Source organism: Mytilus galloprovincialis, chromosome 6 (genome assembly GCF_965363235.1).
Source record: "Mytilus galloprovincialis chromosome 6, xbMytGall1.hap1.1, whole genome shotgun sequence".
NCBI classification, from domain to species: domain Eukaryota; kingdom Metazoa; phylum Mollusca; class Bivalvia; order Mytilida; family Mytilidae; genus Mytilus; species Mytilus galloprovincialis.
Window position 1 is genome coordinate 8252926 of NC_134843.1, and position 144179 is coordinate 8397104.

A 144179-nucleotide genomic window follows, 5' to 3' on the forward strand; every position below is an offset into this window, starting at 1 on the left:
CGTTGTAATTTATACAATACTTATATAAAGTAGATGATGTGGTATGTTTGTTGTAAATGGACAAATTTCCATAAGAAACCAAAGGAAGTGTGTGTTAACAACCATATGTCATCGTACGACCTTCAACAATAACCCATAAACAGTAACCCATAAAAATGTAAAAGGTTTTGCATAAAAATGGAGAGCAAAAATATAGAACAAAGGACTTTCTGAGCGTTTGAATCATATGTCTTTAGCAGTTTAAAACACATTTGTCTGTGAACAATTTAGTGCTGACTATAAGAATGACAATAGTATTTTGGGTTTGTTTGTTTGGTTTTTTTTTTGGGGGGGGGGGGGGGATAAGTTAGAGCGAGGTTACAGTGAAAGTTTTAAGCTTGGAATAGTTCCCCGTAAGATTTAAAAGTTGTATTTTAAAAGAAAAATGAATCTTATAGCTATTAAGAATCACTTGCTGTATCTGTAAGATTTTTTCAACATATTTTTTTTGTCTGAACGGTTATCAGGTATTTTTTTTTTCGAAAGTTCGATAGAACATTAAAAAAAAATCCACTTTTTTATGAAAGGGCAGACTAGAATATGTCAATTTCAAAAATTTATAAATATCTCGTAGCTTAATACTACCAATTGAGTATGAAACAAGTATATAAGTTTAAAAAAGAAATTCTTAGATTAAACACCTACATTTAACTTTAAAAGTTCATAACAGTTTAAAACAATACAAATCTACGCACACAAAAAACTGGCTTAATTTCAACTGGTTATCAACCCGAATCGCTATAAGATCATATATAAGCTCACCTGTGTCGAGGGGTCGTGTGAAGTTCATGTATTGTCTTGGCGTCCGCAATTACAAAAAGATCTTTTCTGAAATTACTTGACCAAATGTTACCAAATGATTTTTCAAGAGTGAATTTGGGAAAAACAATATTCATCAACAAACTGACCACTGTCTGTTTAAATGTATTTGAGTTTTTAGTTACAGCTAGCCGATTCCATTGAGTACTATGTAGGCAAAGGTAATATCTTTGGTTAGCTTGCTTGTTAACTAAACCGTGAAGTCATTGTTAGGTAAGGTATACTACCCTCCTTTCGAAGTAGCCTGGTCCTACAGACAGAAAGATGTGTCATTTGTCGGACTAGTCTACTCTTAAAGTAGGGTAGTTTACATAACCTAACAATGACTTTTCTGTTCAGCAAGCAAGATAACCAAATATATTCCCTTTGTCTACACACTCATTGAAATCGGCTTTAATATTGCAAAAGTTCAAGTAATTAGGGCAAAACTTACCGAGTAAAAAAAATCAAAAGGCCAATGTCTATCTACCTTGCACATTTCAGAAAATTCAGATCAGATAACGAAACTGGGTCCAGCAACATTTATATTAAGCAATTTAAGATTTTGACACTCAGAGTTTCCATTCACCACAAATATTCTCGTTACAACGAATCATTTTAAATACAAAAATACAGTTGCAGCCTTTTGTTTATCTATTAATATTTGTATACGGATAAAGTTATGAAAGGCAGCAGGGTCACCAGGGTGAGGAGTCCATGGCATCTGAAATAAATGCTAAGCATAGATCTAGAAAGCGACAGATAATCATGACATTAAAAAAACTCTCTTCTTTTCGACTTTTTTTTTAACAAATTGACACATAAAATTAATTATATAGTATTGTGAAATTTTTAACTTGTGTTCAATTCATTGGTTACACCTTTTACTAGGATAACAATCCTGTCAAGTATGAGCTGGGTAAAATATTTCAGAAAAGAAGACGGAAATGTGAAAGTTTCCGTGCGTCAGGTGCAACAGCATACGAACGGCTAACATGCCTCGTCAGGGTGGAAGCTAAAAAGTCCACGAAAATTTGATTTAAAACCTTTATTCGTTCCAACAAAGTTATTGAGGATTTAACCATCTACGACAATAAGAATTTTTTTTTAGAATTTACAGCTCTTCTATAAATATATGCAAAGCAAACCATTGATCAAATTGCTTGCTATGATTGTTTGAATGTTTGTAAACGACAGGTAAGTAGTCTGTTTACTATATACTAGAATTTGTTTGGACAATAAACATTACCTTCAATTCCTGTCAGTTTGTATTTGTCAAATCAAATCCCAGTATGTATTGAAACTCCGCCTACCTATTGTTTGAAAACATCCAAGCAATCATAGCAAGCAAGTCAATCAAAGTTTTTTTTTTTGCATGCTTTTATAGAAGAGCTGTACTATATAATGCAAAGAAGCGTTTAAGTCTTTCGCCAAAAAATACTATCAATTTCTTTTTGTCCTATGTAAACTTCCGTACCATTTCCTTCCATTCATGATCATTAAATTGAACTGTAAAATATTTCTTGGTACCTTCTTAATTCCTTTATAAGTCTTATGTAAACATAATTATGACAATAGCTGTTGTGAGCACAAGATTCACTGCACACTTTTAAAGTTCTGCTTCATCAAACATTAAAATGTGAACTTAAGTTTTGAGAATTTTTTAATCGACACGATTGGGATTTTTGTATATGAGAACATGGTTTATCTATTAGTTGAAAATTCGGCTTTGAACTAGCTTTCAGTACCTGCGAGCATTCGTTGTTCAATAATGTGTGTCTTTATGTTATTATTTTATGTGATAAATTGTTGTGTTGGTACACCACTGTAACAATGAAGGAGGAAATGAGGAGGGTTGGTTGGGTGGAAGTGGGGAGGGGTATGCGGAGCGCTGACAAATATGTCTATGTGGCATGGGCTTTGATCATTGTTGAAGCATCAATGTAAGGGTCATTTAATATCTTAATAAAGCTATTCTTATTTTAGATATTTTATATTGTTATCTTATATTTGACGAAAGATGTTGCCGTTTTATGTAATTATTTAATACAAGTTACGATCATTTGAAAACACATATTAAACAGCCAAATGGATGCACAAGATCTAAAATAGGAGTCATAGATCCTATTGACAACAATTATCTGCCCAATTTTATTGATTTTGTAAAATTTGTTTCAAATATGACTAACTTCTTATCCAAAATCACCAGCACCGTATCAGGACCCACCAGCACAATGACAGGACCCACCAGCACAGTATCAGGACATGAATAAATTGAGAAAATGCTAAATTTCAATAAATTGCAATGTTTTTTTTCACAAAATAGTTTTGTCGTGTGGATTGCGGTATAGAAAGCGGACTCTATGAGCATTTTTGTTTTATTTTTTCAGTTCTAGATTTTCTGAAAATTAGCATTTTCGTGTTACGCTTACTGAAACAATTTAGAGGGTCAACTTTTTAATGGTTTACATATGAACCCATAAGAAACAAAATTGAAAAATTTCAACTGTTTTCTTCCATTTTTTATGAGTGAAAACGTCAAAAATTATCATTTTCGTAGACTTGTCGTCAGGACCGAATCACCAGCACAGAACGTTCTCTCGCAGGACAACCATACCCACCGTGTATAGACTGCTTATATGATCAATATATAAGGTTGTATGTAAAATAATATTGTTAATTTATACTGTCTAATTTATAACAAAACAATTTACCGAAACAAAACTAATAGACATGAATCAACAATAAACACTGAACTACAGGCTCATGACTTAAAACAGGTACATACGGATATAAGTAGGGGGATACACACACCCCTTTTCCCTTACCTAGGAACTTAGACTAAGTTTTTCGTTGTTGAGATTTCCAAGAAATAAGAATTATACTTATGTTTAAAATTGCAAAGTCATCGTCGATATGTTTTCCTCGTCTTCATGCAACACATATTGTAACTAAACCCATGGATACAATCACACTATTAACCTCCTTTAGTACTGGTTGTACTGTATTAAGTTATTTACCTAATTATACGTGACCTTAAATATGTAACACTTGTTGTTGTATGAAACGAGGACAATATTACACAAACATGGAATGCTTCGAAACTGATCTTTTACTAGAGGTTTTTTACAATGTATACAAAAGATTAGCATATTATTAAGTATTTTTATCGTTATCCTTTTTCCTTAAAATTCAATTATATAGCACATAATTATATAGATATGCCGTTCAAATTTATAACTACTTAAACAGTAAAACTTTACAATATTTTCTTTTTGTATAGTCCAAAAGCATATGCCTATTATTGGATTGGTTTGAGAGTCAGTGATTTTCCGTTTATTTACCGCGAAATAAATGTATTCTCGTAACAGTGTGGACAACCACAAATTCAATACTTATGTTGGCAATACCACTGGATCATTTACTTTTGAATTGTTTGTCATTGGCTATCGATAACAGTGATTTTACGTTCACTCAGAGTATGAATACGCAGTCACGTTCGGTATAAATTGGGAGGGATGTATGAATACACAGTAACGTTTAATCGAAATTAGGAGGGACGAATGAACACAGTCATGTTCAATAGAAATTGGGAGGGATGTATGAATACGCAGTCACGTTCGATAGAAATTGGGAGGGATGTATGAATACACAGTCACGTTCGGTATAAATTGGGACGTAAAATCAGATCCTTCATCTGCCATGCTCTCTGAACTTTAAACAACTATTGCAACAACTCTATGAGGACGGCTTACAGGATCGAGCTATACGATTATATATATAAATAATTCTGCTCCTGATCCGGAGCGTACAAGTTGATAGCTCTAGCATTCAAACTGATTATGCGTGCGATTCATAACTAAAAATTAACATACAATGATGAGGTTCTAGTAGCATGAATGATAAACACATGTTGAATTTAGATGCATAATGAACGATGTACAAGAACGGAGAAGAGAATTGTTATATATAAGTTACTACCCGACATCAACAGGCATTCGTGTGACTTTAGTTTACTGTTAAAAGTGAAACAGACAACCTTATTATTCATGATTAGGGTTTTGCTATATAAAAAAAAATAGTCCTGCACGCTTATAAATTAAAAACACGGCCGACACTCGGCTAACCGAGAGATTGGTCGGTTAATCTATATTGAGTATGCGGCTATATGGGCGATTGGTCTGTTAATCGGGTTGGTTATACGTCCGTTAAGAGTAAAACACTTCATTTAATGTTAAACTCTATTAAATATACAGATTTTTGGCATGTTATTAGAACCAAATCAAAAAAAGAAAAGTGTCTGACAAAATGATATCTATCATAGAACATTTTGCACTTGTAAAAACATTTCTTAGTCTGCGCAGTTTTCAGTAAAACTAAAAGGCGTCGCGCAAGTATGTAGTATTTATGCTTATACGCATAGCAATTTTTTAATAAAAGGCGAAACGAACAAATTTAGATATCATTTAAAGGACAAAAAATAGTACTGTGGTTCTAAAAAATAAATTGACATTAGTAAATATTTCATAATTGTAAAATAACGTGAATAATACCACGTTTTAGTGAAAATTATGGAAATAAAGTCTGTTAATGGGTTGGACAATTGAAATTGTGTCAGTTAAGAGTTATTAAGCCATGACAATAATTTTGCTACCTTTATATTTTCCCCTTGAAAAATTTAAGAAAGAGATGTTCCTGAGTAAACAAAAATGACAATACGGTGCCACAGTATCCTAGAAAGAGCATTTTTATTTTGACTTTCTTTGCATTTTATTGGAGGGTGTGTCACTTCAATAATGCGTGATATGGATTGGCCTCTGGAATATGCATGAATTTTTAATTGACGTTTTCAATCAGCCTTAATTTTTGTGTCTGTTCGAAGTAGCACGTTCTCAATTCCGACTGAAAGTGTCTTTCTAATTCAACACAGGGTGAAAATAACGCGTTCTAGTTCTCATATGAACATGATATTTGTCACTGGACGTTAAACCCTAATTCGTCAGTATCATTCAATTGGTTCTTTTCTTCTATTACTTAATCATATGTTGTTTACAAATCATTCTAAAGAAGTAAACTGAAAGGAGCGAATGTAGCTACATTTGGTTATTTTAAGTTTCAATTGATTTTATTACGTTTAGTTCCTTTCTTCATAAGTGCAGAGGAGAACTACAGTTGTCTATGGTGGCCGTTGAAGTCCATTCGCGTTTTCGCGTTTTCCCGTTTTCGCCTTTCATATTCTATAGGGCGAAAACGCGACATCGCGAAGTCGAAAACGCGAAAACGCGAAGTCGAAAAAACGCGAAATTTTTTTCGACTTCGCAATTTCGCGTTTTCGCCATATAGAATATGAAAGGCGAAAACGTTAAAGCATGACATGAACCTGCCACCATAGTTGTCCGCATGTAAACGTCTAGAATTTGTCACCAATATAAGTACATCGCAATCCGTGACTGTATCAACAGCCATTGGTGTTTCATTTGTGTATTCTTAAACAAGTATTATTTTTCTCTCGTTTTAAGCAATGTATCACTCTCTACTGTCCTTATCTATTATTCTATATTCTGCGTTTCCATCTAGATTCTCGTGTATACCATGAGGGTCCGGATTGGGGGTATTGTTTATTTCTGTATTCTTTAAATTGTTATGTCATTTTTTTCTACATTTTATTTATCTTACTCATTATTCTTTCTTTATTTTTCATATTTTGTCATCCCAATATATTTTACTTACTGACGTTTAGTTAAATTACGACGTTTATCTCTGATTTATATACTGGTTACCAATGTAGATGACAAATTTGTGTCATTCATGACAATTAAACAGAATCAACATGATATATGCGATCATTCTTGGATGAAATTAATATTACTTTAATATTACACTTTTTGAAACCATTTTTATCAATTTGATCCGATAACACCCCATATAGCGATAAAATTATACTTTTATTGCCATTCATTACTCTTAACAGACCAATTAACAGACCGGGTTTTATACATCCGACCCATTAACAGACCAGGTTTTAAATAAAGAGTGATTTATGTCACCAAAATACAGATTTTCGTGTAGATTTTTCACACAATGATATCAATATGGTTAACAAACATAATGCCTTTCTTTTTTCAATGTTCAAAATATTAAATGCAAGAAAATTTAACCAATATGTGTCATTTTTTTTGTACATTTTACAATGTATGTGTGTAAAATGTGTATAAATTTATTGATGAATAACCCGCCTTTTCATTTTATAGATCGCACATCGAAGCTAGAAAAATAATAATTACACCACTGAATTCAGTACATTGAATTGTTTTGTTAGACATGAATACTTTTATGATGAAAATATATTTAGAAAGTTATACTATGAAACATGCTGAACTTTCAATGATTTTCTCGATAACACCTGATTAACAGACCAACCGCCGATATAGCCGCATACGCAATATAGATTAACCGGCCAATCTCTCGGTTAGCCGAGTGTCGTCCGTGAAAAAGTGATACTAGTATTAAAACTTAAAAGCTTTTCGAAAATCACAACATCCCGATCATAACATATTGATAATGAGTTTTCACATTTTTGAAGACCGTACAGTGACCAGCTGCAATTGCATACTACCAATTCATCTTAACTCCGGAGAATAGGTGGCGCCTTTCCTTGGTATTAGATAACTTTTTGGTACAACGAATTGTTCTTGAGAGATTTTAAATGTTAAAAAATCTCTTCTTGTTTTTATATTTAGTCGATGTCTAAAAGTCTTTATGAAATTCTCCCGGATATGTACTGTCTTGTGTTTAACATTGTTTAAATGTCTGTCATTAAATTAGTAAATTTCTTATATAATTTTTAGAGAAAAAAAAAACATCAGAAAGTTCTAAGGTTGGTCGTTCGTAGATCTAGACATACGATAGAATACCTAAGAAGTTTATCATCATCCATTATCAATAGCACTTCCGCGTATGTATGCATATCGCACTCTAATGACCGCATTTTTAGTAACGTAACTACTTGTACCAACAATAATCACATTACGAGATACATACAAACAATATATTTACTGCTTACATGACCAATATTAGTATACTTCATGTTTAAATGCCAGATTTTGATTGGTTAATACGAAGGAGACATTTAACTCCATCCCATGGCCCAGCAGGAGACACTTTTTTTAAATGTCACCCTCAGTCTCGTGACACCTATCAAAGATTGATAATTTAAAAGACAATGAATTGAATGAATTGAATTAACACCAAACAAATTCTACGTTTCAACCTTTTGTATAGACTGGTAACATACAAAAAGTACATCTAGCGCTTCGTTTTTTGGTGTTACTTTTCTGATGACGGTAACGTTGTTTAAACACGACACAAAGTCATAGTTTATTACTTTCGGATTTAAAAATAAAAGACAATACTTTATACAATACATTCAGTATAATAAAAGAAATAACAAATAGTTAAGATGTGATAGAGCAGATTGTTACACCTAGAGTAAAGATGTGATAGAGCAGGTTGTTACCCCTCGAGTTAAAAAAAAATGGAAAATTGTTAACATTGGCTTCGCATGGGTTGTTTTGACATTGTTTTCTCGTAGGAACAATCTGCTCTATCAACCTCTCACCAGACATTGTCATGGTGAGGTAAAATAAAATCAATTAAGATCTGTTGGATGACAATACTATTTAATCAAGACGAAAGACAAAAATCAACTCAAAACAATATCAGTATATCTGTCTTTCCTATTAAATTATACTCGCTATACAAGGTAATGGAAAAGCATTTATCTATTTTTATTATTTTTTAAAATATTAGTGAATTGACTGAATAACAATGTTTTATTTTTCCTCCTCATACTCATTATTGTATTGCTTACATATATGTATACCTCTTTTAACACGCGATATATTGTAACGTATCTGAATGATTAAGTTCAGTTTTATGAGTTATTGGTTCACCGTGCTTCACACTCGCCAAGAAGCTGCACATTGTCACTCGTTGCTATTATACAATTTAAGTACGCATAAAAGTTGTATTTGTGATTCACATTTTTATGTCCTTGTATACACGATTATCCGATTATAAAAACATTATCATCAAAATATTTCTTGCTGGTATATGATTGCCCCAGTAAAATAAGCGTGATCGATGGTGGGTGATTAAGAAGTCGTACTTCTTAAATAACTTTTTATGAATGAACATACAATCAAACAATTATGTTAATAGAAATTGTTTCCAAATTGGAATAGATTAACATCACAATGGACATATTCAATAGTATTCAATTTCCAGCGAATCGCACCTAAAAGAATTTCATTGGTTTTAAATTTGCAGTCATCCTATCAAAAATATACATGCATGACTTGCCCTTTTTATCCTTAGATTTACATACCCAGACGATGTGGTAGTCAAACTACCATAGCCAAGCACCAATATTGTTTTGTAACTTGGGAGGGGTTGCAAAACAGCGAACCCGATAGGGTATCGCACACAATGACCAAATTACAAACACTTGTACACACTAGATTCTTTAAAATATCATCGTGTGCATTTTGTCGTCTACGTACTTATAAAAGGTCATTTAGCGTACTTAGTAGTTTGAAAACTTACGTCCGGTAAATTATGAAGAATGATAAAATATATGTTTCAGAGTTTCATATAGCGTCCATTTCCGCTGAACCAATATACATTTAGTTTAGGGGCCAGCGGAAGCCCTCCTCCGAGTACAGGATTTTCGCGCGATGATGGAGACTCATTGGCTTCTGCTCATTGATTTGGTTGTTGTCTCTTTGACAGATTTTGACTGACGCATATCTTATATAATTTTGAATAAGATTCAGAAAAATATATGGACGAATAGTTGCGAAGAGTGACGGTGTGCGGACTTTGGACCTTAAGAAGTTTGACAGAGATTAAATTCAATAAATTCTCTCCAAGTTATCGTTTCTTATATTACTCCCTGAAATGCCCCTCTAATGCACGATTTTGTGGCTAAATGTTTGTAGTTGATAAAAAAAGACCAAGTTCACAGACCAATTATAGACATTACAAAAGTAAATTAAACTGAAATACAACATGTAAATAGTGTTGTATTCTAACACAAGGCATCGGTATTCTATTACTAATTTTGATTGGAAGTGGATTAGAAGATGTGTTGTATTCTAACACAAGGCATCGGTATTCTATTACTAATTTTAATTGGAAGTGGATTAGAAGATGTGTTGTATTCTAACACAAGGCATCGGCATTCTATTACTAATTTTAATTGGAAGTAGATCAGAAGATTATATATATATATATAGGCGTAGGCACACACACAAACGGAGCATGGCTGTTTGACATCAATTGTACTATTGAACATACCACAAGACGCTTCCACGACATGTTAAAACGGGAAAAGAGGGAACAGAAGACAACAAGGAGACAATAAAAAACAAAAAAAATGATGAAAATGAAATGATATATGATTAAAAGAAAAATGACACTACTTAAACAATTAAACATTTAGCAAAACCAATTCCCGCCAAAAAACCTCTGTGTACTCATAGTTACATAAGTGTCAGCTGTTCCCTTTAAACTTGCTGTTTCTTCAAATAAGACATGGTAAAACTGTAATGTTATTGCTGATAATACACGAACCAAATGAACAAAAGCCGTCAATTATATATATAAAATATTGATTGGTAAATATTTCAAAATTCACAATTTTTACTACTAGCCACGAAATACAAAAATCAGTAACTAAATTCGCGATATGTGTCTGTACTAGACATTTTCAAGGACGTTCAAGCCCAATAATGTAGTTAGCCAGGTTAATAAAAATCTGAGAAAATGAAATAGCACTTATTAAACAGCCTTCATCAGGTGCAGAATAATTCTCATATGCCTATCCTTCCTTTCTTGGTATTGTCCTTGTCTAGTACACACATTTTAAAGTGATAATCCGGTTAAGCTTAGAGTTACCTAGATACAATGTAGTAGATACAGAATGAGTTCAAGAAGACTTATTACTACAGCTGAAGTTCATGATTTCGTTTCATTATATATAAGGGAGCTACCATTTGATTTTTATGGAGGGGCTAGGATGAAATTTGAAAAAAATAGGCAGGACAGGAGTTTTGAGTAAAAAAAAAGGCAGGATGAGACACTTTGCAAAAAAAAAAGGCAGGATGACAATTTAGGTAAAAAAAAGTCAGGATAAACTAATAAAAAAAAGGCAGGACCGAATAGAGTGAAAAATAAAAAGGCAGGACAGAGAATACAACTACAAAAAAATGCAGGACAAAATTTTTCATCCTAGCCCCCCCATAAAAATCAAATGGTAGCTCCCTAAGGTGATATCTGTAATCTTAAAACAGTGTTCCCATTAATCCATTCAAAAACAACAAACTTGAACTTTCATGAGACCTATTTATTTCAATAATACCAGAAAACAACCGCGAAATCACGGGCATTTAGAGCATGGATTTAAAGTATGCAAACTGTTGTAGGATGAATTTTTGTAAAAGATTTTATGACTGGAGAATTTCAGGAAAGGTATCAAAAGTATGGGTGCTTATTACGTCATATAAATAGAGTCATGATAAAATACCAAATAAACCACAACCACTATAAATCGACGACGGCAAAACGCGATTTTTGAAACAAAAATATTTTTATTTTTCTACTAACCGAGTCGCAAAATAGAAACTGTGGCATCAACAGCTTAGTAAATAAATGTCTTCTAGGACTATGGTACCTGTTTTAATATTGTAGGTCTTACGTGCAGATTCGTTTGAAGTTCAATTGTTCCATGTTAAAGTGTTCGTGTTCCATTTCCAAAGTTCCCAACATTTGTTTTACTAGTCCCCCCCTATAATATATCACATATTTTTTAGACGAAGGAAATTTGCCCTATTTGAATGTAAAGCCTAAAATAATGGGTTGCTAGATGTTTTTTCAAACCAAAAATGAAAGACTTCTTGGAAATTTGCCAAAATTTAATCATATCCTTTTAAAATTAAATCCTTTAATGTCAAAGTTAGCTTAAAGCTTCCAAAAAATAAACGTATGGATGGTAAGTGCTGCCGTCTACATTAATATAGTTGTTGTCATACCGTGCAAGAACAATACAGCTTTTTACATAATATCCAATGTGATGCATCATTTTAATCTTCTATAGGTTCATATCTTGTTCTCAAGTTATCGGAACACACATTGTTCGAAATTAAAGGTGTTTTGTGATACCACAACATTTTATTTAGCTGAATATTCAATTGCATTTTTTCATCTTATTATGAATGAGAGCAATCAATTCTCACTTCCTTTCTGCGATAATTTTTTCTTCAAGTATTTACAATAAAACAATGAAAAGAAACCATACCATCCCCTACCCCCAACTAGAGTCGGATTATATTATAAACAATTGTAACATTTATATGAGTTGTTTCTTTTATTAAAGAGTCATTAGAACTGAGGAAAGGAGACTAATAACTGTTTTTAACATGTATTCTATTATTGTCGAGTTTTTCTTATGTTTGTTTCGCAAATAAAGAGTATAAGTAAACAAAATACTCATAAGTTGCAAGGAGTATTAAAACTGCAATGATTGTTCAAGGGTAAATACAAGTTTCGCAATTTACTACGTCATTTTACACACATCATGATGTTGGATTAATATCGATGTACTATTGTATTCCGGCGGTGCGCATCCCCGTAATTGCTACGTTTATATTTTTATCGTTAGATGTTCCAATATCTATCCGATGACACTAAATCAGCGACTCTGTGCTTCTCAGTTCCACAGACTGTTTTCTAATGTAAGATGGGTTGGAACCTAAATCTGCTGAACAAGGTCCTTGCTTACAGTTTTACATTCAAGAGAAGCTATTTCAGAAGATGTGGTATGACTGCCAGAGACCAAATGAGACAGATTTGAGCAACTTAAGGTAATCGAACAAACTTCAGCAATGAGCAAAACACATACTGTAAAGTAAACAATAAAAGGCCTCAACCTGACAAAAGGTTTAATAATTTAAATGAGAAATCCAACATACTGATTTGTCTAAATAATTTTAAAAAGAAAAGTCAAGAAACACAAATATGATAGATAGTATAAACCTACGGCAGCAACCAAATTGCAGCTTTATGACTTGGGACAGACACATATATAATGTGGCGGGGTTTAACATGTCAACTTTCCCCATACATATAGGACAGTGGTGTTAGAACTCCAAATAAGAACAAAATGCACTAGTCAATTGAAGTCTTCTGACTCATGGATTTGATTTGATTTTGGTGTTTAAACGCCATTTTTAAGCACCTCTTTTGGGCTATTCGTTGCGGACATTTTTTATAAGTGGAGGAAGCCGGAGTGTCCGGAGAAGACCACCGACATTCGATAGGAAAACTGACAATCCTAGTCAATTAAGATCGGAGTCGAGTGCACTCGCAGTAGTAACTACGTAAACCACTTGGCCACCGATACCCCTCTTCTCACTCATCAAATCGACATACAACACAAATCATATAACAAAAAGACAACGAGTTCTCGCTGGTACTGAAAGCTGGTTCAAAGACAAATAATAAATAAGTTATGTTTCCCAGCATTGAGTTCGCTTTTTGCTAGAAAGTCTACATTCTTTGTGTAAAAACAGATGACCAATGATTTAGCCAAATATTTGAATCCAGGAAGTAGAGTAACATATTTGATTTCTTCAGTTCGTAGTTTAAAAATAATAAAAAATATGCAGCTAGTCGAACTTGTAAAATGTCGAAAGTTGTTTAATTCCAGTCTCTTTGTTTTTTTAAAATTATATTCACTGTAAACAAAAATTGAAAAGTGAGTCGTACATTTTTTTCGAAATCTGTATTAACTGAAAAAAAAAATCTTTACGCCACATAAAACTAATAAATTGCATGTACAATAAATAAAAAAAAACAGTTTCGTAAATAAAGGACGCATCTGTTAGCTCGTCAATACAGCCCCACATATAAAGCGAACATGAAATTAAAAGACTAAGTTACATTCTTTCAGTACATTTGTCAATATACATCATTTAAATTCTATTTCCAATCTGTCATTGGATATATGTAGGAAGCGCTGCACAATAAGTTGCCATCATAATACCTATTGTCCATGGGAAATCCTGATTCAGTATCGTTCATGAACAAAATAAGACCTTAGTCTTTCTGCATTTAGCATATATGGTAACATATATAATAAAAAAACCAAAGAATATGGGTTCTCCATCCATGACACAAAATCAGTACATACACATAAAACAACAACACGCACACAAAAGGAAAGGAACATCGTATGAATAAAAGGATACACACTTTCTCCATTGTGATACTGTTTAGTATTCTCACTAGTATTCTGTTTTTAAGAATTGGTGATAATCTGTAATGAACATATGTTATATTAATTTATTAAGAGGAATTTAAAATAAAAGTCAAGAGTTTTGAAGCGACTACAAGAAAAAGTTTTATTTTTAAAATTTCAATTTCAAGCATACAATTCTTGCAGTAAACCTTTGTGTATCATAAACGAAGTAGACGTTTTTCTTAACACTTTCTTTTTATTTTCATTTCTTTACGGAGTTCGTATGTTTTGCGTATACAAGAAAGATTCAGAATGTTCATTGTACACGAAGAAATAACTCAATTTTGTTTCATAAAACTTTTTTTATTAATATCAAAGGTTTATCTTACTTTATAAATCCTTGCTTATATATGAATTAACTGTTGCTCTGCTTAAAATTTTTTTTTCTCTGTAGGGTACCAAAATTGATATTGACACTCGAATTGTCCATTTAAAACGATTGATAGTCTATATATCCATGCGTGTCAACTGATATATGCATTTAAATATATCAACATAGTCGGTAGTCTAATTCCTTGGTTAGTGGGGAAACTATTACAAGTCCTCTTTTGTCGACAGCTTTAAGTTGTTACACTTTCGGATCAATAGTTAAAAAAATTTTTTTTAATGTTCACACTATGAAAGATTTCACTTGATATTTTTCTTTTTATGTTACCTTTTATGTTAGCTTAAACTTCATTTTTTTTTTAAACTTGTTGGTTGTTGCTTCGCTACTGTTTCTAATCAAAAGAAATATCCGATCTTTTTCTCTGGTACGTGTCGTTTCTTAGTATTACATAGAATATATAAAAAAAAAATGACTGGAAGGGCATAGAAGATGATTCTTATAAGCAAGACACACTATTGTTTTAACTCGTCACGGTCCAGACCCCAACTCTACCACAAGCGTTTACCCTCGGCAAAACACATTAGTTTCTGCTGAATAAATAAAGCCATTTAACCCCACAGTGCACAACTCAAAAAGGTGATGATTTATTATCAACATGTAAGTATAATATATATTATGTAAAACTTCGATATGTCACATGACCACTTTGGTAACAATCAAATCAATAAATACCTCCATTAGCTGTGGGAGGTCTTTCCATTTCAATGTCATCGTATTTGTTAATGTTAAAAGGCATGCCATGCCAGGGGGTATGTTTGTTTTTGTACTTTAACTTATCAAAAGTTATTTAAATGAACAAAAAACAGTAAGTTGGGTACATGCTTTAACAATTGGACAAATGTATTCAAAGGATGAACGACTCATGTCTACTTGTACTGTGTAATAATATTTATAAATCCTCTAGTTTATCATACACATAAGGTGTTATTGTTTTACTATACAGAGAAAAAACATCTGAGGAATGATATTTACATAAAGTTCAAATATCTCAAAATGAAAGCTAAGGGCTTTTAAAGTAATTGCTGTTATTGATATGACACTGGCTAATCCAGATAGATTTCAATTAATTCAATATGGTTATAATCCTGGCCTTCAAAACACATATTGCTAGAGAGCCTTGACACGTAGGGTATTAAATGACTTGTCTACAATGGTATACTATCGTGATATATTTTTATATATACTTCTAAATAACAGTTTCATAAATATCTTGTTATATATGTATATGTACTACTAAATAACACAGTTTCATAAATATCGTGTACTGTTCATGCATATGGTCAAGGAGATATCAAAAAAATTAATTACATCATTGTACTTTGAAGCTGATCTAAGGTTGCAAATACTCAAAGCAAGGTTAATCTTAGATTGTGGCTGTTCTATATGGTCCTTTAAGTTAATGATATATTTTGGCTTTCTGATATCGGTTTCTAGTGTACATAATAACGGTCATTCCGTTTGAGAAACCCACAGGTCGTGTACCTAAATTACTTGTTACCATTCTATTAGAGAATGAAATGTCGTGCGAACAGACATAGATATTATACTTTGAATTTGTCTGATTAGGACAACAGCAAAAGACAACAGCAAAAAGAAATCAATCAAAAGACAGAACCAAAAAGATAATACCGTGTTTTACAAAATATCAACTCTAGCAAGTATATTTAAATAGATTCATTAAAAACAAATTCAACCTAAAAATGACATAGCAAAACCATAACTTCTCGTAAGATAAAATGTTTGATAAAAATATCCACTCAGATAAAATTCCTTGGTCCTTGTGACTGCAATATAGACACTTTACCAACTGCATTATTTAATCCGTAAAGCCAGGATTGATATCGCTGGTAAACCTACCTGTCACTGAAAACATTTCAGGTCACGACCAGATATTTAACGCGAAGACAGGAAGATGTTTATAGAATAGGTCGCAGAAACATGTCTCGCGACCGAAACAGATCAACTGGATTTCGGTAATGTATACTGTATATTGACAACAAAATTTTAAACTGAAAGTTGATCTGATTTCGGTAACATGTACAATGTCGGAAATATAAAACGAGCTTCAGAAATAAGACGAAAAGTAAGGTTCGTCGTGCTTTTCGCCTTTTGTAGCTAGTACAAATATACATTTTATATTTCAACAATGTCTATAAATTGATTTTATCCTGCAATTTACACCCGGCATCTGAAGCTTTATATATATATAATAATATTTTTAAATTTGCAAACTACATTTCACATCAAATAATAACAGTTCGTTAAAATATTGTCATTAGCGCTTTCATGCCTTCTGGCAATCTTCAGGCGACGTTTTAACAATGTCCTTGACGACACTGCCGTTGGTAACGTTTATTACGTTACAATAACGATAAGGGGAGATAAATCAAACGTGTTTAAGTAGATCCGTTTAATTTTGGCTGAAAGTCCTTTATAAAGTGTGCTTCCTTTGCCAGTCTTTTATATTTGTTCGATTCGTTCATTTTATAGAACGGATATACGGTAAATTTTCCACTACTGCACGTTTCGAAATGTTCGCTCACATCTTGCATTCGTGTGGATGGATCTCGTGTCTGTTGTCTGTGAACACGAACTATTTGACAAATTGAGTTACCAGTCTGTCCGATATATATATATAGTTGTCTCTGATTTTTCACAGAAATCGACAAAGTGTAAACGTGGACCGCAAAGAGAAACTTGACTTCTAATAATCACATGAAGATGTTTACATTAAACAATTGAATCAGCATCCTGTTATTGTTGCAGCATCGAAAGGGATGAAAAAAAGTCATAATAGAAAATATGAACTTTAAAAATATATAAACTAATCAGTGTTAATTCCACGGTTTCAAAATATGACATCTCCCTTTTTTCTACTTTGAATTCTTAATCATGTTTCTCTCAGTAAATCACATATCCCAATCAGTATATTCTTTAAAACTTCCATTATCATCTTTCCTTATGATGTTATTTCCTCAAATTATGACATACTTTTTCAATGTTTACGCACACGTTATTCATCAGATTAAAGAAACCACAGAGTTGAAGTACATGCATTTGTTTGAAAATGAAAACAGCAAAGTATAAAAAAGACTTTGTTATTATCTTTTAAAAACAAATACGTTTAAACTTTGTGGTGTCTCTCATTTGACGTATAAAGTGTGTGTTTGCAGAAGTAGAAACTGTTGACTGCATGGTATGAATTGGACACGTTTTGGAAGTTCAGAGTGTGGTCAAGAGAGAAATGGGCGTGGTAGACATCGTTATTGTAAGCTTTACGTTTGTTAGAGGTTTCCTGAAATGTCATTATTATACGAAGTTCTTGGAAACCACAAAACCCTTTCTATGTTTTGACAACATGTTTGTTTAAATTTCAGAACTTTATAGCTGTCCGAACTCGATTGTTACATTCCTGCGCACAATATTTTTATTTCTCTAAAAATTACATCGTCATATCGTATTTAACGCACAATTTCATTATGTTTTTCGAGATGTAGCACTACAAGTCATTCAACTATACTAGTTCTGGTAAATAACAATTGTCTAAAAATACATCCCATCTCATTTTGTGGTTTTTGTAAACAAAGAGTATAATAAATGTTCAAAACAGCAGAAAACTGTTTTTCGTTAACTTGCTTATTTCGGACTTGAATCATTTCTATAACAATTCAAAAATTATTTCTATCAATAATGGTAAGCTTGGTATCTCTGGTTACTTTTAACTGGTACACTACTCACTTATATGTTCTGACCACTTTTAAACTTTCCGACTTACAGTACTCTTATTATTGGCGACATTGCAATACAATTTAATGTTAGAAACACCAACCTCGTGTAAAGATTAACAAATCTTTATTCAACTTTAACTATGTGCTTTGTATTTTCTCGCAGACTATGTGTACGAACTAAAAATAAATGGGTGGCGTAGGAAAATGTCAATTAAACAGCAACCTTATAACAAAATTAAACTAAATTAAGGGTTTGTACATTTAATCATTAATGGCTATTGACATGGAGGAGAGAAAATCCGGGTTTAGTGTTACTGGTTGGTAAGTACGTATATATTTCTTGGGACGATGAGTATATTTCATGTTAAGCGTTGGCTTTAAAGTTGCCTTCTGCTTCTGCCAGAAATTAGCCACAATCAACAAACTGATTATACTGCCGTGGGTGTTGTGTCATACATTATTATTAAATTATTTTAATATAATTCAGCTTTGTCAAAAGCCTCGACTGACGGTGCTGATACAATCCTAAGAAGGACAGCGTTCCAATCCCGGATGATTCATGGGACGAATGAGCGTTAACGATAATGATTGGAGGGCGATGGTAGTTTGAAGCATTTGTCATGCATGTTTCTAGACAGTCGTTTTTGGTGGTATTAGACGCTCTTCCTTTGATATGGTCACTCTGTTGTTTATCTATTTTGAGAGCATAGTAAGTCTTGCTCCTTTTCTTCTTTGTTCCAGAGATGTCCATTTAAGGAGCATGGTGTCAACGTGCTCCTCTTCTTTGTTTTTTTCTGCTGATGGTAAGCACATTGCATTTGTCCGGATGGAAGAACATTTTCCATTTGTTTTCCCAAATTCCTTTGTCTAGATCTTTTTGTAAATCAGTTGAATCTTTGTCAGATGATATTGTGAGGTACGGTATCGCATGATCGGTTATTTGTACAGTTGGATCTGAGGTCTATAATTAATACCTAATATATTCTTTTCATTCAATTCATACCTGAAAGTATATCTAAGTCTATCGATGATGCAAGGTAAAAAAAAACAAGTACAGGGACCTTTACATATCTATTTTTGTAAGAATACATCATTTGATTACTTGTTTTGTTGGGTTAAAAATATATGCCACTAACGTATGTTTACTATCAGGTGTGTATTCATAGCGGTATAAATTATATAATGAACTATATATGATGTATGTAATGCAGTCAAGTCTATATTTAAATGTGCATTCATGCAGGATAATTGCTATCCTTCACTCAGATGCAACGTTCATTGTACATAGGTATGTGAGCAATTTCAAGGATAATCTATGCTATAAAAAACATACAAAGGAGAAAGTTTGAAAGATATTTACATGTCTGAGACGATCTAGAAAATAAACTTATGTTATGATTAAATGCATAGACGATATGTGAATATTCGTAATTCTTAACGAAAATTAAATCTGTTTTATTGCTTAATCTAATATGAAATTGAAACTTAAGTTATATAGTTTATTTTCACATTACATAATGGAGTCAAAATGTCCATATGACCCTTTTTCAGAAAGTCAAAGAAGCACTCAGTTGTAGCTGCAAGAAAAACATATATTATGACTACTTTAAATTCTTGTGAGATGAAAATATATTATTTCTATTATAACGTTATTTTATTACTTCATTTATTAATATTAGATACCACCCTTTTGTACAATTAACTCTATAGTCAAGAACGCTTAATCATTATCCAAAAAGAAACACCTTGCCCTCTGTTCAATTAGTGGTTTCTGAAAAAAAATGTTGAAAATAAAACATGAATGTCAAGCCACAAAAATTTGCCTTTTGATTTTTCCCTTCGACGGCCTGTAACCAAATGCGGGGGTAGCTTGTATCTAGCCCTACATTGCATGGCATTTGGACTTTGAAACTTGCGCTTCGATGAAATATTTCTATGTTGCATTTCACGTTGGTCTATTTCCAGTGAAAAATAGAGGTGATGTGGGATCTATAAAAACGTAGACATGATGGTCGTAGGTGTAGCACGTGAGATAGAGATAGTGATCGACTCTTTAGCGGTGTGACGGGTTTATCCGGGTTTTTTTAAAAGCCGTTGGACTACTTTTTTTTCGGTTTACAGAGATATACGTTAATTAAACAGCAATCATCAGCACACATAACAGAAAGACATTCTATGTGTGAATGAAATGTAGTAAGGAGAACATGATATGTACTATATCGTACAAAACGCTGTATGCTTAATGGATGATGAATTGACAGCAAGAACAATATTGTGTTTCAAGATGGATCATAGCTTTCAGTTATCCGTTTGGTTTCATTAGCTAATAAAAAGATCTACATATGGACTAAATGTTTTTGTCTGTTTAACTATGTAGTGTTCTTAATTAAAATAAATAAATACGACGAATAATGATAATGATAATAGGTTTGTGCTAATAATGATAATAACAATAATGATAGTAATGATATTAATTAGGTTTATAATAATGAAAATAGTCAGCAAAATGAACGTGTGAATACCTACGCATCTGTAGTTCACCGTAAAAATAAGAGACAGTCGAACTTCCAGTACAACCTTTTCCGTTTTTTACGTCGTTATCCATGTACTAAAATGTTCCAATATTTCAGAAGTCTCATTTAAATGGGGTTGGACATTAATTAAAGTTTTTAACTCTAAGACCATTCCAACTCAATGCTTGAAGGATATGAAGATTTCAATAGTTGTACAAAAACATGAAAAGGTAAATGACGAAAATAATTGATCCATCTAAAATTCTTTTGTTTCAAAGCATTTAAAATGTCTTAATTTTCATAATCACAAGAATTTACATGGTATTAGATTTTTGTATGGTCGCCTGTACTTTTCTCGTTCGACATGCAGTTACACCTCAGCTGCGGGGTGTCCGGTTAGGGTACGCAGGATGCATAAAAACGCACCTTCATCCGTTCCCAACAGGGGTCAAATTTCCTCGTGTTGGTATATTTCTGTAATATCTATAAGTAAAGAATCCTTGTAATAAGATTGTGCGCGCTTTTTCTTGTCCTAAATATCAGGAAATGCTTGTCACTACAAATTTAGTAAATAACATTTACTAGTATTAATTTGGCATTTCCCCTTTCAAGAACACACTGATTTACACCATATTTGATTGTATAAAGTAAAAGAAAGTTCCTATATATATATTGATTCGCAAACCGAATTGTTTCTCCGTATACCAGTAGACAAAACTTTCTTTTATTAGAAATTATATATATATATTTGATAGATTGATTTATGTTCCTCTCAACCCGCATACCTCTGTGTATATCGTTTGTACCACTCTATTGTATTTTTATATTGCTAATAAATCTTGAGTTTACATTCTTCAATCTTGCAGTCAGTTGGTGTATTTCTACTGTTCCCCCTGTGGATGAAATGCTGTTTATTTCAGGGAAAATCAAGTTTCTCCTGTCAACGTTGTTTCTTTGTTGTCCGTTGTTCAATTTTTTTCCGAAATAATTTGTGTATTTCATGTGAAATTTGTTTAAATAGTATAGAGGCATAAAAGTTCTTCACAAAGCACATATTATAGGATTATCTACAGGATAATCCGGTATTAGCTAGAGTTCCAACTGAAGTCAATATCTAAAAACAAGCGAAAAACAGCAGTTGTTAGATGAAAATAGGCAACTAAAAAATAGTATTCCTCCTATATGCTCTTTTCCTTCTGTAGTCTTCTCGGTTCGGTTTATTTGTAAAATACCAGTTTATTCATACATACGATTAACATGATGAGTGCCACAAGTAGAGCAAGAACTTCAGGGGCACCTTAAGTAGAGCAAGAACTTCAGGGGCTCCTTAAGTAGAGCAAGAACTTCAGGGGCTCCTTAAGTAGAGCAAGAACTTCAGGGGGCTCCTTAAGTAGAGCAAGAACTTCAGGGGCTCCTTAAGTAGAGCAAGAACTTCAGGGCTCCTTAAGTAGAGCAAGAACTTCAGGGGCTCCTTAGTAAGGATAATGATTACAGGTCGTGTTGGTCAAATTTGAATTTTTCTGTGTAGTATTTTGTAGCCATGATGGTTTTTTTTTGTCATGGTGTTGTCTGTCTTTTGATTTATGAGTGTTCTCGTGTTATCTTTTCTCTCCTTATTTCAAATATATTCCAAGTTCTGTCAAATCACGAAAAGTACTTTTGTAGAAAAATACGAATTCGTGTACTAGTATGTATATTGCGGGAATTTACCTTGGGATTAAAAAATGTTTCATATCAAATTATAATGTTTTTATATCAAACGATAAGATTAAAGCTGAAACGGAAAATAATAAATGGGATTTTAATCGAGATATATATCTAAATATAACTGATGTTCCCCTAAAAAAATCCTTCATTCAGAGAAATTATATTCTCGAGCGTATTTTTCAAGGAGTATCAAAATAGGATAAAGTTCTCTTGACATTTTAGTTCAGATGAAACGAAATACCAATATGTAAGGTTGTTGATAAGGACATAATTTTGTATTTTTGTTTTTCAATTCAAGTGCTGTAATTTCAAAAATATAAATACGTTTTAAATCGCTGGTTGCAGTCAAATGCGGATATCGATCAGAATGGTATACAATGCATTTGAACTAAATAAAATGAAATTGTATTTTAGTATGTCACTTAAGTCATTTATTTTCTTTGGTCGTCTTAATCCAAAAGTTTGAAGTGTGTATTGCTTTTAAAAATTCAATCTAAGAACACACTATTCTTATCATTTGACATCTGCTGGGTGGGTACATTGTACTACTGCAATTATATACTCAGTACAGTCAAAATAATGAGGTATTCGCAAAGTTATGATTTTTTGAACTATCCAAATTAATATGTAAAGCCGGTAAATATGATTAGGTATGGGAATGCTTACATTTTAAGAAGTTCAAACTCCGAATAAAATTACTGATTCACCTAAATTTGTAAAAGAGAGGCGAAAGATACCAAAAGAACATTCACACACATAAGTCGAACCGACGACGCCATGACTTAAAAAGAAAAAGACCTACAGACAAACAAAAGTACACAAAACGCAACATATCGAAAACTTCAGACTGAGCAAAACGAACCCAACCAAAATCTTGAAGTGTTCTCAGGTGCTCCTGAACGGTACGCAAATCCAGCTCCACATTTTGGTACCCGTCGTGTTGATTGTGTAAGTACAAGCCCGTTTACAAGCCCAATTCGGTAGTTCACATTCGTGGAAAAGGGGCAAGGATAGTAGTTACGACATTTGGAACATATCCGCTATCATCTGTGAAAGTTATATTCCATAACTGTCGGAATGAAAGAGTAGGAAATTGTCTATGCCTGCACCATAGACTTTCATATTATAGTCTGCGAAATTGACCATGGTTATTAACTATGCAACGCAGTCAATCAGAATATTTACATTTTTTTGACAAATTTAAAGAAAAAATCAATAAATAGCATTTTATTTCAATAAAATTAACAAATAAAAATTCAACAGTTTTGTAAACAAAAAACAACTTTATCATCTGTAGATGTGTAGACTTAAACAGAAAATAAGACAATAAATATCAACGGAATGTTTCTAAACTGACAAACAAGGTCTCTAAAAGGAAATTGTGCATTCACCCTGCCACATAATGCTTTATGTTGACGCTTACTCCAATCAGAACATGTCATACAAGTATTCCAGTCTTGTTAGCAATGTTTCTAATGCGTAGATGATAATCTTGGAAAACATCTGAAGTATTTGGAAGGTGGTGACGCAAACAATGGACTAGCTGACACTGATGAAATGAGCTGATGAAGAATCTGAAATGATAAAAGAGAAGAAACCGTTATTATTTATTTCAAAGTTAACAATAATTGAGCATAAAAATATCATATCTATTCAAATACAATGAAAATTAAAAAATGTACATGCGTTAATAATCTCTGCGATTACGCGAACATTGGCAATAGGTTTTACACATTAAAGAAAATACCAGTTAAGAAAATATCGATAATAGTGCATTTCCTTTTTACTGAATGAACGTAGTATTTATACATTGTAAAGTTGTTAAGGTAAATGTTAAGCGTACAACAAGATTTATTTTATGAATGTCAAATGTGAATTAATTTCCAATAAAGTTATTTGATTATATATATCCAATTGAGGTTTATAGCGATACAAGTTACATCATAAATCAACCGAATTTCACTATATTTTTTTTTCAAATTTTCACCAAAATAATTATTCGTATTAGTTTTTTTTACTTACATTTAGAAAATGACAGGCTTTTATAAGATGACAGTTTAGATATCTCCCTGAGTTTAACTTCACAACAACAACAAGAACATAACGATAAGATGGGACGGATGACTGTTTCTTTCCTTACTTTTTCACAAGTTTATTGTCCATTTCCATGTAATTTCTGTCCGTTTTCAAAGAAACATACAACTTCTGATTTTGTGGCTAATGCCGTCACTAAAACATTGTCTTGTTCTGTAATCAACGGTAAATTTATCGGATGGATGGAGTTTCCAGCAAACAACACCATTTCCTCAGCACATTCTTTTTCCAGTACAAACTGCGGTAATACGATCGACATCTTTGTAGCTTTATTAATTCAAACAGTAGAAAATGTTACGGTCAAATATGTTTCTGTTAGCAGTATCGTTTAAAAAATTCGAGAAATTAGTTGAATTTTAGTATTTCAAGTTTCTCTGTTCAATACAGTAGAATAATTTAATGATTCTTTGTCAACAACTGCTTTATATACTTTTTCATTTCACTTTTTATGCAAATTAGCTTCCTATATTTGGAATTAAGAACGTAGGAAAACCCCGTCCACTATTGCAAGCGATTATTACGATTGGATTGTTTTATTGATTGGTGGGCGTGTCTAAACACGTGGAAATTAACAAGTTAACACATTGTGTAGCGATCTAAGTACGAATAGGAAATAACTATTTCCTTATACAGGTTATATTCATGTTAACACCTGTAAAAAAATTAATTTCAAATAGTTTAGGAATATTTTTAATACATGATGCTTTAAAATATAACGGAAATGGAATATATTTCATTATCTTATCTAGCCCAAAATATTGGGAAAAGTTATAGACCATGCGGTATTTCAAAATTACGCCTAAATTCTGTCAAATTAATTCATATAACCTTTTTTTTACGGTACTGACCATGAATCACAAAAATTCTTAATTATTATTCATCAAATTTCTGCGTTAAAGTAACCGTTAAATAATTGAAAAATCGTTATACGAGTGGATGCTTTCGATTCATAAAGGGATAGAAGAGATCGATTGGCGTGATTAAGATATTTAATAAAACATAAAAGAGAAAATCACTGAATCATCCCAAGAAATGCAGTGAAAGGCGTGGGGAATGAATGAAATTCTCATTAAGAAAATGATATCCTATAGATATAATACAAATTGACTGATATATATCATATACAGCTATTTTTACTGATATATTTCTTGTAACTACAATTTGCTGATTTATAATAGTAAACACAATATACGTAAAACAAAGACATTCTTTACCAATCCGGGGATTGTAAAAGGTCATAGAAAGATACTGTAGAATGGACGGTTGACATCTCTCCTCACTCGCTTTTTTCCCTTAAGAGGTTATAAACATATTATAAGATATATTATTAAAAGAAATCTTCTTGCAACTGCATTTCTTAGCTTTCAAATACCATAATCAGTTTAAGGTGTAGTCGTTTTAATTTTTACTTTTAATTTAAAATTAAAATTCTAAAATCGAAATTTTATTACGTTTAATAATTTTTTACCATCCACACCTAAGCTACGGTTTTTCCTAGCAAATAGAATATTGCTGTTACAAACCCTTAGCACTGAAAAAACTAAGAGAAAAAAATATAATTGGTTTTACTATTAAAGCAGTTTCAAATTTAAGTGAATAATGTATTTGTTTAAAAAGAAAAGAATACCGTTGGGGCCTACGATCTGCACCATTATTTTCAGAGTGTATCCTTAATTGATGAATTGTTGTATGTTAAGTGACAAATATTTCATGCATGTAAAAGACGAGAACACAATGACAGTTAATATCTTAGTATATAGGTTATGCTAAAAGGGGATCGACCGGGATGATAAACGGTCAATTTATAATGCTAATGGAAAATAAGTGTATATAGTTTTCTCGTTTGAATTGTTTTGTTATGGTATGAGCTTTGATCATTGTTGAAGGCCGTATGGTGACCTATAGTTGTTATTAGCTGTGTCATTTGGTCTCTTGTGTAGAGTTGTCTCATTGGCAACCATACCATATCTTCTTTTTTATATATGAGATAGGAAAAGAAATCCGGCCTCGCAACAGGCCACACAATAGCCCTTCAGAATTATTGCAAATATTCCTAATGTGTTCTTTTAGGTAGCGTGGTACTTTCTCTGTACAATGAAAATATCAGATTAAACGTCTCCCATTCTGACGAGACGTGGCTGCGAATTTGTAAATCCCCCAAAGCCAAAACAGACGCCCATTTGGAATTCACTGCAGGTCGGAAAAATACCAAGATATATTAATAAACTACATTTTATACCTCAGTCGCCCTGGAATTAACTATATAAAAAAGATCAAAACATCTACTACTCGGGTACAGATCGCTTTGACATTCAGATGACAAAACAAAAACAACAGAAAAACAGTTCATGTACTTCTGAAATAAAAATGGGATTGTTTTAATTTTGGTATATCACCACTACCCACTGTAGAGACTTTCAGTATATCACCGCTACCCACTGTAGAGATATTCAGCAAAAAGTATCATCTGTAAAAGTCAAATACCAAAAACAAAAAATACACTATACTTACTTATATAATTAAAATCTCTGCAAATTTGTTTAATGTATACTCAATGGGGAAATTTACCTCTTAAAAACTGCCCGTACTTAAGCCTTCATAATTCTATTCTTTATCATATTCAAGCATTCACGTTGTATAACGTACTATATCATATCAGTAACTGTAGAGTTTGCACTCGATGATCATTGTAGCAAGTAAACATTTTTAATAACGCTCAACACCTTTAGACGAGACCAACTGGTGGAGAGTTACAAGTCGTCTCAAAATAGTAAAGATTGTATATGAGTTTTATAATATAGTATACTTGTAATTTAATGGCTTGGAGAACTCATTGTCTCACTCTTTATGCTTTTTTAAAAAATCATAATAAAATCAATTATTTGCATTTGTGTTGTAAAGCATTTTTCATTAAAATTATTTTGTTTTTTGATTGAGTACAAAGACGAGGCACGGTTTAAATATTCTTTTTCATCTTTTTATACGATGGGCTTCTATCTCCCTTGGTAAAACTGAAGAAAACTTGAGAAAATGAAGGAAAACGTGTATTTTAGTTCTAAAAATTTATCTAACATTGTTTTACGTTTACGTGAGAAGGCTGGTACATGGCGCTGGACTATCTGTTTATTTTGGCTATGGAATTAGTGTATCAAAAAGTCTGCCGACTTGGTGGTAAATAAACTGAATTGTGTAATTTGACTTTGGCATACTAAAAATGCTTGACATGTTTGCTTTAATTGTCTGCCTTACAGTTGATATCAAGTAAATGGGGCTACCAATGTGTGATTATTTGGCTCCTAGTACACCTGCGTATTCTATTTTACACGAGAAAACAGTCTTCTGTGAAATAAAACGAACCATCTTTGCCCAATTTTGTGTATCAAATCCCATGCAAACGTTAAAAGTAGCGTAGTGACCTTATCCTATGATTTTAAAACCAAAAACCTTCTTAAAGCTACACTGTCTTTAGAAATAGAGTGGTGAATATTGGTTATAAAACATATACTCTACAGTATCTTCCAGTGTGGTACGGACGGACTGACGGACAGTCACGGTACACAGCGTGTTACGGGCGGACTGACGGACATTCACTGAACACAGTGTGTTACGGAAGGACTGACGGATAGGCAGGATACACATTGTGTTACGGGCAGACTGGCGGACAGTCACGGTACACAGTGTGTTAAGGGCGGACTGACGGACAGTCACGGTACACAGTGTGTTACGGGCCGACTGACGGATAGTCACGGTACATAGTGTGTTACGAGCAGACTATCGGACAGTCACGGTACACAGTGTGTTACGGGCGGACTGCCGGACAATCAAGGTGTACATTGTGTTACGGGCGGACTGACGGACATTCACTGAACACAGTGTGTTACGGAAGGACTGACGGATAGGCAGGATACACATTGTGTTACGGGCAGACTGACGGACAGTCACGGTACACAGTGTGTTACGGACGGACTGACGGATAATCACGGTACATAGTGTGTTACGAGCATACTATCGGACAGTCACGGTACACAGTGTTTTACGGGCGAACTGACGGACAGTCACGGTACACAGTGTGTTACGGGCAGACTGATGGTCAGTCACGGTACACTGTGTGTCACGGGCGGACTGACGGACAGTCACGGTACACAGTGTGTTACGGGCAGACTGACGGTCAGTCACGGTACACAGTGTGTTACGGACAGACTGATGGTCAGTCACGGTACACTGTGTGTCACGGGCGGACTGACGGACAGTCACAGTACACAGTGTGTTACGGGCAGACTGACGGTCAGTCACGGTACACTGTGTGTTACGGACGGACTGACGGACAGTCACGGTACACTATCTGCTCCGAAACTTTGTTGAATAATAAAATGTTAATCTGCAAATAACCATTCGCTTATTATCCGTTCCTTTTTTGAGAAAAAGTTGAGTATCGTTAACAAGTTTATGCTACCCTCGTATTATTTTTTAACCTTTGAGACGACCCATTCATCTAACCTTCACACTGTAGGTGTCATCCGAGGTGTCATCATTAGGCGTCGAGAGTTATTGGAAATTGTGGGGGAACTTGTGAATGGAAACTGTAAACAAACATAACCCTGTTAATAGAACAACATAATAGTGATACTAATCAGCATCTCAACAGACATACCAGTAGTCGTCTGTATACTGAAAAAACCAAAGGACGTGTTTGCACCTGTCCTTAGTCAGGAATCTGATGTTCAGTGGTTGACATTTGTTGATGTGGATCATAAATGTTTCTCGTTACTTGTTTTTTTAATAGATTTGACCGCTGGTTTTCCTGTTTGGATGGTTTTACACCAGTCATTTTTGGAGCCTTTATAGCTTGCTGTTCGGTGTGAGCCAAGGCTCCGTGTTGAACACCGTACTTTTACCTATAATGACTTACTTTTACATATTATAACTTTGGTGTAGAGTTGTCTCATCAACATTCATGCCACATATTCTTATATCTGTGGTCTGTATAATGCTTACAACAGTCATTGTCTTCTGTGTAATATCATAACAACAGTCATAGTCGTCTGTGTAATATCGTAACAACAGTCATAGTCGTCTGTGTAATATCCAAACAACAGTCATAGTCGTCTTTGTAATATTCTAACCACAGTCATAGTCGTCTGTGTAATATCCTAACCACAGTCATAGTCGTCTGTGTAATATCCTAACCACAGTCATAGTCGTCTGTGTAAAATTCTAACCACAGTCATAGTCGTCCGTGTAATATTCTAACCACAGTCAAAGTCGTCGGTGTAATATCCTAACCACAGTCATAGTCGTCTGTGTAATATCCTAACCACAGTCATAGTCGTCTGTGTAATATCATTACCACAGTCATAGTCGTCTGTGTAATATTCTAACCACAGTCATAGTCGTCTGTGTAATATCCTAACCACAGTCATAGTCGTCTGTGTAATATCCTAACCACAGTCATAGTCGTCTGTGTAATATCCTAATCACAGTCATAGTCGTCTGTGTAATATTCTAACCACAGTCATAGTCGTCTGTGTAATATCCTAACCACAGTCATAGTCGTCTGTGTAATATCCTAACCACAGTCATAGTCGTCTGTGTAATATTCTAACCACAGTCATAGTCGTCTGTGTAATATCCTAACCACAGTCATAGTCGTCTGTGTAATATCCTAACCACAGTCATAGTCGTCTGTGTAATATCCTAACCACAGTCATTGTCTTCTGTGTAATATCCTAACAACAGTCATAGTCGTCTGTGTAATATCGTAACAACAGTCATAGTCGTCTGTGTAATATCCAAACAACAGTCATAGTCGTCTTTGTAATATTCTAACCACAGTCATTGTCTTCTGTGTAATATCCTAACAACAGTCATAGTCGTCTGTGTAATATCGTAACAACAGTCATAGTCGTCTGTGTAATATCCAAACAACAGTCATAGTCGTCTTTGTAATATTCTAACCACAGTCATAGTCGTCTGTGTAATATCCTAACCACAGTCATAGTCGTCTGTGTAATATTCTAACCACAGTCATAGTCGTCCGTGTAATATTCTAACAACAGTCAAAGTCGTCTGTGTAATATCCTAACCACAGTCATAGTCGTCTGTGTAATATCCTAACCACAGTCATAGTCGTCTGTGTAATATCCTTACCACAGTCATAGTCGTCTGTGTTATATTCTAACCACAGTCATACTCGTCTGTGTAATATCCTAACCACAGTCATAGTCGTCTGTGTAATATCCTAACCACAGTCATAGTCGTCTGTGTAATATCCTAACCACAGTCATAGTCGTCTGTGTAATATCCTAACTACAGTCATAGTCGTCTGTGTAATATCCTAACCACAGTCATAGTCGTCTGTGTAATATCCTAACCACAGTCATAGTCGTCTGTGTAATATTCTAACCACAGTCATAGTCGTCTGTGTAATATCCTAACCACAGTCATAGTCGTCTGTGTAATATCCTAACCACAGTCATAGTCGTCTGTGTAATATCCTAACCACAGTCATAGTCGTCTGTGTAATATCCTAACCACAGTCATAGTCGTCTGTGTAATATCGTAACAACAGTCATAGTCGTCTGTGTAATATCCAAACAACAGTCATAGTCGTCTTTGTAATATTCTAACCACAGTCATAGTCGTCTGTGTAATATCCTAACCACAGTCATAGTCGTCTGTGTAATATTCTAACCACAGTCATAGTCGTCCGTGTAATATTCTAACAACAGTCAAAGTCGTCTGTGTAATATCCTAACCACAGTCATAGTCGTCTGTGTAATATCCTAACCACAGTCATAGTCGTCTGTGTAATATCCTTACCACAGTCATAGTCGTCTGTGTAATATTCTAACCACAGTCATAGTCGTCTGTGTAATATCCTAACCACAGTCATAGTCGTCTGTGTAATATCCTAACCACAGTCATAGTCGTCTGTGTAATATCCTAACCACAGTCATAGTCGTCTGTGTAATATCCTAACTACAGTCATAGTCGTCTGTGTAATATCCTAACCACAGTCATAGTCGTCTGTGTAATATCCTAACCACAGTCATAGTCGTCTGTGTAATATCCTAACCACAGTCATAGTCGTCTGTGTAATATCCTAACCACAGTCATAGTCGTCTGTGTAATATCCTAACCACAGTCATAGTCGTCTGTGTAATATTCTAACAACAGTCATAGTCTTCTGTGTAATATCCTAACAACAGTCATAGTCGTCTGTGTAATATCCTAACCACAGTCATAGTCGTCTGTGTAATATCCTAACCACAGTCATTGTCGTCTGTGTAATATCCTAACCACAGTCATAGTCGTCTGTGTAATATCGTAACCACAGTCATAGTCGTCTGTGTAATATCGTAACAACAGTCATAGTCGTCTGTGTAATATCCAAACAACAGTCATAGTCGTCTTTGTAATATTCTAACCACAGTCATAGTCGTCTGTGTAATATCCTAACCACAGTCATAGTCGTCTGTGCAATATCCTAACCACAGTCATAGTCGTCTGTGTAATATTCTAATCACAGACATAGTCGTCTGTGTAATATTCTAACAACAGTCAGAGTCGTCTCTGTAATATCCTAACAACAGTCATAGTCGACTGTGTAATATCCTAACAACAGTCATAGTCGTCTGTGTAATATCCTAACAACAGTCATAGTCGTCTGTGTAATATCCTAACAACAGTCATAGTCGTCTGTACAAAATATATACTAATCAGAACCGTTATAGTCTTTTATATACTAAACAGGTCGGTCAAAGTCGTCTGTATACTGAACAATACAACCATAGTATGTTCATGTATAATAATCAGAACAGCCATAGTATGTTCATGTATAATAATCATAACAGCCATATATCGTTCTTATGTTGTACTGTTATACCACTATCCCAGGTTTGGGGGAGGGTTGGGATCCCGCTAACATGTTTAACCCCACCACATTATTTATGTATGTGCCTGTCCCAAGTCAGGAGCCTGTAATTCAGTGGTTGTCGTTTGTTTATGTGTTACATATTTTTTTTCATTCATTTTTTTTTTACATAAATAAGGCCGTTAGTTTTCTCGTTTGAATTGTTTTACATTGTCTTATCGGGGCCTGTATAGCTGACTATGCGGTATGGGCTTTGCTCATTGTTGAAGGCCGTACGGTGACCTATAGGTGTTAATGTAATGTCTGTGTTATTTTGGTCTTTTGTGGATAGTTGTCTCATTGGCAATCATACCACATCTTCTTTTTTATATAGTATGTTCATGTATAATAATCATAACAGCCATAGTCTGTACATGTATAGTAATATGAACACTCACACTAGTAGTCGCCTGTATAATAAAAAGAACAGTCACTTAGTGGTTAGTATCAGAACTGAGCAATGATGAATTCGTCTGTATTCTGAACAGAACAGTCATATATAGTCGTCTGTTTATGTTATCTGAAATTTAGACCAACATGTGGTCTTATATATATTAACTTCTGATAATTATATACCCTTCTCAAGTGGGTCCGAATTAACAACACTGGTTGCACTGTTTCGTACGATTCGGCTATCTAAACTTTTTATTTTGTCGGGTAGTGCCGTCATCATCGCCTGTAATATCTAAGGTTTTAACAAACTGAATAAATGATGTTTTGGGCTTAGAGTAGGTATGTGTATATATAAAGAAAAAGAATTAATTAACTTTAAAAGCAAATTAAATGTATGCTGCCACTAAGAAAAAGTTATGCTAGGGGAAAACATTTAGCCTTTCGAAAAGGCCCCTACGAACCCTTAACTTTTTCTCAAATATTCTTTTAGATACGTGCAGAGACCGTGGCTTTTTTCCTACACAAGGCAGCGTAACGATACATCCCCCACAGTGTTAATTATAAATTACTTCTCTTTAGTGTCGTTTTTTACTGTTATTTTGGAAAATCCCAGTAATCTCTAAGTTCATTAGAATAGTATACACCCACCGTTACTGAATGTAAGCTTTAGTTTTTAACCAAGGTGTATCAAGTCCATCTTTCATATCCATCGGTTGTATAATCTAATGAAAGATTCAATTTAATATAAAAATGATTAAAAAAATCCTTTTCCTGTATCTATGAAATATTTAAAAGTTTGCACATTAATCCTCGGGGGTAACATGGTTACACGTATAGCCTGGGTCCTCGCGGGTAACATGCTTATAGCCTGGATCCAAACATCTGCCTTTTGTTTCTTACCATAAGGTCATATTTAATAACGTTTTTATTACTTTTTCGCGACTGTTTGCTTTTGAAATTTACGTTAAATTCACATTTTTGCGGTTAGAATCATCTATTTATACACATTTTTTGAAGCATATTTGATTTACCAGTAATTTTTTGTCAATTATATTACACCCACAACTTTTAACTTCAAAAGGAGAATCATGTCTTTATGTAGCGTTCCTTTTGCTATTTGATGATAAACTTAACATCAGTTAAGCGACGTGGAAGAAAGAATGTATAGAGAAGACCATTTGAAAAAAATGTGCATTGATTGAATCATTCTAGTCGAAATGAAATAATTGTGAAGTAGACAGAAGTTCAGTATGTTTCCTGATCAAAGTCAACTATTCGTCTTAGGTTGTACGCGTATTTTATTGTTTTTGTTGATAAGTACTGCCATTTATCGATATCTTTATCTATTTTTTCATCTTGGTGGAAGTGTGTATTTTCTTTCTTTTCATTTTTTAACGTATCAATACGACAGCTAGTGTTTTTTTTTTTTATATAGGATGAGTTTGACCGTCCCTCTGGTATCTTTCGCCCCTCTTTTAGAATCTTATCATCCTTTTTTTCTTTGTCTGAAAGGTTTTTAATGTGTTTATCCAAAAATAAAAAGGGCATGGTATTTTTAGGGGGTGCGCAAAGAAATAGAACTTGATAGGAAATATTCAGAGAAAATGTGATAAAGTATAATATAGATATTATAGAAATATGTTCATGAAACATTATACGGGTATCCAGAATAAGAAATTGAAGACACATCATGTTTAAAATAGAGAACAACATGCTTGGGGGAAATTTGAGAACCTGAGATGTGCATGTCACAAGATCTATTACTTAATAACAGCAATGATTTGTATTACTATACATATACTATATACTATTGTGTTAGAGAAACACGTATAAATTACATAAACAAACGACAAATACTGTACATCAGATTCCTGACTCAGGACAGGTGCAAACATTTGCAGCGGGATTAAACGTTTTAATGGATCCAAACCTTCTCCCTTTTTCCGAAACAATAGCATAACATCACAACATAGAAAAACACACGATAAAAGATCAATTGGCAGGCTTAACTCAATTAAAAAATTAATACACTATGAACGAATAAATTTGATCTGCGATACCTGAATGCAAATGCACAGTTAATAAAATATTAGGGACACACATTCAAGGCCAAAAAAGCAAACAAACAAGTCCAAACAAAGCCATGACAAGACACCACTGCGAAATATTTAACCCTTCGAAAATATTCACTTTAGAAAAGAAAAAAAAAACGGTTTTAATAATACAGGTAAATCTGCGATACCTGAATGCAAATGCACAGTTGATAAAATATTAGGGACACACATTCAAGGCCAAAAAAGCAAACAAACAAGTCCAAACAAAGCCATGACAAGACACCACTGCGAAATATTTAACCCTTCGAAAATATTCACTTTAGAAAAGAAAAAAAAAACGGTTTTAATAATACAGGTAAATCTTGGAAGTTTATACAAATGTAGTAAGACTAAGTGAAAAGTAGAAGATATTTCAAATAAACTAAGCTGGTATATAGACAAGATACATATAAATATAAATAACAAAAAAACATTATAAACAGAATCAACAGGTCGAATTAGCAAGAAAATACGATTTTAGAGTACTCGCAGTTACTGACAGCTATTTAAAGCCAAAAACAATAGCCTTGATAACAGATTATATGGAAATCAAACATGAATATTTTTACCAGTTGGTTGGAATTTGAAAAATGGTACTTTTAGGATAGAAAACGATTTTGTTAAAATATGGTAGGGTCAATTTTAGAATTTGTTCTTTGGTAGAAATGTTAGGGTGACAAAAAATGAAAACCTGGACACTTACTGCAAGTGTATTGGATTCTAGTAACAATAAATGTGATGGAATAACTAAGAAAATTTATTATAAGATTCATTCAGTCCTTGTTTAAAGATTCGGGGTGGGAGTGTGGTGGATAACGGACTATAAATATCAACTACTACTCCGGCGTCCATGTGTTAATTGATATGCAAATGCAAAACAATATTTGATTCATTTTCGCACTGATCCATTTTTATGTTTAATGTTTAAAAGTTTGCCATTCAACAATGAGCAAAAATAATACCTCATAGTCAAATATAAAAGGCCCCGAAATGACAAAAGTAAAGCGATTCAAACGAGAAAACTAACTACCTGATTCATGTACAATATACTGAACGATATGTGATTCACAGAAACAAACGACAACCGCTAAATTACAGGCTCCTTCCTGACTTAGTACAGGCACATAATGTGCCGGGTAAAACATGTTAGCTAGCACCCAACATTGAACTGAACCCAGTTACACTACAGAACATCAACAGACTGTTTACCAGGGCTGCGTTCAATATCCGTAGCTGCTACGTAGCTGCTATCTATATGTATGTATCAGCTAGTCTATAGCTACACGTTCAATAGTCAAAATCTACGTAGCACTACGTAGCATCTACGATATTGAACGCGGCCCAGGACATTATTGAATCCGCAAAAAAGAGTATTTTTCATTTGCATTTGAAAATTTAAGAATCAGTATATAAAAGACAGATTTATGATATTAAAGAATTAGTATATAATTCAAAACAAAGTTCATAGTTTGTGCGAGATATTTGAAGATCACAATTTCTAAATAGAATTTGTAATATCGTATTGAAAATGATTTTTAATATAAAATCTTACTTTTATTCATGTATTCACAAAGCGGTATTATGGTTGTTGTTGAATCAAACATCTATAAGCCGCTCTGTGGTATTAAGTAAATCCTTACGTCTCATTTCAAATAGATATTAAAATACATTGTATTGCCATTTTTGAAAATATTTATTTTACTAAAATTGAGAACGGAAAAATTTGATAAAAAATCTAGATGTGAAAAATCATATTATCGTTTATTATATTCTAGAATTTTGTTCATTTTAAAAACTGTATGTAGGTCATCTTTGTAGACAAATGTCAACGTATACAGACACATATAAACCAGTTAAAAAGTTTCTGTTAATTTTTTTTAAAAGATTAGAACGCTTGCTTGGTATTAAATGGATCATAAATTTGAAAATATTTAATATTTTAATGTATATTAAAAATTTACTTGAACTATTAGCCATTTAAAAATAAAACATTTTTAACTTAAATAAATCGTATAATGATATAGCAAAATAACATAATTTGTCAAAATAATACTCTTTGATTAAATTGAGCACAATTACAGATATTTTTATTTTACTTCATTTGTATAAAAACAACCTATAAATTTTTAGGAAGATAGAATATTTGATTTGACATTTTACAAATAATTGAAACGCCAATATGTATATAGATGACCATAAAAGGACATGACAGAGTTGTTGCGAATTAATTGAGTGTCTATTATAAGTAAATTGAAATATCATTTACTGAATCATAGGAAAATTATTTTGAATAGAAATTAAGAAATTATTATATTATTCAAACATTATTTTGAATAGAAATTAAGAAATTATTATATAATTCAAACACAGCTATAATAAAGTGATAATTTACCAAGGAATGAGTGCGTTTAGGTGTTCGTGGTGTTGCATCACATGGGTATCACAGAATGTGGAGAAATTCTATGTTTATTGGAAAATATTATGATAACGCGGAGACAAGCACTTGTTTGCCTAATATGGTCATTGTAGAGTTGATGTGAACTAATTGAGTGTAAAGAACTTAGATAAAGCAGTGTGATAATTACAACCAATTTACAATGACCTTGACATTCTCACCACTAGATATTAAAATAGCCTGTGACCGATTTCACAAAAAAAAAAATAACACGAGAAAACATACCGTCAAGTCATGAACATTTTCAATTTTATGCAACTGTCATACAAGTGAGAGATTTAACTAGCTACAAAACTGGGGTTAACCCACAATTGTCTACACACAGAAATACCTGTACCAAGTGTAGACAGTTTGGACGGTTTCCATTCGTTTGATGAGTTTGAGCTTATTACTAGCTTGACATTTTTTTCTAATTTGCAGTGCAGTTCGGTATTTTTGTTATTTTGCTTTTGTAGAGAGATTGTTTTCAGTGGTAGTCGTTTGTTGATGTAGTTCATGCGTATTTCACGTTTTTTTATTTGTCCGTTGTTTTTTTGGGACCCCTTTCAGATTGTTCTTTGGTGTGAGACAAGGTTCCGTGTTGAAGATCGTACTTTGAACTATAATGATTTATTTTTTAACTAATTGTAACTTTGATGGAGATTTGTCTCATTGGCACTCATACCAAATATAGATATATAATTAATCCTTAGATAAATGTTATCTCGAAGATGTAAAATGCCGTTAAAAAGAAAAAATGTAAACTTAACGCATCCACTTCTGTTTTTTATAGATCTATTCCAGAAGTTCAAGATTGTTGTTTTCCTAGATGATAGGCTTGTTTTTTCTGTTATCAAAATACTTTTTTCTAATTTCAGGAAGGCCAAGTTTATTTTAATTTTTGTAAAATCACAACAGTAAGATTTAGAAAATGTTGTTCTTAGAAGCTACATATATGTTATAATGACCTTATCACTAAAACTAACATTATTTGTTTCAAACAGTACTCGAAATTAAGTCAGCCATCAAAGACTCACATTTTCGACTTAAGAAAATAAGAGGATATTTTATGAATGCCAATGAGAAATAAAGGCAACAGTAGTATACCGCTGTTCAAAACTCATAAATCCATAGACAAAAAACAAAATCGGGGTAACAAACTAAAACTGAGGGAAACGCATTAAATATAAGAGAACAACGACACAACATTAAAATGTAACACACACACACACACACAGAGAAACGGACTAAGCAGAAAACTCTCACCATATTATAGTCAACATCATACGTGTCTTTTATATTATTGCAACCAAATAGGAAGAAATTCCGTATAAATAAGTAGTTAAATGATAAACAGAAAACAAGCATTGTTTTGACTTATTTGTTTCCTGTAAAATGGATGTAAATGAATTGAGTGAAAGTACCGTTAATTTGATAATTGGAGTATGTTATTTTTACATATTAACAAGGATAATTTCATAATTAATTCACTTTATATTCATGATATTGCAAAAGTGTAAAATGCCGATAAAAAGCGAAATGATGAACGTAACGTTTCTTCTTGTAAGTTTATATATATTTATGCCAAATTATACTAGATAAGGTCTTATTAAATATTTAAATATAAGTAACTACTTAGCACAAATAAAGTACTTAGAGAGTTGATTATCATTTTAATCTTTTTAAATTGAGAATGGAATCGAGGAATATCAAAGAGACCACAACCTGACCACAGAGAAGACAACATCCCAGGACTATCCAGGTCCTCAACAAAGCTACTGACTTTTTGACTAGAAATCTGACAATCCTTGTCAATGAAGATCAGAGATAACCAAGTAATGCCAAAGAGGGTTTCGATGCCATTTATTATACACCAATGATATCTCAGACGCTCGTGACTGTATTTAAACTAGACGAAAGGTTTGTTGCTTTCTAATAACAATTTTGTTTAAAATTGCAGATAGGAAGGCCAAGTTTATTTTACATGTTGTTCTTAGGAGAAGCTACATATAAGTGATGATGGCTTTACCAATCAAACACTAAAATTTGTTTCAAACAGGGTTCGAAAGTTTAGTCAGCTTTCACAGACTCTCCAATTATCGACTTTTAAAAATAAGAAGATGTTGTAAGATTACCTATGAGAAACACTCCACCATATACAATCAACCTCATATGCGTCTTTTATATTATTCATACCAAATATGAAAATTCCGTATTTATCAATAAATGCACGAAGACTGAAACAAATGCGTTGTTTTGACTCAACTTCAGAAATGAGGATTTAAATTAATTGAGGGAAAATAACTTAATTTGATAATTGAAGATGTTATTTTGATAATTTCCATAATTAATACCCCTTAGAACAACGATATTGCAAATGTGTTAAATGCCTATTAAGGACTGATTAACTAAACATTGTTTCTTGTTTGTTTATAGATGTCATGCGAAATCAAAATACAAGTTACTTACTTAGTACAAATCAAATACAAAGAACATTGGAATCTTTAAAAATTGAGAATGAATCGAGGAATGTGTCTTGGAGACCACACCAGACTACAAAGCAAACACCAAACCGAGGCCAATAATGAGTCTTCAAAACAGCGAGAATAGTGTTGTTTTAAACTCTTCAGTCTCGAGGCGAGAAACCAGCTCATGACTTTTTGACTGTTAAAACCACCCTAGTCAATCATGATCGGAGATGAACGAACCTTGTCAAAGAGCGTTTCGACACCAATGCTATCCTATAAGCTCAATATTATCGTTTATCTTGATGATAGGTTTGTTGCTTTCTATATAATTATCAAAATATTCTTTTTTAAATTTCAGATAGGAAGGCTAAGTTTATTGTAAACTCTGTAAAATCACAACAGTTTATTGTATAGTCAAAAATAAAGAAATTTCGTATTTATCATCATTATATTATGAACCATGAACATGCATTGTTTTGCTTTATTTGTTTATTGTAGAGTAGATGTAAATTAATCGAGTGAAAATAATTTAATTTGATAAATAAGATGTTATTTTGATAAATAAGATGTTATTTTGACAAATTAGATTACATGTTTTTTTCTCTCTATTACTTCTCTTTATTCCATTGGTCTGTATTTTTAATTATCAACATCATTAAGCAGTTTGTACAAATTATTCAGATATAATGTTTTGCCAAATATCTTGGAACTATCATAAGAGAATGCGCCCAATAGTTTTTCAAATTGATCAATTTATGACAGTATTTGTCAGAACTCTAATAATTACTTAAATATGTGTCTGTTAGACAAGAAATTATTAAACGTGTTGTTTTCGATTTTTAAACAGTAACATACTTACCGAGGCTCCGGGTAGTCGTACAAAAATAAATATAACACATCCCTCAACATCATACAAACTGAACTTCAGCCTTTTAACATTTTGCGTATAATCTTGAAAATTATACAAAATGAAATATCAATAAAATGAAGGAGACAAGTTTTGAAATTCTAAAGGAACACTTAAAAATAATACAAGCATTAGAAAACTATTAAAAAGTACACAGTACACAAAAATAGACAAGTACTACAATGAAAATAATAAAGATGTGTAGGCTTTTCAACGACTCTTTCATCAGAGTTTTCCACATTAATACGATAGTATTTTGGACCAGTTCTTGTTCAGTAATAACTTAAATGGTTAAAAAATGTATTTTGATAAGTTATTTCTATATTTTAGTTGCGATCGACTTATTATTTAATTTTTAAGGCTTCACGCTGCTAATAATTTCGATTTTTATTACCAATTATCTATTTAAAACATTTCGAATTACTTAAACTTTTGCTTAATTACACATTAATTCTTTATGTGAAGTTTGAAAATATTTAATATTAATCAAAACAGTCTTGTCTCTATTTGCTGTCAGGTTGCATGATACATGTATGTACTTCTGTTAATGACACATAACATAGAGTATTTATGTATTCCTTTTAATGACAAATCAAATAAGGGACCGTTCAATATTTATCAGATGGATGGGCCGGTGCATTCTTAATATTGATTCATTAAAAAAGTTAATGCCCATCCTTTTAAATTCTGAAAAAAAGTCCTCGCCCATCTAAAAAAATCTATAAAAAAAAGTCCTTGCCCCTCTAAAGCTTAAAACAATCAAAAAATATTAAAGTTCTTTTTCTATTTGAAAGTTTGCAGGTTTATGTCTTAAAATCAAAGAATAGACTTTGGTGTAAATACAAAATTTAAAATGTGCTAGTTAATTCCATTTATATATAAATATTTAAGTGTGTATCAGAACCATACATTTTATTGTTTTTAAAACCAGCATGAATATACATGTATATATTTGATTTTATATTTGCAGCCTCAGATACAATATTGATTTAAAATAAAGGAAATAATTTAAACTAAGGGACAATAACTCTTGGACTAGTAAAAATATTATCATATGATGAATTACTAATTATTGTCTTAATAACACAGTATGTTAAATATAGTTCAAATACCAATGTCCTTTTATCTAATCTTTCAAAAAAGAAATTATGGTCTTTTTGAGCAATTTAGGCAGACATATTTTTGACTTTGATGCACCCTTTTTCACCTATTAATTAAATCCGAACATTTGACAGTAAAACAACAAACAACCTGGCATTCTGTAAGATTAATATATAAATGAGATAGCTGTAGAGTTATATGAAGATCTAAATTGATTTGAAAAAGTTATAAAAAAGTTTAAAGATGACTATCTAATGATTTGGCCTAAACTGAAAATTTAAGCTTTTTTTAACCTTTTTATTTAATCCATAAGAATGACACCAATTCACCAAACTACCAAACAACCTGGTATTCTGTAAGATCAATATATAAATGAAATAACTATAGAGTTTTATGGAAATCCATGTTAATTTGAAAAAGTTATAAAAAAAATTAAAGATGACTTTCTGGAATTAGCCTAGACTGAAAATTTTTGCTTTTTTAACCTTTCTATTAAATCCATAGAATGACAGCAATTCACCAAACTACCAAACAACCTGGTATTCTGTAAGATCAATATATAAATGAAATAATTGTAGAGTTTTATGAAAATGCCAGTTGGTTTGAAAAAGTTATGAAAAAAATTAAAGATGACTATCTGGATTTAGCCAAAACTGAAAATTTTAGCTTTTTTTTAACCTATTTATTAAATCCATAGAATGACAGCAATTCACCAAACTACCAAACAACCTGGTATTCTGTAAGATCAATATATAAATGAAATAATTGTAGAGTTTTATGAAAATCCATGTTGATTTGAAAAAGTTATAAAAAATTTAAAGATGACTATCTGGATTTGGCCTAAACTGAAAATTATTGTTGAGACCATGTCCTTTATGTTTTTTGTGCCTGCAAAAGGAATTTCCTCCACACCGATAAAATTGAAAGCAATTTTTTTTCAAATAAAATAAGTTCTAGCCCATCCACTATATATATTAAAAAAAGTTCTCGCCCATCCAAATATTTCCACAAAAAAAGTGCTTGCCCCGCCCCATTTTGCACCGGCCCATCCATCTGATAAATATTGAACGGTCCCTAAGAGTATTTTTGTATTCCTTTTAATGACACATCAAATTAGAGTATTTTTGTATTCCTTTTAATGACACATCAAATTAGAGTATTTTTGTATTCCTTTTAATGACACATCAGAATATAGTTTTACTATACTTCTTTTAATGACACACCAGAGAAGAGTACTAATATTTATGTTTCCTTTTCGATACATATGTTTTAGTCGTACTGTGAAATCATTTAATTTCGTGGGTATCAATCTTCGTGGATTGCTGAAAACTTGAATATTCGTTGATATTTGATTTCATGGTTTTGCCAGTCTCTGTATATAAAGCCTATTAGAAATATCTTATTCGTTGAAGATATGAAATCGTGGCTCACCCGTACCCACGAAAATCACAACAATTGATATACGAATAATACTGAATACACATTATTTCTTCTGGTTCCTGTTCTCTTATCACCTTGTGCAAACTCGGACATTTATGTCAGTTGACTTTGACTGACGATTTTAAGCATGAAAGTATATTACAATGAACTTTGACCTCAGGGCTAACATATTTGATTTTGTGGGACATTTTGGTATCAGAACATAACCTTTTCATCCCTATACATACATACATACATACATACATACATACATACATACATACATACATACATACATACATACATACATACATACTTATGGTTATTATGTTTAGTACATGGGCGCATCACTTTTGCCCACTAAACCCTTTGAAAAGGTCTTGTCATGCCAAACAAAAAAAAGTTGGATTTTGGTTGACAATGAAATTATTTATTCGACAGTTCATAGAGGTCATCTTAAAAAAAAGGAAGACATACAAAGAAAAAAGACATACCGTACTGATAGAGGGGTACTTGCTTTTACTGAAAGCTAGCCCAAAACCCAATTTCAACAGTTAAATACACACATTCTTCCTTGACTCAATTGTCAGTAGGTCCACCTTTAATGGGTTTACTGTTAAGCCGTCTAAGAAGTTTGAGAAAAGCATGACCTTGTGCAATGCCAAAGTATAAGCTGATACAGGTTATAGGACTGTAATAGTCAATATCTATGAATGTATTAAAATAGAAATACAATGAAGTTTAGTACAAAGTTTTGAATGAATGCTTAATTGATAATCTTTGAGTTATTTCAAAGAACAATATGATAACATGGATCGTATCTTATATTGCGAGCACTATAAATAGCATAAAAAAAAACTAAAGATGTGATATTCAAATTGTGATATTTTTTTTTACAACTTTCAATCCAAATCTGTTGGATATAATTTTAGAAAATCTTTTGAGTAATTTATGGTAAAGAAATTACTGACTTAATTGTTCGTTATACACACATTACGTTCATTGAAATATAAGAGAGATACATGCGAAAAGAATATCAAACGATTATGAAATTATTCAAACTCTTAGAAGTAAATAACCTAAAACCCCGATGAAATATTTGTATTTCGCAAACCTCAATTTAAATATTTGTACCGGAAGACCGCTTACGGTATTGAAATTATTGTGTCGGGATCCCAGACGACCAAAGTAGGGACCGGAATGAACATCAGCTTATAAAAAATAACAAATAGGAAAGAAAATTATTGTTATTGATTTTAGATTTTGAATGCCCGATAATCATGAGGGTGTGAGGAATTTATTTAAATTAGCAAGTTTTTTAGGGGTTGCGTGTGTTTATTTTTAGTATCTTCGTTTTTTATTAAATTTTGTTGACGTTTTATTTTGCTGTTTGATTTTTTGAGAGGTGATTAGAGCATGTGAGGGGACATGAAATGACTTTTCATTTATTTGTCCATGGCTCCTGTAGGTTCAGACAGTTTTGGCATGTTCCCTTATCAAAACTTTCTGAGCGCTTCAATCCGCATTTTTTAATAGTCGCATTATACCATATGCATATTTCAAAAAGGCTATAACACCCATTATTCCACTAACCAAAACGATAGTTCCCGAGAAAAAAAAACCGCGAATAATACGCAGTATTTACACACAGACTACATGTTTCTCTCCTTTCGTGTATTTTATAACAATCATAAGAATATTAATATTTGTGCGACTAACTATGTCGGCCTGTCTTCCAAATCAAACTTAGAAGGACAAATACACCCTGTGAAAATAGCTGCTTTAAACTAAACTGAAACCATACAAATGAACTGGGTGATTTATAATCTTTACTTTAACATAAGAATAGAACATAAAAAATAGAATCACAACTACAAACGATTAGACACAAAACAATATCCGATCAGAATAACAAATAAAAGTTCGTAACTAAATACATGAACGCTGCATAAACAGTCGATAATAATGAAATATCTTAATGCACAGTTTCCGGTGAATTCGGTCGTTCTGAATTCGTTTTGGAATTAACCATATACATTTGTACCATTGTTTCCATAGTTGTTATTTTCTGATTCAGAGCTCAGTTCAGAGTAATTAAATTCAAATTGAAGTTGATAACTTGCTGGTATTGGGTCCCTGATATTTATCCTAAGAATATTTGGCTCTAACACCACTGTTGAAAAAGTTATGCCCTTTAAATCAACAATTTCCTCAGAGGAAATCAAGGGAAATCACTCTAATGGAAACATGTTGTTCCTCAAAGGAAGTCGTTCTCTCCAACGGAAAAAATATTTCTCTTACAAAATTTATTTGCTGCATAAATATTTATAAATATTTGCGTTGATTATGGTAAGGTTAAGTGCTCACATACATGATTTTTAAAATTTATTGTAATTGGCTATGAAATTGTTTAGATTATTTAAATCTTTTCATGTTGGGGTTTATATTGGCGGACCTATAGGTATGGTTTTCTCATTATTGAAGGCCGTCATTGGCCTTTAATTGCTTGCAACTACTTTATTGATCTCTGGTGAATAGTTCACTTATTTACCATACCACATCGTCTTATATTTTTTTTATAGTAGTCATCATTCAAGGGCAACCACTTTTATAAAATATAAGTGGCCTTACCATTTAGGCCTTATCTTCTGTTGATCTTGTTTTGCCGATCGTTTGTTCACCTCTTTTCACCTGTTTACAAGCTTTAGTAACCATGTCACCCCAAATTTCAAAAATATACAACTGAAACCCCAAATAAAAAAAGTAATAGTGCTTTGAAACACCCAAGATATATGTTTATGACCAAGAATTGTTTTATTGCAATTCAAGGGAGTATTTTCTTCGACCTTTTTTCGATTGCAACCGTATGTGACGTACAATGATTTGTTGGTATTATACCTTTTGTGCAAGGATATATAAGTATAAATTAGTTGTACCTAATATGTTTGTCAATTTCAATGGAAAAGTGATATATTCAAATTGTATACTTAATTGAAGATTGATAACGGTATATTATTTTATTAATTTGATTATTCAGATAATAACTTTTTGATGTATTGGATTTAAACACATATCTTTGTATATTCCACAATTTAAAAATTGTTTCATTTTTCTTTTATTTACAAAATTGTGTGTGTTATTCGGTAACTTGCGTTGATGAAAACTAACAATGTGTATTTTATTTATATCAATCTAGATAAAAAGATAATTCAATTCAAGAAAAATTTACCGACAGTTTGACCATACTTAAGGCATGCAAAGTAAGATTCGAATTGTTGCATTTGATCAACAAATATCAAAAGTAAATTCAAAAAGAAAAATCCCTTTTCAAATGGCAAAATCGAAAGCTCAAACACATCAAACGAGTGGATAACAACTGTCATATTCCTGACTTGGTACAACATAATTCAGGTGAAATAATAAATTAAATGCTTGGTCAACAGTGATGGTTGAGGTTATCATAGATTTATATAAGGCGCTCAATGTCGTATTATTATAATCTTAATTGCACTTTTTAAAACGTCTGTTTATTTTTGTAGATTTTTTGTGTGTATATGGTTGTCCCTGAGATGACCCCCGGTTTTTGGTTGGGTTTGTGTTGCTTTATTTTTCCATGTTGTGTTTTGTGTACTATTAACGTTGTCTTTCCGTCGTTTTTCCTGTTTAGCCATGACCTTGTCAGTTGGCTTTTGGTTTATGAACTTGAATATCCCTTTGTTATCCTTTTCCTCTCTTTTGTATCGCAGTTGAGTGACAGACGCCAGACAATTCCTACTTTTTATTCTTGCCTTTTGGTTAGATTTTTGTACTTTCAAATCGAATTTATATCAAAAGAAAGACATACAGGGGTCATTCGAGTTTAATAGCTTTTGGGTAAACTGTATAAAATAAGATTTGACGAATGTCGCAGATTGGATAATTGTTACAGATTAATACATATATCTAATACCATCAATATAACCCTGGGACATGTTAATAGATTTGAACCTGTCATATTTGTAACGATTATCTTGGATGATACCTACAAACTTAGTTTTTGTCAGACTCAATCGTCCTAAACATTATATACATGTACTTTATGTCTTATCAGTGAAAGATAGTAAGGTTATGTACTCAAATACTTGTTGCGTAATGGTAATTTATCATTTTACAATATTAGGGGAATTTTCCAGCATGCTTTTACATAAAAACAATCTTCCCTATGATACTATCAACTTTTCTCATGAACCTCCCACTGTTTAACCAAATTTGTATCTCAGTTCTGTCATACTGAAAACTACCCAGGGAATTCGTCTTCTATATATCTTCCGGAATTGTCCAGAAAAAGAACAAAAGTCATGTAAAACCTACTGATTTCAGTTCTTTATTGAACATTTATATCATGTATCTTAAAATTTAGTCAATACACTGGTCGTTTATACGGCTGTCAATAAAATCATGCACATAACAGCTGTAGTGGGATCATGTCTTCAATTCAAAAGATAGACATTGTAGATATGTTCTTATTTCGTAACTACAATCCCTCCCCTTTCTCCCGAATGTTACCTGCCGAACTAGATTTACTAACGGGTTTGTACTAACATAAGGCGGGTGCCACATATGGATCAAAATATGCCTACCCTTCCGTAGATTCTGAGATCACCGAGATCACCACAAGTCTTGGGGAAGGGGGGCTTTCGTTTTGTTCAGACTTTAGTTTTCTGTGTTATGTTTGGTTTACTGTTGTTTGTCTGGTTTTTTTTTTTATTTTTAGTCATGGCTTTTTCCGTTTATTTTCGACTTATATGTCCCTTTTGAATTTGACGACACTGTCATCAAAGTGAGAGGGTTAGCGCTATAAAACCAGGTTTAATCCACCATTTTCTACATTTGAAAATGCCTGTACCAAGTCAGGAATATAACAGTTCTTGTCCATTCGTTTTTGATGCGTTTTGTTATTTGATTTTGCCATGTGATTATGGACTTTCCGAATTGATTTTCCTCTAAGTTCAGTATTTTTGTGATGTTACTTTTTGGTATTGTTCGTCTCTCTTTTTTAAATATCGTTGATACGGTAATTTCTTAAAACAAATCACTGTTTTAAAATAACATATTATACAACTCACTTACGTTTTTCTACCACGGTTCATAAACAATGTGTTTATTTTTCAATGCTCATCAACTTGTATAAAAATAAGTTGGTGAGGTATGATTGCCTGTAAGACAACTATATATAAAAAAAATACCAAAGGAAAAATGGGGAAAATAATAGGTCAATACATACCTTCAACATCGCACAAAACCAATATCGTCTGCTTACAGCTATAAAAAACCCATGATAAAATGTGAAAAAAATCAAGCAAGGAGACCAACGGTCTTACTAATACTACAATGCACGAAAAACGTATTTGGTTCCTGGCTTCGGCAAGCACATATAGTATGTGTCATGATTCAACTTTTTTGTGAGTGTACAGCACTTCCCTAACAAGGGACAAGATTTTAAAACAAACTGAATCTTAAATCTATATTTTCAGTCTTCGATAAACACACTACGATATAACTGTTTTCTCGGACAAGTGTTTGTTGTATATGTCTGTCTCATTTTACTTACGTCATTGTATCGGGCTGGTCAATATAATTTCTGCAAGAGTTCTTAAACGGCTTTATAAAGTGTTTATACATTCCGTTATTGTTATCCTTACTCAATGTTATGACTTGCGGTCTCATTCAACTATCTCATCCGATAAGGTCTCTTGTGGAGAGTTGTCTCATTGGCAGTCATAGCACATCTTCTTGTTTTTACATTGATTCATCGAATTGATGATAATTGAAGCAAAGAAAAAAAATGACAAATCAGAAAAGACCATAGTGATAATACCAAGTGCAATGCAAGCTACGGATCAATACGAAATAAACTATTCATCAAACCAATGTTAATACCTATAAAATAATATTCAAATGCTATACAGTAGTCGATTGTCAGTTATGGACTATCTGTATAAACGATGACCATGTATATGTTCCAATAATTGTCGTATTTCGTATCCCATTCTGTGTTCCTTGATTGTGACACGACAAAATTAGAATTGGTCAACTGGATTGTACTTACATGGAGCAACACGACAGATGCTACATGTGCAACAGGTCCTATAGCACATGGTTTTACGCGCAAACTTTTTAATTATAATTAGGTATGTCTCTTTTTAGATTACGGTTTTTTTGGCAATGAATAAAATAAAAAAAAAATCGATGTAAAATGAAAGATATGTTATGATTATAGCCTTTGTATTTTATTAAATACATTTTTCCGGGGAACAAAACCCCCGAAAATATGTGTAGGTAGTTTCTCTTGATCTTCCTAGAGCATTTTTTAAATTCAGATTTCTTGTTTGTGATAGAACATAAAACAAAAACAATGTATTACCAGTTACTCAGGGAAATACCCAAGACATTCATAATATTCGGTTAATTGAAAAAAAAATCTTCCTTTAAATGTATGTCATTAGGTATAGAAACCACTGGATGTCTTGTATGCTTAAATCATAGTGCAACCAAAATATGTGGTAGTTCATTAATGTTTGAAAAGGGATTTAATTCTTCTGTTAAGTTACTAGATAAATTAATAGCTCCCACAAACTAGACGTTTTGTGTTATGATATTCTATGCAATCCCGTATTTACATAAACACAGTGCAACATAATTTCATTTATATCGATGAAAAGTTGTAGAAGAGAATATATATGCAAACACATATTAGAAAAAGATATATAATTTAAACGCAATAATATATAAAGCATATTGGTTTTAAATAATTCAATATGTTGTTCAATCTGTTGATGTACCGCTTTTCCTTCTTGAAAAGTTCACCATTGAGGAATTTGACTATTCCATTTAGGTCCGTTTTGATGCTATCGCCCCTTTCGTAATCACATTTTTGTGTGAAAGCATGCTTTCTGAAAGTAAACAAAGTAAACTTTTCGTACGCAATAGTTCTTAATCTATTTACGGATGCGTAATAAGCTCAATAGTCAGGTTGTTTGTACTGAATTGATTTATAGCATCACTTTATTGACCATAAATGAATTTTACTATTCCTTTCTTGTTCCGCATTGCAATAAAGCTTTTCGTTCTATGTAGGTATCATGCATCTATGGCTTTCAAATGCTTGGATTTGAGAGTTCAAACCTTTGAGTAAATCCATAAAAGTGTCTCGGATACAAACAAATAAAAACATGATACAATAATCTATAATAAACTATTTTAAATATGTTTTGGCAAAATTGGCCAAATATTTTCTTGCATTTATACTAGGCTTTATTTTTGGCGCAATCCTATTCAGATCTATTCACTACCAAATGCAGAATGCTGGAAGCATTATAAGAAGTTGAATAAACGAATGATTGCACTTTAAAACTCAAGTGATACCATTTATCCGGGGGTAAATGGTGTCTGTAATTTCAATTGGGATTGAAAGCCTACCTATCAGCAACATTAATGTATTTACCAGGCTACTTATGTCGTCTTTATATAATATTTTTAGATGGGCATGATTCATATCTTAGTCTGGGGAACATTGTCTATCAATACGTTCGAATTGAGGTTTAAGCTATTGCGAGTACTTTTAAATCAGTACCTTGTGTTTTGCCGATTTGTCCATTTTTATAGTGCTTATTACCAATCAAATAAGTCATACCCTGCTAAATGATATTAACAGTCATAATGTTGTACTGTTAAACCACTTTCTCGTTTTTTTACAGTTACTCATAATTCTGTACTGTTTCAACAATTCCTGTTTGCAAGAAAGGAGCGTATACAAATAGTAATGCCATAACTATATATATAAAAAAAGAAGATGTGGCATGATTGTCAATGAGACAATTCTCCACAAGAACCCAAATGACACAGAAATTAACAACTATAGGTAACCGTATTTACTGTTTTACAAATACGAACATATATTGTATATCCTAAGAGAACTTTAGGTTTCTTAAGTATCCAATATTACTATTCCTATTATCCTTTAATTTACCTTAATTTGAAATATAAGCACTACAATATGTTAGCTTTTTTAACACAAATACCGGTCTAAATGACTTGAAAGTATTTTCTTTCAGATCTATTTAACAAGCATTTTTGCGCCTGTCCCAAGTTAGGAGCCTCTGGCCTTTGTTAGTCTTGTATTATCTTAACTTTTAGTTTCTTGTGTACAATTTGGAGTTTAGTATGGGGTTCATTATCACTGAACCAGTATATATTTGTTTAGGGGCCGGCTGAAGGACGCCTCCGGGTGCGAGAATTTCTCGTTGCATTGAAGACCTATTGGTGACCTTCTGCTGTTGTCTGCTCTATGGTCTTTGGCACATTCCCCATTTCCATTCTCAATTTTATTCTATAGGAAAATTCAAAATGTGTCAAAAATAAATTCCTGGATACCTATGTATCCTAATAGCGATGAAGACTTTAATGCGCCACTTTTATAAGTATTCTGTTTCTGTAAAAGGCATCAGTAGGTCAAATTATTTGGTTGATCGTTGTGCAGTAAAATCTTGTTAAATAAGTGAAAATGGATTCAAAATGCGATCTATAGATATAGGAAGATGTGGGGTGAGTGCCAATGAGACAACTCTCCATCAAAATAACAATTTATAAAAGTTAACCATTATAGGTCAATGGACGGCCTTCAAAACCGAACAACAAGCTATATAATGAGCAGTCAATCTGACTCGGACAGTACCTAAAATCATATCAATACATGTACACCTCATGAGGTACACAAGCTAATATTTGTATGTTATATATATAGTCATTTGTAAGTAGCTGTAATGCTACTCAGAGAAAGTTTGACACAGACGTGTAACGTTTATAATAAAGGATTGGTTATCCTATGTGTCGTAATTTAATGTATTGAAAAGTCTGTTAATAAATCAAAACATACGCTGAAGCAGAGCTCGTTGTAAGAGTAGGATCTTAAAAATAATCAGCGAGGAGAAAGTTTGATGACAACTTTTTCGTGAAAAAAATGTGTTGTTATTGGAAAGAGAAAGTATGGTTGACAAAAACAGGCAACACGAAACGTTGAAAAGTTGTTTAACTGACCATTTTCCCATAAGCTATTATATTTAATGATATATCAACCTGGATATCATATCTGATTCCCATGACGGGGGATATACATTGCAGGATTATTACCGTATCCATGTTGTTTGTTCACCTTTGGTCACTCTTATACATTGGACTTCCATTAAATTTTACATTTGTGTATATATGCTAGTACTCAAACGATAATCCAAACGCATATTGAAACTTGGTGATACTGTGTACTTAAAAGTAAAATCACAAACATATCAGAAGGAGAATTCATAATGGATGGTCCTTAATCAAATGAGATAATTAAAAGCGCAATCAAATGAAGGGAAAGGATAACAACTGTCATATTCCTGACTTGATACATGCATTTTCTTCTGTCGAAAATGATTGATTACACCTGGTTTTATCTATAAATTTAGTTCAAAATAAGGTACTTGAAACTATTAAACTTTATATATACTTTAATACACAACATTTATTATATTCAAAGACATTTTAAGAATTGTACAGAAGTTTGAGATTTTCATAACGACAGTAAATGCTTTGATATGAATTACAATTCCTTGATTGATAGTAAAAAGTATTTATAAACATATAATATATATATTTAGTTGATATTTATTTAAATACCTTACCTACACCTATATCTATTGGTTTACATTTTTCGGTTAGTAGGGCAAGTGCAGACGTCTACATTTTTTAAGTACTGTTGAATGTACTAAGAACTTGTCTAGATAATGGCGATTAAGGTGTATTTCATATGATGGTATTTTAAAGATAAAATAAAAGATACTGAACGATAAAAGATATAACTATGAAATAACATATGTCAAGATATCAATAATATGTAATAATGATAAAATAGGAAAATTGGTAGTCATTGTTTTCTAATTAGAACAGACAAATTTACAATACTCTTTTTTTTTCATAGACTAATTATTTATTTTCACTAAGACCAGTTTGTAAATTTTTGAAGCAAATCATAATTTTGTTGCACTTAAGTGTTTCTGTTGTTTCGTTATTTTCCTCTTATAGGTGATGTGTTTCCCCCGTTTTGGTTTATAACCCGGATTTGTTTTCTCTCAATCGATTTATGAATTACGAACAGCGGTATACTACTGTTGCACTTATTTATATTGTATTTTATCAAATTAGAAATTTTCGCCCATCGATTTCTGCATTAAAATTTGCAGAGTTGAAATTCATAGTAGAAGTATTTGAAAAATCAAGCCTTATGGAATTAAAGTTCGGTTACGACTATCGTATTGAGAATCAGAAATAAACAAATTTAGATACTATATAAAGCACTACAAGCGCATATTTTGTACTCCCGAGCATTGAACAAGGTGATGTTTCTGGTTTTTCGTTATACACTATCAGTAAACATCACGATCAAATCCTGATCATTATCACGATTCGATAGATTGAGGAAAAATATGTTTATTGCAGTAATTATTTTGTTAGATTAACTCGTAATAAAATAATATATAACCATTATATACCACCCCCTGTAAGATTAAAAATGGCCCAGCTTTTGTACATTAAGTCGTTCATTTTGCTGTCCTTATGTTATATCAGCTGTGTAACCTAATAAAAGAAAAGTTGTAAAAAAAATTTTTTTTTCAAAGTTAGAGACTAAAAATATTTAAGACTCAATCCGGGCCTCAAATATCAAACAATAAATCCAGGTTAGTTTTGAATTTACAACACGGAATTGTTGTTGATAACTCAAACTGCTATCACAAAAGCTAGTCATAGAAGCATGACATATACTTTTAGTTAAACCTGTTTAAAAGGGAAAAGTCTTAAGCCTTTTGGGAACACTTTCCATTATATTCATTAGAAAAAGTGTTTGAAGTGAACATTTTGAAATTAAACACAAATATGGCCGGGAAAAAAAGGATGATCAAATACAAATCTCTTTCTAATGAGACTCACTCGCGCTACAACAATCCGAACCCGAACTATATCAAAGAAATTTAAGAACTCATATGCCGTTGACAAAATGACAAAGCCATGGCAAATTTAAGATATCCAATAACGGTCATCCCTCGTGAGGGAGATCGTAAATATTCGACGGCATGTCTTCGACTTCCCTACTTTGACCCTTAGTTTAAGCGATAGTCTTCCATCAAGGCTATTATGATAGGAAATGCAAGCACTGGAATATCGTATTGGATAATTTTCTCCATGTGCAGGCGTCTTGCTACATAGAAATGGAAAGTTTACGATCAGGAAGCTAAATTTATTTCTTTTGTCGAAAATTATCGTTTTAAACCGACCCGACTGGTAAATTTCAAGATATAAGCGCAGATTTGAAAAACAATCTCAGGTACAAGAGGCGATATAAGTATGTTTCATACACATCAGTATATGAGTAAATATATTGCTTCCTAGAAAAGACAATTCGTCTTTTCAAAATTGAAATTGAATGTTTTAACGAAAGATGAGTGTATTGTCTTATGTATGTATCATCATTTAATTTCAATGTATACAAATGTTTGTGGTTTTATCGAACAATGTACTGAGGTAGATCTCGTTGTTTCAATAAATTCAATGTGCATCGGATTTGCAGAGCATGTTGTCGTGGACAAAGAATAAAATGTTAATGAGTTTCATAATTTTGAAAAAAAGTGGTGTTAAATTCCCCGTTTAAATTGTTTTACATTATTAATTTTTGGGGCCCTTTATAGCTTGCTGTTTTGGTGTGAGCCAAGGCTCCGTGTTGAAGGCCGCACCTTGACCTATAATGGTTAACTTTTATGAATTGTTATTTGGATGGAGAGTTGTCTCATTTGCACTCATACCACATCTTCCTATATCTATTGATAGGGGCACACAATGTACCATTAAACAGGCTACCAGAGAAGTTGCAAGATTTTTTAACTGGCAGAGTGTGACCCTTTTCGTACACAAGGCATCCGATTAAGCAAACCTGGATATCACTTTTTTATCAAATGACGGGTGATACGTGCATAGCAAGATAATTTAATTTTGCCTGAGTTGTGTGTGCATCTGTTGCCGCACTTTATAATTGGAACTGATGAACTTCAATTTGATTTTGCACCCATGTTTGTATGTTTTCACCGAAATGATTATTGTTTCATAAAAACTTTTCCGATAAAGTATATAACGTGTAGTTCACATAACGGTACTGATAATGATTAAACAACATGTTAGCTTTACCAAGCAACAACATATTTTCATACAAAAAAAAAAAAAGAAATTGTAAGAAATTCACAGAAATTTGATATTTTCATATCTTAGTTGACACAATGACAGTTAATATTTTAAGGTCAATAAAAACATTTTTCGATTTATAATCAAATGTATTAATAAATCAAAAAATCATCAATATATATAAAGATTATATTTATTTTAAATTAACATACATATCAGATATATTTATTGGTATGTAAACTGTCTATAAGTAAAGCAGGTGCAGACGTTTTTAAAAAAAAAAATCGATGAATGTATAAAGAACTTGTCTAGATTGTGGTTGTTTAGTTGTGGTTCATATGATGGTATTTTAATGCATTTAAATCAAACTAAACCATGAATGATATAATAAAGAAATAAAATATATGAAGATATCATAAAATCTCTTTTTCTTACTGCATCAGATCAATTGAAATCACATTCCTTCACAAAAGTCATCTCCTCTCATTAAAAACAAAAATAAAATTTTGAAATCAATCAGAATTTATTTTGCCTTAGTAGAAACATTTCATCATTAAATAGTTTAATAAAAAACCATCTACTATTAATTAACGTTCTACTTCAAAACTTACATACTTGATCAGTTAAATTTTTGATCGATAGGTTCCAAGGTTGTGCAATATTTAAATAATGCACGTGTTTCATCTTTATAAAAGTGATAAAAATGAATTGGGGAGAATGGACCTCAAAATAAGAAAATATATTCAGAATTTGGTCTTATTTAGGAGCATTTAAAAAAAAATGTAATCATGACTCAGTATACCTCTTACCATCACATTCAAAGAACGTCATTATCACGATTCGATGGATTGAACAAAATTGATTTAATTTAAAAAAAAAAGAAGATGCGGTGCTATTGCAGAAATAATTTTGTTAAATGGGCATCGAACAAATTAAGAAAAAAATTACTATAAACATTACCCTGTTATATTAAAAAATGGTTAAGGTTTTGTACATTACATATTTGTTTCTGTCTTTTATGTCATATCAGCTGTATACAAATATGAATAAAGAGATATAGTTTGATTGCTAACTTCACCACGTTAAACCCTTTGTTCCAGAACTACATGAAAAGTAACAAAACTGTATTAAAAATATAAAGATAGAAATCAAAGCGCTAGAATATCGTATCAAGTGGGAGATATTCACTCCTTGTTCAGGCGCTGGAAAGTTGATACATAGAATTAGGAAGATGAAATCGTATCTTAAGTGGAAAATATTGTTCTAAACCGACCCTCATTGTACCCGTTACCGTTTACATGTATATCTTCATCATTTTATCTCAGGTGTATATTTGTCTCATTGGCAAGTATACCAAACATATGTATGTGCTCTACGCGTAGTTATTTTTAGACGCGTAGTAGCTATTGTAAGAACCGGTTTGGATTTCGCGGGTAGTATATAAGAAAAGGATCACGTTTTTTCAGCTATCGAGGTTAGGCTGTGACTACTTTGATTACTACAGTGTAGACATATTTATTTGTATATGACATAAAGAACGGAAACAACAACCTAATATAGAAAAGCTGGACCATTTGATAATCTAACATGTTGTGGAATATAGTTATTATTTTCTCATTTTGTTCTGTGTTAATTTAACAAAATTATTCCTGCAATTAACATACTTTGCTCAATCAATAAGGTCGACGATCATGACGTCACTTGCATCATGATTTCAAAGGTAAAAATTGTCATGAAACAAACAACAGATCTGATGTTGCTATGTTCATATAGAAATGAACAGTTCTCAATTGGGAAACTGAAAAAATGTCTTTTGTCGCAATTATTTTTTTCCTAAAGGGATAGACGCTTTCAATATAGTCAACAAACTTTGAATTATTTTGTTTGAATCGGCAGGTTTTTTCTGTACTAAATATGGTTTGTCCTTCCTTAACACAAGATGTTTGTATCTACGTTGACCATTATTTTTTATGAAACAACGTAAAACTTGTCTATTTGTCTTTTGGGATTGTATTAGAATGGAAAGCTGATGATGCCTAATAGAATTCAAAAAAAAAAAAAAACGAAACAGTGTATAAAAAAAAACTGATAACATTGTGTAACATTTTTTTTATATTGGCATGAAATCAAAAGTATAGTTCAGACAATTTTTGTATTCATTGCTTTTATATATTTTTCTTAAATGTTACACCAAAGGTGGTCCATAATTAAAACACGTAGCTTTCTATATGGCAGTTTTGATAAATCTTTAAGCATTTGCAATTTAGTAACATGTTAAAATATGACGCAATATTGTTAAACCAGGAAATTGGTCAATAATCATATAAACAGATCATCTTATATTGTGGTCCTGTAAATCCGTGGTTACATATCTTCATTTTTTAAAACTTTAGAATCGAGTTGAATAAGAGATTGACGTCCAGTATAAATATTGTTAAATACAAACTTTAGACTTTTCATGTATTTGTTTCTTTTTGTATAACTGTGTTGTTGGTCCAATGTCACGTTTACATGTACGCATACCCTTTTAATAACAAATTATATGAATTAATTATGTTGTTGCTATTCTTCACAAATAACATAAATAGCTTGTCATGTGTTCTATTAAATATACTGCTGATTTATTATTTTGAATTATAGTTTAACACAAACAATATATAGTTGATATCATTATCAAATTTAATATCTATATAATTTACTAACAATTGTCTTTGTTTTTTTATTGACACAAATTGCTAATTGCGTTTTACTTATGTAGGACTTTTGAGGGCTGTCTTATTATCATACCAAGACAAAAAAAGATTTTTTACACATTTTTTATTATTAATTACATCTTTAATCAAATAATAAAAAAATATTTTAATTAATTTTATTTAGAGTAAGCCAGTCGATCATGTTCTGTCACCTTACGATAAAGCATCAGTAGTATAGCATTTAACAGTATTTGATTGTGTAGTCAAATGTTTGGGTGACTATTGTTTGCTAAATACATTTTATGTTCATGATATCTTCAAAATGATACGTATTAATACATTATGTATGTTTTATTTTCGGTATATTTGGCGAGAATGTAAAAACGGTAACTAATGAAAATTCAAAACAGAAAGTCCCTAATCAAATGGCAAAATCGAAATCTCAAACACTTCAAACGAATGGATAATCAGTCATATTCCTGACTTGGTAAAAAGTATTTTCGTATGTGGAAAATGGCGGATTAAACCTGGTTGTATAGCTTGCTAAACCGCTCACTTGTAAGACAGTCGCAAAAAGTCCAAAATTTCATATGTCAGCCATGTCAGCTATATCATGCTTTAGGTTAAATATAGTAATTGAATATAAATTACAAAAATAAACTCTCCCACATGTTTGATAGTAACTTTCCCTTTTGATTTGTTTGTCTTTTTTGCTTTATTCTATTTTGATATTTTGTCACATTTCCCTTTTAGGTCATGGTGAAGATCATATTTCATGGCAGTTAGTGTAACCATATTTATTTATTTAATTAAATTAATGTACACAATTTGACATGATCATATTAATGCAATTGAATAATTCATACGATCCGGAAACAAGTTGTTAAACATATATTGAACAATACAAATATAAACAAAGGTATAGAGAATGACATGCAAAAAAGATAAACAAATAATGCATATCATTGGTAGATGTGAGTTGAACATTGATATAGTATGAAATACAACATGAACAAAAATTAACGGTACCAATTTTCTTGCACCAGATGCGCATTTCGACAATACATGTCTCTTCAGTGATGCTCGTGGCCAAAAGGTCCAAAAAGTATAGCCAAATCCGTGCTTTGCATGATGGAGATACATTTCATAATATATAATAATTTCTATCATTTTGTAACAGCAAATTTGATAAATTGGGATGACTGGAAAATTGAGGGTAAATACACCTCCCTTCCTTTTTACATTGCAGGTTGTACTAATATGTATGATACTTTTTATAATCTATTGCAAAGAGTCTGTTTTTCTCTGATATTTCTACATCTTTCGATTTTACAACAAGATATTACATCCTAATTTCGAAGCGTTTGTAAATAAACTTCAAATGTTAAATTTGTCTTCAAGTTATTTTAATTGAAACATGTGGGGTGTTATAAATGTCCTAAAGCTATGGTTGCTTAAACTAAGCTGATTCGTGTGAAGTTTTAACGCTGTAACTTTACATTTTGGGTAATTATCTTTCGGTTTCAGTTGAATAGTCTACTGTTAAAAATAAAATTATTATAAACCAATAATTTTTCGAAGTCGAGGTTGCGTTCACAATATACCTTGAAAATGTGGATTTTTTTTTAACTAAATGGTTATTCATTTTTTAATAGTTTATATACAAGTTTCAACTGAATAGACTAAAAATTATTTAATTAATCATTGTAAATAAAATCGTATCTGGCTTATAATATACATTTACATATATTTCTGAAAAATACACAGCGCTACTCTTGTACCTATGCAACTCAAGTACCAGACTCTTACTTGATTTTCTAATAGAAATAGCTGTAACAAAGAGTTAAATTCAAATATAATTATATGCATCTCGTGTCAGTATGACCACAAACAGATACCAATATAACCTTCTCAGTATGGTGAATAATTTGTTAGTTTAACTATTTTATGTGACATTTTCCTTTCACAGTCCCTTAATCATGACAGTTATCGACCATAGTTCATGGAAGTTGATATAAGCAATTATAGCCCACCGTGCATCCTTCAAAACCGAAAATAAAACACGTACTGTTTTTGGGGAAAAGATTAAACTTATACATTGGTGATTGGATTGATGTCGATATTGTTGGGTTGACAATGTTCAATTGTACCATGATGACTCTTAAAAACTTCAAGCTATGTTAAGTACTGAATAAAATTATACAGTTTGCCTGTAGATTTTAAGTTTATATTAAGAAAATAGAACACAGCAAGACAAATGTGCAAACAAAAAGAATTGACCTTCGATAAAGTTAAACTTTTGAACATGTTCTTTTAAGTTAGTAATAATTCTTCTAAACTATATACCATTTAATCCCAAACTTTTATCTCGAACAAACTTCCCAGAAGTTATTTCAGGAACAGTTTACATTTTTCTTGAAATCGGTGATATTGAATCATTGACCTCGACAGTACTTTCAGATGAACAAACAGGGTACCTTTTTTAAAAGAAAGTCTTTAATTTTGATTTTTGTCTGCGATGATATCAATTGTAAGCGCTTGAAATAATTTTCATTTACCTAGACATGTTTTTTAAACGATCCGAAATATACAGGATTGTTGTCAAATAATACAACTTTCCTTCAAATTATATAATTCGAAAACTGTTATTGGTCAAGGCTATCAATTTTACAGAAAACATAGATTAATCTCTTCCAAGAACAAGTTATTTTTATCTTGATGAATTTACATGGTCCTTTTTGGAAAAAAAATAATCAATAATTTGTGAATATTTGTTTTTGTAAGCTCCCTCGCCTCATATTATCTTTGGAAAATTTAGGTAAAAACTAAAACTTTTAATATTGACATTTCCGTAAAAACATATTTACTGGCATAACTTATCTTAGGTTAACACATAAGCCATTGTTGGTTTCGGTTGCTATATACATATCTCCTAGATTTGCTCTTTTTAGAAGATTGCATATTTGTGTATTCTAAATGGAAAATCTTTGATAGCATATGGACTATTTAGAACTAGGCATGTTCATTTTTTTAAATAAATAAGGCCGTTAGTTTTTTCGTTTGAATTGTTTTACATTGTCTTATCGGGGCCTTTTATAGCTGACTAATCGGTATGGGCTTTGCTCATTGTTGAAGGCCGTACGGTGACCTATAGTTGTTAATGTCTGTGTCATTTTGGTCTTTTGTGGATAGTTGTCTCATTGGCAATCATACCACATCTTCTTTTTTATATGTGGTTTTAATTATTAAAATAAGTGTACTATAAATACAGAAATTATTGCGTGCATTTATTATTCCAATTAAAAAGGGACAAAAAGGCGAGATTAATTATTTCAATTTCAGGAAACTGCATAAACTGTACTTTCCTAGTCGCATTAATTGCGTTTACAAAACCATGCAATCTGAATTAACAATATTAGAACATATAATTCAATTGTGTTATCAATAAACAAATATCAATACGAACTGCAAATTTCAATTTAAAAAACTATTATAAGGTTGATTGATTAATTGGTGTTTGCTTAACGACCACTGCAAAAATATTCATGTATATTTAGAATATTACAAATAAATCTTATACTAGTAGGTATAAGTTCATCAAAATTGGTGGACTAGGATGAAGGGCGAGTGAAATTTTGACTGTCGTTGGAAATGTGAGGGCATTATAATTGTGTTGTTGTTATTGATGATATTTATAAATATGAACTTTCGAGAACTAAAGCTAAATACCCGGCGACTTGACATATAATTTTGCCAATTAAAGATCGAAATTATTAGAAAAAATAACAAAGTATGGCTTCAAACACGATCTTTAACAGAAAATATGTTACGTAATAACCAGAAGAAACACCACAAAGAGTTATTTATTACATGAACAAATATGAGTGCAAATGTACTTACCATTTTTTATCCAGGAAAGAAACCTTATTACACAACTCAAAATTCATAACCCAAATAGATATTTGTGCCTAAACAAATACTGAAAAATAAGTCAGATTTGCATTGTAAGATAGATGCCGTTATTAGCGAATATTACATTTGTAGAAAACGATTATTCTATATCAGGAAATTTTTAACGATTTTTTGTTTTAGCTTAACTGAAATTAAATGCCAACATAAGCTCTACCCAAATATGGTGCCCGTAGTTTTTTTCATTTTTTTTTTACAAATATCAGATTCTTTTCTTCTGAAACCAGTTGTCCAATAGACCACTTTCGAGTCTGTCCTTCACCGGCAAAAAATCGTTAATTATGCGCGCCTTTATGATGTCATTTACCAGATAGAGTGGATCGCCTGTATTCCTTCACTAATAATGTTCATCAAGCGTCTAAGTGAGCATCATTGTGTAGGATAATCTAGAAATGATATTTTTTCTTTACGTTATTAATCACAATTCTATAATGACAGCAGTGCTGATAGTCAATTATGAGAATTCAACTTGCCGAATAATTCGTGCAATATAGCATAATAGTTTTTCAACCACTGGTTCAACATTGGAACGGAAGTGACGATGCCCCTAACGCACGAATGATTTTCACTAAAACCAATGTTTTGACGAAATGCATGGAACTCGAAAGTTATCTAGGAACAAATGACTATAATCATCCTTATGGTATCTAGTTTTGAAAATGTGCCCGATGATCATGCCTAACCAACATGAACACCGACGATAAAAATAGAACATAGGGATAAAATGAAAAGTAGTTTCTATTATCTTGTCAACCATTATCGATAAAGAAAATCTGACAGGGTAGAATGGTTCAGAATTTCAGGATTTGATTACAATTTAATCAAACTTTAATTGTCAGACGACTCTAAGTGAGTCATAGCTCTTTTGAATGACGATTTTCATCATTTTCTGATATTGGCTTTGTCAGACATATGTCATGGTAATGTGAATTTTAGACAGGTTCGATGAATGTAGGTTAAACTATCTAATAAGCAGATAAATCGCCTTTATTTCCAAACTGCCATTAAAATAAAGCGAGAACCGAAAGAAAGGCCAATGTATTTAAAACCACGGTACATATTTTAATGCACTGTCAAAAAAACTGTCCATTATATCATCACAGAATCTTCACCACATGTGTTCTGGCGAAATATCAGCCGAACATCAAATCATTTTGGAATTGACATATTTCATAGACAGCTGCCTATGGTTAAAACCTTAACATATATTTTGGTTGTTTTTTTTTGTCATTTGGTATCTGTTTCATGGATGCATAACGAACACCGTTGAGTATTTAGTAATCCACAAGAACAACATTTGTTGATTCCTGATGCAATAATGTGCAATTATTTATAGATATTAAAATTATTATATAGCAGTAAAGTATTTGCAACACGAAAAGAAACAACAAACATTCCTCTATGTTGTAAAACTTTGTCATGCATGTAGATTGGGGATTTTTTAGATGTCAAATTTCTCCTGAATGTTTTTTTGTTTTAGTAGTGTTTGTTGATAAATTTCTTATTTCTTTTTGTAAGTATTATCAATTGAAAACAGAAAACATCATAGTACTTTTCCTAATGTATGGAAGTTGTTTGTTTGATTACATGTATGACAATTAATCTAAAAATAGATATCATGTTTTGTTCTCTGTTATTTCATTATGTGAATAAAGTTCATTTAAATCAATTTCATTGGATAGTTATAAGTTACGCAGGCTATTTTATCAATGGAGATATGTTTTTGATGTTAGTTTTAGGTAAGATTTGTTTAGATTAAGATTTCATTGAAATAAATTTTACTACAAAAACATTTGCCCGTGTGTAAGTCATGTTGCGGGAGGAATATATTAGTAATATGACGTCACGAGACATAATAAAGAATAACTTGATAACATATTGCTTGTAAGAATAACTCAAAGCCTTAATACAATACAATCGATTTCTATTTAAGTTTTCTTGGTTTCAAGGATCGTCGAAACAGATTTTACAAACATCTAAGTGAAATATGGAATATACTTCCTCTTTTTTCAATTATAGTTAGTTTGTTATTTATTACGGTATTATTTCACGTTTTACTTGCATTTCCATACTAGGTGTGAATGCAAAAACAAGCAGTACATTGATGTAAATGATTTGAAATATAATGGAAGGGGGAAGTCTTTGAATTATTACTTTTAAGGATAAGTATGTTTATCAGTAATAAGATTGTTTTGCATTATGACGTCTTAATTTGATTAGGGGTTATGTACCCTTTTGTTGTTTTAATGTGACAAATGCGGAAATTCTGTAGAATCTCCACAGATCTCCACAGCCTTTCCCGGTGTACAATCGTATTTGACAATCAAGAGTAGTATTGCATGCACTGCTAGCAATGATTTTGAATAAAAAGTATACAAATACGATATATATTTCTCTATTTATTCGGTATCCAAGAGCTTGCAGCTACTACTCAGACTTTGTAAAACGTCACCAGTGTCCGAGTAGAATTTTGATGAACCAGGGGTTCGTCAAAGAACGTCTTGTCCCTTTTCTAAAAAAAAAAATTCATCGGAAGGTACCAAGACCTTGTTTAAAATATATTCCGTATCAACTTTGCAATTATTTGTCTTTATGAATATTACTTTTACTGTTTAGACTGTTTTTTGTGATATCCATTTGACGTGGCTCTGTACTTTCCCTTCATTGTCTTAATGTGTAACGGTAAATATTTGTATTCTTGTCTTTCATATTTGCTCATGTGCTTTGTCTATATGCCTTTTTGCGTTTCTTTGTTACATATGACGTTTCTCTGTACTTATACAGTCATTGTGTTATGGTGCTATATTAAAAAAATCTTCTTGTCTTTTATGCTTATGTGCTTTGTCCATTTTGTGTTTTTTTTGTTGTTATTAATTTGTTTGTTTTTATAGCGATTAAGACTATAACTCAATGTTGACTGCTGTACCCCTTTTGTGACATTTTTACCCATTATGTGTGTTTGTTTTGTTCACACATCGTTGTCAAATTAACGGAATTGTATACGACTGTCATACAAGTTAGAGGTTTAGCTAGCTATAAAACCAGGTTTAATCAACCATTTTTAACATAAGAAAAAGCATGTACCAAGTCAGGAATATGACAGTTGTTCTCAATTCGTTTGATATGTTTCAGTATTTGGTTTAGCCATATGTTTGCGGACTTTTCATTTTTAATTTTCTTAGAGTTCGGTATGTTTGTTATTATACTTTTTACATCTAATAGGAAGATAAGACAAGTCCTAATGTCAGCTGACTCCTGAATATAGAATCCCTTTTTGGGCCCTAATATCAGCTCACTCCTGAGTATCGAAATCCGCTTAATCTGAAAGGAAGTTCAAGCGGGTGTTCTGTGAGCTTTATCTTGAGTATCGATATCTTCTATATTGAAAGAAAGATCATTCTAGTCCTAATGTTATCTTACTCCTGATTATCGATATCTTCTATATTGATAGAAAGATCATTCTAGTCCTAATGTTATCTTACTCCTGATTATCGATATCTTCTATATTGAAAGAAAGATCATTCTAGTCCTAATGTTATCTTACTCCTGATTATCGACATCTTCTATATTGAAAGAAAGATCATTCTAGTCCTAATGTTATCTTACTCCTGATTATCGATATCTTCTATATTGAAAGAAAGATCATCCGAGTCCTAATGTTATCTTACTCCTGATTATCGATATCTTCTATATTGAAAGAAAGATCATTCTAGTCCTAATGTTATCTTACTCCTGATTATCGATATCTTCTATATTGAAAGAAAGATTATTCTAGTCCTAATGTTATCTTACTCCTGATTATCGATATCTTCTATATTGAAAGAAAGATCATTCTAGTCGTAATGTTATCTTACTCCTGATTATCGATATCTTCTATATTGAAAGAAAGATTATTCTAGTCCTAATGTTATCTTACTCCTGATTATCGATATCTTCTATATTGAAAGAAAGATGATTCTAGTCCTAATGTTATCTTACTCCTGATTATCGATATCTTCTATATTGAAAGAAAGATCATTCTAGTCCTAATGTTATCTTACTCCTGAGTATCGATATCTTCTATATTGAAAGAAAGTTCATTCTAGTCCTAATGTTATCTTACTCCTGAGTATCGATATCTTCTATATTGAAAGAAAGTTCATTCTAGTCCTAATGTTATCTTACTCCTGAGTATCAATATCTTCTATATTGAAAGAAAGATCATTCTAGTCCTAATGTTATCTTACTCCTGAGTATCGATATCTTCTATATTGAAAGAAAGATCATTCGAGTCCTAATGTTATCTTACTCCTGATTATCGATATCTTCTATATTGAAAGAAAGATCATCCGAGTCCTAATGTTATCTTACTCCTGAGTATCGATATCTTCTATATTGAAAGAAAGATCATTCTAATCCTAATGTTATCTTACTCCTGATTATCGATATTTTCTATATTGAAAGAAAGATCATTCTAATCCTAATGTTATCTTACTCCTGAGTATCTATATCTTCTATATTGAAAGAAAGATCATTCTAGTCCTAATGTTATCTTACTCCTGAGTATCGATATCTTCTATATTGAAAGAAAGATCATTCGAGTCCTAATGTTATCTTACTCCTGATTATCAATATCTTCTATATTGAAAGAAAGATCATCCGAGTCCTAATGTTATCTTACTCCTGAGTATCGATATCTTCTATATTGAAAGAAAGATCATTCTAATCCTAATGTTATCTTACTCCTGATTATCGATATTTTCTATATTGAAAGAAAGATCATTCTAATCCTATTGTTATCTTACTCCTGAGTATCGATATCTTCTATATTGAAAGAAAGATCATTCTAGTCCTAATGTTATCTTACTCCTGAGTATCGATATCTTCTATATTGAAAGAAAGATCATTCTAGTCCTAATTTTATCTTACTCCTGAGTAAAGATATCTTCTATATTGAAAGAAAGATCATTCTAATCCTAATGTTATCTTACTCCTGATTATCGATATCTTCTATATTGAAAGAAAGATCATTCTAATCCTAATGTTATCTTACTCTTGAGTATCGATATCGTCTATATTGAAAGAAAGATCGTTCTAGTCCTAATGTTATCTTACTCCTGAGTATCGATATCTTCTATATTGAAAGAAAGTTCATTCTAGTCCTAATGTTATCTTACTCCTGATTATCAATATCTTCTATATTGAAAGAAAGATCATTCTAGTGCTAATGTTATCTTACTCCTGACTATCGATATCTTCTATATTGAAAGAAAGATTATTCTAGTCCTAATGTTATCTTACTCCTGAGTATTGATATCTTCTATATTGAAAGAAAGATCATTCTAGTCCTAATGTTATCTTACTCCTGAGTATCGATATGTTCTATATTGAAAGAAAGATCATCCGAGTCCTAATGTTATCTTACTCCTGATTATCGATATCTTCTATATTGAAAGAAAGATCATTCTAGTCCTAATGTTATCTTACTCCTGATTATCGATATCTTCTATATTGAAAGAAAGATTATTCTAGTCCTAATGTTATCTTACTCCTGATTATCGATATCTTCTATATTGAAAGAAAGATCATTCTAGTCCTAATGTTATCTTACTCCTGATTATCGATATCTTCTATATTGAAAGAAAGATTATTCTAGTCTTAATGTTATCTTACTCCTGATTATCGATATCTTCTATATTGAAAGAAAGATTATTCTAGTCCTAATGTTATCTTACTCCTGATTATCGATATCTTCTATATTGAAAGAAAGATCATTCTAGTCCTAATGTTATCTTACTCCTGAGTATCGATATCTTCTATATTGAAAGAAAGTTCATTCTAGTCCTAATGTTATCTTACTCCTGATTATCGATATCTTCTATATTGAAAGAAAGTTCATTCTAGTCCTAAGGTTATCTTACTCCTGAGTATCTATATCTTCTATATTGAAAGAAAGATCATTCTAGTCCTAATGTTATCTTACTCCTGAGTATCGATTTCTTCTATATTGAAAGAAAGATCATTCGAGTCCTAATGTTATCTTACTCCTGATTATCAATATCTTCTATATTGAAAGAAAGATCATCCGAGTCCTAATGTTATCTTACTCCTGAGTATCAATATCTTCTATATTGAAAGAAAGATCATTCTAGTCCTAATGTTATCTTACTCCTGAGTATCGATATCTTCTATATTGAAAGAAAGATCATTCGAGTCCTAATGTTATCTTACTCCTGATTATCAATATCTTCTATATTGAAAGAAAGATCATCCGAATCCTAATGTTATCTTACTCCTGAGTATCAATATCTTCTATATTGAAAGAAAGATCATTCTAGTCCTAATGTTATCTTACTCCTGAGTATCGATATCTTCTATATTGAAAGAAAGATCATTCGAGTCCTAATGTTATCTTACTCCTGATTATCAATATCTTCTATATTGAAAGAAAGATCATCCGAGTCCTAATGTTATCTTACTCCTGAGTATCGATATCTTCTATATTGAAAGAAAGATCATTCTAATCCTAATGTTATCTTACTCCTGATTATCGATATTTTCTATATTGAAAGAAAGATCATTCTAATCCTAATGTTATCTTACTCCTGAGTATCTATATCTTCTATATTGAAAGAAAGATCATTCTAGTCCTAATGTTATCTTACTCCTGAGTATCGATATCTTCTATATTGAAAGAAAGATCATTCGAGTCCTAATGTTATCTTACTCCTGATTATCAATATCTTCTATATTGAAAAAAAGATCATCCGAGTCCTAATGTTATCTTACTCCTGAGTATCGATATCTTCTATATTGAAAGAAAGATCATTCTAATCCTAATGTTATCTTACTCCTGATTATCGATATTTTCTATATTGAAAGAAAGATCATTCTAATCCTATTGTTATCTTACTCCTGAGTATCGATATCTTCTATATTGAAAGAAAGATCATTCTAGTCCTAATGTTATCTTACTCCTGAGTATCGATATCTTCTATATTGAAAGAAAGATCATTCTAGTCCTAATTTTATCTTACTCCTGAGTAAAGATATCTTCTATATTGAAAGAAAGATCATTCTAATCCTAATGTTATCTTACTCCTGATTATCGATATCTTCTATATTGAAAGAAAGATCATTCTAATCCTAATGTTATCTTACTCTTGAGTATCGATATCTTCTATATTGAAAGAAAGATCGTTCTAGTCCTAATGTTATCTTACTCCTGAGTATCGATATCTTCTATATTTAAAGAAAGTTCATTCTAGTCCTAATGTTATCTTACTCCTGATTATCAATATCTTCTATATTGAAAGAAAGATCATTCTAGTGCTAATGTTATCTTACTCCTGACTATCGATATCTTCTATATTGAAAGAAAGATTATTCTAGTCCTAATGTTATCTTACTCCTGAGTATTGATATCTTCTATATTGAAAGAAAGATCATTCTAGTCCTAATGTTATCTTACTCCTGAGTATCGATATGTTCTATATTGAAAGAAAGATCATCCGAGTCCTAATGTTATCTTACTCCTGATTATCGATATCTTCTATATTGAAAGAAAGATCATTCTAGTCCTAATGTTATCTTACTCCTGATTATCGATATCTTCTATATTGAAAGAAAGATTATTCTAGTCCTAATGTTATCTTACTCCTGATTATCGATATCTTCTATATTGAAAGAAAGATCATTCTAGTCCTAATGTTATCTTACTCCTGATTATCGATATCTTCTATATTGAAAGAAAGATTATTCTAGTCTTAATGTTATCTTACTCCTGATTATCGATATCTTCTATATTGAAAGAAAGATTATTCTAGTCCTAATGTTATCTTACTCCTGATTATCGATATCTTCTATATTGAAAGAAAGATCATTCTAGTCCTAATGTTATCTTACTCCTGAGTATCGATATCTTCTATATTGAAAGAAAGTTCATTCTAGTCCTAATGTTATCTTACTCCTGATTATCGATATCTTCTATATTGAAAGAAAGTTCATTCTAGTCCTAAGGTTATCTTACTCCTGAGTATCTATATCTTCTATATTGAAAGAAAGATCATTCTAGTCCTAATGTTATCTTACTCCTGAGTATCGATTTCTTCTATATTGAAAGAAAGATCATTCGAGTCCTAATGTTATCTTACTCCTGATTATCAATATCTTCTATATTGAAAGAAAGATCATCCGAGTCCTAATGTTATCTTACTCCTGAGTATCAATATCTTCTATATTGAAAGAAAGATCATTCTAGTCCTAATGTTATCTTACTCCTGAGTATCGATATCTTCTATATTGAAAGAAAGATCATTCGAGTCCTAATGTTATCTTACTCCTGATTATCAATATCTTCTATATTGAAAGAAAGATCATCCGAATCCTAATGTTATCTTACTCCTGAGTATCAATATCTTCTATATTGAAAGAAAGATCATTCTAGTCCTAATGTTATCTTACTCCTGAGTATCGATATCTTCTATATTGAAAGAAAGATCATTCGAGTCCTAATGTTATCTTACTCCTGATTATCAATATCTTCTATATTGAAAGAAAGATCATCCGAGTCCTAATGTTATCTTACTCCTGAGTATCGATATCTTCTATATTGAAAGAAAGATCATTCTAATCCTAATGTTATCTTACTCCTGATTATCGATATTTTCTATATTGAAAGAAAGATCATTCTAATCCTAATGTTATCTTACTCCTGAGTATCTATATCTTCTATATTGAAAGAAAGATCATTCTAGTCCTAATGTTATCTTACTCCTGAGTATCGATATCTTCTATATTGAAAGAAAGATCATTCGAGTCCTAATGTTATCTTACTCCTGATTATCAATATCTTCTATATTGAAAAAAAGATCATCCGAGTCCTAATGTTATCTTACTCCTGAGTATCGATATCTTCTATATTGAAAGAAAGATCATTCTAATCCTAATGTTATCTTACTCCTGATTATCGATATTTTCTATATTGAAAGAAAGATCATTCTAATCCTATTGTTATCTTACTCCTGAGTATCGATATCTTCTATATTGAAAGAAAGATCATTCTAGTCCTAATGTTATCTTACTCCTGAGTATCGATATCTTCTATATTGAAAGAAAGATCATTCTAGTCCTAATTTTATCTTACTCCTGAGTAAAGATATCTTCTATATTGAAAGAAAGATCATTCTAATCCTAATGTTATCTTACTCCTGATTATCGATATCTTCTATATTGAAAGAAAGATCATTCTAATCCTAATGTTATCTTACTCTTGAGTATCGATATCTTCTATATTGAAAGAAAGATCGTTCTAGTCCTAATGTTATCTTACTCCTGAGTATCGATATCTTCTATATTTAAAGAAAGTTCATTCTAGTCCTAATGTTATCTTACTCCTGATTATCAATATCTTCTATATTGAAAGAAAGATCATTCTAGTGCTAATGTTATCTTACTCCTGACTATCGATATCTTCTATATTGAAAGAAAGATTATTCTAGTCCTAATGTTATCTTACTCCTGAGTATCGATATCTTCTATATTGAAAGAAAGATCATTCTAGTCCTAATGTTATCTTACTCCTGAGTATCGATATGTTCTATATTGAAAGAAAGATCATCCGAGTCCTAATGTTATCTTACTCCTTATTATCGATATCTTCTATATTGAAAGAAAGATCATTCTAGTCCTAATGTTATCTTACTCCTGATTATCGATATCTTCTATATTGAAAGAAAGATTATTCTAGTCCTAATGTTATCTTACTCCTGATTATCGATATCTTCTATATTGAAAGAAAGATCATTCTAGTCCTAATGTTATCTTACTCCTGATTATCGATATCTTCTATATTGAAAGAAAGATTATTCTAGTCCTAATGTTATCTTACTCCTGATTATCGATATCTTCTATATTGAAAGAAAGATTATTCTAGTCCTAATGTTATCTTACTCCTGATTATCGATATCTTCTATATTGAAAGAAAGATCATTCTAGTCCTAATGTTATCTAACTCCTGAGTATCGATATCTTCTATATTGAAAGAAAGTTCATTCTAGTCCTAATGTTATCTTACTCCTGATTATCGATATCTTCTATATTGAAAGAAAGTTCATTCTAGTCCTAAGGTTATCTTACTCCTGAGTATCTATATCTTCTATATTGAAAGAAAGATCATTCTAGTCCTAATGTTATCTTACTCCTGAGTATCGATTTCTTCTATATTGAAAGAAAGATCATTCGAGTCCTAATGTTATCTTACTCCTGATTATCAATATCTTCTATATTGAAAGAAAGATCATCCGAGTCCTAATGTTATCTTACTTCTGATTATCGATATCTTCTATATTGAAAGAAAGATCATTCTAATCCTAATGTTATCTTTCTCCTGATTATCGATATCTTCTATATTGAAAGAAAGATCATTCTAGTCCTAATGTTATCTTACTCCTGATTATCGATATCTTCTATATTGAAAGAAAGATCATTCTAGTCCTAATGTTATCTTACTCCTGACTATCGATATCTTCTATATTGAAAGAAAGATCATTCTAGTCCTAATGTTATCTTACTCCTGAGTATCTATATCTTTTATATTGAAAGAAAGATCATTCTAGTCCTAATGTTATCTTACTCCTGAGTATCGATATCTTCTGTATTGAAAGAAAGATCATTCGAGTCCTCATGTTATCTTACTCCTGATTATCAATATCTTCTATATTGAAAGAAAGATCATCCGAGTCCTAATGTTATCTTACTCCTGAGTATCGATATCTTCTATATTGAAAGAAAGATCATTCTAATCCTAATGTTATCTTACTCCTGATTATCGATATTTTCTATATTGAAAGAAAGATCATTCTAATCCTAATGTTATCTTACTCCTGAGCATCTATATTTTCTATATTGAAAGAAAGATCATTCTAGTCCTAATGTTATCTTACTCCTGAGTATCGATATCTTCTATATTGAAAGAAAGATCATTCGAGTCCTAATGTTATCTTACTCCTGATAATCAATATCTTCTATATTGAAAGAAAGATCATCCGAGTCCTAATGTTATCTTACTCCTGAGTATCGATATCTTCTATATTGAAAGAAAGATCATTCTAATCCTAATTTTATCTTACTCCTGATTATCGATATTTTCTATATTGAAAGAAAGATCATTCTAATCCTAATGTTATCTTACTCCTGAGTATCGATATCTTCTATATTGAAAGAAAGATCATTCTAGTCCTAATGTTATCTTACTCCTGAGTATCGATATCTTCTATATTGAAAGAAAGATCATTCTAGTCCTAATTTTATCTTACTCCTGAGTAACAATATCTTCTATATTGAAAGAAAGATCATTCTAATCCTAATGTTATCTTACTCCTGATTATCGATATCTTCTATATTGAAAGAAAGATCATTCTAATCCTAATGTTATCTTACTCTTGAGTATCGATATCTACTATATTGAAAGAAAGATCGTTCTAGTCCTAATGTTATCTTACTCCTGAGTATCGATATCTTCTATATTGAAAGAAAGTTCATTCTAGTCCTAATGTTATCTTACTCCTGATTATCAATATCTTCTATATTGAAAGAAAGATCATTCTAGTCCTAATGTTATCTTACTCCTGATTATCGATATCTTCTATATTGAAAGAAAGATTATTCTAGTCCTAATGTTATCTTACTCCTGATTATCGATATCTTCTATATTGAAAGAAAGATTATTCTAGTCCTAATGTTATCTTACTCCTGATTATCGATATCTTCTATATTGAAAGAAAGATCATTCTAGTCGTAATGTTATCTTACTCCTGAGTATCGATATCTTCTATATTGAAAGAAAGTTCATTCTAGTCCTAATGTTATCTTACTCCTGATTATCGATATCTTCTATATTGAAAGAAAGTTCATTCTAGTCCTAAGGTTATCTTACTCCTGAGTATCTATATCTTCTATATTGAAAGAAAGATCATTCTAGTCCTAATGTTATCTTACTCCTGAGTATCGATTTCTTCTATATTGAAAGAAAGATCATTCGAGTCCTAATGTTATCTTACTCCTGATTATCAATATCTTCTATATTGAAAGAAAGATCATCCGAGTCCTAATGTTATCTTACTCCTGATTATCGATATCTTCTATATTGAAAGAAAGATCATTCTAATCCTAATGTTATCTTTCTCCTGATTATCGATATCTTCTATATTGAAAGAAAGATCATTCTAGTCCTAATGTTATCTTACTCCTGATTATCGATATCTTCTATATTGAAAGAAAGATCATTCTAGTCCTAATGTTATCTTACTCCTGACTATCGATATCTTCTATATTGAAAGAAAGATCATTCTAGTCCTAATGTTATCTTACTCCTGAGTATCTATATCTTTTATATTGAAAGAAAGATCATTCTAGTCCTAATGTTATCTTACTCCTGAGTATCGATATCTTCTATATTGAAAGAAAGATCATTCGAGTCCTCATGTTATCTTACTCCTGATTATCAATATCTTCTATATTGAAAGAAAGATCATCCGAGTCCTAATGTTATCTTACTCCTGAGTATCGATATCTTCTATATTGAAAGAAAGATCATTCTAATCCTAATGTTATCTTACTCCTGATTATCGATATTTTCTATATTGAAAGAAAGATCATTCTAATCCTAATGTTATCTTACTCCTGAGTATCTATATTTTCTATATTGAAAGAAAGATCATTCTAGTCCTTATGTTATCTTACTCCTGAGTATCGATATCTTCTATATTGAAAGAAAGATCATTCGAGTCCTAATGTTATCTTACTCCTGATAATCAATATCTTCTATATTGAAAGAAAGATCATCCGAGTCCTAATGTTATCTTACTCCTGAGTATCGATATCTTCTATATTGAAAGAAAGTTCATTCTAGTCCTAATGTTATCTTACTCCTGATTATCGATATCTTCTATATTGAAAGAAAGTTCATTCTAGTCCTAAGGTTATCTTACTCCTGAGTATCTATATCTTCTATATTGAAAGAAAGATCATTCTAGTCCTAATGTTATCTTACTCCTGAGTATCGATTTCTTCTATATTGAAAGAAAGATCATTCGAGTCCTAATGTTATCTTACTCCTGATTATCAATATCTTCTATATTGAAAGAAAGATCATCCGAGTCCTAATGTTATCTTACTCCTGATTATCGATATCTTCTATATTGAAAGAAAGATCATTCTAATCCTAATGTTATCTTTCTCCTGATTATCGATATCTTCTATATTGAAAGAAAGATCATTCTAGTCCTAATGTTATCTTACTCCTGATTATCGATATCTTCTATATTGAAAGAAAGATCATTCTAGTCCTAATGTTATCTTACTCCTGACTATCGATATCTTCTATATTGAAAGAAAGATCATTCTAGTCCTAATGTTATCTTACTCCTGAGTATCTATATCTTTTATATTGAAAGAAAGATCATTCTAGTCCTAATGTTATCTTACTCCTGAGTATCGATATCTTCTATATTGAAAGAAAGATCATTCGAGTCCTCATGTTATCTTACTCCTGATTATCAATATCTTCTATATTGAAAGAAAGATCATCCGAGTCCTAATGTTATCTTACTCCTGAGTATCGATATCTTCTATATTGAAAGAAAGATCATTCTAATCCTAATGTTATCTTACTCCTGATTATCGATATTTTCTATATTGAAAGAAAGATCATTCTAATCCTAATGTTATCTTACTCCTGAGTATCTATATTTTCTATATTGAAAGAAAGATCATTCCAGTCCTAATGTTATCTTACTCCTGAGTATCGATATCTTCTATATTGAAAGAAAGATCATTCGAGTCCTAATGTTATCTTACTCCTGATAATCAATATCTTCTATATTGAAAGAAAGATCATCCGAGTCCTAATGTTATCTTACTCCTGAGTATCGATATCTTCTATATTGAAAGAAAGATCATTCTAATCCTAATTTTATCTTACTCCTGATTATCGATATTTTCTATATTGAAAGAAAGATCATTCTAATCCTAATGTTATCTTACTCCTGAGTATCGATATCTTCTATATTGAAAGAAAGATCATTCTAGTCCTAATGTTATCTTACTCCTGAGTATCGATATCTTCTATATTGAAAGAAAGATCATTCTAGTCCTAATTTTATCTTACTCCTGAGTAACAATATCTTCTATATTGAAAGAAAGATCATTCTAATCCTAATGTTATCTTACTCCTGATTATCGATATCTTCTATATTGAAAGAAAGATCATTCTAATCCTAATGTTATCTTACTCTTGAGTATCGATATCTACTATATTGAAAGAAAGATCGTTCTAGTCCTAATGTTATCTTACTCCTGAGTATCGATATCTTCTATATTGAAAGAAAGTTCATTCTAGTCCTAATGTTATCTTACTCCTGATTATCAATATCTTCTATATTGAAAGAAAGATCATTCTAGTCCTAATGTTTTCTTACTCCTGATTATCGATATCTTCTATATTGAAAGAAAGATTATTCTAGTCCTAATGTTATCTTACTCCTGAGTATCGATATCTTCTATATTGAAAGAAAGATCATTCTAGTCCTAATGTTATCTTACTCCTGAGTATCGATATCTTCTATATTGAAAGAAAGATCATTCTAGTCCTAATGTTATCTTACTCCTGATTATCGATATCTTCTATATTGAAAGAAAGTTCATTCTAGTCCTAATGTTATCTTACTCCTGATTATCAATATCTTCTATATTGAAAGAAAGATCATCCGAGTCCTAATGTTATCTTACTCCTGATTATCAATATCTTCTATATTGAAAGAAAGATCATTCTAGTCCTAATGTTATCTTACTCCTGATTATCGATATCTTCCACATCTGATATAATGATCAGACGAGTTCATATCTAATATTACTTCTAAGAATCAATACTATTTACGCATGAATAACAGGCGAGTCTTAATGTCAGCTTACTCCTGAATATCGATATCCTCTGCATCCGACAGGAATATCAGGCGAGAAATAATACTTATGAATATCAATATATTCCACATCTGATGAGAAGATCAAGCGAGTACTAATCTTAACTTACTTCTGAATATCGATATCATTGACGTCTGTATAGAAGATCAAGCAGTCCTTTTAACTGACAAAAAGATCAGGTGGGTTCTAATAACATCTTACTTCTGAATATGAAATCCTCTTCAATATGAAAGGAATAACAAGCGAATAATAATGCCAGATTACTTATGAATATCGATTTCCTCTTCATCTCACAGGAAAAGCAGGTAAGTCAGCTGACCCATGAGTATAGACATGATTTATATCTGATATAAAGATCAGGTTAGTTATAATGTTACTTTATTAATGGGTATCGCCAATCTCTGCATATGACAAGAAGATCAAGTGGGCCTTATGTCAGCTTACGCATGAGTATTCATATACTTTTCATCTTTAATACACAATGATGATATGGGTTATATTTCAACTTACACCTAAATATCGATATCCTGCACATTTGTTAGGCAGGGTATTAAAACATTTGACTTTTCTACACTTTACACAAGTATTCCACACTCCAAACTAAAAGACAAATTGAAAGAGTTGGTATTGCTTTGTTCCATAAAAAAGAATGGCCAACGTAAATATAAGTATCTTGTCTTAGGGAGGGATAAATCCTACTTTGTAAAGGATCACTCTGATTTAAACAAAACTTTCTATGAAACTGACATTATTAAGATGCTTGATTTCTTGATTGACAACATATTTGTTACGTTCGGAGGACGTGTTTTACAACAGACTGTCTGCATTCCATTGGGAACAAACTGTGCCCCTCTTCTTTCCGACTTGTTTCTTTATTATTATGAGGCTGACTTCATACAGGAACTTCATAGGAAGAAAGATAAGAAGTTAGCAATATCCTTTAACTCTACTTTTCGCTATATAGATGACGTTCTTTCACTAAATAATTCAAAATATGGTGACTATGTTGAACGCATCTATCCCATCGAACTAGAGATAAAGGATACAACAAATACAGTTAAGTCGGCCTCATATCTTGACTTACATCTAGAAATTGACAATGAGGGTCGGTTGAAAACAAAACTTTACGACAAAAGAGATGATTTCAGCTTTCCAATTGTGAACTTTCCATTTCTTAGTAGCAACATTCCATCAGCACCTGAATACGGTGTATGCATCTCCAAACTGATACGATATTCCCGTGTTTGCATTTCCTTGATTTCTTGATAGAGGGTTGCTGCTCACAAGAAAGCTATTAAACCAAGAGTTCCAAATGGTGAAGTTGAAATAATCACTTCGTAAATTTTACGGACGCCATCACGAGTTGGTTGACCGTTATGGAATAACCGTTTCACAAATGATATCGGATATGTTCCTTACGTCGTAACAACAATCCCCTTCCCTTTCATGAATGTGAACTACCGAATTTTACTATTTACCGGATTTGTTATCACATAAGCAACACGACGGGTGCCACATGTGAAGCAGGATCTGCTTACCCTTCCGGAGGACCTGAGATCACCCCTAGTTTTTGGTGGGGTTGGTGTTGTTTATTCTTTGGTTTCCGTGTTGTGTCATGTGTACTGTTGTTTGTCTGTTTGTCTTTTTCATATTTAGTCATGGCGTTGTCAGTTTATTTTCGATTTATGAGTTTGACTGTCCCTCTGGTATCTTTCGTCCCTCTTTTAGAATATACGTCTATTCATGATTATCGATAGAATATACGTTTACTCATGATTATAGATAGGATTTACATTTCACAGGAAGATCATGCAGGTGAGTCACAATTTTAGCTTACTGATATTTATCGATATCATCTACAACTAACAGGAAAATCAAAAAGTCGCATGTCGCTTACTCATGAATATGAAAATATTCTTCCAATGACAGGAATATAAAGTGGATTCTTGTTGCAGCTTACTCTAGAATATGGATAGCACATACATCTGACAGGAACATCAAATGTGTTCTTGTGTCAGCTAACTCTTGGATATAGATATCATCTACATCTGACAAGAATATAATGTGGGTTCGGATCAACTGGAGTATACGGTCAAGTAGTTCAAAGCCGAATTACAATTTTAATATTCCTACGAGACAGAAAACAAATCAGTAGGAACTCCTCTCTATCAATTTCATCTACATTAAACAGGAGATAAGACGTGTCCTTACATTTCAACAAGTGATATTTGTAATACATGGAAAATAAGCAAAAGAAAGGCACCACGGTCGTAAACTACTTTTCAGATAAGACTGTGAAATGAGACTCTCCATATATAGAAATAAGATGTCGTATGAGTGACAATAAGGCAACTATCCATCCAGGTCACAATGTATAAAAGTTAAACAATTATAGGTCAAAATACGATCTTAAACACGGAGCCCTGGCTCTCACCATACAGCAAGTTATAAAACGCCCAAAATGGACTAGCGTAAAACACTGCAAACAGGAAAAACGACAGTCTAATCTATATAAATAAAAAAAGAAACGTTACAAAAATAATTATAATACAATAAAAAAAGTTTGATGTGATGTATATATAATATTAACTACACATGTACGTGCAAACAAAACTATTTGAGCTTAAATAATTTACAGAAATAAGTAAATCCTAATTAAAGCAGAGTTACTAGTTTCTTGTTTCACAATTAAAAGAAAATCATAATTTTCTAATAAACCTAAAACAATATCACTAAACCAGTTTCAATATTCATTGTATTAGACAAGTTTACTGGAATCATAAAGTGGATTTCGACGTAAACATCCGAGGGCGATTGTAAAATCACATTCGGAATAACGTTTTCGTTTAAGAATTCATTCTTGTATATACATTGCATCAGTTCTTTATGTGATCTTGTAATTATTTATTCATTATTATAGTCAATGACATGTGAATAATATCATACAATCTATATATCAATATAATCTGACATTTAAGTAAAGTCACATTTTGTACAATAGCTTTTAAATTTGTGTAAATTTTTTCCCCGAATGTCAGGGAATGTAATTAAGAAATTTATTTTCCAACTTGGACCATACCAGCTGTTGCAGTTATTTGATTTAATGGGATCAGCTATTCACTACTTCATTTCTATTATTTTCTAGAAAAATTTCTGTTGATTTTCAAATTTAATGAGAGTAGCCATATTCCGGAGAAAAATCCGGAGAAAAGAGTCATACATATTGACCATATTTATCAAAAATACTTTCACAATGGTTAATGGAAATTGTCCTCGTGTGCAGGGTGATGTAGCACAAAATAAAAGAAAAATAGAAAATTAACCACACAAAAACACATACGAGCTTATATTTATACACACCCCTTCACAAACAAATGACATCTTTTGTTGTGTTATTTGTAAGAAGGAAGTGATTATTAATATTTCTAGATAAGTTTATTTATTACAGATAAACTTGATTGCACAAAACGAACTTCTCGTGAAAATATATAAATGATAATGTATCTTTATAATATTATCATTGTAGCTTTCTAGCTTTTTATAAAAAAGAAACCTTAACATAAAATATATAAAAGATGAAGTATAATTTTCAATGCGACCAATTTAAGTTGTAGATGTAAGATCCCCCATTCGTTTAAGACAGTATATATTTTGTTTGTGTCACCCAAATATAAAAATTAAGTGATATTAGAATCTCTAGCATCTAGAAAATATTCTTTTCTTATTTCTGGTACATTTTCCTTGTAGCTTTGTAAAAATGAAAAATAAATTAAATAAGAAGATGTGGTGTAATTGCCAATGAGACTAAAAGCCCCTCTTTTTCCCCGTCATGTAAAACACTATATATTTTGTTTGTGTCACGTCAAGATAAAAGTTAAGTGATATTATAATTTAAGTATCTAGAAAATATCCTTTACTTTTTTCTTGTACAAACCGTATCTAAAAAAATAACTATTGTGCTCATGCAATTTTCGCTTTTTTTTCAAAAACGTGTTCGCAATTTGTCTCGCCCGATTAAATGTGCATTCGTGCATCAATTCCAAGATTAGAAGTATTTTCGTATCACTTCAACATTTAAGGTTTTAAAGGAAAATTTAATCAACATTTGGTATGTAAAAAAATCCTTTCAGAAGTTCGCGGTTTACCAAGCGTGTTTCATCATTTGTTGAAAAATGACCAACAAAACAATGAAAAGAATGTATCAAATGGGTAAAAAGATGTGACGCAAAATAAAACTTTTACATGTATTGAGGCTTGTGACGTAAATTTTTTCAAAATTATGTGACGTATCACAAAATTATATGACGTATATTTGTAATTTTATACAAGTAAACAATTTGTTTTTAATATCATTATTACACTATATTGAATTATAAATATTAAATACCTTCGATTTATCGGAATTGTAAGCTAGGATAATTGTTTAAAATAATCCAATGTCACACCAGCCCACATGATTAAAGAAAAACATGTACACAAGTTTTTCAAAACATATGGCCGGAAAAAATAAGAGAGAATTTTGAACGTTGTTTATATAGGACAGATTTCATACATTTCAAAAATATAAGAATATAGTATTATTGTAATCTCATTTTATTCATCGTTTATATAGCAAGCAAGAAGGAAATCGGTTTTACGGGATATGATGGATAGCCCTGGATCACAGGCACTTGTCTCAGAATTGCTTCACCCGAAATAACGAATACAATATGCCTGAGACAAGTGCTTGTTCCCTGGATGCCAAAATTCATCAAAACGGCATTTATAAAACATTTACCTGTGTTTTTAAAAGGAATATAATAGTTTATACAAATCTTCATTTGATTGAAAAAAATGCATACTAAAAATGTAACATACTACCGTTGTGAGTTTATTAAATAACAAGAAGATCTGAAGTTCATGTGTAGCTCACCAGGAAAATAGACCAAAAATAAAATCATACAAGACAACTTGTCATTAAGGGCCAATAACTCATGTAAGAAAGAGGTTGACTGACGAATTGGTCAATGTCGACTTATTCGTAGATTTTGTTAACTATTAGAGTTTTTATCTTTTTATTTATCAATTTTTAGTTTTGAATATGATAGACAGGGAGGTTAACTTATCATTTGTCAATTATTTAAGGGTACATGAAAACTCCTTTAAAGAGTCAATTTAGGATTTCATTGATATGTACTTATTTGTAGATCTTGCCTCGTGTATAGTTTTGCTATTCAAAGTTTCTCTTTTGTAGAATAGATCTTCTAATCTTTAAATAGTAAAATTATGTAGAAAAGAGAAACTTTTTTTTTTGCAGTTGGACTTCCAATAGTTTGATTTTGGAGAATTCTTCCATAATATGCATCAATACACAGATATATAAGTAGATTAAGGAAATGTTAAAAGTTACGAACAATTTGAACAAAAAATAATCTTTATCAGAACATGTAACTATATTTACACTTTATGTAATAATTTCCACACATCTGTACAAACACCTGCTCCTCTCCGCACCTTATAATTATTTGTTGAATTAGAAAATAGAAATATTAAAATACCTTTTTACTAGACATATACTAGTTAACAAAAGAAACAATAAATACGTTTGAACTCAAATTTATCATAAGATATAATAAATAGGAAAAACTGTTAAATTATATATCCAATGAAAAAAAAATTCATTACAAAGCAAATGCATATGATCAAAATAATTAATCTAATCAAATTGAAAAGTTAGAAAATACCGAGTTATTGAACACAGGGGTCAACTTTATTTTGCGGAAAATGATGACAAAAGTTGGCACTTAACTAAAATTTGAAGATGAAAATTAGTAAAATTGAGAATGGAAATGGGGAATATGTCAAAGAGACAACAACTCAACCAAAGAGCAGACCAAGTATTTAAATCGTGACCTGCAAAGGCAGTCAAAAGTTTAAGCAGACCCTGTTTAAATTTTAAGTTTTATAAGTTTTATTATCTATTTTTTAATTTTTTGGTATAATATGCAGTTTATGAATGTTCAAAATCAGAAAGTCGAAGAAACCAAAAAGAACGTACAATAAAAAATATCGGTACAATAAGTCTCTTATATCTATAATGATAATATGAAATTAAACAAAGTAAAACATAACACGGATAAACTTTAACATATCAAATGATACTGGAAGATTTGGAAAGCAAGCTCAATATTCCAAGTTATCTGATAAATACAAAATCATATCGTCTATTCTCTAATAGTCGCGACTGAGCAAGCGCTATGTTCCTAGTAGCCTACTGATATAAAATAGTACCATCTATTATCCAATACCCGCGACTGAGCAGGTGCAGTGTTCCATGTAATCTGCTGATTTACAACAAATCACACCGTCTATACTCTAATGTTAAGCAATGGGTTTGAAAAGAATATAACACTTTGTAAAAATTACACCAATTGGACAATTATTCAACTTGGTACGGTGTCATTTTATATGTAAAATACATTGCCTGTATTGTTTCTTTTGTTTACTAGTATAGATACATTTGATCAACTTATGAAGTGTGCATGACATATACATGCATGTATCTGCAACAGACGTTACCAAATATTTACTTTCGGAATTAAAACGTCCTTTGATTTAAAGGAATAAATATATGCACGAGTGCGTGTGTGATTTTTTTTTATCAACTACAGTTTTCCATATTGAATGCTCCCGGAAGTAAGAATTATTTGTAGATCTAAAGCTTTTACATGTATGTTTAACATGTATCGGGCGGAATAGAACATAAGCCACCAATTTCCATTACTTATAATGTGATATTTTTAAACTAATGTACCTTTGAAATGATACTCAAAATCCTGGATTGCGAAAGTCATAGGTTGGTCCGTAAGCACGCATTTGTTTTACTCTAGATAGATAAGTAGATCTGTCATGCAAATGACATTCTTTAGTAGGTAGATTACTTTTACTCTGATTGAATTGTAAATACGAAGTTTCCAGTTCAATATCAGACAAGGCTTACTTAAATACCCACTGTTTATATTCAAATCTAATTACTTTAACATGGTTTTAAAAAAAAAGCCATAAACTGGCAGGTTCATGTAGAAGTTTCATTAGTCGAAGTACTGTATCACTAGCATGTCACTGACTTTGTGAGTTCGAATTCCGCACATGGAAGGTGCACTCGATTCCTAATTCAAACTAATATTATTGTCAGTATTCCTCGACCAGTACAACTGACCGCCACGAAAAAGCACAATTTACGTAATTTTATCTTGTGCTTGGGTTAAAAGGGATCATTTATACATTTTGAGTTCTAGCAGTGTGATATGCTTTTAATTTATGAATTATGAACCGTTGTTCATCTTATTTTTATGAAAGGGGTAAATCGACTCGTTATATTTCGCCTTTTCCCCCAACAGAAATGTTAAAACTCCTGTTATTTTGAATAAACTTGCAGCTCAATAAGAATTTGCATAGTGCTGAAAACCAATTTAATTTGAATAGATTCCTGGAGTTGGAAGGAGTAATGTAACTATTGCATAGTAACATATATTTTTCAGCATGCAATGGATTATTCTTCATTCCAAGTGCAAAGCTAACTAAAGGTTATCATAAAGAACTATTCACCCAATGAAATTAACAGTATTATCATGATCTGAAACAATCTGAAAACCATTTTTATTTCTCGTGCCAGAACAAAAATATAACTTGTTCGTACAAGGAATAGCATTACCAAATTTAGTCTTGATCAATGAAAATGAAAGTGCTAAATAGATATGATGGCATTCGAAATTAAAGCAAGTTTTAATGTAAGTGCCCTGTTGTCTTACAATACAATATTGTTAATATTAGGCAAATTGTACAATTTATGAACATTAAACACAATTTTTTTCTTACCCTTGTTTTTCGTTGCTGCACTAGACATTTTGGATTACAAAGTCTGCAATGTAACTAAAAAATGTTTCCTTCAGAGTTGGTAGTTTTAAAATTCCGTTAAAAGATTACGGAACACAGATGTCATAAAAATAAAAGCATCATAGATACCAGGGTTGATTTTTTATATTCACGCCAGACGCGCGTTTCGTCTACAAAAGACTCATCAGTGACGGTCAAATAAAAAATGTTAAGAACCAATTAAAGTACGAAGTTGAATAGATGAAACTGTTTAAATATATAGTGTTTTCGTGATCTATTTACGTCAAAGTTGCTTGATGACACGTATTTGGCAGCACAGCAGCCGATTTAACGGTGTAAGAAGGCTGCATTCGAATTATTATTACAAATAACAACTATTCCTCCCTAATTAAATCTTTTCTTTGATTTTTATTCCATTATTATTAAAGAAAGTTAACTATATTACTTGTAATGATTTCAATTATCTGATTTACGCTTTATGGGGGCCTCGGTGACCAAGTGGTCTAAGTAGTTTTACTACCGATGACTAGCCTGTCAACACTGAGGTTGTGAGTTCGAAACCCTACTCCTATCATATTTGATTAGGATTGTCAGTTTTCCTATCAAAGGTCGGTGGTTTTCACCAGGCACTCCAGCTTCCTCAACCCTTAAAAACTTACTACCACGAAATAGCCCAAAAGGAGCGATTAAAAGTGGCTTTTAAACATCAACAATCGATCTTTCAATTATTTTACGCTCTATAATTACTTGAAGCTTTAATTGTTCATTACTGAGATGCATTATGTAACCCGGCCACATACTCATGTACCGGTCATAGTCATGAATCTTGCAATTGTTTGCCACTGTCTCTCTAAGACTGTTAATGTTGTGCTCTGCACTATGTAACCCTGCCTCATACTTATGTACCCCTGCTACATACTTATGTACCCCTGCTACATACTTATTTAACCCTGCCGCACACTTATGTATCCCTGCCACATACTTATGTACCTGTCATAGTCATGAATCTTGCAATTGTTTGCCACTGTCTCTCTAAGACTGTTAATGTTGTGGTCTGCATTATGAAACCCTGCCTCATACTTATGTACCCCTGCTACATACTTATGTAATTTTGCCGCACACTTATGTATCCCTGCCACATACTTATGTACCGGCCATAGTCATGAATCTTGTAATTGTTTGCCGCTGTTTTTCTTAGACTGTTTTCATATTCATAATTTATTTTTGGTCAATGTATTCAGAATATTCTAGACCTAATAATTCTAGATTTCTCTCACCAGACGGCGATTTCTATTACTGTCATTTACCTGATTCAAGGTGTTTTAAGTCACAATTAAAAAAAGCAAATCTAGTTTAAGTAAACAAACATTAAGGCTTGGCGATACAACCATTGCCTTAAACTGCAATATATGTACAATAATAGAGAGTGTCCTAGTTGAATATGCACACATATCAAGGTGAGCGTAACAAAATCTTTAGAGCCTCAGTTGTTTTGTCTATAAGGAACCTCTTCTTCTTCGTAATGTTATAAATGTTATTTTCTTTTAAAACTTTGTGGTATTTTCAAATCCTTGACACACGGTGAATTTTTCTACCGACTTTAATAATCGTTTATACCATTCTAATAACCCCTGGATGTTTATATTTGACTTACGTCCTCTCTCATTTATGTTTACACAAAATCAACTTAATTCATAAACATACATCCGCATTTTTCTAAATCCTTTATACTATTTACAATACTCTGTCCAAAACTCGTTAGTGGTCTAAACTTTCCTAATTTAACACATATTTCGTAATCGAGATCCTGTATTGTAAAATTCGGATAATAGGTTGTTCCGTGGGGATTGGTAGATTTTTCATTTGTTTTTTTTTTTTTTTGGGGGGGGGGGGGGATCATGATGGATTTTTCAGTAGAGAATGGTAGATTGTTCAGTGGATAGTGGGTGAATAGCTTAATTGAGAATGGTGGATCATTGTTCATTAGGAAATGGTTAATTGTTATATGGGGAATAATGGTTTGCAATAGAGAACGGTGATTGTTACAAGAGGAATTGTGCATCCTGTGATGGTCAACAGTATGTGGGGTCAATGCGTTCGAACATATTTCGTACTTTTTCATATGTGAATTTGTCATTATAATTTTTGTGTATATGTATTTTACAATGATAGATAATAAGAATGGTGCGATATAGTATGTAATTTATTTACGGGAGAGGTGAAAAGTGACAGTGTATCGTACAAAAAAAAGTAAAAAAGCAAACATACCGAATGCAAGAAAAAGTCTAAACGGAAAGTCTTTTATCAATTTGAAGTTTGAAGTGCTTTTCGTAATACAAATACGTTCATTTATTAAAGACAGCTGTTTCGTATTAGATAAACAGCCAAAACAATTTGCAAATAAATATGAACACATCTAAATTTATGAACCTGCCTTTAGCTTTTAAATGTCCTCGTTTTGTTTAATGACAATTATCCTTAATTACAAAATCATAATCATTGTCCCTCAAATAACTACAGATAGCTGAGATCGTGAATAAGCGTAGGATTTCTTCGAATTTAAACAACAAATCTTTTTTTCTTATGCCCTACTGTCTCGTTTAGTATGACATACAAGATGAACATGTGAATATTTATTGGTACAAATGATTAGTTTTGAAGTTATGAAAGGAAGCAATTGAACCAGTTGAACGGAGAGCATATGGACTCTTTAATCTAATCATTCTGCAGTCTTAGTAGCTTTTGATATAACGAGTAGAATAAGTCATAAAAAAAAAAACAAATGCAATCAGTTTTCTAGTCAAACAATTTATGAAAATAGCAAACAACTTGAATTGATTTTTTATTGTAAAAATAAAATAAGGAAGATTTTCTTGATCAATTTAAAGAATACAAAAAAAAAATGTCGTTATACTTAAATTCTATATTGGGGTACTGTAAACTTTTACATATTGACTGTTCAGAGAGAGTGGTGTATTATTAAGAAGGTAAGGGTAGTTCAGAGGGTATTGTTGTATTGTTCAGGGGGGTATTGTTCAGTGAGGAGTAAGATATTGTTATGTAGGGAATAGTAGATTGTTAAGGGGGAATTAAAGTTTTGTTTAAGGGGAAATGGTGCATTTTCACAGTGTGGAATTGTAGGTTGTTCAATAGGGATAAGTGACTTGTACAACGTGGAATGTTGATTGTTCAATTGAGAATAGAATATTGTTCGATAGGAAATAGTATATTGTTCAAAGAGGACTGATGGATTTTTCAATAGGGTGAATTGTGCATTGCTCAGTGAGGGGACAGGGATTGGTAAGCGGCGAATAGTGGTTTTTCTTTGGGGAATAGTAGATATGAAATAGTATATTTGTCAGTGAGGAAAGACGGGTTGTTATAAATTATATCTTTTACAATACATGTAATAGAGAGTGTCCTTTGTTGAATATGTACACATATCAAGGTGATCGAAACATGCACTTTGGAGCCTCTAGTACTTTGTCAATACGGATAATTTTATTCGTCGTAATGTTATCAATGTTATATTCATATGTTCAGAGAGGAATGTTGGATTGGTCAGGATGGTGAATGGTGCATTATAAATCATAAGCATTGCAACAGTATCGCAGTAGTACATCAATTTGTCACCTATCGAAAGGGCAAACCTTTTTCCATCTGTCCGAAAGGCTCGTCTTAGTGATTATTTTTGCTTATATAAGTTTTTATCTTATTATTTTAATAACGTTTTGAATGTTCATCGGAGTTCGGTATTTTTGTTATTTTACTTTGTACATGAGGGATGGAAGGTGAATGGTGTACTTTTTAGTGGAGATATAGGGGATGGTTCATTGAGGAAAGGTAAGTCGGGAATGATAGTTTGTTCAGTCGGGAACGATGGATTGTTAATTGAGGAAAGGGTGAATGATCAGTGAAAAATAAAAGGTTGTTGAGTGGGGAATGGTGAGGAATTTTGTATCGTTCAGTAGGGTATGATATGTTGTTTCGTCAGGAGTTTGGATTGTTCAGCGGGGAATGATGGTTTGCGCAGTGGAGAATGGTGAGTAGTTCCTTTGGGAATGGTGGATTGTTTGTTGGGGGAATGGTGAATGATTCAGAAGAGAATGCTGTTTCGTGCGATGTGGAACGGGGAAATGGGTCTATAAATTCGTTTATACTAAGGCTTTTTTTACATTCGTTTTTTTTTAGTTACCAACTTTTTGATCTAAAATCGCATTGTAGATAATTTGAATATCGAAATATCGTGTATGGTTTATGTGGAAAGGAGAATAGACTATGGTGATGAGTGGAGTATTGCTGTATTATCTTATATGCTTAATGGGAAACGATGTATGCTATAACGGGGCTGATTTTAGTCTACAGCTTTGCATGGACAAAGAAGTGTATTTGAAACGGATTAATCTGAAAAACATCAAACCCTGTCTAGTAACTTATTGCTTTTAAGTTACACTTTATGGAGTAACAACACGTGTTTCAACATCTTATCGAGATACCTTTATGTCAAAAATAAAGACATTTATCATTTAACTGCTTTAGTTAACCGATTCTCTTTTATCAATATGGAACAAAATGATGAAATATAAATCCTTTGACACACATTTATGATGTTTGTAGTGCTATGCGTAGTACACATAAGATCATTTGTCAAAGACAGCTGCTTTGTAAGATATACAGCCAAAACATTTTTCAAATAAGATAAATGCACAACTGAATTTATGAACACGCTTAAAGCACTGAACTTTCCTCGTTTAGTTTTTATGACAATCATCCTTTAATTACAAAATCATAAACAATGTAACAGTATTGTCTCAGATAGCCAAAATCGTGAATAAGCGTAGGATTTTGTCTGATTCATTGTTGTCAACAAACGAAACGGAAAACTTTTTTTTCGTATGCCCTAATGTCTCGTTTATTATAGGATTAAACGAATTTTTAAAGGAATTTATTTGACTTTTATGATATGTTTGTGAGTGAATTGGTCCAGTTTATACACCAATAAATTCCTTTAAAAAGGCGTTTAATCCTTATAATTCTTTAAAATTGGAGATATGGAATATATGTTTCCACACTCGTTACCTCTATCACACGTAAATTGTATATTTGGGTCATTGAATAGACCTGGCGCATGAATATATTTGTTGGTTAACGCAAAAATAGGTACTCAATGCAATTTGCTATCTGATAAAAAGTTAACGGCAAAAACTTTTATTATCATTCAAACGAATGTTTTCTAAATTATTTTATTTAAGGATAAACGTGCAGTAAAAACAAATTTTGTTAACGTCATTTTTATTATCGCAGCCATCTGTTTACATTGGTTACGAAAAGAAGTTCGGTCAACGTCGCCTATCGATAAATAACCAACGTCAAGTTTAACTATCGGAAGTCCTCTCGTATCAACGTATTACATAATATGCAAATCATATAAGAAGTATTATGACATACAAGATGAAACGTGAATATTTATGGATAAATTAATTCGTTTTGAAGTTTTGGAAGGGACTGATTAAACCAGTCGAAACAAACAAGAGCAGTTGGATTCTTACATTATGAAGGCTTTTGGGACATTTTATTATTTTTTTCTAAAACGGATAGGATAAATCATCAAACAAAATACAGCAAGTGCAGTATTCCTCTAGGCAAAAATATAACATAAACAGGCAAAACATGAAGCTAGAATTGTCGTAACTAAGATTTTAGGGTGGGGTACTGGTAACTTTCATATCTTTACGAAATTGTCTATCAAGAAATTATATCCCGAAAAAGAATTATCGACCCGTGAGGAGTGTATTATTCAGAGGATGGTGGTGTAGTGTGAAGATTGGCAATAGTAGTTCAATAGGGACTGGTGTATTGTTCCGTAGGGAATAGTAGGTTATTCAGAAGGGACTGGTGTATTGTTCAAACGGAAAAGGTGTATTTTTTAAAGAGGGGAATGGTAGGTTGTTCTGTGAAGAATGATGGGTTGTTCATGTGGGATTGGTGGATTGTTTAGTAGGAAATAGTGGATGGTTTAGTAGTACAGGGGTGGTTTGGGTTTTCAATGAGGAAAGGAAGATTGTTACAGTAGATTCATGGTATACCGCCATCTTGGATTGTACAATCACAGTACAAAATCGGTCTAGTTATTTACCCAAATCTGCAAATTTAGAGACAGATTTGCAATTTAATTGTTAGACTGTTTATTTATATAAAGAAAACTTGGTGATTTATTGTATTATCCAAAATATTTAAACTAATTTCACCTTTTTGGTGTTTTTAGAATCATTTTTTCAAATGAGTCTTTTTAAGGGGAGATGACTCTTTTAGTAAAAAAAAATATACTGGACTATTAGAGATTTTTTAAATTTTTTACTTGTAGAAAGAAAACAAGTTCGGTTACACCATTTTTTTATTTTTATATTCTTAAAACAAAATTTTATCCCATAGAAATTTTTTTAAGTACACAAATGTGTTTTTTCGTGAACAATCTAACCAAATTTAGGCAATTTTAAACGACTCATTGCTTGGAAAATAGCACCCATACTCTTTAATGTATTTTAAAAAAAGCATAGTAAAATCTTCATTTTGGCAAATTATAAGAACATTTTGGAAAATTATAAGAACATTCTGTCTCAAAAAGTCTATACTTATTATGATCTATCTTAAGTGGGGAATGGTAGGTTGATCGGTAGGGAATGTTAGATTATATAGTAGAGGTTATTCAGTGGGGAATAGGAGATTGTTTACTTGGGAATAGTGAAATGTTCAGTTTGGGATGGTGGATAGTTCAGTCGGGAATGGTAGTTTATTCAGTCGGAAATGGTAGGTTGTTCATTCAAGAATTATGAAGTGTTCAGTGGTACATGTTGAATTGTTCAGTCGAAAATAGATGTTTGGTCAGTCGAATGGTGGATTGTTCAACGGAGAACTATAGGGTTTTCAGTCAGGAATGGTAGGTTTTTCAGTCGTGATTCTTATGTTTTACAGTAGGGAATGGTCAATTGTGAAGTGTGTGTTGTTCATTTAGTATAAGAAGGGAATAGTAGGTTGTACAATAAGGCATTGTAGATTGTTCAGTGAGGAAAAGTAGGCTGTTCTGTGGGGATTTGCTGATTGTTCAGTTGGGGATGGTGTCTCGTGCAAAAGCGACAGTGTAATTGGTCTACACATTCGTTAATACTTTTTTATATTGGAATTTGTCATTAACAACTATCTTTGTATAAGAATTAGATATACAATTGAAAGGCAAAATATCATGTATGGTTCATAGAGAAGGGATAATGGTCAATGGTGTATCGTGCAATGAGAAAACAGAGTTTGATGCTTTGAGTAATGTTGTATTGTCTAATTTATTAATGGGAAATGATGTATAATGTAACGGAACTGCCACAAGTCAATAGTTTCAACGAACCAATGACTGTATTAGAAACACATTTATCTTAAAATCATAATTACCTGTGTAACAACTTATAGTATAAAGTCATACTAACCTATGACCTTGGGGTTAAAAACCGTGTTGCAACAGAATTTTTCATCATGTACCTATAATGCAAAAAAAGGAAACTAATATACATATAACTTCATTAGTTCACAGAATCTTTTTTTTCAATATGGAACAAAACAATATAAATCCTTTGACATATATATGCTGAATGTGACCTACCGAATTAGAGTATTTACCGGATTTGTTATCACATAAGCAACACAACGGGTGCCACATGTGGAGCAGGATATGCTTTTTTTTTTTAATTTATCATATTTTATTGAAATCTGTACATTTGTTAGTTTTCAAACATCAAGTACCGGTACCTTATCCCGGCCTCGTTAACATTAGTAAATAACATATATATACAACTGTTAGTTTTTGTTAGTATTATACATACAATTTTCCATATTTGAAAATATTATATACCATATCAGTAATATCAAAAAATGAAGTTTACCATTAAGATAATCAACCATAATTATCTAATATAACAAATGCACAGGTTATGAAAAAAATATATAATGTGAGTAGTTGAAGTAATAAAAATAAATATATATAAGCTATATATTTTTAGGTATGTCTGTAGATTATTTTCAAAATTATGAAGGAAAAAAAAAATTATAAGTTTTTTGTTTGTTTTCAGTTATTTGCAGAGATGAATAATGTAGTTCTTTCTCATGTTAGAAACAATATATCATATGACAATTCTATTTCTACTAATTTATGTACACATATACAATGTAAAACAAAATATCTGATCATTCATCAAAAAGAATGGCAAAAGCATTCCAACTTTTGTCAAAAATTTCTACTCTTTTATTTTTAACAGCAATTAATTTTTCAGTGTTGTATAAAGATTTTATTTTACTTTGCACTGCTTGCATTGATAGAGATTTCTTAAAATATTTGCAGTTGAAAATATATTGTTTTATCTGCATATAAATCAAATTTGCAGCATTCCCCTTAAATGATTTTGTAGTATCCCCAAATAGAAAATATTTTAAGGTAAATGGAACGCTTATACCATTTGACAATAACCATGAGTCAATTTCATCAATGAATGTTTGAACAATCTCACAATTCCAAAATAAATGTACAATAGTTTCTACTTCTTCTTGGCAAAAAGTACAATTTGGGTTGTCAATGACCTTAATTTTATTCAAAAATTTATTTGTACCTAAAATATGTTGATTTATTCTGTATTGTAACCACTGCAGTTTGGTATTTTTTGTTACTTTAAAAGGTAACTTGAAAATTAATTTCCATTCCTCTTCATCTACCTTCACAATTTGATCCCATTTTTTCTGGCCTGTTGAAACTATATTATTTTTAATTAACAGTGAATACATGTCTTTAGTTCCCCTTGAGCTTTTAAAAAAAATCTTGGCAAATGAAGGAATAAAAGGTGTGACTAGTTTATAATTATCAAAAACATATCCTTTTCTTGCATTCTTTACAGCAGAAATTATGCTGTTATATTTCATAACATTTCTATCAACTTTAAATGTTTCTACTAAATATTCTAAACTGAAAAATTTTCCAGCATCTGATACAATGTCATTAATGAAAAATATACCTTTATTAAACCAGTTTTTATAAAATACAGGTTTATTTTCTATTTTTATACAATTATTCATCCACAGTGGACTTGACAAAAAATATTCCCACATATTCTTTTCTTCTTTATCAACAATACTGTCCCATGAATGGAATACATCCTGCCAAAATTTATTTTTCATCTTTACTTTAATTTTTGACAGATAACCATTTCCAAACTTAAATAATTTTTCTTGATTTATTATGGAAAATAAAATATTTTTCCATTTATTGTTAGATTGAAAAAGTTTTCTAACCCATGTGGATTTGAGTGCTATGATGAAGGAATTAAGATTGATCATTTTCAATCCCCCTTCACTGTAATCCTTTTGTAACAGATCTTTCTTGACTCTATGAACAGGTGAATTCCAAATAAATGTAAAAATAAGCTCGTTAATCTTTTTCACAAGTTCTTGATTTGGGTTTGGCAATGTAATTATAAGGTGATTAAGGACAGGTAAAATCAGAGTTTTCACAACTGTAATTTTACCAATTACTGTAAGATTTCTTTTACACCATATTTTGATTAGATTTTTTATCTGCAAAACTCTCTCACTATAATTGATGTTAATAATTTTATCAAGATCTACGTCAAAATTAATACCCAATAACTTAAAAGATGTTGCACCCCAGGATAAATTTCTGTTTGGACAAAGTTTGTCACTACAGTATCTTTTACTCCCAATCCAAACTACCTGTGTTTTAGAAAAGTTTATATTTAGCCCTGAGAGGTTTGCATACCAATCTAATTCATTTAAAGTTTGATTTAAGGAGTGTTCACTTCCATCTAGAATAAGTGAAGTATCATCTGCAAACTGTGATAACTTATGTTCTATCCTAGCCACAGTTATGCCAGTAATATTTTTATTCCCTCGTATTCTAATTGCCAAAATTTCTGCACAAAGTATAAAAAGGTAGGGTGATAAGGGATCCCCTTGTCTACAGCCACGTCCTATTTGAAAAAAGTCGGAAAGATTTCCTCCCTGAATGACTGCAGATGAGATATTATTATAAAATACTTTAACCCAGTTAATAATAGATTCACCAAAATTAAATAATTGCAACACTGACAACAAAAAGTCCCAAGATAGAGAATCAAATGCTTTTTCAAAATCAATTAAAAGCAATAAACCTGGAATATCATGTTCTTCTGTATATTGTAAAAGATCATAAATCAATCTGATGTTATCCCCAATAAAACGCCCACTTATAAAGCCAGTTTGATCTAAATCAATCAGTTTGTCTAAAACTTTTTTAAATCTACTAGCAATAACCCCTGAACCAATTTTGTATACAGTATTAAGTAAGGAGATTGGTCTCCAATTTTTGAGTAAATGCCTTGGTTTATTGTCTTTTGGTAAGCATGTAATGATTCCCTGCCTTTGAGTCACTGATAAATGTCCCAAGTTTGACCCATAATTTAAAGATTTCACAACAAAAGCTTTCAAATCCTTCCAGAAAAGCTTTAAAAAATCTGTTGAAAAACCATCTGACCCTGGTGATTTATTATTATTCATTTTCTGTAAAGTAATGCTAGCTTCATTAATAGTTATCTCCCCTTCTAAATCCAACTGTTCATCCACAGATAATTTATTAAAATTTAAATCTTTCAAATCTCTTTCTAAATCACTCAGTTTACACCCATTGCCAATAGTATCCTTATTTTTGTATAAATTTTCATAAAAGTATTTTGTCTCCTTTAGAATATCAAATTGGTTTGTAATAATTTTCCCATCATCCTTTTCGACTTTGGGAATTATTTTGCTTGTAAAATTTTTTGATTCAAGACCACAAAAATACTTTGTAGGTTTTTCACCTTCTTCAATCCACTGCACTCTAGAGCGTATAAATTTACCCCTAATCTTTTCTTTTCTTATACTTTCTAATTCTTGTTTTTTGATTTCTAAGCTATGTAATAAATTTTCTTCCAGTTTAGCTTCTCATGGAGCAGGATATGCTTACCCTTCCGGAACACCTGAGATCCTCCCCAGTTTTTTGGGGGTTTCGTGTTGTTTATTCTTTAGTTTTCTATGTTGTGTCATGTGTGCTGTTGTTTGTTTGTCTTTTTTCATTTTTAGCCATGGCGTTGTCAGTTTGTTTTAGATTTATGAGTTGGACTGTCCCTTTGGTATGTTTCGTCCCTCTTTCCTTGTAGTGCTATGCTTAATTCGTGTACGCTCATATTTGGTTTTGCTTTGTAAAATTGATACAGATAAAACAGTTTGCAAATAAAATACATACACAACTTAATTTATGAACATGCTTATAGCTTTTAACTTTCCTCCTTTTGTTTTATGACAATTATTCTCAAATTGTAAACTCGTAAACAATGTCCCGCACTCACTTCATAAATCAGAGATCGTGAATAGGTATAGGAATTTGTCTAATACATGGTGTCAACAATCAAAACGGCAAACTTTTTTCATATGCCCTAGTGACTTGTATTGATATTACACATAAGATGAAAACGTGAATATTTATTGATGCAAACTATTATTTTATAGTCATGGAAGGCATTTAGCTGAACCAGTTGAAAGGAACAGCAGATGAACTCTTAAATCTGAAGATTCTATAGCTTTAAGCTTTTCATTCAACGAGTAGAATAAATCATCAAACAAAAGTGCAGAATTCCTCACGTTTGAATGTATACGGCTGGAATCTTCAATTTATTTTTATTATAGTAGACAGAGAAAATGTATCACCTTCAACATTAAAAAGAAGGCAACTAGAACTGTCGTTTCTTTATCATTTGGCACAGGAAGAGTGGGAACGACGAATTTCGTATTGGTATGAAGTTATAACAAGAACATTTCCGATTGTTTGTTTAAACTACAAGGTATATCCTTCCAAATATATTGATTGGGATGGATTCCAGGTGACCATCAGAATATAAATCTGAAACATATAACACTTCCCAAAAAATTGATCAACATTTCTTTAACATTAGTTTTTAGTGTTGGATATAATTTTACAATTTAAGAAATGTTTAAAACGATATATATATACAATAATACTAATACTCTAAATATAATAAAAATCATTTCATTCTAATTATACAATTTCTTTGATTTTTCAATTCTGATTCCAAGAGTGAGGCAAATACCGATGTATTTCACCCATTATCTTCAAAATTAAGGATTTCCAAAACCAAATATTTCGGGAATCACAATTATTTGATTATACCATAAAAGGTTATATTCTGAAAAAAAAATAAGGATAAAGATAAAAAGAAGGTCGTGTTTTAGAACGTGGGGAACTTCTTGTTTGTTTCTTACTTAACCAAAATCTTCAATTAATCAGTAATTATATATTTCAATAACTGCAAGCTGCAATTGCCATTTTAGCATATGAAATCAAATATTGTATCTGAGTTTTTCCACATTTCAACTAAAGACCGGAGGAATCTTTATTCTAGAACTGTCTAATTACTTAAGATAATTGGAAAATGTCTTGTTGAAATACGATACACATTTAAATGATAGTTGAAATGTCAATTTATATCAACGGAAGTGTAGGAGAAACTTTCTATAGTAATTGATGCTGTTTCTATGAATTACCCTCGGAGTAAGTTGTTTTGACAGGTTTGTTGAACTTTTTGAGAATTATTTTCTGACATTCCCTTTTCAATGGCATTTTGACTTATTTTTAATATCAAAAAGCCTTAAGATATTGTATTTCAATTACTATACTTTTTTCTCTCTTAAAAACTTATATGATGTGTAACCTTAACATTTTTATTTCAGATCTCTACAGGCTTTTATATTAGGAAAAGTTGACCTTGGATGGATTTGGCTATTTCAAAGTCCTTTTTGTTGATATAGCTATTTGACTGCTTTGGTTCTTATACAACCTTGATTTTAAAATATTTGACTTTGAGCTCTCCTGATGAAGGTGAACCCAGAAAAGCTCTTCTGATGCATAACATTTATAAGTTGTTTTTTGTACATGTTTGCGTTTTGTGATATTATATTTATATATTAACATGTATATAGAGAAAAAAAATATTATATTTAGTGATCAGCAAGGCAAAGGTCTTTAAATAAAAAAAATGGCCGAAATCTTTGGGTGACAACTTAAAAGATTTTGGCCTTCATTGAAGTTTCACCCATTTGAGTGTTGTTCGGGTTTAGTTTTCTGTAATTAGTTAATACTTCAGTTTCATTATCATGATTATGTATATCTCTTTCATATTCATTTGATAAAATTTACTGTTTGCAATAGCATGAATTGTTCTATATAATAAGAATGTTCTTATCCCGGGCATACAAACAATGCCGTATTTGGCAAAACCTTTTCAACTTTTGATCTTCAGTGCTGTACAACTTTGTACTTTTTTCACTTTCGATCTTTTATATCTGGGCGTCACTATTGAGTCTTGTGTGGACAAGACGCGTTTTTGGCGTATTGAATTTTAAACTTGATGCTTTTGTTGTCTATTAATCATGCTTTTCTTTGTCTAATATGGTCTCCTTTTTGTTTGTATTGTAGTCCTGTAATATTATGTTGTCATTTCAATGTTATATTTAACTTTGTCATTAAAGTGCGAGGTTTGGCATGCCATAAAACCAGGTTCAACCCACCGCTTTTATTCCCCTTTAAAAGTGTCCTGTACCAAGTCAGGAAGATGGCCATTGTTACATTTTAGTGTTATGTCGTTGTTCTCCTCTTATATTTAATGCGTTTCCCTCGGTTTTAGTTTGTTATCCCGATTTTGTTTTTTGTCCATGGATTTATGAGTTTTGAACAGCGGTATACTACTGTTGCCTTTATTTATCACCACCGGACCGGAATCTCTGCTGGTGGACAATCTGTCCCCGAGGATTCTACCAGTCCGGTAGCCTAACAGCATGAAAACTAGTAGAACAAAAAATATTATACTGGATGATACGACGCCCAGGATAAAAAGGTGTCAATCGGCTGTTGTCAAGGACACAACAACACCGATTTTATCAGGTGTCCCAAGGATCATCTTAAATGATGTTATGAAAATGACACACGTGCAGTCTTCTGAATCCTCATTATACTATAAAAATTCAGACAAGTTTGAATATATTCGGCCGTGTACTGTTCAACTTTCAGATATTTTAGATTTCAATGACAACCATCAATATTGCTCTATTTCCAAATGTAACCGTAAAAATTGTAAAACCTGTGATATACTTATAACTGATACCCACTTTCAAAGTAATTTAACCACCAAAAATTACAATACACATAGTCATGAGGATTTGAATTGCACTGCTTCCAATATTGTATACGGTATTGAATGTACTCTTTGTGGATTGATCTACGTCGGGGAAACTCGACAAAGACTCAATTTTAGGATGAATGATCATCGGTCTAATGTAAATGATCCTAATAACAACAAATTTCTCTATAAACATTTCAATCAGCCCGACCATTCTATTGTTTCAATGAAAGTCCGGATTATAGAGAAAATATATCATCCAACAAATGACCCCATATTGAGTACACCATATCGTTTACAAAGAGAAGACTTTTGGATAAGAGAGTTGGGAACAGCCATTCCCTATGGATGCAATGACAAAATTGATGGTGTAGGTATTTTGTCTAGTCCCAGGTGTAGTACTGTCAATACATTACAATTGTTTAATACTTCTGCTCGACGAAATAGAAGTCATGGTCACAGAAAATATATACCACCTGCTGTACACACCGTGACAATTGATAGTCTATTAACGTCTGTTCAAAAACCTTTAGGAATTCATCATATTAGAACTAAATTATACTCCATTCCATTGTCAAAACTTTCTTTACTATTTCAAGATGCCCAAAATACTTCCGTTACTGATTCTCGTTCTGTTTTGTATAGATTAGTTGCAATTATCATGGACATTGCTAACCATAGACTATTCAAACCCGTATCGACTACATCCAATAGTGAGGAAAAACGTTATTTTTTTAAGGTAGAATTCGCCAATAAAGGTTTAGATGCTATAAATATTAGCAATATTTTCCATCAAAAATCTGTACAAAAAACTATACCTGATTACTTCAAAAATAAAGCTACACCTGTTATTTCTTATACTTACACCAAGTCTATTGCATCCAAGATTTTCAACCACAAGAGAGTTTTAGAGGCTTTTAACCTCAAAGATACAAAATCCAAGCCTCCGGATTGCTCATGTGCATCGTCACAATACAATTACAGTCCAGCTGGTCATATTATTACTGGAGACCTTGGCATCGTTACCAATGAACAACTAAGAGAGTTGTTAGCCAAGGGACCAAAATATAGAATCCCCCAGCCCATCAACTGGAAAAAGAATTTCAAGTTACTGATGGATGCAGTTGAGGACTATGCAAGAAAATGGGTAAAGCGCGAACCAGACGAACCAGAACTGGATACTTTGTCTGAATGGATCAAAGCTATTCGATCATGCATTCAGAGGCGCATACAAAAACTACGATGTAATATGAGTACTAAAGTTTCTAACCCTTTCAAGAATCCGGAGGTTGTGGATGCTTTATCCTCTTTGCATGACAAATATGTCGTTGTTCCAGCAGATAAAGCCTCCAATAATATTGTCTTCATATGTAAAAAACATTATTTGCAATGTCTCACTACAGAGCTTGGAATTGATAAAACTACTGGTAATCCTACATATTCTTTAACATCATTTACCAAGGACGAAATTTTACAAAATCATAAATCTGTCCTTCTTTCTTTTGGTATCAACATCAAAGAAAACGAAGAAAACTTGCCTTCATTATACTGGATACCCAAATTACACAAAACTCCATATAAAGAACGATACATAGCTGGGTCTTCAAAATGTTCAACCAAACATCTTTCTAAAGTACTGACTACTATTCTTTCGACAGTTAAAGATGGGCTTCAAAAATATTGTGAGGAGATATATTCTACCAGTGGAGTTAACCAGATGTGGATTCTCAAAAATTCGAAAGATCTACTGCTTAACCTTCAATCACAATCTTTGCAATTTTGCAGTAACATAAAAACTTTTGATTTTTCTACGCTATATACTACTATTCCCCATGCTCAGTTGAAAGATCGACTACACCATCTCATAAAACAAAGCTTTTTCTATAAAAATGGAAATCGTAGATACAAATTTCTTGTTTTGGGTTACAATAATTCATATTTTGTGAAAAATCACACTGAATCTCCCAGAAAATATACAGAAGATGATATTATCAAAATGCTGGACTTTTTGATCGACAATATATTTGTTGAGTTTGGAGGATTTATATTTCAACAGACAGTCGGTATTCCAATGGGTACTAATTGTGCACCCCTGCTGGCTGATTTGTTTTTGTACTCGTATGAAGCAGAATTCATTCAGAACCTTCTAAAAGACAAAAAGAAAAAGCACCTTGCGAAATTCTTTAATTTTACTTTCCGATATATTGATGATGTTCTATCATTGAATAACCCATATTTCAGCCAATACTTACATCTCATATATCCAAGTGAACTTGAAATTAAGGATACCACTGATACTAGAAGGACTGCTTCATACCTTGATCTTTTCCTCAATATTGACGTAGATGGACGACTTCACACGAAAATCTATGATAAACGGGACGATTTCAACTTCCCAATTATCAATTTCCCATTTCTCAGCAGTAACATACCCTCTGCCCCTTCGTATGGTGTTTACATATCACAATTGATACGTTATTCACGTGCTTGTTCACACTATACGGACTTCATATACAGGAGTGTGCTCCTTACGCAGAAACTGCTCCAACAAAGTTATGAGGAGGACAGATTAAAATTGACACTCCGTAAATTTTATGGACACCATCACGATTTGGTGGATCCATACGATGTTTCGTTGACCAAACTAGCTAAGGACATTTTTACCACATGGTAGATTGTGTTTTGTCATAATGTCGTCTAATCTTTTAATTACCTAACGTGACTTATTCCCGATTGTGACTGTTTTGCCGAGTGTGAACTCGCATTACTATAAGACGTGGTACGGTACTTATACATCCCAAATTCATGTATTTAGTTTAAATGTTTAATGTTATATTTGTAATTCTCATCGGATTTTGTCAAATGTGTTGACGTCTTTTCTATTATATTTCTGTGTTATGGTAAAGAAAATTAATCACCGCCTTCATTTATCAGATTTGATTTCGTTCAAAGTAATCAGTACGATATTTTACGTTTGAAGTTAGATTCATAACAAACCTGACATAGTTTTATAATATAGTTAATTGCTACCTCAGTTTTATATTAATAAGAATTAAAATGTGCTTTGTTATTAAATGCAATATCAGTATTTAGTTCAAATATATAATCTTAAATTAATCCTAATTCTAATGACGTCATTTTTTCGTCATTTTTCATTTTTTGATGCTCTGTTTTACTAATTCTAATGACGTCATTTTTTCGTCATTTTTCAGTTTCAAATAGGACGTCACTTGGCGTAGGGGTTTAAACGTATTCGGATGTGTCTACTTTTGTGTTTCAAATGTCTGGTTATGTAAATGTATTTCAGTTGTTTCCTGTAATTAGTTAATACTTCAGCTTTATCATGTACATCTTTTGAATATTCATTTTATTAAATTTACTGTTTGCAAAAGTATAAATTACTCTAAATTATAGGGATTTTCTGGTAACTTAACGGAAAACCCTTGCCGTTTTTGGCACAACCTTTTTGATCTTTTGGTCCTCGATGCTGTTCAACTTTGTACTCGTTTCGGCTTTCAAACTTTTGTATCTGTGCGTCACACATAGGTCTTGTGTGGACAAAATACACTTCTGGCGTATTAATATTTTGAACTTGTTGCCTTTTGTTGGCTGTTGTTCGTGTGATTCTTTGTCAATTGTGTTCTCCAATTTATTTATATTGTAGTCCTGTGTTGTCATTTTGATGTTATATTTCACATGGCCATAAAAGTGCGAGGTTTGGCATGCCACAAAACCAGGTTCAACCCACCATTTTTTCCTTTAAAAATGCCCTGTACCAAGTCAGGAATATGGTCATTGTTATATTATAGTTCGTTTCTGTGTGTATTACATTATAACGTTGTGTCGTTTGTTTTCTCTTATTTTTGAGTGTAAATTCACATTGCGATAAGACGTGTCACGGTACTTGTCTATCCCAAATTCATGTATTTGGTTTTGATGTTATATATATATGTTATATTTGTTATTCTCGTGGGATTTTGTCTATATGTGTTACATTTTAGTGTTATGTCGTTGTTCTCCTCTTATATTTAATGCGTTTCCCTCGGTTTTAGTTTGTTATCCCGATTTTGTTTTTTGTCCATGGATTTATGAGTTTTGAACAGCGGTATACTACTGTTGCCTTTATTTATAATATTGTTCGTTTCTGTGTGTGTTGCATTTTAACGTTGAGTCGTTTGTGTTTTCTCTTATTTTTTAGATAAGACGTGGCACGGTACTTATCTATCCCAAATTTTTGTATTTGGTTTTGATGTTATATTTGTTATTCTCGTGGTGTTTTGTCTGTTGCTTGGTCTGTTTCTGTGTGTGTTGCGTTTCGGTGTTGTGTCGTTGTTCTCCTCTTATATTTAATGCGTTTCCCTCGGTTTTAGTTTGTTACCCCGATTTTGTTTTTTGTCCATGGATTTATGAGTTTTGAACAGCGGTATACTACTGTTGCCTTTATTTGTGTCTTTTATCTTGATAACAATAAAAGACAGAATGAATATTCAAAAGCAAATTTGATCAGCAATTCATAACCTACTTAAATGATATATGAACGAAATCGTTAGTGGACTGCTTAATAAAGTTTGTTTTCCTAAATGATAAATACAAGAATATGTGGTATGAGTGCAATGAGACAACTCCCCATCCAAGTCACAATTTATAAAAGTAAACAAGTATAAGTCAAAGTACAGTCTTCAACACGGACGTTGGCTACCAATGTTTCGTAATTAAAAAAAGTAATGCTGCATAATCATCACTATGAAGTGCGAAGTTAAGATACGAGTACTTCTGCAACAATTATAGGCTATCATAATTTCATGAGTATATGTAGGTTGTTTTCATCAAAACAAATTGTAGTAGATAAGTAAGCTTTTATCCAGAACCATGTCAAGTAATTAGCCTTTTATCTTAAGAAAATGAATAGATAGACAAAGTTACCACTGTCCCAGATAAGGGGAAAATCGGAGGTAAATTATCATGTTTAACCCCGCAATATTGTATAGTCCCAAGTCAGAAGTATTTATATTTTTCGTTATTGTTTGGTCATAAATCAGGTTGTTAGATTATTCTGTTTGAATCGTATCTTATTTAGGAATGTTGGGGCCTTTTAAAGCTGACTATGTTGTTTGGGTTTTGCTCAACGGTGAAGGTCTTTCCTCCTTACTTTATATTTAGGCAATATTTCACCCCACAAAGATTCCACACATTTAATACAAACATAATGCTGCATTGGAACTATTTTATGCCAAAATACTGTGTAAGCAATTTCTGACTCAATATCGAATATAGTCTATTTTTATATAAGGAAACATCACGCTAATATCGAAAATAGATTGTAAGAACATAAAATGGTACAAAACTCAGCTTCTTATTTGGTAGACCGGACCTGCGTTTTGTCCTTATAAAACACAACAGTTGCTCTCAAATCGAAACAGTTTGATGGCCAAATAAAAACGATACAACTTTTACTCTGAAAAATTTGTATTTTGACAAAAAAATTATCTTGGTTAAACTGTTTGTAAATCCAAAATGTAATTTAATATGGACCGACATGAAATATGCTTACATATAAGCACGACTATCAAATACTATCCTGTTTTTTCCTTTGTTGAAGGCCTTTGAATGAAATAAGATAAATGTAATTGATACACTGTATCGATGTAATATACACAAGGTTTCAATAACTTATAAAAATACTAAATGCTGGATTACTATCATCGTGTTCATGATGTGTAATTATAAGATGATCTAATAAGTATAAAATAACTTGCAAATAAGTTACTGTAAAACGATTAGATTTGGTTTATAAGATAAGGTAAATCTGTACTTAGATGTAAACAAACTTTCAGAAACCCCTTGCATCCAATGCGCTTCCTATTTCCTATTTTATGAACGTCCAAACTCTATCATTCTGTTCTCTAAACCATTGAAAATGTTGAACATATCTATTGCATCGAATTTTAGATAAAGGATACTACAGATACAGAAGCATTGTTTTTCTGTTTCTTATAAAATTGTGTCAAATACTTTTATGCTATGCCTTACGAGCATAAAACGGTACAAAACTCAGCTTTATATTAGGTACGCTGGACTTACGTTTCGTCCTTATAAAACACAGCAGGTTCTCTCGAATCGAAACAGTTTGATGGCCAAAATGAAAAAAGGTACAAAATTTACTCTGGAAAATTCGCATTTTTGACAAAAATTATTGAGGTCAAACTATTGATATATCCAAAATGTAATTAAATTGGACCGACAGGAAATATGCCTACATACAAGCATGACTGTCAAATAATATTGTGTTTTTTTTTTTGGTTGAAGACCTTTGAAGGAAATAAGATAAATGTAATTGATACACTGTATCGATGTAATATAACAAGGTTTCAATAACAATAATACCAAATGCTGGATTACTATTTTCGTGTTCATGATGTGTAATTAAAAGATGATCTAATAAGTATAAAATAACATGCAAATAAGTTACCGTAAAACGATTAGATTAGGCTTATAAGATAAGGTTAATCTGCACGTAGATGTAAATAAACTTTCAGAAACCCCTTGCATCCAACGCGCTTTCTATTTCCTATTTCAGGAACGCTCAAACTCTATCATTTTGTTCTCTAAACAATTGAAAATGTTGAACAAATCTATCGCATCGAATTTTAGATAAAGGATACTACAGATACAGATACAGCTAAGTGTGTCTCATATATTGACCCACAATTAGATATTGGTAATAGGGGTCGGTTGAAAACAAAACTTAAGAACGAAAATGATAATTTCAGCGCTCGGATTTAAACTTTCCATTTCTATGTAGCAACATTCGGGCAGCGCCGGCATACGGAGTATATATATCCCTAATTGAATCGATATTCCTGGGCTTGTAGTTCCTAACATGATTTCCGTTATAGAGTGTTGATGCTCAAAAGGAAGCTATATTGAACCAAGATTTATACATTATGGAAGTTGAAATCATCTCTTGGTAAATTTTACGGACGCCGTCATTAGTTGGTTGACCGTTATGGAATATTCGTTTTACAGATAATATCGGATATTTTCCTAATGTCGTGACTACAATCCTGTCATGTTTCAAGAATGTTACCTACTGAATATGACTATTAACCGGATTCGTAATAAAACGATTTACACGACGGTGACACATGTGGAGCAGGACCTGATAAATGTTTCGTAGCACCTACGATCACCCTCATTTTTTTTGTGCGGTTCTTGCTGCTTAGTCTTTAGTGTTCTCTATTGTGTCTTTTTTATTATTATTTGTCTGTTTGTCTCTTTAGCCATGGCGTTGTCAGTTATTTTCGATCTATGAGTTTGAATTTCCCTCTATTCTCTTTCGCCCCTCTTTCAACATTTTGTTCACTATTTATAAGATATGCTGTACGGTATTCAAAATAAAGGCAACAGTAGTATTCTGCTGTTCGAAATTCATAAATCGATTGAGAAAAAAAAATCCGGGTTACAAACTAAAACTGAAGGAAACACATCAACTATAACAGATGCACAAACACTGAAATGTAACAGTCACAGAAACGAACTATAATATAATACTTAACATTTTCCTGACTTGGTACAGGACATTTTAAGAAAAAAATGGTGGGTTGAATCTGGGTTTGCGGCTAGCCAAAACTCCCGCTTTTATGGCAATGCTAAATATAACATTACAATGACAACATTAACATTACAAGACAGAACTACAATACAAATAAATGGGAGAACATATAGAACAAGACTAATCAGTGACGCCCAAATAAACAAAAATCGAAACCTCAAACAAGTACAAAGTTTAAGAGCATTGAGGACCAAAAATTCCAAAAAGTTGTGTCTAATACGGCTAAGGTTTTCTGACTGGAATAAGAACATCATAAGTATTTAGAATAATTCAAACTTTATCAAACAGTAAATTTATTTAAGAGATTATAAAATAGATATACATGAAAACACCGAAGTGGTGACTAACTACAGAATAAAAACGAATACATAAAACAACCTAAACCAGCACATAAAAAGTCACAGCCTAGCTAGCCGAAGAGATTGATGCACAAAGTGACGTCACATTTAAATTTCTTAAAATTTCCCCCAAAATAATAGAATTAGGATAGAATTCAAGATTAGGTTTGTAATACTGATATAACATTTATTAAGAACAATGAAAATTACAATACTTATTAATATAAAATTACGGTAATAATTAGATAATTAATTGTATTATCTAGCTATGTTGGTGTTTCGTCTGAATGAAACTATGAACAAACAATAAATTTATATTTTTGCCTTTTGATTAGGGACTTTCCGTTTTGATTTTTTCTCGGAGTTCGGTGATTTTTGTGATTTTACTTTTATAGCTTATGCTGCCATCTTTATTTTGAAAAGCATTGTAAATTATTTCTTTTAGAAGGTGTTTACTTTCACATGAGGAATGGTGGAATACAGTGTTGAAAAATTATAGTTTTGATATAATTTGGTTCAGAGACAGATTGAAAATTATTCGGAAGTTCTTTCGAGTGTGTAAGAATCCACATATATGATACATACCACTACGCGAGTAAAAGTTTCAGAGTATTTCTGATGACGCCCTTTCATTGATGACATCATATTTGTCAATCTTATGGACACTTCTTTTGAAGAACATGCAAATGAGCCGGCAATGTAGTTGTTTGTTCGGAATTTTATCAAGCTATAAATAGAGATTATCTTAAAAATAAGGCAATGGTCTGCAAATCAAAATTTACGTCTACAAAAATTTTTAGTCGACTCTTTATAAGAGTTAATTTCCTAAAAAAATGTTTTACTCATCATTTTATTATTTGGTAGAAACTAGTTTATAAAGCAAAACTACATATTAGCATGACAACCAATCAGTATTATCTTTTTGCTTTGATGGAAACTTTAAATGCACTAAGCTGAATGTAATTGATACTGCATCGATGTAATTTAACAAGGTTGTCATAACATATAAGAGTATAATATGATAGATTATTATTATCGTGCTGAAGGTAGATTATCTCATAAGCAATGACGTATCTGTAAAACGATTTAAGATTCAATGATGGAATAATTAAATTACCGGCTAATTATTATTACAAGGCATTTTTATAGCGCATTATATAAAAATACAATTACTCTAAGCGCTTTACATGTTATAACAAAAGTACACAAGTTCGTACATACATGAAATTACAAAGTTAAAAATATACAGAAATATGTATAAAGCATACATCAACTCAACTATAAAAAGTTAAGACTACAGCAACTTGGTAAAAAAATGACTTAAAATAAAATGAATAAGTAAACATTTTAATAACTTATTATTTCTAAAATTTGCTGAATTTTGTATTTAAGAATAAGTTACTAAAATAATCCAGCTAATAAAATGTACAGAATATAAAAAATCAACATACGTCAAATACAACCAATCACAGTTCCAGGTCTTAACTTATGAGCGATCCACAAATGCAACTTTTAATAGATGCGTCTTTAGTCCTTTCTTAAATAGTTCTAGCGATTGTTCATTTCGAAGATTTGTTGGAAGGCTATTCTAATGCAGCAGTTACAAGGTCAACAATAACCATTCATAAATTTTGTGCATCTAAAGCGCTTTCTTTGATTTCCCATTTTAGGAACCCTAGAACTGAAACATTAAAAAAAAGCAGAAAGTGCATAAAATCCCAGATTTGTCATGATCTAGAGCATATCATTAGTAATTTAAAAAATTAAGCCAAATGTGTTAAAAAAATCTAAATTAGTGAATAAAGTTTTGTCTTTGGTTAGGGGATACTTTTCAAATTTGTTTAATTCATGCACTTAGAACACATTCACCAAAGTAATTAGGTTATACTTTTGAACGCTAGATATGCATAAAAAATGTCTACAAGGTCAATAAGAGTTAAGACTAAAAATTCCGAAACGTTTTGCCAAATACACATAAGGTCAACTATTCCTTGCGTAGAAAATCATATGCATTTTGAACATGAAAGTTATGTATAAATATGACCATATCAGTGATAATATTTCATGTAACCGCAGAAATGTTGAATACTGGTATGGTGGTTAATTAAAAAAAAAGATGAAGATAGACATGTTCAGTGTCTTCTATATTATTTGCGTTCCTTACTTACGTGGAACAAACTCGTCCTAATTCAGGAACCTCTTGGTCATCATTTGTTAGTTTGTTTCTCGTCCCTAGTTTTTATATAGATAAGAACTTTTGTTTACCTGTTTGAGTTGTTTTAATTGTTCTGACCATTTATAGCTTGCTGATCTATGTGAGCCAAGGGTGTGTGTCCGTACTTTTACATATAGTTCTTTACTTTTTACATTTGCCTTACCAGAAATCTAATTGACAAATATTTCTTGTTCTATATATAGATATTGCGCTATATATGCTAAGTATACATGACACCATTCAAGATATTTATAGACTTCTAAGTCTATTTGTTTTTAAATAAGACAAAATAAATAAAGGGAAATGAAAATTAAAAAAAAAAATTCAGAATTTGGAAAAAAATTCAAATCGGAAAGTCCCTTATCAAATGCTCAAACTCGTCAAACGAATGGAAAACCATTGTTACATTTCTGACTTTGTACATGTATTCCCTTATGTAGAAAAAGTTGGAATAACCTGGTTTAATAGCTAGCTAAACCTCTCACTTGTATGACAGTTGCATGAAATTCTATCATATTAAAACCAGGGTTTGCACAATTATTTTTTTTATAACTTGTATTTTGGTTTTGATTTCTTTGGCTGACCATACTTCCAGTTTGTAAAGCAATCAATTTGTCCTGTAATGAGAACACGTATATAAATGATAACGCACCTTCCTTATTCTAAATATGAAAATCTACCTTGTCAGCTAATTGTTAAATATATATGCTGTCTAGTCAAAACAGGAAGAAAGTTTGAATTTGCAGACAGGAAATATAAAAATAGAAGTACCTGTGTAGTTTTTCTCAAATTCAAAATATTCAGAGAGACGTGGCCAATAGTAAGCTTAAGATGTGATGTCTTTTTATTTAAATATAGTTTATATTCGTAAATTTTACGTACGCCATCGCGAGTTGGTTGACTCTCGTGGAATATCATGGAATAACCCTGTCCTATTTTCACGAATAAAACCTACCAAATTAGACTTGTTACCGGGTTTGTACTAACATGATCAACTTGACATACAACACATGTGGAACAGGATCTTCTTACCCTTCCAGAGCACCTGAAATCAACCCAAGTTTTTACTGGGGTCGGTGTTATTTATATTTAAGTTTTCTATGTTGTATTTTGTGTACTATTGTGTGTAGGGTTTTTTTCTTTCTTTCTTAAGACATTCCTATGTCGGTTTATTTTTCTGCTTGTTGTCTTTAATGTCGCTTCGGTTTTTATTGCCTCTCCTGTTATAAAAACAAAAATTCAAAAAACCAACAATTTGTAGTTAACCATCATTTCATTAGGTTATTTGCTTACTGATATCACAGATATTGCGAATTTTTCAGGATAATAAAATAATGCGTAAAAATTCTTAGGAAATATCTTTATGAATCGGTCTGACATTAAAGAAACAACTATTTTACAGTCTCTCATTTAATAATTCAATCCATCAAACTTTTAACTAACGATTCCACAACTAGAGTTAAGTCTGTCTCATAGCTTGATTCACATCTAGAATATTACAATGAGGGTTGGTTGAGATCAAAACTGTTTGTAGATAACTGTTTTGTGTTTTACTCTTAGCCTGCGTAAAACGTATATTCTATTGTTGCAAATTGAGTTTACCTAGTGGCACTACCTTACAGTCAACTTTACAATACTAAAGTTTGTTAAACAAATGTACTCTTAATGTATTCTTAACACATCGGAGTCAACAGAATTCAAATAAGGACATCAGAAACGCGTATCGTATATAAAAGCCTCACCAGTAGCTCCCGAATTATATTTTTAAATTGGCAAATAAAGTTCAAAATAAATAAATTGCAGACTCAAAATTTCGAAAGTTTTTGCCAAATACATCTAAGGTTATCTATCCTTGACATAAGTTATATTTACTACGACATATTGATAGATTTATTATAGTGTTAATTCACAAAACCAAAAAGGTAATTTTATCAATAATTTATTCCTAGTTATGTTAAATCGTCTTTCATTGTTCTTTTTTAAAACTTGCAAATATTGTGTTGGTTAATATGGTTTTGATTTTTTTTAAATTGTTTCCATATAGGCGTTTACAAAATAGCATCTAGGCATTTCTTCAAAATATTCTTATTTCCTTGGTCGTCCAAGAATAATTTATTCAAATTTGTTCAATCGACTTACTTTCTGTTTGACATATAGTGGATACATTTTTCTTTTGTTTAAATAAAGTATATTGTTTAAGAATGTGTGTTTCTACTCTTTTTTTATGCATGAAATTTACTCTGAAAGTGCGCAGTTTGAGGCGTTTTTTTTTATTCTAAATTGCAAGATATACATGTACTACGTTTTGTCAGACGACACTTTATATGATTTTTATAGAGTTTATTTGGTTTTGTTTCATGTTATATTTGTACTTATAGTTTTATAGCACTAATTGTCAGTGTATTATGTTGAGAATTTTGATACATTTTCACAAAATGATTGTTAAAACCCAATACATTTTGTTTAAAACAGAAAATTGTTTGTTTTCGTTGCACGAAATGTGCAGAATGACATTGCAATAAGACGTTGGTGGACAAGACATTTTTTTTGCCTGAAAACTTTAGGCATATTTTTAAATGTCTGCAAGATTCAGTCATTATACATAAAAAAAATACATTTTAAAATGCCTGAAAAAATTGAAAGGCATTTTACAAAATGCCTGGACTTAATGAATGTGTTGAACACTGGAGCAGTATTTTTTTATGATAGTTACTGAAATAAAAAGAGGAGTTTAAACAATGATGAATAAATTTTACTGAATTATTTCAAATTAACACAAGCACAGAATTCTAATTTTTTTTATAATTTCTCAAAACGTTTGGAGCACACACGTCACACATGCATATCTACTTTTTCATATGTTCCCAGAAATTCAAAGTACATTATCATGATTAGTTTGACTTGAATCTTTTGGCTAATAGCTTTTAACGGACTAAACTCAGTAAATTAGATCTGCCCATAATGGGTTATGCATTTATAACTGGAGTTTACTTGAGGCAGTAAATAAGAAGACACTTATTTATTGGCATCATAACCATACACCCCTTTTGTATCGCGAAACCCATGCTAAAGATGGGAAAGCGGCAGTAGTATTTCATGCAGAAAATACCCATATACCAAATCATTAGTTATTTTCTTTTCAAGATATTGTGGTTTTTTTTCTCACTTTTGTCATATACATCTCAATGATATTATTTTTCTACAAATTGTCTGAAACTGAGCAGGCAATTTGTTGAATTTTATTTCAAAATTTCAGTCATTTTACAAAATGACTAGGTATTTTTAGTCATTTTGTATAATGCCTGTCAAGGTTAGGCTTTTTATAAATTGCCTAAAAATTCAGTCATTTTACAAAATGCCTAAATTTAGAAAATGCCTGTAACATATACATATCTATTTACGACACTGTTTTAGTAACATTAATCTAACAATATGCATGTTGTACATGTAAATGTGAATGTCCATTGATTCATAGACACAATTGCGTTTTGTGTATTTTCAGGCTGTGCTACAAATTACGCCCTTCTCATTGTGTAGCCTGGTTTAAGTTTGTATTCATTAACAATAAATTGTATATCTAAAGCAATATATGCACTTTTTATAAATTTTTCTATTTAACCTTAAAACATTTAAAGTTTTGTCAGTGTGAATGCTATCTATAAGAATAGTTTGAGGTATCGATATAACTTGTAGCCATTGGTTGACGTTCGTTGTTTCTGACACTGTAACAATTAATGGAGTCGGGTTTTTTTTTTTTTTGTTTTTTTTTTATGCGTGGTAGATATGACTGAATTACAGCGACAATAGTTTATAAAATCTAGACAATCAATAAAAAGAAGACAAATTGATTAACACAACCAACAATGGCGGAATCAAATGAACGTCAAAAAAACCGCCAGACTAACAGAAATCAGAATTTAGGAACATAATGTCAAGACATAAAAAATGATATATTATTTGTAATCCTTAACGTTCTTCAAAGACATTTTACTTGCAATTTGCTTGTCAACGAAAAAACGATCAATTATAAATTGAAAATTGATACAATACAATATATCCATTTAAGTGGAATTAACATTAATGCCTAATTTATACATTTACTCAATTAAATTATACTAAATATTCGACAGATAAATTAATTATTATGATTGATCCATTTTTAAACAAATTCTGTATTGATATATGAGAAATTTCGGTATTTAGAACCCATTTCAATAAACAATATTATTCTAATCATAGTCAAAGTAACTATGCATTTTATAAAAGAAAAAGCCTGCACATTCCGCAGTGGTTAATTCGTGATTGCTATTGCTTTTTAAAGGCCCTGGAAATAATTAATGATCTGGGGCGATCCGATGAATTTGAAATATTTAACTAAGTACTGCCAAAAGAAACGAAAGATACAAAGGGACTTCAAAACCCATAAATCGAATATAGACGGGCAGCTCAATAGCAAAAATAAGTCAAACAACAGTAACTATTCACAACTTTGGAAGGGTACGCATATCCCGCTTAACATGTGGTACATGTGGTGTTGGGTATGTACCATGTACGTTCAAACGCACTGTTGAGTCTAAATCGGTTATTTACATTTGGGAAATTCAGGATAAAATTAATGTAAAAATCTGGAATATTCTATTATTGTTGTTCATAGTTTGAAGTAAATTTAAAAAAGCCTTATGACTAGTTTATTTTTTAGTTTTAGCTGTATCTTTTAATCTTCAAATATTGCGTTACTTTTTTATGTTTTGTCAAATCGATACCACTGGGTTAGTATGGGCGTACCCGGAAGTCTACATTTATTCAGTTCTTTATTAGAAAAATTGATAGACATATTACATAATTTAATTAACATTATTTATTGAAATTACTATTAGAGTCGAGAACTCTTTTATTTGCTGTCAGTGTTTGACGTTTTGTTTTTCTTCCATTTTACAGTGTCTACTTCCGAAAAATGTGTATTATTCAGAAGTTTGTTGAGTTACGATTATGAATTAAAGCAAGGATCCGGAAAGATTTAGTGTATTTAGCTATATGCTTCGTATAACTCGATTGATAATGTCGTTGCTGAAAAAAAAGAAGCAGCGTAGAGGGCTGTTTATCTAAGGACTTATTTGCATAGTCGATTTTTTATATATATATTTCCGTTTGACGCATACAAAAAAATAATATTATATACTATCAAAAATATATCATGAGGGAAAAAAAATTAAAAAAAATATAGTAGTTCATCTTTTAACGAGCGTCAGGTATACCAAATTGTAATTCTAATATCTTTCAATAAGGTTTCGGTACTTATACATCCTCAGATTTCAAATGCTTGGCTTTGAGCCTTCCTGATGAAGGTAAATAAAGGCAACAGTAGTATACCGCTGTTCAAAACTCATAAATCCATGGACAAAAAACAAAATCGGGATAACAAACTAAAACCGAGGGAAACGCATTAAATATAAGAGGAGAACAACGACATAACACTAAAATGTAACACATATAGACAAAATCCCACGAGAATAACAAATATAACATATATATATAACATCAAAACCAAATACATGAATTTGGGATAGACAAGTACCGTGACACGTCTTATCGCAATGTGAATTTAAATCAGAAAAACGCAATTTTTTGCAACCTCTAAGTTAATGTCACTGCCCTTATGAAGTTTAGTTCTCGAGTGAATCACTTTGTAGTCGGCACTGCTGTGAAATGAAAATTTCACTTATATGCTCATTTCGTTTTGATCAATCTGCTGTTAACAAAAGCTAAGTGTTAAATTTGTACACCTTAATTATGTTTATTTCTCCAAAAGTCTTGAATCTATCTCGAATTGCAATGACATGAAACTACTAAAATTTCAATTTGTAAGCTTGTCATACACTTATAATGATATGCGTATTAACAGTAAATCGTTACTAATTTTACATGACTTAATATACATTTTAACAAATATTGTCTTTTTAAGTGAAGTTCAAGGCCGAACTAATTACATTGAAAATTCAAAACATGATTCAAATGTCAAAATAAGCTTACATACAACAAGCCTACATATTACCACTGACTTGAAGTATTATCATATGTTATCATGATTTTATCATTGTACGGAAAATATCAAATGAATATGACGAATGTAATTGATACTATAGTTGTAAGAATTTCGTATAACACGATGGATTATTGTTATCGTGTTGAAAATATGTGATGCATAGATTATCTAATAAGTTTAATCCAATGTGCAAATAAGTTCCTGTTAAACGATTAGGTTCAACAATACGATCACAATGTTGCCATCTTATGCAGCAGGTACAAGGTTAATCTGTGCATGAGTAATAATAAAAAATATGATTAATAACAACAAGAATGCAAAAAAAAAAGAAATTCAAAATATATTTCAAAATAAAGCTAATTAGTGATAGGATATTTTTTTCTGGTTTCAATGGTTTAATTATTTATGTTTTTCATATACTCGACAGAAATTATGTTTTTAGTATTCTAAAACTTGTTACTTGTTATACATTTCATTAGCATTTCTTAGTAATGTGTCTTAAGACTACATATAATTTTCTGCAAGGTCAAATTTCATTTGTATATATGATATAACAAAGTGAAAATAGGCAATTGATGTAACTGATAAAATAATTAATTTCACTAAGTTGACATGTAACCAGTTTAGTGATACAGAACCGATGCTGAATTTGTAATCATCTGATAACCCCCATTTCATTCATTGGACCGTTAGATTGGGGAAAATGTGTTATTGTTTAGTTAAGACATTTGTTTAAAATGAGTAAACTTTCCGCAAGAGCTTTAATGACGAAGATAAAAGCAATTTTAAGTCATTTTTTTTTAAGTTCGAAAGATTTATTTTCAATAGTTATTGCTAATATTAGAAGTGATTTAATTATCATAAAACCTTTTATATAAAGAGTCGATTTAATATGTGTTCACCACATATTATATTTTAGATAGGGGTTGCTATGAATAATAAGAATACCTTGACAAGCTATTACACACATATAATCATTTTTGAAGAGGAATCAGACGACAAATTTTCCTTGCTTTATAAGACCATTGAGCAACAGTTCTTTTAAAATCTGAAATCTTGTTAATCGATTAGGATGAGACAACTCGGGGTTATACTCAGAAATAAAATAATCGCATGACGTCCAAAAAGGAGAAAGACCAGGTGCGGAGACAGGGCTAGAGTCTCTTGCTACATCCTGTCACTCCATCCTTTTGATAACGATCGTAACAAATTAGCTGGCAAATATGAATTGCATACAATTGCGCAGAGGTTTAGATACTGCTTTGAAAAAAATTGGAAATAGCAACCATCACGTTATAAACTATGTTTTAGGACAAAATTTAAAATATAACAAGTGATAATACTTGCTCAAAGTATCAGAGACTAAATGAAATATTAGAAATATTTAACAAAAAACACATTTTGGTGTTTAAATTTCAATCATATTCATAAATTTGCGTGATTTTGGTTTCGGTTATATTAACTGACCATAACTTGGTATGTTAAAAAATCGATCAGTCTGGGATAAATTTTCAGTACCAAACATATGGTGACGAGCTAACAGGTGAACTTTCACCCCGTTAGTCAAATATGATGGCGAGTCGAATGAAAGATAATGTTGTAAAATTGAGAAATAGAAAGCGTGAAAAATTATGTTGATATCTGAGGTTACCTCTGCAGATTTATTAGTTTCAATAAATATTTATTCAGATATGATCCAATGATTAGTATGCAATTAAATATCATTATGGTGTATCTACAAGTTCTTACTTTATCAATATGTTATGATAGACATTATATAAACTTCCTTAAAGAACCGCCGTCACAGTAAGTGTCAATCTGTATGTAGATTATTTTCATTACATCAGTTTTTTGCCTACTGAAATCACAACTACTACCGCTTTCTCCAGAGCAATCCTTATGAAATATTTTGAATGAAAGAGACAACCTAATTTACTTGACTATGCCATGTATAAGTTCATCGGAAGGTACCAAGACCTTGTTGATAAATATTCCGTATCAACTTCACAAATACCTAGAGATGGTCTTGAAATTAAACTTCTATGTACTGACATTGTTTAGTATCTTAATTACGTGTTTAAGTGTTCTTTATTTTGCCTTTGTAACTTTTTTTTATGTTTACTGTTAATTCGTTTTTATCAATATTGGTTTGTCGTTGCTAACTGTTACCTTACCTGTTACCTAATCTGTAAGTTCCGCCTCTGTCAGGCGCACCACCATACGGTGTAACTTGGGTGTTGCTATATACAGGGGCTCAATCACACCTTAACCACATGATTTATTATGGGTTTCATCATGAACTTTATGTTAACCAGGATATACAAATAATGACCATAAATGGGAAGTTAATATATACTTTAAAGGAAAGTTAATATATACTTTAATGGGAAGTTAAATATACTTTTAATCATTGGAAATTTAATATATATACTTTAAAGCAAATACATGTACATGACTCCTCTCCTGGCTTATTCATACTTCTACTTGCACAGTTCAAAACAGTTCTCCACTAGGAATTAATCGCAGTTTCAAGATTATTGTCAATTGAATAATGACGATAATTAGGTTATTTGAAGCAGCGAAGCTCTTCTTTGATGTAGTCTATAACAATAACCTTTAGATACACATTCAATATTAGAGATGATGGATTCGTCTAGGAATTCAAAGGATGAACAGTCAATAATAACTTTGAGTTGTAAGTCTTCTGATGATAATATTTCATTATATACTTCCACATCAACACAGTCATATAACTTTACTAGTATAATATTTAGGAAATGTTCCTGTATGTCTTTCAATTTTTCACAATATAAAAGGAAATGTTTAATGTCCTCGCTTCCTTTGCCACATAATTTACATGCTGAATTAGTTCCACCAGATCTGTCGAACTTAGCTCTGTCATGCTGTAAGGTATAAGTTCCACATTTGATTTTTGCTTTTATACTGGCCATAGTTGAGGTAAACGGCTCTGTTCCACACCTATCCTAGACATTGTGGGTTTTTCCTTGAGTGATATAATTGACATTTAAAAACTTTAGAGATGACTTTGATTTTACATCAGATTTAAGAAGGTCAATTCAATACGAAGAGATAGATTTTCTTATAATATTTTTCCACTCGATTTTCCCCGGTGGCACATTAATAAGATCATGTGGTGATGGTAAGCCATACTGTTCTGTTAAGTCAACAATTTTGACAAACCAACTATTAGAATCCCTTGGCATAACAACCAGTTGTCTTATAGCAACATCACGCTCGACAGAACCATGGGTTCTGATGATGTTCCCGAAAAAAAATTCAGCATACGCTTATGCAATTCAGCCTCAACTGGAATTTGACCGAGAAGTAAGTAAACAGCACAAGTGGCAGTGCGCTCAGGCAAATGCTGGATCTGCCTGAGAAGCATGGTGTAATATACGGAGAGTAATTTCATATATGAGACAGAAAGTATTATGGAGTCTAATCCATACAAAAGTCTGGGTAGCACACAAATATTCACCAGGTGCATAGAAACTTTAGGGTTAAGTCAATTCAATCTATGGAACCCAGCTCCCATGAGGGCATACGCTGTTTTTCTAGCTGTCTGAATTCTATTAGGTACACAATCTTTCACACCATGTTTAGAATTGACATCATGATCTATACCAAGATGAGTCGCTTTAACAGATGAGTTGCATATTACCTGTACTCCCGGCCAATTTTTTGCTGTGCTGTGGTCATTTTTTATATTCCTGAAATTGAGAATGAGAATGGGAAATGTGTCATACAGACAACAGTCCGACAAGATACCTGTTGAAGGTCACCAATGTGTCATTTACTTTTTGCTTATGTGCTCTGTCTATAGGTGTAATATTAACAAATCATAGTAAGTTACATCTGGTTGCATACGAAAAAAGGGTGGAAAAATATTCCCTCGAGTTTGACAGTTGTAAGAAATGTATCCTATATTTCATTGCAGTAACACAAATCTGTGTCATAGACATATATTTTTGGTGATTCAAAACACGCAATTATTTATTCATATGATGTTTCTGTAGAATATTTTGGAAACTTCAGGTTACATGGCTACTAAAACTTTTACACAGGGGGAAAAAGGTGAACATTTGTTTGATTAACTTCTAGTGGTGGTTATTTTCTTTATTTGAAACAAAGATAATTTCTGCACATTTTTGTTAAAAGTACAAATTTAACAAAGACTAATAGTGGAACATCAATGGTGGCATTACACCTATATGCCCTATTGTTTTCCTTTGTTGAAATATTTATTTGTTTTTAAAGTGATTAAGCTTATAACAGAATTTTGACATAAATTCGGACGTTGATTTTTTCGTTTTATTTATTGAACATTTTGTCATTTCGGGCATTCTATGGTTGACTAAATGATATGGGTTTAAATCATTGTTAGATACCATACACTGACCTTTAATTACCTACATCCATGTCATTTAGACTTTTGTGAAAACAAATGTAAATGGCAAGCATGCCACATCTTTTTTTATATATATAAAGAGAGTTGAGATTTCCGAAACTAATTTGATTCCGACACGTGCTTGTTTAAGTCAGGTACGTTGTCAGAAGATGACTTTAATTATATTTTTATGGTTTCATATTGATTGGAATTACATGTCGATGACAGATTTTTGATCGTCTTTGTTGAATTTATTGACTATTGTTCTAAACCCGGTACTAATTAGAGCTTGACAAATTACTGTCTATTAGTGTTAACATTTTTGTTTAATTAGATTCTAATTAGACAATAGTTGCACAATAACAATAAATAAAGATCCGAAAACAGAATGTTAGCCGATGTAAATTCGTTTCCTTATGCAAACAAGCAACATTTCATGTGTTAATGTTAAACAAGTAGAAATGGACTAAAATGAAATACTTTTTAATAATCAAGGCATTAAGGAAATAAAAATTTACAATTTTTTTTTTTTGTGAATACGAAAACAGAATAAAATAAAAACATAAGTGGTGTACATGATGTACAATGGTCACAAGCATTTTAAAAAGAAAAATTCGCTGTAGAGCTGTTGAATAAGATGAGTGATCATATCACATCTTGTTTGTTACTAAGTAAGAATGCTTGAACTAGCAATAATAGTTCGGTTTTTTTTGTTTACAGCATACATTAATTAGACCATAAATCAAAACTCGTCTGGCCATAAGATGAATTCCTCATACAAAGATTTTTTTTTAAAGTTCCATGGAATAAAACGAGGTAGAAGTTCGTTCATGCCAAAAACCATCCGAGTTTCATCAGCTCCTCGTTGAGTTGAAATAAATTGGCTTGTTGCATAAAAAGTAGTTATCATACTGTTGATTTATTTTTATTCGTGTGATATCAATTTTTGTGGATTTCGTGGGTAAAGGTGAACCACGGCTTCAAATGTTTAACGAAATAAAAATGTTCTATAGGCTTGTATATAGATTTTGGCAAATCCACGAAAGTTGGATTAGTATCGTTTTGATTCGACTTGCGATTTACCTTAGTTTGTTAGGTATATAATTACAAAACAGTTTTTATGTTTTGTCTTGTTTATTGTGGAATTAACACAAAATAAAGGGAAAAGTTACCATCTGATTTGTGTATTTTCAACGATTTCTAAAATTAATATGAATTATAATCCTGGTACCTTTGATAACTATTTACACCACTGGGTCGATGCCACTGCTGGTGCACGTTTCTTCCCCGGGGGTATCACCAGCCCAGTAGTCAACATTTCGGTGTTGACATGAATTTCAATAATGTGGTCATTTTCATAAATTTCCTGTTTACGAAAATTTAAACTTTTAGAAAAACTAAGGATTTTTCTTATCCCAGGCATAGATTACCTAAGCCGTATTTGGCACAACTTTTTGGCATTTTGGATCCTCAATGCTCTTCAACTTTGTACTTGTTTGGCTTTATAAATATTTTGATATGAGCGTCACCGATGAGTCTTATGTAGACGAAACGCGCGTCTGGCGTACTAAATTATAATCCTGGTACCTTTGATAACTGTAGTAGCCGTTTTAAGAACAATATATAAATGCGTTTGACATAAGATTTTGTGAACAAGTTCAAATATTTCATAATAGTTTTATTGTTTTGTTGTCTCAACAATGTACTGCTGCAAATGTTTAAGATTTTAAAACTCTCTAAGGAATACACATAACTAAAGTGTGAAGAAAGGGAACCAACCATATCATTTTATTTTGTGTGATACATTGTGACATTGTTAAATCAGACTAATGAATGGACATCAGCTTTTGCATACCTTTTTACAAACAAAAGACTTCAAGGTACTTGTAATACTTGGTAATAGATAATCGTGTACTTTCTAGTGAATTAACCTTTTCCTGTAGCATTTTCGTGTAACCTCTATTGCGATAAAGAGATATTTGCCACTTTAATAAATTTGCTTGTCTTTTGTTTGTCTTTACATATCTATTATGTAATATAAATAACGTGTGTATCTTTATACTTATGAGTTTTGGTTGGTTAAGAAATAAAGATATATGTGTAGATTTGATAAAAGTTATATAATAACGTATAATTATATACATTGCGGTCATTAAACGAGTCAAGGAAACCCTTGTCATAATTGACATTTAACATATTATCTAATTAAAGTAATAAGTAAATGTCTGTCAAATTAAATCAACATAGCTTTTTCAAATATATGTTGACAAATTATAAAGAAACTAAGGTTCCAACTGTTTCATGCAACGTTGACCTTACAGTGGTTTGGATGTTCTGTTGTCCACTTTTAGAAATATTATAGCTCATTCACTTTTTAAGTGTTCAAATATTTATCATGAAAACATGGTCTTTCAAATGTTTTGTTTTGAACGTTGACTGATGGAGATTTAAAGAAGTAGTTCAGGCGGACTTACTTTATAAGGATTAATTTTCATTTTAAAACTATGTCGTAGTAAAATCAATTTCAATGAATACAGTTAAGAAGATGAGACGTTATAAGTAAAAAATGTAAAGTATACAAATAAGCGACATGACAGTATCGACAATGACACATACATCTGTAGATACCAAATAATGAAATGGTTGATATGGGATATCACATCACGAAGATATTGATTACAGGCAAATAAATTTAGAAACCATTTATGCAACCTTATTGAAAATAATTTAATCTTTAAAAATCAATTTAACACAGAAGTAAAATCTTTAAAAAATGTTTGATCGGTACAATAATGGATACTAGTTAAGCAAAAGGGACACTACACTGATCTCCGTAACAAACAAATAAAACAAAATCAAAATAAATAAACAAAGTACCAACAAAATACCAACAAAAGCTAGCGGTTCCTTACTTGGAACGGGAGCAAACATCTAGCGGGGTAAAACCTGGTTTGTGAGATCTTTACACACACTCCATATGTATATACCTCTCGACAATATGGAAAATAAACGAACATACAAAAAGTGTAGAGTAATTCAATGTTCTGAATTTGAATTTCTAATGAGTTTATTATCTTTTAAATTTTCTAGGAGTTCGGTATTTTTTGTTATGTTACTTTGCATTCATAAAGCCATGCATTCCAGATACTTTCTATGACATCTTTACACTAAATATAATGAATGTGTACTAATTGATATTTTAGTCTGGAAGTGTTGTATCAGCACCACACACCATTAAAGCAAACTGTAAAACATCAATAGGTTACGTCAAAATGAAACATATTTGACTAATCGTTTGTCAATATACTAACTAAATTATACCTTGAACCTATACCAATGGTGGACAATGGTTGGAATATAAAGCTGTCTGTTTTTCAAATTCTTTAGTCTGATTTAAAAAAAAAACAGTTTTAACTTTATTATACATTGAATTTATTCTTCAGATTTTAGATACAAACTTCATTACGAGATTGACCAGGTGTTAGTGTGTACGTCTATTAATGAACTTGCCTATCCTTTGATATTTCAATTGTACATTGATACTGCATGCAAACCATTTCAACTACATAGTGTTCAAGCAATTTAGTATCGGATATAAATCTAATATTTCATTCATTTTCATATCTGACATTTTCATACTTAAATCATCAATGATTTCAAATAAATTATTGTTCTTTATCATCTGCTTTATTTCCACCGGCAACGAAATATTGATTCAGAAAGGGGCAAAACTGTACGTTATAAATGCTTACACAGTTGTTTTATTCTTCTTTACTGCTTATTCTAAATTGTATCTAATAAAATTAAAGACTTATAGCTGTATTGATGTCATATTTTATTATAGACATTCTCATTATTCATTTTTTTTTTAAATTAAAGATGGGTTAAAAATATCTTTGTTTTCTTGAGTAATATTTGACTAAGAAGGTAAGTGGGTTAGTAATTTTTATTTAGAATCAGCACATAAATGTCAGTATCAATTAACATGATCTTAAGTAGGCTCTAAGGAATATGATAGTTGTTCAGAATTCGTTTGATATGTAGATGCAGAGAAGTTTCTGATACAAACAGACCTTACATATGCTACCTTTTTATACTGTTGAATAGTACCTAAAACATGAGAATTAAATATAATGAATGTGAGTAATTGGTACAAATATGTAGATCTCTTATGGTCAATTAAGTTATGATGACAAATTTCATGATTAAATATCTGTAAAAGTACAAACATGTTACACGTTTAACTGACATAAAAGAGGTCTTCTAGTGTAAATAAAACCTTGAATACATGCCAGCATAGTATATAAAGGATAAGACACATAGACATTATATACTAAACAATTAAAATCTATCAAACAGATTTAGTTTAAATTGTATCTATTAATGAAAAATTACAACAGCAAAGTATAACAATGTAACTGGAAATTCAAATATGGAATTCGGAAACAAGTGGAATTTTTTTTTCAAATCCGTCTCGCAAGAAACGGATTTAGTACTAAGTATTATTAGTAAAATAGATAACTTAAATACCATGGAAAATGTCCAACTTAATAATCAATTCAATTTTGTTAAACTTCCTGCTTTCATATATTCGGTTTCAATCATCTCTTACGACGTACGAGAAATATATATTTTACAAGCTGTATGTAAATCCGCAGTCCCACTAGGCCACGATCGCACTACGATCTGTGAAAAAATCAAGATTTTGACGATCGAAGTTCGATCGTGTAGACGTAGTAAGGTCGAAGTACGGTCGTGGTGAGGTCTTCATGATCGTGATGAGCGTTGCCATGTTCAAAACAATCGTGGTGTGGTCGTGGCGAGAGGAGGTCGAAGTAGAAGCGTAGTGAGAGCGCAGTAAGGTCGTGGTAAGATCGTAAAGGTCGCTGTACAATCGTAGCGACAGCGCCATTGTAGTCGGGGATAATGCGCTAGGATTTCACAGCGTCTTCACTTCGACTTCCATCACGTTCTTACCACGACCTAAATACGCTTCCACTACGACTATACCACGTTTATACCACGCTTATACCACGCTGTTCAAGACCATATTACGATTTAAGTACGCCCATGCCGTCCACATCACGCTGTTCTTACGACCCGACTATGTTTATACTACGATCATCATGCTCATTGCCATTGTCATATAAAATGTATAAAATTCCTCGAGCTTTTGTATCTCTGTATGTTATTTGGCCGGTTGTCCTGTACCTCCAACGTCTCATTAATGCTTGACACATCTGTGTCATTCCTACTATCGTTCACTAAAGTATCCTTATTTGATCTTGATGGACCAGCATTAAGTTGTGATTAGGTTGGATTTGTCGATCCGACATATATCTTCTGGATCATGATTCGTTACTATCAGATCTCCCTCTGCCTTTACCTCTACCCTTATCCTTCGGTAGATTTTGGTTGCATGACTGCGTTGTTTTCCAGAAAATCTACGTTTTGTTGAGAAATATCTAAGGAATGATTCAGTTTTTCTATGGAACACGATGTTGATGTTATTGCTGGGAGAGTAGTAAGATCGCGGTATGAACGTGGTATGATCGTAGTATTGTCATTATAAGAGCGTGCTATAATCGTAGTAGAAGCGTGGTAATATCGTGTTACAATCGGATAAATCGTGTTACAATCGGATAAATCGTGGTATGGTCGTAGTGAGGAAGTGGTGAGCGTAAAAGGATCGTGATAATCGTAGTGAGGTCGCAGAATAAACGTGGTGAGAACATGGTATAATCTTAGCGGGATCGTTGTAGAAGCGTTATGAGGACGTAGTCACAACGTGACTGAAACGAAAATTTGCCGTTCATACTGCGAGTTCATCGCGATCTGAATTTATTTTAGATCGCGGTGAGCGTGGTGCGATCGTGGTCTAATGGGACTGTGGACTGTGGCTTAACTGGAAGTACTTTTGTAAGATGTATTTCTTTTGGTATATATCTGATGATTTAAGTCTGTTTAGACTGATTTGTAACGTTCATTATTTTGTACGTTAATTAGATCGTTTTTACCTCGATTGAATTTTTGGAATTTGTAATATAGGCGCCTTTTATATCAGACTATGCGGTATGGGATTTGCTCATTGTTGAGGCTGTACGATGAACGATAGTTGTTAATTTCTGTATCATTTGGCCTCTTGTGGGGGTTGTCTCATTTGTAACTATACCACATTTTCCTACTTTTTCAAGTACGACAATCTCGTTCCAAGTCATATTGTGATGAATTTAAAAGAGTTCGGTGCATCAAGAAGTTATATAAGATGAATGAACTATTTAACCTTGAATCACTGATTGTCTTTTTGTGAAATTATAACTGTTAGAAATTTGATGTTATTACATTAAACTATTAATACATTTTAAGCAGTTTCTTTGTTTTTTTCCCTATTTCTAAAAAATAATAACTTATTACTGTCGATTGATCGTAAATATATTGTAAAACGTAGTAACAGTTTATCACTGCTATAAAATCTTCATATCTTAAAATGGCTTTTTTCACAAGTGATATCTTTATGAAATACTTTTATATTTCCTGTCTTTGGGTTTAAAGACCACTAGGTGACATAATAAATGTAATATTTTGTTAAAGGCCGTATGGTGTCCTATATTTTTTTTGAATTTCTGCGTCATTCTTGTGGAGAGTTTTCTCATATGCAATTATAACACATCTTCTTATGTTTTTTACAATACATTGAGTTCGTGTTGCTTATTCTTTAGTTTTCCATGTTGTGTCATGTGCGCTATTGTTTGTCTGTTTGTCTTTTTCATTTTTAGCCATGGCGTTGTCAGTTTATTTTCGATTTATGAGTTTGACTATTCCACTGGTATCTATCGTCCCTATTTGTACAAAATACATGTACAGCAGTTTCTGATATAGACAGACTAGGCATATGCTACCTTTTTATTGAATAGTACCTAAAACATGAGAATTTAATATAATGAATTTGAGTAATTGGTACAAATATGTAGATCCCTCGTGCTCAATTAAGTTATGATGACAAATTTACATGATAACATAACTGTAATAGTACATAGAATAAACACGTGAGGAGGTCTTCCAGTGTAAATAAATCCCTGAACACTTAAAATGTAAAAATTAGAATTAGATACGCATACTATATGTATATATCAAACGATTAAAATCTCTAAATTAATAAATGTGTATTTAACATATGAGTGAGGTGTAAAAGGTAAAATCACAAAAATTCTAAACTCCGAGGAAAATTAAAAAAGGAAAGTCCATAATCAAATGGCTATATCAAATGCTCAAACCCATCAAACGAATGGATAACAACTGTCACATTTCTGACTTGGTACAGACATCTCGTTCATTTCATCTTTAAGCTGCAATACGCAAAACACTTTTCCAATTTTGTCATCAATGAAGACTGCAAAATGCTCCACCATTCTGAACTACTTAATACGAAGAACCAAATATGATCATATTTTATCTATTTTTTGAAACAATTAGTGAATACTGAAAGAAACCATGTTTTTTTACATGATTTTAGAAATTTTAAGAAAAAAAAAAGTTTCTGCAAATAATTTTCTATTCAACACCAAGTTAACAAAAAATAACAAACACTGATTCATTACACATTTTCAAATTCATAAAAAAATGAAAATAGATAAAAAAAAAAAAACAAATTATGGTAGCATCAAAGCATTTTTCATTTTGTTATTGAAAATCAGAGACAATTAAGAAATAAATAAGACTAGTGTGTGATTTTACATAGTAAAGTCCGTTTATACCGTTGTGTCCACAACTCCTCTATGACATAAACAATTGATTGGATGCCACTGAAACATACATAACATATTTAGTGCCTAGTGATAACGTGCTCTCAGAGCCATGCACTTTGTTATACCAGCAACGCCTCCAAAAACAACCTACTAGTTTACAATCTTATTATACAGAATATTTTTTATTGTTCATCTCATTATGTTAAAATTGATTTTAACACGACATGTTTCCCAAAACAAACCGTAGTCATTGGTTTATACAAGAAAGAGTTTGGGTATACATTTATGAGCTCTGGTAGCTTCAAACCAAACGGTGTTTAGCTTATAAATAAGACGATATCGTACAATTTTAACTCAAGACAAATGAATAATCATCATGACATATGTTTTTTTTCAATTTCAAGTAACTTTACAACTATCATAATTATAATGTTATTTAGTTTACGTTGGAAGATTGAAAGCTAGTATCATAGCAAACTGATTTAACAGAAAATCTATTTGATAAGTCTTTTAAGAATTTGATGAGTATTCATGAAACGTTGTGTAACTGCTTTTGTCTGCGGTGAATGACAGATCACCTTTAACTTTTGTTTTCAGCATTAATTAATAAAATGTACAATGTAGGAGTAAAAATATATTTTATACCTATATAAATTTCTCATTTTTCATTTATTTATTAATCTTCCAATTGGAATTTATTGTCATGTGTCAATCATGTGATAAAGTTGACATTTAGAAACTCAATTGTTTTTGTTTTATTTGTTTGGCACTATCTTCCTACACACATGTTTGTATTCAGTTGAGAAACCATAGGGTTTTAAACTTTTTCATGAACTTTCAAGGTTATAGTAAAGAATGCAATGTCGGTAGGAACATTGTACAAACTGTTATTAAGTGAAGAACGAAAGTCTCACACTTATTACAAGGTCAGTAATTCTGTGAAAAACTTTCACAAATTTTGTTAAAATCGTTCAAGGATATCGTTGAACGAATTATAAGTCGGTGAGGATATCAATTTTGCAGGCGCTCTATATTTCAATTACTTATAACACAGAAATCCCTAACAATTATAGATTAACTAAATAATCGGGGCTACAGCAGAAAATATTGAGCGAGGGTTTTCTCTTTCAAAAACATCAACCGAAATGAGCGATTATAATATAAAGAGAAAATGGGGTCAACAAAAGACTCCTGTTTTGACTTATTATCCTAAATTTGACAAATCGAATCTTATCCTCGAAAATTAGAAATCTAGAAAAAAAACTAACCAAGATCTAACCAAGCCATCCGTACCGACTTTCCATAGTATCAAAAGTCTTAAAGACTTGTGAGGGGGTTAATATGTCCTCTTAAACATGATTGTGGTCAGCAGACTCTTGAAAAAACTTAGTACACATGTTCGTTATGATGTCAACTTTTGAATTTAAGGAAATTAGTATGTGATCCTGATGCATAGTTCACTGAAAAAAGAAATGTGATAGAATGAACGGGCATTATGTCTGATGGATGCATACTGTTATATTATCAATAATGATAAGATCGTGTACTGAATGCAATGAACACTTTCTATGAAGATATTACTATATTCAGCTACCGCAAATGCAGCTTTTGTTCCTAACAAATGTGACTTTTTAAAAAGTAAAATCACAAAAATACCGAACTCTGAGAAAAATTCAAAACGTAAAGTCCCTAATCAAATGTCAAAGTCAAAAGCTCAAAAACATCAAATGGATGGATAAAAAATATCATATTTCTGACTTGGTACACGCATTCACTTATACAGAAAGTGGTTTTATAGCTAGCTTAACCTCGAAAGGATTGTTGAAACGACTCATGAGGCACATGTGGTCACTGTAATGATATGAAATACCAAAAAATATTACAATGTTATTTCATGACTACACATATTTTTAAAAAAAACTTAAGTGATCATATGATAGACAGTATGCTGGTGATTTAGAACAATCAATTTACAAACTAATGAACGGTCATCGTAGCGATCATGAATATATTAATGTAAGCCAGACGTTCCACGTCTACATTTCAGAGCCGCTAGTCACACTTAGGCAGATCTTAACTATTACCATCATAAACCATGCTATCGTTTGGGAAGGACTGAATCACCCTGAATATATTTTGAGTAAAAATATAAATAAATGAAACGAGTTGGGACCACATGGGATCAATGAAATTGTGTTATTTAAATCGAGCAATGCTAATCATTTGAGTGGGATGTGAGTGTGTTAGGCTTATTTTGGAGTCGTGAAATTAAAATATGTGTGAACATTGAGATTTAAGAATAATACAAACGTGAGTCGATTAATAATTTGTATAACGGTCCATTTTTTTCTCAAAAAATCAGCATATATTGAAAAGATTCGTTTTATATCATACCGAAGAAAGATACCTGTTATTTGAAATATTTATTGATACTTTTGGTATTTTGTTATGTTTTATGCACTTTTTTTAGGCATAAATTATATCAAGTTATAGTGTAAATTGTGTATTAAAGTTTTTAAAGACGATCTGTCTGATCCACATAATACGCATGCAATATAGATTTGACTAATTTATCCTGCAATTGGGTGTCCTACTATACAGATACAGCCCTACAGATATCGCTATGCTGTATCTGTATACTATACAGATATCGCTTTAAAGCTCCGCCCACTGCCGGACTGAGTATTGTTTGAACCTGTGTGACCTCAGAATGTGTATTCCAGTTGCATTCCAATGACGATGACAATTGTCGATTTCAAAACTTGAATGTGTATAATTGTGTTACAAAATCAACCATGTCAATTTCAGCATGCATGTTTAGTGAATGTCAAGTCTGAAGCGTAGGACAACTCGTACACTTCTGTTTCAAATTTGACAATGTTTTGTTATTTGTTTTTACTGTTGAAATTAGTTGTTATGTTAAAATAGATAATCATTCACCTTGAGCGATGTATTATTGTTGACCATTCGAGATTCTTTTTTGCGAACCCGTCTTCAGCGTAATGTGTGATTTTGATATTACTACGCGGGCCTCAAGGGATAACAAATCGAAAATAAATGCTAAATATGTTAGTTTTTGTGTCTTTCAAAACACAAACAATATACAGAACTAATTGCAGGATAAAGACAATAACTGTTTAGTGTCTTTAAACATCAGCTGTATTTGTACTCGGCTCGAAACAGGTGTAGTAGCTCGCTAAAAGCTCGCATACACCTTGTTTCCTAGCCTCGTACAAATACAGCTGATATTTAAAGACACTAAACAGTTATTGTCTATGTAATGCGCAAACGTGTTAAAATTGGCAAAGTCCCAATTCAGGAGCATGCAATTGCGTGGTTGTCTCTTGTTTATGTGTTACATATTGTTCGTTCGTTTTTGTACAAAAATTAGACCGTTAGTTTTCTCGTTTGAATTTTTTTACATTGTCATTTCGGGGACTTTTAGAGCTGACTATGCGGTGTTGGCTTTGCTCATTGTTAAAGGCCGTACGGTGACCTATAGTTGTTAATGTATGTGTTTTTAGTCTCTTGTGGAGATTTGTCTCATTGGCAATCATACCACATCTTTTTTTTCATATATAGATTATGGCATGAAAGAATTATTTCTATACTTTTATGAATTCATTTATATTGGAAAATCTATGTTGTTAACTAGGCTCATTTTAGTCTTTGACCGTGAGCGCAACAAATGCACGGGAAATGAGTTGTAATAGAATGACACAATCCAACAGATATTTTTATGTATGTCAACTTAATGAAGATAAAATTGAGAATGGAAATGGGGAATGTGTCAAAGAGACAACAACCCGACCAAATAAAAAACAACAGCAGAGGGTCACCAACAGGTCTTCAATGTAGCGAGAAATTCCCGCACCCGGAGGCGTCCTTCAGCTGGCCCCTAAACAAATATATACTAGTCCAGTGATAATGAACGCCATACTAATTTCCAAATTGTACACAAGAAACTAAAATTAAAATAATACAAGACTAACAAAGGCCAGAGGCTCCTGACTTGGGACAGGCGCAAAAATGCGGCGGGGTTAAACATGTTTGTGAGATCTCAACCCTCCCCCTATACCTCTAACCAAAGTAGTAAAGTAAACGCATAACAATACGCACATTAATCAGTTCAAGAGAAATCCGAGTCTGATGTCAGAAGATGTAACCAAAGAAAATAAACAAAATGACAATAATACACAAATAACAACAGACTACTAGCAGTTAACTGACATGCCAGCTCCAGACTTCAATTAAACTGACTGAAAGATTATGATTTCATCATATGAACATCAGAGTTCATTTGATGCACAATACACAAAACTGTAATTGTTTATTATATCCTATTTGCACTGGATAATCAAATTATCACACCCATCTGACCGAAGTATTAGATGTACAATTTGATTATGCAACCGTCTAACCGAGGTATTAGATGTAACATTTGATTGTATTCTGCAATTCAACGCTCATCTTTAATAGTGGTTATCAAGGATATAGTATAAAACAAAGTTATTAAAATCAAATAAAATATCTATAATAACAAGGGCTAAAATATATTTATCTTTAAAAGCAATAAACATGGATATAAACCGCCCATGTCCCTGCACTATTTGTCTCCGATTTACACAACACCTCTCAGTACAAGGAGAACATGTTTAATTTCATATAAAAGTATATTCTGTTATGAAATAACAAGTGTTTAAAATAGTTTATAGGCTATAAATGCCAAAATTATTTTTTGTAATGATATTATATGACAATTGAGTGGTTTAAACTGACAAATTTTACACCTATCAATTCATCCAAATAATCTCATTTTACAAATTACTCCAATTTCAATTTGCTAGTCTAAGTTGTTGAAAATCTGAAACCGACTTGAATTTTGTTTTGAAAATTAGTGTTCCGTAAAACAAATATTTTTGATGGAAAATTTCACAAACACATGTTATCTATTCCATTTCTGATCAATATCACGTGATCAATATCATCTTCAATAAAAGTGCAAAGTACTGAATAACATTTTGATTTTAAAATTGTATTGAAAATTGAAAATAATAACTTATTATTATGCCTGTTTATAATACACTTCGCAAGGTTCCGTCTGTTATTATAAATATTACAAGGTTTCGTCAGCTTTAGTTTACCCCCTCAAAGAATAACATTCAAGGGAAATAAGACGATATATGGATATTTATTTACGAAAATGTACGATAATCAACTAAACAAACTTTACTGGTTTCCACCGTGTTCAACACCCACTGAGTTTAGATTGTATTTAGCAATTTCTAGATTTTAACAAACAAGTATACGAGGGTCTGCACATGAACCCCGTGTACAATTGAAAAGTTCTTACAACTCTTACCAAATATTTATATATATAAGATCAATTATTTTACATAACGGTTAAAAATTCTGGGAACTTTGGACAGCCACTTGAAAAGGATGTTATATCGGATAGGGAATACAATTTTGCCTTGTAATAGAGCACCTACGGACCCTTTTAAAAGTTGTTACAAGGGTTTTTATCATGCAGAGAGCGTGACACTCTCTAAACGACACATTAGATTTAATGTCCCCATTCTGACTGGACGTGGCTGCGTACTTGTACATCCCTCACAGCAAAAACGGATACCCCACTTAGGCAATTGTTTTAATGCCAGTCTCTAATTTGCGATATTTCTATTTCCCAGTCACTCTTTGAATTATAATTTTAGACGTACACCAGTCAAATAGATGTATTGGACAACATGAATAATATACCAATAGATTAAGAACATTGAATTTATTGTCAATTGTCACAAACATTCACGATTGATTGGGTATGTTTTACGCTGTATTGTGTCACTTATACCTACTTTATTTTTGTCGATAATACCGTTATGATAAAGATCAGTGCTTTAACAGTTCTGATTTTAATTTAACGTTGTTCTAAATTTTATATATTGTTCGTTATTCAAATTTATATCAAGATTAAAACGGAAACGTTTCATCCACCAACGTGTGAGACTAGCACTTTGTAAAATAAATGTAGGGTTTATTTTATTTTAGGGTAAAACATTAAGCCACATAATTATTTTTGTTAAGTAACATATTGTGTACACTTTTTTCCCTAAATGTGTCGTTTTGAGTAGCCATTTAAGAAACATGTGCAGCGAACATTGTATCTTAAATGTTTTGTCCACTTTAGATGGACCGATAAATCTAGTCATCATGAATAAGCAGAAACAATTTGCCTCCGGATTTAAAGCAAACAACACAAAATAAAAGTATCATTCATTCAATTGGTACAACCTCTGTTGAATTATCAATTTCGAAGGTATAAACAAACAAGAAGTCACAGCCAGGCATGATTTAATTGAAATATTGTCTTAAGTTTATAAACCAACCATGAAATATAACTCTTAGTTTTGGGGTTGTTTTTTTTTTTAATACATCAGTCGAGTTTTTTATGCACGGAGTAGTTTACACGATGTGCATGTATATGGTCACAGACGAAAATAATATTTAAGTCGACAACGTTGAACCTATGGGAACATGTTTTTGAAAGCATAAAAGGGTATCCTAGATAAATATATTGCATGCATTTATTTTAAAAACAATAAAAAGATATTATTTTCCCATCTTCTCGAAAACTTACTGAAACAATTTTCATTCGAATACCGCGTTCGTTAACCCTTAAAGCCAACCCAGAGTTATTCACCATGAACTACCGTATAATTAACTCACAGGGTCATAATGATGTTTAGCCATTCCCCTGTCATCCGTTTCCATCTTCAGTCGTTCATGTTTTTTTTTTATCTTCCCTTAAAAACTTTCAACATTTTTTTCTCTGTAGCCACTGGGATATTCCTATATAAATTTGACCTATAACATTCTCAGTTGATGGTTATTTATTCAGTCATCAAACCAACATTGCCTGCAATGCTAGTAATAAAAAAAATTTCGATTCCCCCTTGACACTTTTTGCAAATATGGTCTTGCGAAACGATGATAGTCAGCCAAAGGGAACGATACATAGCTGAACCGTGTGGCGAGAGAACAATATATCTTGCACTGAAAGATACACTTGTAGATTTCAAAAGAGAGAAGGCTAATGCCGCTACAATGCAGCACTATCACCAGCTTTGTGGGAAGGGATTACTCTATATGTGTTTAAAATTAAAACAATTAAACAATTGCTATCAAACGTTTACGGAATTATACAGGTTTGAATGTGTGACCGCCATTTAAGTGTGGTTGATGGTATAAACTGCTTTTAAACACGGTGCCCGGCAACCGTTCAAAATCAGCAAATTGTACGAAACTTCAACATAATATTTAAAGAACCAGTTGGCACACATTTTTTGTTCAAACGATATATGTATGATACTCTTTTGGTAAAAGACCGCTTTTGCTTCGAAATATGATCATCTTCAATAAGTATTGTCGATGAGAACAGATACCCTAAAAACCTGGCTGCAAACGCTACTGAAATTGAAAATTTCTACAAAATATAGTTGTATCGAACCAGTTATGATAAGAAACAGTTTCTTTCAAACTGTAGTTAAATAATCTTTTAAAAACATATGGTTCGTGACCAAAACCATCAGCATGATTGCTTTCCTTACGGCAAAAAGAATATTTTAAATACATAGTATATTAATGATCCTCCCTTGTTGCATTCCAGTAAGCTGAATACAGGATTTTCTTCCGTAGTCGGTAGTCAATATTGGTTCTTAATATATATTTATTAAAAAGTGACGGAAATTTGCTGAATATTATGAAAGGAACCTAAATTTTGCTTTAGTAGAGCGTGTATTTCAGACTGTTGACTGAATATAGCCGTGATAAGCCACGGATCAAAAGACAGCGTGTTAGAGTCTCTGATATGATCAGACTATTGCATATGGCATACACATCATGATTTCCTTATTAACCAGAAAAGTACAAAAATTCTCTCATTTCTATAATGTTTGATGTGGTGTTCAAGTTTCAGTGTTGGTGTTTTACAATTTTACATTACATACCATATAGGCACATACAAATAGTGTATTACTTTTATTTTTTAACAAAAGAAGCTAACAAGAACACTAATTGGTGCGCGGCTTCTACAATATCATTCAGACTCACTACAACGATGAAAAATTTCTAATTTACAAGGCATTTCCTCTGTTTTTAACCTTTATATTTTTCATTTTTCAAACGATTTACATTTTGTAGTACATGAACTTTGGTTTCGAGCATACTTGATAATACACATCATATGTACACTTAAATCAGGGTCAGATGTTCATTTATCAGTCTGACCATCATTTCACACATTTAAAGAGCACAGATGACGTCTGAACATGATAATGAGACGTGAGCAGCAACAACAACAACAATAGTTGCACCTACTAAAACACCTGTTCCAAAAACATTTTGCACTACGTATATCATAATCCTTCTTGTCGTTGTTGTTAATTACAGGGCCGTAACTAGCTTCTTTTAATAGTGAGGCAAAATATATTTTCGCCGAGAGTAGCGATGCGAAAAAATTTTGGCGAGGGTTCCGAGGACCGCTCAAGGCCCACAGAAGCTCTGAGAAAAATAACGCAAAATCGTGCATTCAGAGCGCTTATCTGAGACTTTTTTCAGAGACTCTTTCTTACATTGAAACATAAATAATTTTAAGCTTATTTTCTTTCGACAATATTCTGGTCTCAAAACAAAAACATAGATACATTGTTATTTAAGACTGTTAGGTTTTAGGGACAACATTGAAATATCGATATGTAGGATAAAACAAAAATTGTAATTCTCATAATCATTAATACCGGATTTGTTGTCTGTTCTTGTCTTGTATTGTGCTTAGACTTTGGTGATTTTTTTATGACTATATTTAGATATAGTGACAGTGGCCGTGCAGTATTATACTGTAAGTACTTGTACTGCTTAAGTCGACACTAGGGACCATCTTTGCCTTTTTTATGGTCTTAATGGTTATTTTATTGTTGAAGCCCCCCCAGCAACTATCAAGATTGAGAACAGGAATAAAAGCTTTGACCATTGATCATTTGTATTTTTTCTATGCATTGACTTTGTGTGCGATTAGCCTGTCCCGTGCACGTTTACTCCATATTCCTGTATCTTCTATTAAAGGGTCTGAACACGATTAAATGCAAGTTCAACCCTTCAATGTAAAAGGACATATGACATACACTGTTGTATTTTTTTTAAAAAATCGTTTGATACATAAATCATAGATAACCGAACAAAAGAAAAACTCAGGACCAAGAATTACATAGTATAGACCATCAACTCTGAAACTAAAAGTAAAATAGAATATGGATCACGAAAAACATGCAGGGGAAGACACTTTCCTTGAAAACAATTTGATATGAAGACAATCTTTTGTCTCATTTTTTTTTTTTTTTTTTTTGAAAATTCTAACATGAGGCATTTGCCTCATTCGCCTCAATGTAGTTACTGCCCTGAATTAATTAATTAAATGTAATCTTTTAAATTATCTCCCACATAAGGATATCACCGTGTAGAACGCCACATGTGGGGTGTCGGCTATGTTTGACATGGGGTGGCAATTTTGAAGCGACGAAAAAGTAACAAGGTAAGTTCCAGCATCAAAATTTCTAATTTTTACAAATCTCAGTACCATATAATGTATTGCACGGAAGGAACCGCAACATAATCTATTTCCTGAAAGTAGAAGCAGTCGTTTTCAGTGCTCAGTTTTCTCAAACACCTCGCCCTAGTTTTCCGTGTTGCAGATTTTGAGCCTTGATATGCAAATTTCGGTATAAAAAACTACTTTACACTGCTACCCTCCGTATTTTTTATATAGAATTGTATTCCTCTCATTGACATATACCAAATACCAGTTTCTTAGTTAAAATCAATTGGTTTTAAAACTGTTATTCATCAAAATATAAAGTGTCGCTCGGGGTGTCAGATTTTGCGTCGCAAGGGGTAGAGGCTTGTCATAACAAAATACATATTTGCATGTAAATTAGCCTCCATATGATACATTTTATTGCAAACACATCTACTTTACCATGACAAAATAAGGGTTTTTTTTCATTTTGCCTGTTTTTGGTCTTATAAAACATGTGCTTTTGATTTAATTCATTTAGTTTTCAAGCTGGTAAACGATTTCTTTTCCTTTTCAGTCACTATATATATCATGGTAAAAATAAGTCAAGGCTATGGCTCAATAAACCAAAACATGGTGGAAAATCACAAAATACGTTTATGCATTTACATAATGTCTAAACAACAATTAATCTATTTGGGCGTCGATCAGTTTGTGAAAATTAACTGATACAGTTACTAAATAAAAATTATATAAAATCAATTACAGTCTCGAATATACATTTGCATTTACGAAATTGAAAACAATATCATGGAAAGATTAAAGATTTATATGTTCATAGCATTTAATTAAGTGTATTCCTATTCAACTCAATTTAAATCATTAATGATTTGATAATTAGTCGGGTACACCCTTCTTCATTCATACGTGTTATTTTCATATTCTTACGTCCTTTTGTCAATATTTTTGTATTTCAAAGGTATAATATAAAACAAACAACATTACACTTCTATTCATATCCAATTATTTTTCTACTTTGAGGCTTTATTTGCTATGTTTATCAGTAAAAATGCACATTACCTTAAAAGACTAAAATATGGACCAAATGACATACCTTAAGTTTGTAATTTGTCATCATAACAGTGTAGGTGTGTTTGAATTAAAAAGTATCAGATAGAGATCGATTTATAAGAAAATTTATGACAAGCCTCTACCCCTTGCGACGCAAAATCTGACACCCCGAGCGACACTTTATATTTTGATGAATAACAGTTTTAAAACCAATTGATTTTAACTAAGAAATTGGTATTTGGTATAAGTCAATGAGAGGAATACAATTCTATATCAATGATACGGAGGGTAGCAGTGTAAAGTGGTTTTTTATACCGAAATTTGCATATAAGGCTCAAAATCTGCAACACGGAAAACTAGGGCGAGGTGTTTGAGAAAACTGAGCACTGAAGACGACTGCTTCTGCTTTCAGGAAATAGATTATGTTGCGGTTCCTTCCGTGCAATACATTAGATGGTACTGAGAGGTCTAAAAATAAGAAATTTTGATGCTGGAACTTACCTTGTTACTTTTTCGTCGCTTCAAAATTGCCACCCCATGTCAAACATAGCCGACACCCCGCATGTGGCGTTCTACACGGTGGATATACTGTTATAAAAATTTTGCTGCATGGAGATAAATTAATATCCCGAGACTAAAACATTGCAAATTTTCCTGACCAAGGAACAACGAACAGTGATATACGATGTAAGGCTTTCATATCAACACGTTTTTGTTGTTTTTGAAAATCTCAATCCTCCCTCATTTTACACAAGTTCAAACGTGGATCAGTGAATGAAATGTGTACTAAAGAATTCTGGTTCTGAAAGAATACTTATTGTACTGAAAATGGCGATGTATAATCATGCTGTACTATATGATACATGACTGTACTTACTCTAATTCATTGACGAATAAATAAAGTTCAACAATAAAAAGTACAGCAAGACTCGATCTTTTGCAGTGACTGAAAATATGACATATACTAAAATATCATACATATTTAAGTTCTTAGTCAGCCAATGTTTTTGACATTCGATTCCTCTTTCGTTTCTAGGAAAACTACAGCTTCTATTCATTGTAGGAGTGAAAATTGTCAATTACGGAAGAACCCAGTGCAATGCACAACACGTTAGAATGATTGATTACTTGAATTTGAATTTATGAATTCAATAAATTTTGAACTAGAAATTAAAGCTAGAATGATGATGACATTAAAAAGCAGGAATTTAGTTAAGTTCTAAAATTACAATTCACCATGATGTATTACACGCTTATTTTATTTCTACGTCATCATGTGAGTATTAGGTGATACATGTATATCATGACATATTAATTTTCTCAATCGTAATTTCTCTGTTATGCATACCTTTTTCCACAGGTCTCCATTACCTTTTTCACAGCTCTGATTGAAACCATTATACAAATTATTTATTCGAAATTGATAATAAATCGTGTTTGGTGTTTTGGTGTTTAGAGATGGACATGACGTGCAAGAACAGATGACGAAAACAGAAGCATTAACAAAGGTGGAATCAAAAACAAATCAAACAATTAACAAATCTGCCTTTTTAGGGAGGTTTGTGATACTCATATAGGCATTGGAACAAGTTCGAAGATATTTGTAGTATCTAAAAAAAGTTTTTATAGCAATAGTACACACCAAATGTTGCCAAATTTTGTCTTTGTATGAATAAAATGAGGTGTGGGATATACAATAAGAAAGCAACTGAACAATTCACGACACACAAAACAAAAGACATAAAGATATAACTAATGGTAGATTGACGAATATTTTCTACTGCGTATTTGCAGGAGAGACATTTTTTTTTTGGTAGTTTTGGTATAGAATCGTTTGTCCCTTGTATTGGAAATTTAAAATATATATTTAGCATAGTAAGTATTGTTTTTATCAAATGATAACATAACATTTTCACAAAAATATTAAGAGTTATCATATAAACAACACATACATATTTCATTTATGTCCAATAAACTTTGCATTTCAGGTGAAAACTCATCAATGCTTACATTCCTATATTTTCAAGAAGACCATTTAGATAAGACTTGCTTATTTAAAATTATGTTCTTTTACTATATGTCTTACAAATAGAACACCATTATATAGAATAGATATTATCATACAAGATATGATATGAAATACCTGAATGTATAAGTTGCTTGCATGTTGATTTATACCGGATTTACGAATGAATTCCTTCTGACGATGGTAAAATTAAGTAACTATTTGAATAGTTTGTGATACCGAAAACCCTGGTGCAATTATTTTTCAGTAGAACAGAGATTTCTTTCGTTAAGCTAGGTTCACACTGCCGATCAGATCAACTCGATCAAGCCCGATCAAGACAAATTACTTGATCGGGAGATTGATCTGGCTTAATCGACAAGGATGTTTGGGATAGTCTACCTTGCTCGTCATCGATCTGACCATCTACCCGAGAGTTTTTGACATTTCAAAAACATTTGAGTAAGGATCAAGAAGCAAGTTACACGTGAAGAGATCGAGAACTCATCGAGTAGCGGTCGAATTGATCGGGAAAAGCTCGTGTAGAGATTTGGTCGAATACAAAAAATTTACCGATCAGTCCTCTATCACTTCGACCTTTGCTCGACTAATGTCCGAGCATTTCCAGATTAACTCGACCAGTGTCCGATCGCTTTCAGATCACGGCGACTTATATATTTATGTTATCAAAGACCAACTCAACCTATATCCGATCCCTTCGCGACCGCATTCGACCACTCTTCGATCTCTACTCGGCCATATACGAGAACACATAACTGATACACGATTCTCTAAATGTGTGTGCAGATTTGATAAATTCTTATAACTCTGCCTCCGCAAAAATATATTGGAAACATTATTTTTAAGGGAGCTGCCATTTGATTTTTATGGGGGGCTAGGATGAAAAATTTTGTCCTGCCTTTTTATTTTTCACTCTGTTCGGTCCTGCCTTTTTATTTTTCACTCTGTTCGGTCCTGCCTTTTTTTTTTAGTTTATCCTGACTTTATTTTTACCTTAATTGTCGTCCTGACTTTTTTTTTGCAAGTGTCTCATCCTGCCTTTTTTTTACTCAAAACTCCTGTCCTGCCTATTTTTTCAAATTTCATCCTAGCCCCCCCCCCCCCCCCCCCCCCCATAAAAATCAAATGGTAGCTCCCTAACTGTACAAATATTCCTCCATGTACAGTGCGTGTCTTTACTTTTGAAAAGAGAGGTAATATTTTAAGAGAGAGGCAAAAGACACCAAAGGACCAATCAAACTCAAACGTCAAAAACAAACCGACATAGCCATATCGAAAACTGACGAGAAGACAAACAACAGTCCACATAACATAGAAAACTAAAAACTTAGCAACACTTAACCTAACAAAACCTGGGATGAACTCAGGTGTTCCAGAAGGGACGAATATCCGGATTTTTCAAATATGAAAGTAATTGTGCATATTCATATATTAATTATTAGACTGCTAATGACTAAATCATCTTTCAAAGTTGGTTTATAAGAACATCAAGATTATTTTTTACCTGTTTTATGGGCTATTTTCGTCTGTCCGTATTTTCCTTTTGTCCTAAATGTTTGTAGTATAAAACAAGAAGATGTAATACAATTGCCAATGAGAAAGCTCTTCACAGAACACCTAATGACACAGAAATAATTGATAACAACTATAGGTCACCATACTGTCATTTTTTTTGTTCATTCGAACTTTTTGACGTAATTTCTCACTAAAAGGAGACGAACGACAAAATTTTCATTTGGAGCGAATTTCTTTCTAACACTAACTGTACAAACAGTTCAGCGAGCATACGTTTTGATCAATTGTTTCTAACATACTTTCGCAAAGTTTGAATAAACTTTGACAAACTAAACACTCGCTGCAAATGCGTCTACAGTTTGCCTTCGTCGTTTTGTTAGTTCAAACGATGCATTTCTTTCTAACTTTAACATTAAATCAATTATCTAAACTAGTTCTTGCTTGTCATAACTCAAAACTTATGTCTAAACTTACTCAAGTTTAGGTATTACCCTCCTTTCTTTCATTAAAATAACAGCTATGAACGAAAGGAGGATAATACCTAAATTTGAGTAATTTTAGACAATATTTTGAGTTATGACAAGCAAGAACATACCTTTTTTTAAAAAAAAGAAAAGGCTTTATCATCACTATCTTCATACATTCAACTGCTTAAGATGAAGAACTGCCAATAAAATTAAATATGCATAGAGGAACGATGTCCTCTGTGTCTATAACATCTTCTACGGAGCCTATTTCAAATAACAACAAAATGTGCATGCGTTTTTGACATTTCAAACAGGGTCAGCAAACTCTGATTAAAAGATGCATTTGTTTCTACTTAACAAACTATAACAAATGGCACACAACGTTTACCAAACTTTGGTAAAGAAATGCACTCTTGATCTCTGACGTGATGGATATATGTAAAGTTGTAAACAGTTTCAAAAAAGGTATCACTTCAAGGTAAAATTTTTGGGAAATATGTTACATCATTGCCCTCATTTTGCAATATTTTAAGCAAATACATGCAGGTTGTTGCCATACAGCATAAAGAAAATGAATATATTTAACCATTCAACTACTGGATATCAAATCTATGAAAAATACTGATTACATATTTATGCACATACCGGACACAAACAGTACGCTTTATTTGTAAGAAAGCAAGGAAAAGGGGATGGTAAAGTTTATGTATATTGCTATCTAACATAAGTACTAATCCAGTGACAAATCTCATTTTGTATTGTCATTTCCAAAAAAAAGAGCAATAAAACTACCGTTACATATCAGTGTCCACTATGAGGAAGTTTTTATAAGCATTGGGTTCCACTTTGTTGCGTTGGTGCAAGTCTCTCATACTGCCCACACAGTGGTCGTCATATCCGCCACTGCCTCACCTAGATTTCGCGTCGCCCGTTACTGTCTACGCCTCCTTTATCGTCTTCTACTATGATTTTACTCGGACCTTCTACTGAATATAACCTAAGAGACGGAGAATGTGTCCATGGGACACTGATAATACCCCTTTATATATAACATTATAAAGGGTCATTACTTACGAACGGTCATCCAAATTCGCATTTGAACTGTGTTTTATGGTAATGAGCATTGTGTTTACGACGTTTCATAAAATTTGGTTGAGGCAAAATAAAATTAGAGAACGGAAACTTATATTGTTGGGACGTACGCACATACGTACGGACGGCCAATGGTAACACGTAATGCCCATTCCGAAGCGGCCGGGAATAAAAGTTTCGGACGTTTTTATACTAAAATTGTGCATACCCGACTAATTTCCGATTATCCATACGACCCATATACGATCAAGTCGATCTGATCTGGTCTGGTCGAGATCAGACTCAGATCGTGAATAGTTGATTTGGTCTAGCTAATCGACTAAAGATCGTGAATTGATCGGAATTATCGAATAAGTATTCATTTTGTTGTCGGGATGGAGTCGTGATGGAGTCATTAAGGAGTCGTGAATTGTCGAGTTAAGGTCATGTACATTCGGATGGCGGTCGGGTAGAAGTCGTAAACAGGTCCGATCAAGAATGTGGTTGAGCTTGGTCGTAAAAATTTGGACAATCGGGATCATCGAGTTGATCTGATCGGCAGTGTGAACCCAGCTTTAAGTACGCTGATACATGCACGAGCGAATCGAGGAAGTTGATATATAGGAACACCATTAGATGACGACAAGGGAACTCAACCACCTAAAAATGGATAATTAACAATAGGAGATAAAAATCATCTCTTTTATCATAAAATTTTGATGTCTTAAAGTATCATACATTGTATTAAAGGAT

At 31.9% G+C, this 144179-nt stretch overlaps 1 long non-coding RNA gene across 1 annotated transcript; it reads right to left on the reverse strand.

Moving 5' to 3' along the window:
* Positions 1-23742: 23742 nt before the first annotated feature.
* LOC143077974 (uncharacterized) lies at positions 23743-25019 on the reverse strand. Its single transcript, XR_012978974.1, has 2 exons — positions 24553-25019; positions 23743-24104 (listed from the first exon to the last, which is right to left on the reverse strand). It is a non-coding gene; the product is annotated as an uncharacterized LOC143077974 (long non-coding RNA).
* Between the last annotated feature and the right edge of the window lie 119160 nt (positions 25020-144179).